Source organism: Cydia splendana, chromosome 10 (genome assembly GCF_910591565.1).
Source record: "Cydia splendana chromosome 10, ilCydSple1.2, whole genome shotgun sequence".
Taxonomy (NCBI): domain Eukaryota; kingdom Metazoa; phylum Arthropoda; class Insecta; order Lepidoptera; family Tortricidae; genus Cydia; species Cydia splendana.
The window spans coordinates 15,266,551-15,410,729 of record NC_085969.1 but is presented as its reverse complement, the minus strand read 5'-3'; the positions used below and the strand labels follow the sequence as shown (position 1 = coordinate 15,410,729).

At 36.9% G+C, this 144,179-nt stretch overlaps 3 protein-coding genes across 4 annotated transcripts in view; all 3 read right to left on the bottom strand.

Moving 5' to 3' along the window:
- Positions 1 to 53: 53 nt before the first annotated feature.
- LOC134794368 (DNA fragmentation factor subunit alpha) lies at positions 54 to 2,130 on the bottom strand. Its single transcript, XM_063766169.1, has 2 exons — positions 1,521 to 2,130; positions 54 to 304 (listed from the first exon to the last, which is right to left on the bottom strand). The coding sequence occupies exons 1-2, from the start codon at positions 1,997 to 1,999 to the stop codon at positions 190 to 192; spliced, it is 594 nt and encodes a 197-aa protein (XP_063622239.1). The 5' UTR covers positions 2,000 to 2,130; the 3' UTR covers positions 54 to 189.
- A 30,851-nt stretch (positions 2,131 to 32,981) lies between these two features.
- Positions 32,982 to 117,550, bottom strand: LOC134794393 (D-beta-hydroxybutyrate dehydrogenase, mitochondrial). Of its 2 annotated transcripts, none has more exons than XM_063766201.1 (8): positions 117,460 to 117,550; positions 97,016 to 97,149; positions 92,518 to 92,697; positions 68,827 to 69,030; positions 52,205 to 52,358; positions 50,224 to 50,411; positions 45,412 to 45,585; positions 32,982 to 35,200 (listed from the first exon to the last, which is right to left on the bottom strand). In XM_063766201.1, exons 2-8 carry the CDS (start codon positions 97,124 to 97,126, stop codon positions 35,042 to 35,044), a joined length of 1,170 nt encoding a protein of 389 aa, XP_063622271.1. In that variant the 5' UTR covers positions 97,127 to 97,149; positions 117,460 to 117,550; the 3' UTR covers positions 32,982 to 35,041. The 2 variants fall into 2 exon arrangements, with proteins under 2 accessions (XP_063622271.1, XP_063622272.1); XM_063766202.1 differs by lacking the exon at positions 117,460 to 117,550 and adding an exon at positions 103,971 to 104,166.
- A 25,363-nt stretch (positions 117,551 to 142,913) lies between these two features.
- Positions 142,914 to 144,179, bottom strand: part of LOC134794607 (phospholipase A1 2-like) — a 1,427-nt gene continuing 161 nt past the window's right edge. Inside the window, exons 1-2 of the mRNA XM_063766411.1 lie at positions 143,951 to 144,179; positions 142,914 to 143,863 (exon numbers count right to left, since the gene is read on the bottom strand). The exon at positions 143,951 to 144,179 is cut by the window's right edge and continues 161 nt beyond it. Of these exons, the coding sequence (XP_063622481.1) occupies positions 142,917 to 143,863; positions 143,951 to 144,083 (1,080 nt within the window). The 5' untranslated portion in view covers positions 144,084 to 144,179 and the 3' untranslated portion in view covers positions 142,914 to 142,916. The remainder of the gene's footprint in view (positions 143,864 to 143,950) is intronic.

Sequence of the window (144,179 nt, the reverse complement as noted above, 5' to 3'; positions counted from 1 at the left end):
TATTCAATAAGTTACTTAATTTCTAACTAAATGATTAGGTATTTTGATTGTATATGCTTTATGATAATATTGATAATGTTTAAAACTTGGCAATGAGGAACAAAACTAAGTTTGTAAACTTTTGAGCATTACCATTCCAAATGCAAATGAGTGAAGGGTTACAGGTATTGTACAAGGGTGGGGCGGGCCCTACACTCTCTCCTGCTTGGGCGGTGACACATCCTCGGAGCCATTGGAAACACTCTGGTGGTAAAGTTTCAATAGCTCCATGGCATCCTGTGCTTGGCGCTTCTCCAATAAGATCCTGAAATAGATACAATGAACATGTTAGCAACTGAATTTTTTACTTATTTGATAATGATTACACTAAGTGTAATTAACAGGTTTATAATAGAAAAAATCATATAAAGTGACCCATCTTTATTGCCCTTCAGTAATATATAAAAAATAAACTTGCCAAATGCAATAAATATATTCAATTTTTAATTTTTAATTAAGACCACCAGTCTGGCCTAGTGGATAGTGACCCTGCCTGCGAAGCCGATGGTCCTGGGTTCGAATCCCAGTAAGGGCATTTATTTGTGTGATGAACACTAGTATTTGTTCCTGAGTCATGGGTGTTTTCTATGTATATAAGTATGTATTTATCTATATAAGTATGTATATCGTCACCTAGCACCCATAGTACAAGCTTTGCTTAGTTTGGGGCTAGGTTGATCTGTGTAAGATGTCCCCTAATATTTATTTATTATTTATTAGGTAGATAGGTCAAAATTATACATAAGTTATATTATTATTATAGTTTTTAGTGTAAATATTATCATTCAAGAATGAAATATTGACGACCGGTCTGGTCTAGTGGATAGTGACCCTGTCTGCTAAGCCGATGGTCCTGGGTTCGAATCCCAGTAAGGGCATTTATTTGTGTGATGAACACTAATATTTGTTCCTGAGTCATGGTTGTTTTCTATGTATATAAGTATGTATTTATCTATACAAGTATGTATATCGTCGCCTAGTACCCACAGTACAAGCTTTGCTTAGTTTGGGGCTAGGTTTGATCTGTGTAAGATGTCCCCTAATATTTTTTTTTTTTTTTTTTTTTTTTTATTATAGCATGGAATATCAGAGGATCTAGCCTTGCAATAATAATTATTTCTTTGATATTTTTTTTTCTATATAGCCTATATTATGTTTCACTGCTGGGTAAAAAGCCCTCCATGTCTTCCGCCACTTGTTCTGGATCTCATTATTGCTTTAAGAAATATACCTTATCTTATTAAATTTCATCTATTTTGTGGCATGTATCCTGCTAACTTGAAATCTTAAACAATTTTAATTTAACTGAGAGCCAGGAGTGACTGATTATGCTGCCAACTGTGGCAATGGTTTATAGCTACATTATGGCTCCAGGCAACAAGAGGTTAAAGAAGTGTTGGAGCTCCTCACAGTAACAGTTCAACTTATATTTTACACAAGCTTTTTAGTAAAGTTAAATATTGTAAGCAATTACTACATACCTTCCAGAGGCTTCCTTAATGTGCTCCAGTATGATTCTGTTGTCACGGTCCGTGACGATATCCGCGAGGCTGTCTGGGTCCATATCGGACAGCAGCTCCAGGTCCTGGCCGCCCAGCAGCGAGATGTGGCACAGGTTGTGCTGCAGCCGCCCCACCAGGCTTGCCACCTGCTCCTTCTCCCCTAGCCCCACGTCGTCCGTCTGGTCCAACGACACCTGGCACTTCGGCATGTTCGGCGTCCACTTCTCGCTCCCGTGGAGAATCATCAACGATGTGTCATTCTCTAATGTCGAAAAATACTCCTCATCGTCAACCTCAGTCCCGTCGGACTCCAGCACCACGGTCAGGTTCTCTGATGGCAGTCCCAGCTTTTCGGGCACTTTACTGAGTAAATCTTCTAACGACGATGCTACCGTACCCTTCTTTTTGTCTCGGTTCACATCACATATTTTGTATGGTTTGTTGATATCGTTCTCCATGGCTTTCAACTTATTTTACGAGAGTAAAAACAATTTATTCATTAACTGATATAATATTGTTTATTTTCACTTTTTAATATACTTAATTTAATTTTCTTAGGTTTCTTTTATAAACGATCAGCAAACTCCCGTGATAGAATCAAATAATGAACTGATTTGACGTTTTTAAAATGTTGCCAGTATAAATAAATAAACTGCAACAAATTTTGTTATTGAAATTGAAGCCATAATTCACCAAATGTTCTAAAAAGCCTTGAAAAGATATGTTAAAAAATATTTTTAAAAGAAATAGTGAACGTAAAGATTTGCATGAAGACGTCTAACGGATGTGCTCGTGAAAACGCGACTCCGACTCCGATCAACATTACTTGCCTCTGCCGTGTATCTCACGCCCGCCTCACTCCGCACCGCCGCCCCTTCAGCGAATCACCTGAACAAGCACAGATAGACTCTTAGGTACTTACTCATAACACTAACTTCCTAAAATCTACATAAAACCATTAAAGTTATTATACTTAATAACTTAAAAATACATATAACTATCCACAAAATGTATTGTAAGCCACATTGTAACCCTCTGGTTAAAAATGTATGATGTAGATATGTATGATGAACGCGTTGTGAACCGAAATCACTAGAAAATCTCTCAATAATTGGACCAAGAAATTTCTCTTTGAGCCTCGGTAAATCAATTTTAACATAAATTTTTGGTAGGTACCTACATACCTAAGTACCTACCTACTTGAGTACGTAGCTGCTCAATTTTATATCCGAGACGGCAGTTTCTATAATGTCTATTTATTTAAACTTTACTGCACAATAGAAAAGCCACTGCACAGGTAGTTTGGTACTATGAAGTTTTCGCTACAAAGGGGAAAAATAATGCTACGGGCTTGCACTACGGTGGCGTAGCAATAGGGAGTATGACTGCAATGTTCTGCCGCCACCGCCACTAGAGTAACTTAATACATACTATGACATTGATGCATCAAGTCAAGGCGGTTTGTTTACAGGTGGCCTACTACCCTAAGCAAATTAGAAAAATCTGCGGAAATAATTCGTGTAGTTTTGAAAATTGGTACATGTATACCTTGTGGTGTCCAGATAAACATACTAAAAGTCCTCGAGGGTATGGGGTGTGCTGAGGGTGTAGGGGGGGTTGAAGGTACCTTTTTTCACATTTTTGCTCATATCTCGAATATCTGTACGAATAGCATTATAATTACTTCGGACAAAAGTTTTAACATAAAATTTACTACAAATTTGGTTATGTTTATTTTTACTCTACAATTAATACTTTAGGAGCTACAGGCTGTTAAAGTTAAATAAGAGATAAAAAATAGACGATTTAAGAAAACGTCGTTTTTTTGTAATTGTTCATCATAAATAAAAATTTTAGTTTAGAGTAAGCAAGCTAAGTGACCTGCTGATAAAATATAAAAAAAACAGGCCATGAGCATGTCGGGCCATGCTCAGTGTAGGGTTCCGTAGTTACCCGTCTGTCAAAATAGACTATTTGCCAAAACTCAAAAACAGCCATACAGATTAGGTTCGCTATATTTTTCCTTGAAAGTCTTTACTAAGCTATGTTTTCACGATTTTTTTCATATTTTTTGGACCTATGGTTCAAAAGTTAGGGGAACTAAAGGGTAAAACACAACTTTTTTTCTTTCAGATTGATTATTACAGCCAAAAAAATATTTTTTCTACTTTTTATGATTAAATTTGACACGAATATATAAATCAGTTACGCTGACAAAGTCGTAAAATATAAACTAGAAAAAAAATTTTTTTAGGGTGGCTCCCCTACATTAAAGTGGGGATAATTTTTTTTTCGCGTCAACCCTATAGTGTGGGGTGTCGTTGGATAGGTATTTTAAAATAAATAGGGGTTTTTAAGGATCATGTTTTGATCAACTTAATATTTTCGGAAATTAAAATTAAAATTAAAAAAATAAAATTAAAATTAAAATTATTTATTCAATAAAAACACGTACAAATGATCAAAGGGATGGAGTCTCCCTGTAAGCAAAATAAATGCTTGTGTTGGGAGACACCGCTCTTCCTTACATAGGTAACTAACTACAACTACATAGTAAACTATTCAACTAAACTTAACTAACTAACTAAAGTAAGCGATAATACCTTTTCTGCATGTGTGTGTGTGTGTGTGTGTGTGTGTGTGTGTGTGTGTGTGTGTGTGTGTGTGTGTGAGTGTGCGTGTGTGTGTGTGTGTGTGTGTGTGTGAGCGTGTGTGTCTGTTCTCGCGTGTGTCTGAAGGATTACCGAATTACATTCTCTGTCTCATCGTATGTTTTTGTTTTTAGCCAGTTTATTATGAGCTTTTTACACTCATGATGTGGTTTTGAGTGAATGTCTAGAAGTTTATTTATTTTATTATAGAGATGTGAGGCTTGTATCTGGTATTGCGAGCTAGCAAATTTGGTTCTAATGGTTTTAGCTAGCATGGCTATGTTCGGTACCTATTAGTCTTCTTTTTTTTTTATAGTTCGGGTTATATGGCAGAATCTTGTGCTTTTTTAAGGTTGTTTGCAGAATATATAGTTTCCGAACCGACATAAGTACACTGATTTGGTACAGTAAATCAGTAGGAAATGTAATCTTTTTAAAATACATTACTTTAACTAATGCCCTTTGTGCTCGTTCCAAGTCTATAAAACGGCTTTTTGCTGCACCTCCCCAAACGGATATGCAGTACACTAAGACAGACTGTGCCAGAGATGTATATATTTCATTGAGTATATTACGAGACTTTGTTTGTGTTGTTATTATTGTCCTTGGTACAACGTGTCTCAGTGTCCTAAATATCCAGAGCAGCTTTCGAATTCTACTGATGACCTGATCAATATGTGAGTACCAATTTAAATGCTCATCTAATTGAACTCCCAGGTACTTTATTTGGGAAGTTTTTTCAATAGATGGGCAAACACAATGAGTTATATCACAAGGTTGAGAATCGTGTATTTTTAAGTCCATATTCCCAGTGGGTTGAGTACAACTTGTGATGCTAAAACACATAAATTTAGTTTTACTGGTGTTAAGCGTCAGTAGGTTCATTCGTAACCATTTCGAGATATCAGCCATTCCAAGTTCGGCGCTGTTTCTGACATGCTCCCATGAATTACTTGTGAAGACAATCGCAGTATCATCAGCATAAGAGAACAGTTTTGCATTAGGGATAGTCATGTTACATAGGTCATTAATATAGACCAGGAATAACGTAGGACCCAAAACGCTTCCCTGCGGCACACCGTAAGAGACTTCCTCTTCCTCACCGGTGTATTGTGTGAGTTTTACCCTCTGCTTCCTTTCTGTTAGATAGTTTTTAAACAAAGAGAGTGGCGTTCCCCTAACACCGATTTTCTGAAGTTTGCATAAGAGAATAGGAATAGAGACAGTGTCGAAGGCTTTTTTCAGGTCCAGAAAGACGGCTAAGGACTTATTTTGCCTATCCAAGTTTTCAACTACAAGAGATGTGAGGGCAGTTATTGCGTCTTCCGCGGACATACCGCGCCTGAAACCGAATTGAGCATCTGAGAGTAGGTTATATTTATTTAAGAAGCCTAACAGTCGGGTATTAAGAAGCTTTTCCATAATCTTTGAAATTGCGGGTAGGACTGAAATCGGCCTATAATTACTGATGTCTTCTTTGTCCCCACTCTTATACACTGGGGTGATTAGGGACTGCTTAAGAGATTTTGGGAAAATACCTTGGCTGAAGCTAAGGTTTACCAAATGCGTTATGATAGGTATTACTTCTTTAGATATGTATTTTAAAAAACCGTTAGATATGTTATCCCAGCCAGGGGCGCTGCTAGTTTTAAGATTTGTCAGAGTATTAGAGACTTCGTCTAGCGTGGTGGGTAATAATACAAATGAGTTAGATTGTGTAGGGAGGCGATCGAGGTACAGCATCAGATCGTCTTGAGGGAAATAATCGATCTGAAAGAAAAAACGTTGTGTTTTTCACTTTAGTTCCCCTAACTTTTGAACCATAGGTCCAAAAAATATGAAGATAATCGTGAAAGTGAAGCTTAGTAAAGACTTTCAAGGAAAAATATAGCGAACCTAATCGGTTTAGCAGTTTTTGAGTTTTTGCAAATAGTCTATTTTGACGGACGGGTGACTACGGAACCCTACACTGAGCATAGTCCGACATGCTCTTGGCCGGTTTTTTATATTTTATCAGCAGGTCACTTAGCTTGCTTATCCTAAACTAAATTTTTTATTTATGATGAACAATTACGAAAAAACGACGTTTTCTTAAACCGTCTATTTTTTATCTCTTATTTAATTTTAACAGCCTATACCTCCTAAAGTATTGATCGCAGAGTAAAAATAAACATAACCAAATTTGTAGGAAATTTAATGATAAAACTTTTGTAGGAAGTAATTATAATGCTATTCGTACAGATATTCGAGATATGAGCAAAAATGTGAAAAAAGGTACCTTCAAACCCCCCCCCCCCCCTACACCCTCAGCACACCCCCTACCCTCGAGGACTTTTAGTATGTTTATCTGGACACCGCAATAAGGTATGCCTGTACCAATTTTCAAAACTACACGAATTATTTCCGCAGATTGCCCAAATTCGGCTTAATTTGACGTGTCTATACCGCGAAACGCGAAAATCTAAATTTCGTTATCCGCCTCTCTATCGATCGAATAAGCAAGATTGATAGAGAGGCAGAAACCGAACTTTCGATTATTATTAGTAAGTATAGGTACTATTACTAAAACTTCTCTGTCCGCCCTTCCGTCCGTCCGTCTGTCACCAGGCTGTATCTCATGAACCGTGATAGCTAGGCAGTTGAAATTTTCACAGATAATGTATTTCTGTTGCCGCTATAACAACAAATACTAAAAAGTACGGAACCCTCGGTGGGCGAGTCCGACTCGCACTTGTCGTGTTTCACGGTAGGCCATGTGATTGAGTTAGCGACGCCCTCTACTATACGCAGAGTTTTGCGTAATATTCCCTATTCGTAAAGCAATCCAAAAGAAATATTTTATTGGTAATGTTAACGAAATATAAAGGGAGCCAATCAATCTTGTTCAAACTTGTTCGAGAGATCGGCACACTTTATATTTCGTCAAACTTACCTACTCTAAGCCTGATTCACATTTTACCATCTGATACGGTTTTGATTTTATTCTTTATACGACGTAGAAGATGGCTCACGCTGAGGTGGTGCATGCGAAATGAAGTCGTCAAGGTCGTGTCGCCATTGTCAATAAGGTACTACTACCACGAGATCCCAAGAGAAGCAATCATGAAGCAATTGCTTGTAACGTATATTTTCACCAGATACCTACAGATGTTATAAAATTTTCGCACAATCGTAGAAGTTCAATTCAATAGGTAATCCAAATTTAAACACTCGCCCGCAGACCAGCGGGAAATGTTTCCACATGTCTCGCCACCGAGCTCTGACGCGGAGCAGCAATTACGGCTATTAGCTACGACATCATTTATTCAACCTCAAATTGGATATACAGCTGGGCAAATTTAAATGAGAGATTCGCGGTCTCGGACGGTCGTACGATGCAAGGGCGGCGGGGGTCACGACCGGTCAGAGCGCGGCGCGACGGGCGGGGATCAATAGACAACCTCCAAGGGCTCCCCCCACCCATCCCACCATTTTCTTGTACCTAGAATGCAATTTGCAACGTATCTCACCTGATCTACTTTCACCCGACCATTATTTTATCTTTAAACTTATCTTATCCTTTACCTTGCTCGGCTTTTATGCTACTCACTTAGGGCAGTTTTTCGCCATGAATGAATAATGCCCTGGGAAAAATAAAAAATAGCGCTTGTAAACTTACGATAAAAAATGTATTACGGACTAGGCACCTACATACTTAATGTTTTTAGTAAACGATGTTGCTGAAAGCTATAGCAATGATTTTTGTGTTTTCGCAAACTGGTAGTTTAGTTACTTTAATATATACCTATACAACATATATAATTATGTATATAACTACAGCTTATAAAACAAAGTCCCCCGCCGCTTCTGTGTTTGTTTGTATGTTCGCGATAAACTCAAAAACTACTGAACGGATTTTCTTGCGGTTTTCACCTATCAATAGAGTGATTCTTGAGGAAGGTTTAGGTGTATAATTTGTTAATCCGTGCGAAGCCGGGGCGGGTCGCTAGTAAATTATAAAACAAAGTCCCCCGCCGCGTTTGATACAGCCACATATTCCACAGTTAGTAAGTGTAGGCCCTAATGAATTAACTTACAAATGTTTTATTTAAAATCTACGACTTTTATTTTCCCTTCCCTAAATAATTCAGCACGCAACATACTGCCGTATTCGAACTTCAAGATATTCACAAGAGATCCATTCTAGATACGTTATAGTTTAGATATCAACTATAGATGGTCAAGCAGATCTTGTCAGTAGAAAAAGGCGGCAAATTTGAAAAAAGTAGGCGGGAAGGGATATCGTCTCATAGAAAATTTGAATTTCGTGCCTTTTTCTACTAACAAGATTAGCTTGACCATCTATAGTTCTCTTTTGCAGCGCAATTCGGGCAACGAATGTCACTCTTACGTTAGATAGAGTAAGATATCTATTAGATGTGAATTGGATCTCTAACTGCCGTATTCGAACTTCAAGATATTCACAAGAGACGACACGTACTAGATCCATTCTAGATACGTTGTAGTTTAGATATCAACTAGTTCTCTTTTGCAGCGCAATTCGGGCAACCAATGTCACTTTTACGTTAGATAGAGTAAGATATCTATTAGATGTGGGAAATCGTTCAAGAGTATCTCCAGTATATCCACACTCTACCTTCCATAATCTCCAGAATCGCGCAAATGTCAAATTTGACAGGTTAGATCTTAAACATATCGTTATCGTATCTTGGTGATGTCTAAAAGATATCTAATAGATGTCTATTTCAAAATCCGAATCGGGCCCTAAGTCATATCCTGTGGAAATCGTTCAACAGTATCTCTAGAATCGCGCAAATGTCAAATTTGACAGGTTAGATCTTAAACATATCGTTATCGTATCTTGGTGATGTCTAAAAAATGTCTAATAGATGTTTATTTCAAAATCCGAATCGGGCCCATAGACTAGGAATCCTCTAGACCGAGTTTAGAGCAATTATTTCACGCAACCGATAATACCATAAATGCGAGGGTGCGCGGGACGAGGTGAGCGAAGTCCCGTGCCGTGATTGGTCCGTTCAAAGACACGGACGTCACACAAAGACATTTTCGACTCGAACATGGTGTAAAATTACCGTATGCGTGGCAGACGGGGTAGCACGACTATGCTAAGTCTGGAGGATGTTTTGTCTGTGGCACGCAATGTATCATCCATCACCAGTCATCACTACTTTGTGTCATAGACCTATATAATAGGGACAAGACATATTGTTCTATACGTACAATTGCTTATAGAAATAGCACCCATTTTGACGGCACACACATAAATATATATCTATCTCGTTTTTACTCAGCACTGTAACCCATAGCAAAAAAAGGTGACAGTATTTCAGTACGGACATAAAGTGTTCCATGAAAATACGTAAATACCTAATGCGGCCGAAAATCCGCCATGTTTAGTCACGCAAATGTCATTGTCTGTCAGTTCAGCAGGTACTTGTCCTGTCAAAAAGTCGTGGTGAAAACAAAAATTATTAATTATCTTTCAATATTTTGCTTGTGATTGAAAATAATTGAAGCCAAATGTGAATAATTACGTCGCGAATATGCCAGTGTGTAGTGTATTAGGGTGCGGCATAAGAAAACCACCAAATCAGCCATCTTTAACCATACACAGGTACGCTATAATTTACATGAAAAATATTGGTTATTGTTAATGTTCCTGGGAAATTTAAGGATGTTTCACATTATAAATAGCAAGGTTCTTCTGTGCAGTTATAGATCATGAAGTGATTGGATTTATTTAACTATATTTTTACGCTTAAATAATGTAAACATTTCAGCTAGGGTTGTACTTTATTTATAGTCGCACTTATGACATCATTAGCGACATCACAACTGTCACAAGTTATGATTACCTATGCAATACAACGCCTATGCCTGCACGCACTGCGATTTAAATTTTTGCGACACGATTTAAAAATCGCGCTGTAATACATATTTTCTTGTCGCATGTGCGCGCACCGACATATAATCACATACGCTGCATCTCTGCGACAAAATTATCGCGCGACAAAAAATCGTAGTGCGCGCTTGGCCTTACATTGCCACTCGGAAGAGTTCAAATACCTATTAACAATGCTCTTTTAATAGGCTAAACTAAATCGTTTCATAGCACTAAAACCTACGTCTCGTTTCATTTTGCAGTTGTACGAGTATTAAAAAACACGGCTGTATGTATATCTTTTTAATTCTTTGTGAACTGCTTTTAGAACCAGGGTTAATATTCAGTATTCTCCCTCAATGAAAAGTGTATAAAAGATGCAGAACACTTGTTTGCCGCCTAGCGCGCGATGCACTTAAGGATTCTGCGAAAGGAAGGCTATTGTGCCGTAGCACCGACAAAGTGTGCTAGTAACATATCACTGTCTACAAAACCTGTTTCATTGAAAAGAATTACTTATAACACTAACCATTCTTTCGTCGACTTCGCTGTGCCACTACCATTCTATAACAAACCAAAACGAATCGTTCTCTCCTTAGAGGATATAACCAACGGAGACGACATGTCTAAAATTTTCGGTACAAAATTGTCTGCCGTTTTTTGCGGGGGAGGGGCACATCAAATGTATAGGTACGTCATGTCAGATAAACGTCAGTCCATACATATGGTTGACATGTGGTTGACCATTGGCCGCCTATTTTCGACAGAGGGGAACGCCTGTTAATGGCGGCTCCATTGTTAATGGCTACAAATATAATGACCACCAAAAAATACTTTGGTACCCTAAATAAAAAAATCATGCTAACCAAAAAAAATTACTGAACACCAAAAAAATAAGGCCTAAAAATACAAAAGTACCACCGTTTTAATTACGACTGCCCTTCAAATTGTATTCAAATACCAAATATATTGAATGACCACCAAAAATCATTAATGATCACCAAATCTTGAAGACCAAATTAATGCGATATTTTCACCTAAATAAACCACTGTGATTACCAAAAAATGTATACATATTACCAAATAAAGTAAACTGATGCCAAAATTACTAGCCCCTCCCGCTCAACCCCCCGTACCACGTACCACATACCTACCTAACCTAACCTACTTTTCTAGTAGCATTTCGTTATGCTACTAGAAAAGTAAGTTAAACTGCTATGCTATCAGTTAAGTGGGTTAAGTTAGGTTAGCACTGTGACCCTTACAGAAACGAAGTGGTACTATAAAAGTAGGTTAGGTTAGGTTTGAACTGCGACCTTTACAGAAACGAAATGCTACTATAAAATTGGGTTAGGTTAGGTTAGAACTGCGATCCTCACAGAACCGAAATGCTACTAGAAAAGTGGGTTAGGTTAGGTTTCAACTGCGACCCATACAGAAACGAAATACTACTAGAAAAGTGGGTTAGGTTAGATTTGAACTGCGACCCATACAGAAACGAAATGCTACTAGAAAAGTGGGTTAGGTTAGGTTTGAACTGCGACCCTTACAGAACCAAACTGCTATCAGAAAAGTGGGTTAGGTTAGGTTTGAATTGCGACCCTTACAGAAACCAAATGCTACTAGAAAAATGGGTTAGGTTAGGTTTGAACTGCGATCCATACAGAAAATAAATGCTACTAGAAAAGTAGGTTAGGATAGATTTGAACTGCGGCCCTTACAGAAAAGAAATGCTACTGGAAAAGTGGGTTAGGTTAGGTTTGAACTGCGACTGTTACAGAAAAGATATGCTACTACAAAAGTGGGTTAGGTTAGGTTTGAACTGCGACCCTTACAGAAAGAAATGCTACTAGAAAAGTGGGTTCGGTTAGGTTTGAACTGCGACTGTTACAGAAAAGATATGCTACTACAAAAGTGGGTTAGGTTAGGTTTGAACTGCGACCCTTACAGAAAGAAATGCTACTAGAAAAGTGGGTTCGGTTAGGTTTGAACTGCGGCCCATAAAGTAACGAAATGCTACTAGAAAAGTGGGTTAGGCTAGGTTTGAACTGCTACCCTTGCAGAAAAGAAATGCTACTAGAAAAATGGGTTAGATTAGGTTTGAACTGCGACCCTTACAGAAACGAAATGCTACTAGAAAAGTGGGTTAGGTTAGGTTAGAACTGTGACTGTTACATAAATAAAATGCTACTAGAAAAAGGTGATGAAGTGGATTAATTAATTTAATAGTATTATATTAAACATTTGCACATTTTTTATAAAAATGTGGTTACAATTTTGGTGGTCATTTACTATTTTTGGGTTTACAATGATTATTTTGGAGTAATTTGCTTCAATAGGATAGCAAGATTTACAAATTTGGTTATAATTTTACATTAAAATGGAGTTCTAATTTTGGTGGTCATTTACTATTTTTGGGTTTAGAATGATTATTTTTGTGTCATTTTCTTTAATAGGATAGCAAGATTAAAAAATTTGGTTATCATTTCACATTAAAATGGGGTTTGAAATTTGGTAATCATTTACTATTTTTGGGTTAATAATGATTAGTTTGGTGTCATTTCCGTTAAAAGGATAGTAAAATGTAATAAAATTGGTAATCATTTCACATTAAAATGGTGTTATAATTTTGGTGATCATTCATTATTTTAGGGTGGTAAAATATATTTTTTTGGTATTAAATTTTACTAAATCTGGTGATCAGTTAAATAGCAGCCATTGTTAATTACTCCGTGGTTCTCTCGGAGTGTACATAAATTAATCACCGGAACACGCACGATCGTTTTAATGACATTCTGCCGTATTCGAACTTCAAGATATTCTCAAGAGACGACACGTACTAGATCCATTCTAGATACATTATAGTTTAGATATCAACTAGTTCTCTTTTGCAGCGCAATTCGGGCAACCAATGACACTTTTACGTTAGATAGATATCTATTAGATGTGAATTGGATCTCTAAGTCATATCCTGTGGAAATCGTTCTCCAGAATCGCGCATATATATGTCAAATTTGACAGGTTAGATCTTAAACATATCGTTATCGTATCTTGGTGATGTCTAAAAGATGTCTAATAGATGTCTATTTCATAATCCGAATCGGGCCCATTGTCGTTTTGATCAAAGTTGTAATACTTTAACTAAATATCATCGGGATACATAGCCCTTCAAGTGGCGCCAGCGAAAACGCGAAAAGTAGTCAAGTGGCGGGGCCCCGGTGGGTGGTCAGCGCAAATTAAGAAAATTTTACAAAATCGACGATTTAAGCTTTTCTATGTTTGAAAGTATATTAAATCACATATTGTTAGAATCAGCGTTATATAGGCTATTTGAATATAGCAATTAAATTATTCTAATGTTTATACATTTGGCCAGACCTAATCAAACTCCGGAAGAATGAAAGCTTTCCAGCTTCCTTGTTAAAAATGACTACTACCATAAAACTAATTGATTATTGGAGGTAATTGCTATTTAATTATCAAAGGAAGATTTTTATCTTTAAGATTAAATCAATAAAAGGGACCTAAGCAAAGAATATAATACTCACTAGGAGAAGAACGATAACTCCATACAAAAAAATGTCCCTTTCAAAAGTTCGTTTATACTACTAGCGCTCTGGTAGGATACCATTGTAATTAGAATTGACAACCCGTTTAGCCTAGCGGGTATTGGCAGTAATCCAGTTCAGGAAGCTAATGGTCCTGGGTTCGAATCCCAGAGAGGGAATTTCTTTTTGTATTTTTTTCTTTTTTGTTGGGGTCAGGTTTTTAAGAGCCCATCAACGTGCACACTAGCGCCACTGCTGAATACATTAAACTAGTTTTTATGTTATTGGATTCGTCAATCTACCCGTCCAAAGTTAAAACGGCCGTTTTTGTTTTGAGCTCATAGATCGACGAATCCAGCAACATAAAATCTAGTTTGATGTATTCAAAAGGTACCTAAATACACAATACAGTCCGTAGCGGCCCCTTTTTTAAATACATGTCGTTAAATTTAAATAATCACGATTATTTAGCAGTGGCGCTAGTGTGCACGTTGTTGGGCTCTTAAATTAGCATTTCACAAAAAGGTAAAAAAATACGTTAAAAGATAATGATTAGGTACTATATTCAGAAATTCGTGAAATATAAAAGGTAACAAAAAGTTACGTATTATTAAGATATAAATATTTTCATAATACATATGAATACATACACTGATATGGCAAATGGTTACAAGTTGTTATTACATCTATCCGGTTATCGGACATTTTCTGCTTCACAGCTCCGCGCAGCGTTCTTGGTCACCGGGAAACTAGTTTGGATATGCGGCAGATACGTGTCCTTCTGAGCTTTTTCCAAGAAATCATATGACGGCCCAGGATTATATTATTATCTCACGCTCAAGCCATCTGCTGATTCACTTTCTAAAACAAAATAGTCAAAAAATTAAACAATATAATCTATCTTCCTAATTACTAACGTCGCTAATTCCTAGGGTTACCAGCTTAAACAATGTGGGGTTTTACATCTATGTTGAATTTTGATTATAATTTCGGACGCAATATAGCGTCCGCGGGACTTACGGGGATAGTAAGATTAAATTATTATATTTGAATTTGGTAATTAGCACGCTCATTTTTATTTAAAGATTAATATATATCTTACCTTGAAATTATCACTGTTTCTGATTTACTACAACGGTTTCCACACACACATTAGGGCTTTCCATAATTCGGATAAGAATTGTTGATAAAGTCGCCATTGCCGGATACATACAGCAAGGAAGGAAGAGAGACAACGGTTTAAATTTAACTAAGTCTGTGCGAAGACGCATTTAGATATGTTGCTCGTACATATGAATAGTTTTTATTTTTAAAATTAATAGGTAAATAAATATATTTCAAGTGAATAAATCGTTTTATATGAAAATTGATATTTTTGCATTAAATGACTTAAATGACAGCATTGACATTACAGACTTTTATCTTGTCTATGTTCTTACCGGCCAGACCCAAATCAAGGCCTATCAAAGAGGCCAATTGACAAAGATTTTTTTTTATTTTATCAAGGAGGGTAGAGGCACGTCTACCCTTCGTAGATTTTATGAACATAGACAAAGAAAAACTGAAATATAATAGATAATAATATACATATATCAAAAAATAAATAATAATTTTGATATTATTACACATAATATTATCACTACTTGTAACGCAGAGTCCCTTGTGAATAAAATAGATATTAAATAATAAATTAGGATTTAATTTATTAAGCAAAAATTAAAACATCAACAAAGAACAAAAAACACAGATAGTTACGCAGCATGACACTTGATAGAATAGTATTTTCAAATACGATTTAATATGAAATTACAGAATACAAAATGCGGCCAGTACTCTGGCGCCAAACCTCTTTTGACCATTCTAACACTCCTCCTTAATTTCATACCTCTAGAGGTCTAGACCCATGCCTCTTGCACACAACACAAACTTACCCTTCAATAAGGCTTTCGTAAGTACGTCCGCCACCATTCGTTCTGTCTCCAAGTACACTAACTGGATATGCCCATTCTCAACCGCTTCTCTCACATAGTGGTGGCGCACATCAATGTGCTTTGTGCGTTGATGGTGCACAGGATTCTGCGCGATGGCAACTGCTGACTGGCTATCACTGAAGATAGTTAACTGCTTTTCTCGTTCTCCAGTGATCTCAGCAACAAATCGTTTTATAAATATTGCCTCTCTGGCTGCTTCTGAGATGGCAACATACTCGGCTTCCGCAGTTGAAAGGGCAATCGTTTTCTGTTTTTTTGCTCTCCCAGCAAACAGCTCCTCCTTTCCATAGGAAGACCAAACCAGTAAACGATTTCCTGTCGTAGGATGTAGCATGGCTAGCATCCGCATAACCGACTAGGCCTTTCATCTTGTCCGACTTTTTGTACTTGAGTCCTTGACTCTTTGTACCCTTTAGGTATCTAAGCACTCGCTTCGCTGCGATCCAGTGCTCGTCAGTATAGCACGTGTTAAATTGGCTTAGATAAGTCACAGTATGTGCTATGTCCGGCCTCGTGCAGACCGCCAGATACATAAGTGACCCTATGAGATTCTGATATGGTATGCCCTCATCAGTTTTGTGTGTTTCTCCTGGCTTCTCAAGCTTTTGTCCAGGCACTGCAGGCGTTGATGCGATCTTGCAGTCAACCATACCAAAGGTTTTCAATATTTTATCCACATAACTCTCTTGGTCGATTTTGATCGAAGTATCAGTTTGGGTAATCCGAATTCCCAAGATAAATTTCGCACGACCAAGATCCTTCATCTCAAACTTTTTCATGAGATCGGTTTTGACAGAGTTCAGCTCCTTTTTATCATTCCACAAGATAAGAATGTCATCCACATACACTGCGAGTATAGTAATCTTTTTGTTACTAGATTTTATATAAACGCATGGTTCGTTCTTAGACCTCGTAAAACCTAATTGTAGCAACTCATTGTTCAGTTTCGTGTTCCATGCTCTAGGGGCTTGTTTTTACCCGTACAGGGAACGTTTGAGTAAGCATACGTAGTCCGAACTCCCTTCTTCAAAACCTTCTGGTTGCTTCATATACACGGTTTCAGATAAGTCTCCATTTAGGAATGCCGTTTTGACATCCATCTGGTCAATGTGAAGGCGATAATCAGCTGCCAATGCCAGAAGCGTCCTTAGCGAGCTGTGTCTAACGACCGGGGAGAAGGTTTCCTCATAATCAATGCCATATCTCTGGCTGAAACCACGAGCCACGAGCCGAGCCTTGTACCTTTTTCTTCCCTCCCCCTCGTCTTTGATTTTAAAGATCCACTTTTAATCAACGACGTTGCATCGCTCTGGTCGTTTGACTAAGACCCATGTCTTATTTTTCTTTATCGCATTCAACTCCTCCTGAATGGCGACTTTCCACTCTTTGCTGTCATCTCTTGACAGTGCTTCCCGAATCGTTCTGGGTTCCTGTTCCGATTCTATGGCTTGATACAGTACATGATCCGGAAACTCAGTTGGTTTCCTTGTTCGAAGGGGGTACCTCCGTTCCTGTTCCTCCTGAGGTTCTTCATCGATACTTAAAAATGATCCACAGTCCGACTCAGCCAGATCAGATTCTATGTTTGGCTCATGTTCGACTCTAGGACTGTTGATACCACTTTCCGGTCTTTCCTCTCTAGGAATGACGTCCTCCACTCTAGGAATTTCGACATCCTCTCTAGGTGTACCGCCTTGAACTCTAGGAACCTCATTTTCCACTCCAAGGGGAATTTCTATTTCATCACACTCATGTGACGTTTCTAGCCTTTTCTCAGGTTCAAGGATGTTCTGATGGGGTGTCGCCTTGACACTTTCTTCAGACATATTAAGTATCTCCTCCGGATGCTTATCTGTTTCCGAACGCTGATGATGTATTTCATTTTCGAAGAATATCACATCTCTTGCCTTATGCAGTTCGCCTGTAGTGGGGTTCACTAATCTATAAGCTTTGGAGTTGTCACAGAAGCCTATATAGATCAGTTCTTTACTTTTGGGATCCCACTTTCTCCTTTTTTGTTTAGGGATATGCATAAATGCTTTACATCCGAAGATTTTCACATTGCTGAGGTCACATTTCCGCCGTGACCACTTTTCTTCAGGTGTCATATTCTTCACCGCTAGCGTTGGTGACCTGTTTTTTAAGAAAACGGCATGACGGACTGCTTCTGCCCAAAAACGTTTAGCCAAACCGGAGTCATGCAGCATGCTTCTTGCTTTTTCGCATATCGTCCTGTTTGCGCGCTCGGCGACGCCATTTTGTTCTGGCGTGTAGTCAACTGTCAGTTGATGCTGTATCCCGAACTTTTTCAAGTAGTTGTCCATCTGTTTATTGACAAACTCTGTGCCGTTATCTGTGCGAAGGATCTTCAGTTTCTTCCCACTTTGATTCTCAGCAAACTCTTTAAACTCCATAAATTTTTCAAACACTTCACTTTTTTGTTTTAGAAAATATACAAAAGTTTTTCGAGTGAAATCATCAATAAACGTTAAAAAATATCGGGCCTTACTGACTGAAGGAACCTCCATAGGTCCGCAGACGTCTGAATGTACCAGACCTAGCACCTCAGTGCTTCGCGTCGCTTTATTTTTTTTTATAAAGGGTTGTTTTGTCTGTTTTCCCATGATGCAGGGTATACACTCAAGTTTAGATAAAGTGTTAGGAAAACTTACCCCTGTTGCCATCTTATCTCTGAGTAATTTGAGGTTTTTCATACCAAGATGCCCCATCCTCCGATGCCACTGCATCAGCTGGTCACTTGCAGTTGCAGATGAAAGCGCAGAACCCTGTGAACAGCACTTTATTTTATAAATGCCCCGTTCTTCCACACCTTTCACTACAGCCTTACCTCTAATCTCGCATTCATCACTCTTAAAGATGTCACACCCTTTTTCAGTAAATACCACCACGTGTCCCTTTTTCGCGATAGCATTCACACTCAATAAATTAGAAGCTAATTCAGGGACATAAGTTACATTGCTTATAGTCAAATCTATAGATTCACAAACTACCGTACCTTCACTTTCGCCAAGTACCTCATTACCATTTGCACATGTCACTCTCAGGGGTTTCTTAGAGTCTTTTAAGTTTTTGAACCAAGATTTCCGATGAGTCATATTTGAAGACGCTCCCGAGTCTATGATCCAGTCATCTGCGTGTGGATTCATCGCTGTACCAAACGCATAGGCTTGCAGTGCCTCCTTCCTCGTTTTCGGATTCTCTGGACATTCCTGTGCCTTATGAGGTCCTTCACAAATGAAGCATTTGACCTTTCCTTTGGTCTTCCATTTAGGTGCACTCTTGCCCTTATGCTTCTTTGTTAGCAGCGCAGATGTTGGTTGCTTCTCACTGGAGCCTGCTGCGAAGGTATCTTCCATTTGAAATAGCTTGGTTTTCACATAATCGGTAGTTAAACTAATGTTGCTGTTCTCTATGGCCAACCTCATCGGTTGAAACTCTGGGGTAAGGCCTTGAAGAAGTAAAGCTGCTAGTAGCTCATCATCAATCTCCTTCCCTAAATCTAACAGCTCTTGTGACGTCGCCATGACAGATGTCACATAAACTCGAACCGACGAGAATTGTTCCAGCCTCAAGCTCACTAGCTTTGACAATAGGCGGCAGCGATTGTTCAGACCTTTGTCTTCAAATGCATTCTTTAATGCTTCCCAAGCTTCCTTAGCAGACTTTGCTTTACGGACATGCACTAGACAATGGAGTCGGACCATAAGACAAATCTTTGCACGCGCTCTTTGGTCCCGTTTCGTACCTGAAACGTCGGTGGCTGCAGGAGTAGCACTCGTGTATTCCCACAAATCCTCGTGGACCAAATACAGTTCCATCATAAACTTCCATGTTGCGTAATTGGAATTACCATCCAGTTTTTCTATAGATGGCAAACCACTGATGCTACTACTCGAAGTTGCATTTTCACTCATTTTGCCAACACTATCTTCTAAATTATTCACACTATGGGCATAACGCAGTTATGGTTGCGCGACGGCCCTTAACCTGATATTATTACACATAATATTATCACTACTTGTAACGCAGAGTCCCTTGTGAATAAAATAGATATTAAATAATAAATTAGGATTTAATTTATTAAGCAAAAATTAAAACATCAACAAAGAACAAAAAACACAGATAGTTACGCAGCATGACACTTGATAGAATAGTATTTTCAAATACGATTTAATATGAAATTACAGAATACAAAATGCGGCCAGTACTCTGGCGCCAAACCTCTTTTGACCATTCTAACAAATTTACATATGACTACTTCATAAAATACAAATCAAAATATATTTGATAAAATAATTTGATTTGTTCCTAGAAATCGTATCTATAGACAAAGCCAGTTCTAGCAATGTTGCTGTAGTAAAATATTTTGATGTTAATTACTGGCAATCTCGTCTGAGAACGGACAACACATGTACAATTTTGAAGGGTCACATCGTTTCAAGGAAGTCAATAGGCCTTGGACCTAAGATACAATTTCTTTTACAATACAACCTCTTAAAAAACGAGACTGACCTCGGACTAGGCGGTCGCTCCCGAATCAATGGTCCTTACCTACAAATTTTATACCAAGTGTTTTTGTGTTTCTTATGGTATGCTATCCTTCTCTAACTCGCTACCTAATTTTGGGCGCTAGAAGAGCGTAACTATACTAAAATGCGTTCAATTTCACCTCTAAATACGTCAACACCTCATTAACCACTCACTGGTTGATGACAGTTTACTGGTTTTCGCATCGACCATTCACGGGTTGACCGCCACTTGAAGGGATAGTTAAAGTTACTACCTACCTACAACGAAAGGAATGTCCCCTTTTAAGACTTAGCTTTAGTACTTACCCACCTAAACGTGAAGAAGAGGTTTTATCGTTGTTTTATGGGCACCTATAATATAATATACCTGCATATATTCTTCGTGGTTGTCTCTCTCGTTGGATTGTTCATTAGGAACAAGCGGTAATAGAATTCTAAAACTGAGTGTTAACGGTTTTGTTTGTTAAGTATAGTATTATCACCCAGAGATTAGTTTGCACTTCCAAAGGACTACGGGCTTTATGCAGCAGCGGCGGCGCGCTGCAAAAAAAGTGAAAAACTTCCTCTGTTACCGAACTACCTTCGTGGAGAGGATATTTCTCATTTTGCACTGTAGTCGATGAAAAGTTTCTTTGAGAATCAGCCTTTATGTTTTGTTTCATTGCAATGCAAAACGTTTTAAACGATGTTTAGGTACTTATACCCAATATTGCAAGTTGCTGATACAAGATTTGCTGTAGATATATTTAGATGCTAATAAGTACCTACTTACCTACTTGTATTTAATATTCTTAAACCTATGGACAGTATGGACACATACTTACTTAGTATTCTGACAGAGGTGCCACAAACATTTATGTTTTTAATAAAAATAAGAATTAAAGATAGTCAATCGGGGTAAGTATACTCATGAGTCAACTGCGTCTACTCTCCATACTTACGTAAACCTTTCCTTTTCTTTACTAAAAGAAATTGCCTTATTTTACTTCGTGAACGCTCTTTACTTACCTAGTAAAAAATGGGAAATGTTTGTCACGGTGAAAGGTCCGTTATTTACGACTTTATTTATGTATCGTAGGCACTGCAAACTAGTGCGCACTTGACTGGCCTTATTACCAATCACAAGCAGTCAAAAACTAGTTATCAACACGTTGTTTTATATCACTTTGACACATCCGTTCCATATTCATTTAACGAATACGGCTTCCAATCCCTTGTTACAAACAAACAGTGGAATGATGCTTTCCATTTAGATTATTCATCCCCGGATTTGTAGTGCACAAATTACTGAAATTACAGAGTGCATCAAAGCGAAGCGCCGGCTGCATTTCACAAATCGACATTGTGATTGATGTTCGCAATATATGTCGCAGTGTTCACTGTTCCGACGTGCGGCCTCGTTACTGACACGAGGTGATACCAGAGGCAAGGTAGTAACAAAGGCTAGTAAACTTATGGCTTCTTATGGGTAGATATTTTTCTGAAATCTATCTGGAAAAGCTATTCCATATTCATAACAGATGAACAGTATATGTACACATACCAAAGCACTCCAAAGCTCAATAGGTTGTATTCCTGATGGCGTAAGTTACCCAGAGGCTTAGAAATGTATAGTTTGTAATACATAGGAGCATTTCACCAGGTGTCGTAAAGCTAAAAAGTGACTGTGACGTACATTGCAGGTCCAACAAGTAAATATATATAATGTTATTAACGCTACACTACTGTCCTTTACTTATCTACATGAAAATATAGTCATCAAATTAAATTGTCAGTGTCAGGCAGTAAAATAGTTATTCTAATTAGAAAAATATGTCCACTTAATATTTTACATCTGGAGCATCGCATTATGTCTTAAGTGTGAGATATGGACATGACTTGACATGAGGCAGAAAGATAGGAACCGATTGGAGGCTTTTGAGATGTGGCTAAGGAGAAGAATGGAGAGAATAAGACCAGAATAAAATGATTTAAGTAATGATTTAAGTTGGACTGAGAGAAAAATAAACGAGGACGTGCTGCGAATTGTTGGAGAGAAGAGAAATCTACTCAGGACTATTAAAAATAGACGAGGCAAAATGATAGATCGCTTTGATAAGACATTACACGACACTTTCTTTAAACTACCTATATTAGAAGACAAGATCGAAGCTAGAAGAGAAAGAGGGAGCCCACGAGCAAGCTATAGGATACAATACAACAACTAAAAGGAAAAACAAATATTAATTTGTCTTACAGGGACCTAAAAAATTTGGACGACGACCGCGAAAACTGGCGTCTATCTACTCCACCGACATGAGCCAGGCTCTTAAATGATGATGATGGTGATGATGATGTACCATGCTAATATATTATAGGTAAGTAATGTCAGTTACTCTGTAAAGCATCGACATCAGAATTAAAAGTTGACGCTTCACAGTTAAAATAATAATCTCGCCTATAACAAACTTTTCATTACGGATAAATGCAACTAAGAATGAAAATTAAGTCTTTAATATTTACTCATCTGATCTGTGAGTCGCTGCAACTTTGCATATACCTGTAGGTACCTACATATATATGTGTTCGTGGCAGGAAAGCTGTCACACTCGTCCGCTGGAATTAACCCCTGCATTATTAAAGGTCTGGCCAGAACAAACGACGCATCTGCAATACCCGCTGAAATAAACATCCCGTCCCGCGAGACCGCAGTACACTCGCTGCCACTAAACTGTACGTAAGTATTTACCTTTAGTCCAGGTACTGAAAATAAAGAAAAAATAAAGGAAGGGAAATTCTAGCGATTAGGCAAGTTCAAAGGTTCGATTCAGTATCACGCAAACGGTTTGCAAATGGCAGTAAAATACACAAAAACTTACATGGATTTTGTTGTATTTATTGGAGCTGAAATTGTTATTGAATGACGTCACGTGTCGCTTTATTCATAAGTTACAGGACGACTCCCTTGAAAGTTGATTACATCCTCGTTTTCGTTTTGCTTATTCATCTATAATTGATCAGAACAAAGGACATTAAAGCGACCGATATATTTCAATTCCGTATTTCAATACCCGTACTTGGTAAACGTAGAGCGATTCTTAGTAATATTGAAAACGTGTTCCATTTAGAAAATGAAACAGCCCAAGTGCTTTTAGATATGCATGAATGACCTACTTCCCAATGGGATTAATTCATGTTAAGTTACAGCTAACTCTAGATCAGTGGGTCTATTCTCGGAGTAAATAATATTTAAAAAAAGATTCTTGGCATTATTCCAGGACTAGACGAGTTGCATATAATGCTGCATATTTACACCAAAGATTCATGTCATGAGATTAGATGTGGAGAGTCTTCATGCTTTGAATTTGATACCTAAATAGATGGCGCTGTACGGCTTTATACAGTTTGCGGGAACTCAGAAAATTGTCACAAGTAGACGTGTGACAATTCAGTTACCACAAAATATTTCAGGCTGTATAGTACTATATAGATCAGTTTTCGAACTGAGGGGCATTAATTTTTCTTAGGGCCCGATTCGGATTTTGAAATAGACATCTATTAGATATCTTTTAGACATCACCAAGATACGATAACTAATTAATAACTATTTTGTACCGAAAATTTTAGACATGGCGTCTCCGTTGGTTATATCCTCTAAGTATAGACATCACCAAGATACGATAACGATATGTTTAAGATCTAACCTGTCAAATTTGACATTTGCGCGATTCTGGAGATACTCTTGAACGATTTCCACAGGATATGACTTAGAGATCCAATTCACATCTAATAGATATCTTACTCTATCTAACGTAAAAGTGATATTGGTTGCCCGAATTGCGCTACAAAAGAGAACTAGTTGATATCTAAATTATAACGTATCTAAAATGGATCTAGTACGTGTCGTCTCTTGTGAATATCTTGAAGTTCGAATACGGCAGTTAGACTATGCGTTATTTGAATGAAATGCGACGACAGCCTACGATGCCTACGCCTACGATGCCTACGATGAAGCTCACTGGTTCAGTAATAGCAAAGGTAATACTCGTATAGCCTGTTTACTCGATCTCGTTTCAATATAGATAAAGAGAACCCTAGATCTTAAATCTTATTAGGTTAACCTTGGGTTTTGAAGTGTTTACTTAAATAAATTTGTGGATAATAAAATATAATATTGTACGCTCAGCTAGTATTAATGAACAAACCATAGTCAAACTCGAAAACTGTCATATGATAAAATAATAACTATTTTATTGTCATAATAGTTAATGTCTAATTTTGTCATAAATTTATATGTCGCATGATGTGCCCTCGTGTTGGCAAGTCTAATTGTTTATAATATATCGTCGAATATTTACGAGAGCTGTATACGTCGCTCGTCGTACCTTTATATTTACCGGTTTTCCCCATTGCCGAGAATGTTACCTATTTGTTACCGTAAAATGGGGTGAGTAGAGACAAAACTGACATTCAAACCTCGATAACATTTTATTTTACATTTTATGCAATGTTAATTTTATTAATAAATGTTCCGGCCGTTTGTATTTTAGTTTTTATTGATTTTATGTAGTTTAATTTCATAACTTTAACGATAAGCACAAAATCCCGGCTCACCCCGTAGTCTCTCGTAGTTGGGGTGAGATGGGATTTCATACAAAAGGTGATTTTGAAACGTTGTTGAATAGATTTTTTTTATTATGAATATTACTATAGCTCCATTTGTAATAGGAATACATTATTTAGGTAGCAGTAGCCTTTAAAAACCATCTCACCCCCCTGTCATCCCTTCTCTCTCCATTCATAACTCGACTCTCCTCGCAATCCCTACCCACCCTATTTTACGATACCTTTATATTTACCGGTTTTCCCCATTGGCGAGAACGTTACCTATTTGTTACCTCGGCCAAGGAGCCTAACCAATGTACGTGATGGTTCTTCATTCCCTTCGCTTCTCACTCGTTCGCTAATTAATCAAGTTTTCTCGTTATTTTGTTAGAAAGCACTTTAAAATTAAGCAAAGTTAAACACAAAAGATGAAATTACTCAGAAACGCGTGGTCTTTTGCATACTTAGTTATAATACCTACTGTCTGTAGCAGCAATATTGAATCCCGTTGTTTATTTTATGTGTAATTTAATACTAACTTTTTAATTCTTCTTGTCAGTTTAAAGTTTGACATTAAGTGGGCATTGACCACCTTTAGAAAATGTACTTACTTACTCAGTTTAGTTAGCTCGGTGACAAAGTTCCCAGAAGGCCTGAGCAGAAGGCAGAAATTTTCTTAAAAACAAAAGAAATCACATCTCTTTATACCTTGATTACCTTGACATTCTTGACAAGGATGAAAGTTAATTTAATTTCCTTTGCCTTCTGATGGGATTAATAAAGAAGGTTTAAACCACTGATCCGATAAAAAACTTTACGACGGGCCTTTTTTGGCGCAGATTGAACCTTATTTGAAAGTGCATATTTAAAACAACCTTTCAAAAGCCCTAGTTTCACCTAAATGCTAAAAGGTTTGCGAAGTTCAATTATGAAATGATCGCAGGTGTAGTGCGAGAGTTGTGCTGCCGCAGCCGCTGCAGCGACCTTCGGCGCGGATGTAGGTCGAGGTCAGGCCTCGATAACGTTACAAACAATACGCTATTTTGTTCGAAACGGTTTTTCTTTATATTCTGCTTTTAACTTGTTGCTTCTTCAAGGCGTAGCTTTATAAAAGTGCTACGCCGTAGCCGGTAGCAAGTGATTCTCGCATGTATCGTACTTCGGTGGAGCATTGCGTATCAGTACCTACGTAGCGTATTGTTACCTACGTAGCGTATTGGTACCTACGTAGCGTATTCGCTCAGAGTGCCAGGAACCAGCTCGGCGGGTTCTCTGTTCGTAGTCGCTTTTCTCTACAAAGCGGGAAAACCGGAGATCGGCTACGAATAGCGCTACGAAAACTGGCCGGGAATGTAGACCAAACTAAGTTGGCAGCGATTTTGATAGCACAAATTGTGCAAGTGTTATTTTAAACGTCATAATTTCATAGACTTTTGATCGCGATTGATTATTTTTACCGAAAACAAAATATATACTCATAGGTAGTGTCATATTATGTACGAGTATTCTACTTTGAAAATAAATCGTTAAGTTATACGTGTTGTAGGTACGTTTTGTCATCAGCATGAAATAGATTGTGACGACCAAAGTAGTCAAATACATACATAACAACGTACAAACACACCTTTGCTACCATAGCGCCATCTTTGCCGCTATCGTAATATATTTGGCAACTTTGGCCTAACTTCTATAAAAAAAGGATGTGATTCTAACTACTAACAGTTAATGACATTAGAATAATGGCTGGCTCCAGCACTCGGCCACATTGCGACCCCCAGCGGAGCGCATCACATTTTATCTCACCTCATGTAAGGCCAACAGCCCCAACACAAAGACATTTATCGAATTATCTAACTAAAAGTCGCATGGTTATTAAATTGCACATTACCTGCATTTTTTATGGGTTACTTATTTATAAAAATAGAAAGAATAATTACGTTGGTTGTGGAGTTAGGTACATGTTATTATCCTCAATCATGATGAACGATTATCATAATACATTAATAACTTGACTGTCCCTGGGGACGCGAATTCCATGGCTGCCAACACTGCTGCCTTCATCATTATTCATTAATTAAGGAATCTTGACGCGAAAGATGAAAAGGAAAAGATTTACTCGTCATTCATCTAATTATTGGAATAATGTTATGGAAAGTAAACAAAAAATATCAAAATATATATTTACAAGGTACTCGAATGTTTGTTATTGAAGTTGTTACTTCTACGAGTTTGGCCTTTATTCAACGTTATAAAAATTGAACTCTGTGATTGAACTATATACACAAGCCAATTCGAACCTTCACATCGTCAGACTGACATTTAAATGACGCCATTCAGTTATCATGCATTTCGTACTTGTCCGTACGTTTATTGGCGCAAGCGATACGCACGATATCTAAATGATATTATTCTGATTCGTAGGTACGTTCGAATTGCCCTGTCAATTGTGCACCTATAAGTTATTGGTTTACGTGATCCAAGTATCTTGTAGGTATGTCTGTGCTCACCTCACATAAGGCCCACATTAAACTGTAAACGAGAAAATATTGCAAAAGTTTGCCCGTTAAAAATTTTATATTATATGACAAAGCTGCTTGAATTGCAAACGTTAACTCACTTTGATTAAAAATATCTATTGAGGGGAAACAATTTCCATACACAAATTTTCGACTATTTCTTCTATAATTTTTGACATTTAACAATATATTTTATACCAGTTAAACAAATTTAATGTCATCGCTATCGTAATTGTTTTTATTTTGTAAACGGGCTGAGGTAGGTGCGTTGGGTAAGATTAAAAGTGTTTTTTCACGAGGGGTAAGACGAATACCTAGTCGCCCGTAATGCTTATATGGTATACGGGCGATTTTTCGTCTTACTCCTCCAAAAAAAACCCTTTAAATCTTACCCCAACGCACTTAATGTTACCTCTTAAGCGATTCTACTAAAAGATCTGACAAAGTTGGATCAAGTAATGAAATATTTACGATTCGTAATTCGCTAAAGTACCTATCTTTCGAAGAAGAAGTTTACCGCCTTCGTCTGAAGCATTCTGCTTTAATTGTATTTAGCCAGTAGGTATACCGTCTTTAAATGTGGTCTAAATGATTTTAAATGGACTTTTCCTTTTTACGCTGGTATAACAAAACAATGGTAAGTATCTATTGTGTTCTTTGTTAACAAAACAATGCTTTTCATAACAAATTTGACGTGCTATTTATTATGAGTTAAATTGTGATATATTTTCCTAATGTAGATGTAGATTGTTAAGATATAAGTAGATTTTAAGATTGACTTGGAATGTACCTACCAATAATGTTTGACATGAATAAAGATTATATAATTTTTCCTAATAATATTAGACTTCTACTTTAACGGCAAAAGCCAGCCAATTATAAAAATATCTCTGTGACTGACTCACATACCTCTCGAACCTCCATATCTCCGTCATTTTGAAAAAAATCCAAAAACCGAATCGACAAAATTATCCATGCCTATAAATATTTATCGAACCTACTCACCAAATTTCTCGAGAATCGGTTCATAAATGCACAGATAATTTATCTGAGATAAATGCGACATGTACCTGGAGGAGAAGAGCCGGATAGCCACATATGCCTACGAATGCATTTCTGCCCAAAACTAAAACGGAGTACTTACTTCGCTCTCGCTCGGTAAGTTACCTATTTTCGCAAATTTTACACCTAAAGCCCCCTCCTGACTCGTGCGCGAATCGCGGCGCGAAGCCGCGAACGCGAGTGTGGCGTCGATTTTCGCAGACAGCGAAATCGACTCCACACTCGCATTCGCGGCTTCGCCCGAGATTCACGCGCATAGTCTGGAGGGGGCTTAACAGCTTACCATGACTTGCGTTGTCTCGCGCGACTCCACAGTCCACACTTGAAGTAACGTTTGATACAATGAACAGTCGCGCGCGGCAGTCTGAGATATCTGACAAATGACAAAACCTTACCTACACGTAAAATTTCATCAAGTTGTTTTTACTGCCATTTGGATCATTTGTAAACAGAGGAAGCTAAAATAGGTTTTTAAAGTAATACAAAGATTAAGTTAGTCCACCGAGTACATTTAGATAAACTTGTAAATTAATGTTGTTAAGAACGGTGAACATTTATCTCAATTCTGCGCTAAGAGAGACAGTTCTATCAAGTTCGCTAGTAGCGCCCCAGTAGGGAGAAGTTACGCTCGTTATTAGAGCACTATTCTGCTGCATTAACCACAACCACCAGGTGCATCGGAAAACTCATTTAATTACAAGCTAATAGTTCACTTATTCAGCGACCTGGATAGTTTCTTCCTCAGTTATGTCAACTACTCCTTGAGACGTTTTTAATAAGTCAGAACTATACTTATGGCTACGTTTGTTAAAAACAAACACAGTACAGATTTCATAAGTAAGTCTTAAGCAGACACTCCACAGTTAAACTTAATGGAAACTTCCGTATCAAGCAAATATGCTTTGCTTCTAGAGAAAACTTGGAAATTAGCTTACCTACTGCGCGAGTATGTTACGTTACGCTTATTGATTTTTACCATTCAGAATTGAATATCAAAGTCTTCATTTCTATATAAATATAAATTTATATTTAATCTATATTTCTTAAATTCTGTTCTGGCTGTACAAACATAAACTTGCTAATATTTGATGTCAGAAGAGACAGCGTTTAATAATTATTCTATACATACATAAGTACTGATTGTTGATTTTATTATTGAGTATTCGGGTCATACACATTATTTAGCAAACTCGTTTGCGTCTTTCCTGTAGACATTGCAAAGTTAAGGGAATCTAAAGCAAATTTTTACGCGGCATCTTTATAGGCGGGATACAGTTTTTTGTACTTGAGACTCAAGTAAGAAAAACGGGATATTTATGTACCAGAGTCGTTAACTTTTCTTGTATTGTCCACAGAAGGGACCTTTTTCTAAATGTGTTTGACCCAATCCGTAACTCAGTCCCAGTTATTTCCGTCCATCTACAGAAAGCGAGCCGGTACCAACAAGCTGGTTTCGTGTTACTTTCTATAACAGGCAACCAGAAGACAAAATAAATCCAATACGGGTATAAAATGTCGTCGCTAAACTTTGAACTTCGATTGTCTTGAGTAGGTGATGGTGGTGAATAAAATAAAATAAAATAGGTACTGTACATACGGGTAGGTATATGTACTTATAAACTTTGTGTACGAGTGATTGTACGTACAGTCTGACATTTAATATGAGTTGGTAAGTTACTTGATGTCTACTTGTTTGCGCTTGTATCCATTAAATGCCCATAATATAATGAGTATTCATTTCATGAGCATGACTGACATGAGTTGCCTTAATCCACCAATTCAATGGCTTGTAATTTAAAAAGGGATGGAACATGAATGAATGGTACAGTCACCCAAGAAAGTGGTTTACCACTTTTCGACTTATCAATCAGATGATAGAGTCGAAAAGTGGTAAACCACTTTCTTGGCTGACCGTACTTACACACAGGTAACATTTTAATATGGAGGACACTAGAAATTCAAAATTCAATACTGCATTAATAGTTTCAAGCATATTTAACACGACGAGCTGTTGAGTGCGATGTAAGTATCCGTTCCTGAAATAACTTTCTCGTACATAACTTCAAGTTCCATTATTCAATTCTAATAGGTAAATAAATATGAGTCGTACCTATAATATTTACCTAATACAGGTAAGTATGTAATAGTTTTGGCAGCGATATACGAGGCCTTGCTCAAGTCGAAAATATTCAGCCTTCTTAAAAGATAAGTAGGCCGTTTCCACTTCGGAAAGTTTGGGGCTCCTAAAGGAATCATGTTCTATGTATGCTTCGACGTTAAGCCCCCTCGGCTGAGACGAGTGCTGAATATATTTACCATGTTACTAGTTTACTTACATAATAATATACATATATATATATTACCTACCCTAAAAATCCGCTGAAAATGAAAACACGTTTTCACTAAGGCAATACGGAAAACTAGTTTTAACCAGGGAAACGCGTTTTCACTAGATAGTTTTCGTAAAGTGCTTTCGTGACAACTAGTTTTGACTGAAAAATCCTAGTTAAAACTAGTTTTCACCAAGGCATTTTGCGAATTTGGCGAATACGATAGTTACACTAATTAAAATTAACTTAAAATACCTACTTTCATACGTACGTGACACGTTAACACGTACTACGTGTATATATTTTGAAATGTTTAGGTTATTTATTTTATCGTTTTTAGACTTCAATGTGAAAAGTTCATTGATTTGGAAACGAGTAGCTTTTCATTTCATTGCACATTTCGATAAATTTATTTGGTAAACTATTCGTAAGGTAAACGTACTAGTGCTCGACACACTAGCGCTACACACACGTGCACACGTGCACACGTGCACACGTGCACACGTACACGTGCTAGTGCTCGTTAATTCTCGTTTACAGATTTTTGACGTTGCGTTATTCAAGTAAAATTCATCTAATGGAAGAAAACTAAGATAATGCCATGGAAATGATATTCAGCGGGTTTATCAAACTGGATTGGATAGCACAGAGTGTAAAACGGTTAAAAGCGTACTTCGATTGAGAATCCATTAGCCCTGGTTATCCAGTCTGATGATATCTGTCGACCACATAGTTAATGGAAAACTAAAAAATATGTAACTAACGGTGTCCCAAAAAGTTGAAAAACTATAAACAACATGGTCATTGATCCTCAGTTATTCAATCAGGCAAGTTATCGAGACCTACTACATTTTAGTACAAAGAAACCATTTTAATAATCTTTTTTATTTTATTAAAAATACAAACACAATAATTCGAAATATATCCACAAGCAAAACTATCAACTCTTGTCAATTGCTCTCTCGTAAGTTAAATGCCTGCAGTCATCCAAATGGATTTGGCTGGATGACGAAATTCTTTCACGCTCTTTGTTACAATGTCATTTTAATTTATAAATACAAACAGAGAAAAGCACAGTCAGCGGCAGGAAGTAGAAAGGCGAGGTGTTCAAAGGGTCTGAATAAAACTTATTGTTATGATAATAAGAACGGGTAAAGATGTATTAAACACCTCGCTTGCTCAGCTTCAGCTGCTACACATTGGCTCTACACCTAAAATCTAATTGACTTACCCCCTGTAAGAGAAAATTACAATAGGGGGACCACATTGAACGAGATGCCTCGCGAGGAAATTCCGGCGTGAAATAGTTCGGTCTTATTTTTATTATTCGTTCTGCATTACCTTGATCAGACCGAACTGCTTCTCGTGGCAGTTTCCTCGTGAATCGGCTAATTCTGTATGGAAGTTAGATAATTGTACTTCTACTAATATGTGGTAAATACATTGAAATATAATATATATTACACATATCTATACCAGTTATGAAATTAATAGGAAACAACAGAAATTTCTATTGCGTTTCGTAGGTATAAAATTATATTCGTATAAAAAAAGAGATTAACAAACAATACATAAGCAACGTTTTTTTTAGGGATACAAATGCAAAATCTATATAATATTCAAGAATAACTATAACGGACCATTTGCATTATTAGACTTAGACTATTGAACTTTAATACAAAGCGTAGGTACCAGTTTTCACTGTTCTACCAGTGTAAGTGTTCTAAGCCGATATTCTAAAATTTAAAACATAAACTCTAAAAACAACATAATCAATCAACAAATTCAACGACATGGATGGACACAATAAAAGTGAACACATAACGAAATAGGTTTTCTGACTTACACTGCAATTGTAGGCGGCGCGGCGGTCAGCGTGTAACACAAACAAGTCAATATACATAAATTCAATATCTGGTTATTTTCGTTGGTACCTTGTCTTGCCTTTGCCTTGGTTGGTGCCTTGTTATTCAAGGTATAAGCATAGGTAATAATAATCGTTTTTTGGTTACAATATTACTTGATTGACGCTGCCTCGCCTACAGCGGGTACAAAAATGTTAAGGGGCTCACTGATTACCAGTCCGCCGGACGATATCGGCCTGTCAGTTAAACGCAAAAGGTGACAGTTTCGAACAACTGACATGCTGATATCGTCCGGCAAACTGGTAATCTGTGGGCCCCTTAACTATCTATATGTTAAGTAATATTCATACATATTATATTAACAATTAGGCCCGACCAACGTATACGTCGGGATATGACTTTTTTGTCATATATTTTGCCAAGTAAACGGTGGTAATTCACTTCTTTCAAGACTGGTGTTACCGGTCTCTATAATAGTAAAATATGGTAAAAGGTGTAACTTACCCTTATACATTAGGTTTTAGCACAAATAAGTTTGAAAACTAGCCTTCTGTGCATCTGCGACGCGACTAAGTGGTCAAAAACGTGCTAGAAAGTTATTTTATGACGCCGTCATATTAGGTTTGATAGTGTTATTAGCTTTCGTTGTTGCGTTGAATATATTTCATGAGAAAAGGTGAAGCAAAATTAAAATTCAACGCTTTATAAGTGCAAAATTCAACGGAACATATGCCGCTGACACGGTTGATTGAGAGCTAATTACAAAAGCAAAATCGAACGTCGGCCGTAGCTTGCAGTCCGCAATTAATCATCGGAATTCAGAAACCTGGTATAAAAAACACAACAAACGAGTACTATACAGAAATAAGAAAAAAATATGCTCTACCGTAGTCACAAGGCGTGAGTTAGGCTTCAGTTGCAAGTTGGTAAAGGAAGCAATCATTTAGCGTCGAGCTTTCGCAGTGAAATACCGACCAACTTATTAAACAGAAATTACTTCGCCACTGTAATAGATATTCATAGCTGGAAGTATCCATTACTTACGGAAAATAACAATGTTAGGCTGTGGGAAGTAACTACTTGTGTGTTTGTAGACTCTACAGTCTACAGTGTAATAATATAGTTTCCAAGAATAACTAATAGTAAAATCTGATGTATATTTTCAGATAAGTAGGCACTAAAATTAACTTTCAAGCATTGTTTTTGTATATATGTAATATTTCTAAATAATTTGACATACAGATATGTATCGATTTTAGGATCTAAGGTATTATTAATAGAAATTAACGTTTAGCCAAGAAAAAATAACGTTAGGCGATGTGAATGTACGACTAAGTACTTATTCTGATCACAAAAATATTACAGACCTGCGTAATTAGAAGCTGTCAGCCACAGTCAGACGGACATTTGTTATCTGATGTATTTGACGAGGGTATTTTTTGAAAATTAAGAAAAGATGAGCTTAAGTTTTCTTGATTTTCTCAGTTTTTTACGAATGTTAGCTATACAAACTTGCATTTTTGTATGGTTAATTTTCGTTACGAAACTGAGAATGTTAAGAAAAAATTAGACAAAGGTACAAAAAAATTGCAAATGCCCCAATTATGATTTTCTGAAAAAGATTAGACTATGGGCCTGTGTTATACAAGTATAAGTATTTAAGTATAAGTATAATAATATAAGTATTTAGCTAAACGATTCGATCGAAAATATTTCAACTTAGCCGGAAATACACTAGTTTACATTTTAACTTTTACAAGTAAGAAAAAGTGAAAGTTACTTACTGTATTGAAACGAAAATTTCAAGTTGAATAGAAAACTCGTTTCAGTTCGCGTTGGAGTTCCGCGAACGTGTTTAAGTGGATAGTAGATGCTGGTTAAATGACCAACGAAGTTGATCCAACTTTCTAGCTTATGCAAGCTCGAGCCGAGCGTTGTATGGCCTCATTTTGGACGAGCAACTTCACCTAACTTAATTATCAGGGCTGATAAATTTCATATTAATTTCCTAATTCGGTTATTTGCATCTTGTGTAGACACAACGGCGCGGTGTTGTAATTTTGAGATAGAAATTTGGTTCACAAAGGAAATTTCAGGGACATTTTATAATTTCGCTCGTTCGAAAATAATGTGGTACACTACACAGACATCAGAATACAATAGAGACGGTTTGAGCATGTCTCTTTCTCTTGAATAAAATGTGGCGATAGGTCAACCAACGTTATTGATGGAGCTGTCATTTGGTACAATAGTGAAGTATGCTATGTTGTAATATAGTAGTGTAAAATGCTTATACTTAGCCGTTACTTATTTATATCGTTGTAGATGGTCACATTTTACACATTCTTTAAGGTGACGACAGCGTTACGGGAATAAAACTTGCGATGACAACATTACTAGGTATATCTTGTATTCAGATGTAGGTAATTAATATTTAATAGGATGGTAAGAAGAATACCGGAAAGAGTAATGCGAAGCAGTTCGAAAGCAGTTATCCTGGCTTAGTCGGTGTAGAGCCCTTCGTAGAGGGAGCGTGGGAGGTGCTCGGCCAGGATGGACTTGAGCTTCTCGCGCGGGGCCACGGGCGTGTAGCGGGTCAGCGGGAAGGTGCGCGTCACGCCGTCGCTCAGGGCGCGGGTCACCGCGGTCAAGTCAGCATCCTGGAAATAATAAGCAATTTTAAACCAACAAACATGCGAAATGCAGAGGTAACTAACCATGACTTTGTGTGCCTAAAATGTTGATACAACTTCTTGCAAGATTTCCCGCGTACCTAATGCCACTCTCGAAACTTCAGAAAAATATTAAATGAAGGTATATGCAATGAAGTCCCATTTTAGTTTAATACATAATCTTTCATTTAAAATTTTGTATTTTTAAATCAATATTCCCAACCAGAACTACCCTATGTAAAACCACATATAATCATCATTACATACGACTAAAAACGGAAAACACCCAAGAAAAGTATACCTACTCCACAAAACTCTAATCCATATAAATTTATTCCCTTAAATATAGCGCATTGAATATGAAGATGTCACAAGATTACACCAACTTTGATGTTGTTTCACAGTTTATAATATTATCACAGTGTTAAAAACATGCAGCGGTTTAACAAATACATGGAAAGTTGAGTTAGGACCCAAATCTTCAAGACAAACGCTCACCTGCGCTCGGTAAGTGCGCATTCAGACATATAAAAAGTGACGTGATTAGGTATAAGCTGTAACGGCAAATAACGCCTGCTACCGGTTCAAATGAACACTCCTTAACTCTTTAGGTGGCATAGCTAACTTTATGTTACTTTATTGCTTTTCTTTGGAAGGGTTATACTCGCATGCGAGTGTACGCTAAATAAGTTTAAATCCGTTAAGAAGTAGAAAACTACTTCAAAGTAAAAAAGCACGCAAAACGACGAGATTATTTCCACCTGATACGACCCCGATAATAATGGTCTGAAAATAAATACGAGTAGGTACATGACTTTCACGCCTTAACGAGCAATGTCTAGACACAGTTCACCCTGTTCACCCCTGACTATAGGAATAATTTCACACACATATAAGTTAGTAGAGACTACGAGTATTACAATCTGTTTCGATCAGGTTTCGATGTTGGATAAAAGGTTGTGTAGCTATAACCGTTTTTTATGTAAGTTTATTATTTGTCTTGAATCTGAATATAAAAAAGTTGATTGATTAAGGAGGAAAGTATGAATATCTTTTAATATAAATATATATTTTTTCACTAAAAAAACGGAGTATCGTCAAAAACGAATCGTATTTCTCAATTTATGAAAAATAACTGTATACTGTGGCATTGTCTTATTCAAGTCAAGTCGTCGTGTTCCATATTGCAGGAATATAAAACTCTCCTAGTATTCCTGAAGAGGGTGAAACAGACAAACTTGGCAAGATCGCTTTTGACTGAACTGCCTCTGAGCTTTGTAATTGGATCATTGATGTTTACATATAATATGCGCGACGAAACTGAAAAGTATGAGTGTGAAAAGTTCGTTGGATATAAGGGATATTACATTACAAAGCAATAATAATAATAGCTTGGGCCCTGCCCCGCTGCTGGCGGCACCCTAGGTTAGGTTTTTTATAATGTGTTTATATGTAATTTTTATTGTTTTTTATGTGCTTTTGTATTTTACTTTTATATTCATGTTATAAACCACCTAACTTAATACGAAAAATAAATAAAGAGAATAATAATAATATATCATTAACCTGTTCTACATGACATTAAAGCTCCCCAAAGGGCGTGTTCGATCTATATCCCAACGCAAGCCTATTGGCTCCTCTACACGATGGGCCAGCGCCGGCCACTCCAAGGGACGCAGCCATGCGGTAGAATGAGATAGCAATATCACTTGCTCCCTCTAACGCATAAATGCGTCCCTTGGAGTGGCCGGCGCTGGCCCATCGTGTAGAGGAGCCATATCAAAAGACTGGGATTTATAGGCCCGTGAAATCCAAAATTGAGATACAATAATAAATAATAGATCTATATTCTTTATTTTGGGCACCCTACCATCCGGCGCGGAGCTAGCTCCCATTTTTTATTTGTAAATATGTGTATACTAGCTGTGCCCGCGGCTCCGCCCGCGTGGAATTCGGTCAGTGTCAGTAAGCGGCTAATTTCTAATCCTAATTTCTCTCCCTCTCCCCTGGAGGCGGAACTTGAAGTAAAGTTGACAGATGGATATGCTAGAGGACTGTAGTCCAGATAAAATATTTTACAGTTAGGTACCACTAAATAAAAGTACACTCCAATATCAATAGTTTTATTCGCCCTTACTAAAATTTTACACGTGATTATAACGACAGAGATGTAGGTCTCCCGCGAGCGAAGCGAGCGCGAAAATTTTTCGATATAAAAAACGCAATTTGATAGATAGTTGTACATTTTTACTTTTAGTATGGAAATCAGTTACATCATTTTATCACAAAAATTGACAGTGCTGCAGCAGTAACGTAGCAACAGAGTAATGCTGCTGCAGTCGCCACCCGAATGTCACCTTTGTCATATCTTAGAAAGTAATTGAAAACGCGAGCGAAGCGAGCGCGAAAATGTTTCGATATAAAAAACGCAATTTGATAGACAGTTGTACATTTTTACTTTTAGTATGAAAATCAGTCACATCATTTTATCACGAAAATTGACAGTGCTGCAGCAGTAACGTAGCAACAGAGTGATGCTGCTGCAGTCGCCACCCGAATGTCACCTTTGTCATATCTTAGAAAGAAATTGAAAACGCGAGCGAAGCGAGCGCGAAAATTTTTCGATATAAAAAACGCAATTTGATGGACAGTTGTACATTTTTACTTTTAGTATGGAAATCAGTTACATCATTTTATCACGAAAATTGACAGTGCTGCAGCAGTAACGTTGCAAGAGAGTAATGCTGTTGCAGTCGCTACCCGAATGTCACTTTTATCATATCCCAGAAAGTTATTGAAAACGCGAGCGAAGCGAGCGCGAAAATTTTTCGATATAAAAAACACAATTTGATAGACAGTTGTACATTTTTACTTTTAGTCCCAACCAGGCGCGAATCCAGGATTTCATACAGAGAAGGGATGGGACAGTTTTTTATCAGCCTAGCTTCGCATAGGGCTCGATATTTAAGGGTCTCAGCGAGGTTGTTTGATGTAAGAGAGGTGAAAAGATGCAAGAAAGCAGAGCTTGGAATTTAGCAAGTAAATTGAATTGGCGAAGTGTGATCAAGGCAGAAGGCCCAGCTGCGAAAGAGGAAAGCTTGGATTTGGATCCACGCCCAAGTGTAATTAGGGCAGAAGATCAACTTTGCCGTAAGGCAGAAGGCCTCGCATAAGACCTAACGCCGAACTGCAAAAGAGTGGCTTGAAATCGAATCTATGCATGTAATCACGACTCTTCTACTGCGCGCTCTTTGGCTTCACTCGAAAGCGCTACTTGATAGGATGCTTTTAGTTTTCGGCTTTCAAGGGGCCCCTTATAACACTTTGACAGTTAGGTCTCAGGATCGCGGCTAAGGAGCAGCTTGGCTTGGCCGACAAATCTGGCGTGCAAGAGAACAAAATTCGCTATATCGGTAACCTATGTCGAAAAAATCGGCTGGCCGCAAGCCCGAAAGCAAGATATTTTTCCATGACTTTAAGGGCCTCCGCGTAAGGTCAAATCGAAAGCCTACGTTGGAGATGTTCTTACGTACCCTCACTCTCTTACTTGACCCCTACGACCCTTCGTTATTAAATGGGTACTAGGGTGTTTCATTTTTCCGAATTTTCGATTTTCATCTGACTTTGCTCGAATTCTTGTTCTAATTGATAAGAAAATATTATACGTTAAAAAAAAATTAAAATCGGTAAACATTTAGAGGTTGCACAACTTCAACAAAGATTTTTCAAATAACCAACGACTCTACATCAGAGGGTAGAAAATGGTTTAAGCGGCTACCATCAAAGCGGAGAGTAGTGTGATACTGAACCTTCTACATATAAATAAATTGTAAAATTAGTAGTAAACTTGGATTTTGGTTACTCGATAAATGTTCTAATTAAGATTTTCCAGTTTTTCCACCTATTTCCAAAGGAAAAGTGCTTTTATCGTGTTTTAGACGCAAAATTCAGTTTTCTCATTCGATTTTAGTATTAGATCATTATATTTTGTCATTTTAGAACATAGTTCATTTTCACGCAATGTATGGGGTTCTCACTCTACCTTTTCAACTTGTGCAACCTCTAAACGTTATTCGATTCTTTTGAAAATTGAAATAGATAGATTTTAGTGTGAGGAGACTCCATTGGTGAGCAAAGTCAGGAAAAATATTACAACTTTTTTTTCTCCATACAAAAGTGAATCACCCTAATGGGTACACGTATAAAAGTTTCATGTGGGTACCTACTCCACGACGACTGCAATGCTGATGCAGCCTGCGTGTTTTTTTGTCTACGGTTTTGGTGCCCCCTAGACGTCGTGGTGCCATAAGCAAGTGCTTATTTTGCTTAAAAGGGTTAATCCGGCACTGCAAATGACAGAGGTCAATGTTTTTTTTTTTTCAAAGTACGTGGGTACTTTTACATTTTTAGTTTTCTTGATTACTTAATGTTTACTCAGTTCCCCAAAAGATGGCACTGTGCAATGAGGGGCAATTAATTTACTGTCGTTTAATTTTGTTGTATTATTAAATCAACATAATTATTCAATTAAATTTGTTGATATCCATACCCTCTCTTCTAAAGTTAATTTGGCAAAATCCTTCCTCGGTGGCTTATTCATGTCAACACGTATTAAATTCAGCGCCATCTGATATTTTCCCAGGGTACTTCTATAGTGGTAGCACATATTTGAAAAAAGTTTGCCCCTCCTTCCTAAGTAGCGCCATAAGATTCAGGGGCAAACTTAAGTCAATCGAGTGTTGTGGCTACCCCCCCTTTTAGGGGTTGAATTTTTATAGCCTATAACCTGGCCGGGGATGTTCTCGACAGATTAGTAAAGTTTGCATCAAAATTCGTTCAGCCGTTTTCACGTGATGCGCGTTCAAATAAACAGACAAACAGATAAACAGATAAACAGACAAACAGACAAAAATTCTAAAAACTGTTGGAACGTGTTCTGTTATCGATTCCAAGTATCCCCAGCCAACTTTTTTTCGAATATCTTCCATGTACAGACTTTCGACCCTCTTCAGCTTTATTATATGTATAGATAGTTGTTAGAGTTTAGTTTTAATTTTAATGTTTAGTTTAATTATTTTGTTAATACTTTTGTTTTTTGTTAGAAAATTTAAATTTATATTCTTTATTGCACCAATAACAATACATTGTGGAATCAGAAAGGAAAGGAGGAAAATTACTTTTGTATCTTTTAAATTTCGATGAGTCTAAATTAACTAATTAATTATATAAATACCTGATTTATATTCCAGGTTTTTGGACCCCGTACCTACGAGAATGCAGGACTTTAGAATCCCGCAATTTCTTGAATGCGGGACCCATGGATTCGTCGCGTTTATATCGAGTACTCCAGTATTCGATATATAAACGCGACGAGGTAGGCAAACGGTCGGGTAAATCGTAACACCGAGATTCCGGGATTTAGCTTCAGGAATCCTGGACTTTGGGATTTCAAAAGCCCGAGAACACCGGGCCTAGGACTCGGGACTCGACTCCGAATACGACTTCAATTAACCTTCTATTTCTTCAATCGGATTTTCCCTCCAATTTATTTTCGTTGCCTATGAGAATAGTTGTATGCTTTGCCACACGAAACCAGTCCTTTTGACTCAAAAACAGCATGCGAAACAAAAATCTACTTTGCTCTTTGTTGCACAAAAAATAATTTGCAGCATAATAATAATATGCTGATATTGACATACTATTATTCTCATATTACATTCTTTCGTTTGGAAGCAAGAAAAAAATATAAACGATAAGTAATACGAACATTCGTTATTACTTTTGCTTGTGAACGAAAATCAGATGTTAATGTCACAATCAGTGTCTGTACCTACGTAGTTTCTAGAGACACGTCTCACAGGCCTATTCGGATTTCGAGATAATCACAAGATCTTGAGACGATTTAGAGATCAACTAGATCTACATTAGATATCGACTAGATGTGACTTGGATATCTAAGTCATAACTTGTCGAAATCGTTCAAGAGAACCTCCAGAATCGCGGAAACGTCAAATTTGACATATCTATCTTACAAATATCTTTAAATTATTTGTATCGTAACTTGTTGAAGTCTAGTAGAAATCTAATTCATTTTCCGAATCGAGCCGTATGTTCAACTCTGCGGTATGTGCGGTATGTGGTAAGGGAGGCCGGAGGTGGTTGACAGGATTTTAAAGCAGAGCTCGTAGTTATAGTTCGTTTTTTTTAGCATTAGAAAAAAGGTAAACAATCTTGATGTGTCTTTTAATTGAAAAACACATTTTAAAAATAATTCACGGCAAATATGTAACAATTACGAGTCTAATACGATCATTTATATTCTTCTGCTTTCATAAGTAATAGTTATTGATTTTTAAGAAGCGTTTTTCAATTAAAAGACATGTCAAGATCGCTAACCTTCTTTCTAATGCTAAAATAAACGAACTATAGTTATTTTCATCAAGAATATATGCGATTGGTTGATGTACCTACTTTTTTCATATATGCGATTGGTTGATGTACCTACTTTTTTCATTATTACAGTCATATTTTTTAGGAATACATTCTGAAAATGCGATGGTTATTTTTTCAAGTTTCAGGATATAATTACGTGAGTAAAAAAATTAAAACATCGATCTTTAGAGGCCTAAATTTTACCTACACATATTAAAAGGCATATTAATGTCAGCATCGTTCGTTTAACATACTATAAAAATTATGATATTTTTATTAACACCTAGACCCGTCATAATTAATTCAGATGTTTTACTTTAAATCAAATCAAATATCATTTATTATCAGGCAACTAAGGCCCATAGATACATACCTTACAAACTAACATACATACAATAGTAAAATCTTACAAGCTAAAAATTATTAAAAAAAAAATTAAGTCCGGTATAATCATGTAATTAAACCGTGTTGAAACAATTTTACTCACAAGCGAAATTGAAGTACATAATATGATACTTTTACTGCTTTTGATATTAATCTTCCGCTAAAACACCGTAAAAACATGCGTAAGCCTCCGACCTGCTTTTTAATTAAACGCCCGTTATAAAATCCTCCATGTCAACAATATCTCGTGCCTACATAGAATAGGTACGTTTGGGGTCACTTTGTATGACATAAAGTTTTAAGTCATAAATTGTTTGTCATATAATCATTATATAGTCCTTATTCTGAAACCGTTAAGTTTTCAGGATGTAAGATGTCCCCTTATATTTATTTATTTATATACAGGGATAAGTTCGCCTTTGTACCTTTATATCTGTAAATATTGTAAACCTGTGTTGTGTACAATAAAGTGATTACTACTACTACTACTACTATTTATGGAAAACCTGAAAAGTTACGCGTTTCTGGAAAAAACAAATTATGACTAACGAAAATGCGGACAAACAATACATTATGACTCAAAACTTAATGAGAAACAATAGAGACCCAATAAGTTTACATACACTACGCAGGTATTATGTACATATTGAAACAATACCCCAAATTAATGAATTTGCTTTACTTAACAACCTTATTTTTGGAGCAAGATTACAATTCAGTAGGCGTCGTTTGCGTCACCGAGATGGAGAAAATTTTCCGTTCCACACACCTGCCTACTCAATATGATAGCTAAAAGATGTAATTTAGTTATCGTGCATTTTGATCGTAACAGTCCGTACATGTGTTAGCGCGAGCGAGACGCACTATAACTAATTTACATCATTTAGATATCATTTGAATGCCAGTGTACATTCCGATTGGTCTGCTAGTCTCTGCTCACGACTTCTGATGTGCTGACGGAATGTTTCAAACATCTATTTATAAGAATACTAGGGGCCTGCCCCGGCTTCGCACGGGTTAACAAATTATACACCTAAACCTTCCTCAAGAACCACTCTATTGATAGGCGAAAACCGCATGAAAATCCGTTCAGTAGTTTTTGATTTTATCGCGAACAAACATACAAAATATACAAACACACAAATAGACAGACGCAGCGGGGGATTTTGTTTTATAAGTTGACAAGAATAACGTTACGTAACGTAACGTAAGAGTTCGGTGGTCCATCCGATGTCAATGGAAGAAAAAGAGATCATAATTATTGACGAAGCTATTAGACATATTTTTTATCATAGCAGAACCTCTGTGGTAGGTACCTACATAATCTATTTAAATTTTGAAATTGCCTAAAATGTAGCGCTTGTATGTAGGTCGGGAGTGATGAAACCGCAAATTTTCATCGGCGAGTTCGCCGCTGCTCATAATTCCATTACCAAGCCTTTTACTGCAAAGTCACAAGACAACAACAGCTACGGCGTTGGTCTCCCGAAATACTTCAGGCTTTTCCAACAAATTACAATTTGTTATTCAAAATTATGGAATGCCATTACAACACGTTTTAAGTAGGTACTTACTTTTGAAGTCAAAATATTCTCATTTCGTGGGACACAATGTCATAATGCTACGAAGAATGTTCTGTACACACGGGATATGGGCATTGAATATGCAACAAAATTGCGTAATATCTAATATAGGTAGTGTAATAACAAACTATAAAGGCAATTAATAGATTAATAGATAATAGTAGTGCGTGCAGAAATCTCACTTGCTAACAAAACTTATATTTGAGAGAGATTTACATTACATTCCCTCTTTAACGCAGTAGCCGCATGATGCGTTTTCTTTCTCGCTCATTAGTCGTGAGCCAAGCACATTAAGTGAAATACCACTATAGGGCACTACGAAGGCGAATTCCGAATTCTGAAATATTAAAGCGATATAATTAACATTATTAAATGCGCTTCTGGGTTACTTTCACTTGAATTTGTAGGTCTATACAGTACTACGTAGCTAACATCCACAAATTAATTACTACTGCGCTACATATGTAAAAATAGCCCCAGGGCTTTATTCTAGAATGATTGACGTTTGCGATTAAAAACTCAACTTTGTTAAAAAAAACTTTATAAACCTAGCTCATGCGTATCTTGCATGCTGTATGTTTACAAAAAAATATATAAATTACTTGACATATTGCTTTAATAAATAATAAAAAATATATATGTGGATAAGTTAAATCAAAATTTGTGCGTTTGCAAGAGCCTAAGTTAACATTTGCAATGTGGTACTAAATTGAAGATCAAGAGAATGAAATTGTAGTTCAATGTATGCTAATTTCAGCAATCCGTTTTGCATTTCGTAAATTAACTCCAATCTAAATGACATCGTGCTAAATCAACCCGACCTTTGTCCGCCGGCTGGTAGTCTGGATTAATATTGAGTACTTTGAAATATGAGAGGTCATTCTGCCACATCGTTAGCTGAGTAGCTTGTAATAATTTTAGATTTGGTTCAGACAGTTCGCGGTTATAGGCTTTTTTGTTTTTTCGGAATATCAAGTGTTCACCTAAATACCCAATGTTAATTACAAAAAAACCGTTTGAGGTGTGTAAGGGATACGCGGTAAAGGTACAAATTTCAGTGTGATGGGGCGATATAATCTGGAAGCTGCCAAAGACAGGCATCTTTATCAGGCGGTCCGTATGCCAAAAGTCCGGAGTTATGTTCGAGAAAGCGCTGACGTATAAAGATTAGATTAGAATCACATTGGCTTGTACGTTTTGATTCCGGCTCACGAGCCGTTTATGTATTAAGCTGTGATACACTTAATAAAACCGGGTAGGCTAGAGTCCTAAAATAGTATAATTTTACCGTCAGTTACTTAGAAAAAAATATTTGTTCCGTTATCCTTTAAATAACTAACGATGAAGATAATATGTTTGTTAAAGATTAAATATCTTTGAAGAACGAGCTAGGACGTGTATACATATCGCTGCCCCAATATTACAGGGTACTATGTTTCACTTTTATCGAACTGAAATTTGAAAATTGTCATTAAGTCGAATTTCAACTATCTTTAAAATGTAACATAGAACCCTGTAATATTGGGACAGCGATATGTGACACATACTCACATATCTTTAACGGGCTATTTTATTTAAAACCTCTTAAAGTTCCGCGTGTCTTGCAGCCGTGCTACACTTTTTAATACGAGCCCCAATTTCCGATTTTAGATGCGCTCTAACTTTGCAATTTTTTGTTTGATTGACAAAAGAAAAAATACACGTCCTATATTTTTTATTAATCTAACTGACTAATTATAGTAGTATTTTTTTCCCAGGACTCTACCTAAAATTGTTCAGTCGTGTATTATAGGTACTTACAGCGCCTTTGGTGTATTTCTCCAGGCTGCGGAGAGCGTTCTCGAAGTAGTCCTCGCCGTAGGCGCCCTTCTGCTCGTCGCTGAGCCGCTTCCACATATCCCGGGCTTGCTCCAGCAGTTTCTCCTCTGACAGCCAGGCGCTGCCCGTCGTATATTCCCCGGCGGCCACAACCACCTGTCAACGATGTTGGCTAATCAAAATATTTTCAATAATGTTAATATCCAAAGAGAAAAATGAGGACTACGTTTGTATGAAAAGGCTCTTACGCGTGGGTCCTCCACGTTCGTCTTAAGACTCGAGATTGCCTAATATTATGAACGTAATGAAAATATTTTCACGCATGTTTGAGAAAAAATATTAAACATACCTAATACTGCGTTGTCAGGGTGTGGCTATAAATAGTCCTTGACAGACAGATATGAAATTGACGGCCTTGATATGACAAGATGATCCACGTGCTTTCCTGTTTTGAGCAGGCTAAGGATATTGGAATAAAAGGTTTTCATGTTAAGCATAAAAGTATGCCTATCTTGTTCCTGGGGTACTTAACAATTGACTTGAAATATGTATTAATTGATTGTTCACTAATTTGTATTGGTAAAAAACTATGTGTTACCATGTCAGATAAATTTTATTTAGTTTATGTTATTGTGCATGAGCCACTGATTACCAGTTCGCTGGACGATATCGGCCTGTCAGTTAAACGCAACATTCGACAGCTCCGAACAACTGACAGGCTGATATCGTCTATCTTTTCACTTTATACACAGCTCGAGTAAGTTCAGAATAGGTAGGTTGTTGTACAGTCGACGTCAAAGATATGTTTACACTTTTGCACCTTACTCCTTTGCAATAAGGCGAAAAGTGTAAACATATCTTTGAAGTCGACTGTACATAACTATGAAAAGCATTTACTTGTTCACGTAGGTACCTACATTAAAATTAGTTAATATTTCTAAAATATGTTAGCTCGTTGATTGATGACTTACGTATATTTTCACATATTAAACCGTAATTGCTACTATTGCCTACCTATTGTAGTTATACATTTAAAGTGTGATATCTGTAGTAATGTAGATGTTGATTAATGATTACTTCCGACACCAGCTGCCCACTTGTCTTATGATTCAATATTACCGTTCTCGAGTTTCTATCCAATATCCAGGCACTAGCCCACGCTTCTAGGGACTTGTTTACTACCTTTGACATTGAATCAAAGGCAGCTTTATTTAGACGTCTCCCGTTAGGCAACATTATTTACTTACGACGACGTCACGTTTGATCCTTATGTTCAGCACCATAATGTAATTATTACCTGGGTACTGCCTAACTTACACCCGCAACTTCGTTTGCGTGAAAATAATACTATTAGGTTATTATTCATTATTAGAAGTATATTCTAGTCTGATTGCTTGTTATTCGTTATAAGTAGGTATACCTAGACCTTTTTCTGGCTAAAACTAGGTACTTATTTACACAATGAAACATCGAAATAACAGTTATCGATATGTAACTATATAGATAACTTAAAATTAAAACACTAACATTGTAAAAAATTATAACTACCAAAAAATAGGGAAAATGCGGCCATTTTATTATTTTATTATATATATTGACGATTCCTATACATTTGGATACTGAATACAAAATATTTCGTTTTTACATTTACGAAATATAGTGAGGAAAGGCATATTGTTATGTCGATTTGAATTTGATTTCTATTTTAGTACCTTCTCAGTAATAATATAAGTTTGTTAACATTAGATTTAAATAAATAGGTACCTAAGTAAGAATAGTAATTTAATTTTTTGATTTTGAGACTCTCTTCGATAAAATGTTTATTAATGTTAATTTTTCCAGCACTAGTTTTTGCCAGGGGCAGTTCTATGTTTAGTAATAAGTACTTATCTTATTCATATATGTATATAATTCAGTCAGTAAAAACATGTTTATATTTATGCATAAAAAAAGGTTTGATCGAGACGTTGTCCGTGTTGAAACAGTAAAATATGACCAATTTTTCATTTCCCGGGACTAGGCTATCTCCATAAAAATGTACACTACAATAATGTAGCAGAATAGCAGATAATCTACTTGTGTTTGTAATACAAATACCTATTACGGGTCGACTGGGCCAGATACATATTTGGAGCAAATTCAATAATGTGATAATAGCAAAGGTATTCACTTCATTAACTTTATTGGCGTTCTGGCTTTACGTTTCACTAAACAATGCCTCTAATTTGACCTAAATTGTTGAAATGCTATCCGAACATTCCTTATTGAGTGTCGAACGTAACTGTATGTAGGTCATAATATTTTTATATTATATGTTTATTTAAAGCAAATATATGTATTAGTAACTACTTGTCAAATCATGGGATTAGTTGTCAAGCGGACCCCAGGCTCCCATGAGCCGTGGCAAAATGCCGGGATAACGCGAGGAAGAAGGAAGGAAGGAGTAACTACTAGCTACCCGCCCCGGCTTCGCACGGGTTACACAAAACCAACACAAACAAGGTTAACAAATTACACACCTAAACTTTCCTCAAGAATCATTCTATTGATAGGTGAAAACCGCATGAAAATATGTTCCGTAGATTTTGAGTTTATCGCGAACATACATACAGACAGACGGGGTGGGGACTTTGTTTTATAAGGTGTAGTGATACGTATCATATGTGCCATACATGTTAGAATGTTTATGAGTTCACATAACTTTTCTCATTTTATCGCATCCCACATTTTCATTTAGGCAATTTCCATAAAGTGTAGGTTTATTCGTCTTCGTGGGATGATGATGACGATGATTAATAAAAACACCTATCTCTACCTCGATCTATTACCTCTTCACGCTTATTTACCTAGATGAAATTTGGTATGGAGATACTTTGAGGCCGGACTGAAAGACAGTTACTTTCGCATTTATCATCATCAACCTCCTAAGCGTTTGTCCCGTACTGTGACAGGGTCCGCTTTCCTACTTTTCTCCTTCCACTTCGCTCTATCCTGGTCATCGGTTTCCGCTAACCCACAGGCGTTTAAATCTTTGGCGATGACGTTACGCCACCGCTGCCTTGGTTTGCCCCTCCTGTTTGGGCCTGGTGAGGAGAAGCTAAGGGCTCTATTGTCTACGTATTCAGGCGGCCTTCTTTTGACATGGCCAAACCACCTCAGCCGACTTTCTTGGAGCTTATCGGCGACGTCTCACTCGCATTTTTAATATTACTAAATAGGTATAATATTAGTAGAGATTACTTAGGCATTCATCTTTTTGAACGTGTTTAATAAGGTTAGACGTTAGATTCAGTAGATTGATACTTATGAGCGATTATTTGGTTTTTTGCCATTTTATATATTGTGACCTTTTTTGCCACTTTTGTGTTATTTCTAGTCAGGATCGAGAGCTCTTTTCATCCTTATAGGAGAAAAAAAGTGTCCTAAAATTTCCATACATTACCGCCTATTTGTAACCGCCATACAAAGTATATGGAGAAATGGTAACACAATAGGAAAAAAACTCTGGGACATTTTTTTATCCCATTAGGATTGAAAGAGCTCGTGATTCTGAGTAGAAACATCACAAAAGTGGCAAAAAAGGTCACAATATATAAAAATGGCAAAAAATTAAAGAAACGCTCTTATTAATAACTTTTTAAATACGTATTATTTGGTATTATTCTAAAAAAAACCTTTGTCTATTGTTTGGAAACTCCTGGTCTAAAGCCTTTGCAATGCACAACAGGAACTGTTACGCTCTCCTTTTTTATTCACAACTGTATTTTCCATCCCAAGTGAGACATTTCAAAATAGTGCAATTTTCTCTACCAGTGTCTCGAGGCGCATAAAATAGAAACAAAAAATAAACTCTCTCGGTCGAACGGTCTATTTCAAAATATCGTTTTAAACTTTGTTTGCACCGTAGAGTGTAGAGTTACTGCAGCTCTTGCGGTTTAGTGATATTAATATTGTCAGGTAAAGGCAGGAAGATACTTTATACACGGTGTGGCCTGTAACACGAGCAAATACTTAAAACATAGATTGTACTCCTCAAACGGTGACACATTTGTTCTACAACTTTTAAAAATTATGAAGTATTTAGACTCCCTATTTTTCATACAAAATAAATATTATTTTAAATGGACGCCATCGCCACGCCATATCATTGTGATTGACGTTGCTTGTCACGCCTTAAACATAACAAAATTCGCAATACATTGCGTCTTAGAATAAACTTTAAAGTGTATTAAAAATCAAACCCTAAGTTATTTTTAAAAGTTGCTGAACAAATGTTGGTCAGTATGAGGAGTACAGCCTACAGTTTAATTTTTTGCTCATGTTACAGGCCACACCCGGTATATTGAAACATAGCAACGAGTGCAACTGTCGCGTTGTTGCCCGAGGGATGCTGTGAAATTATTTGACAGGCTATTTTCACTTCACAAACAAAAGTCTTGGCCGGAGGGAGACGAATACCGACGTTTCCGTGAACAAACATCACGCACGAGGTTGTGTCACATCCTAGCACTGTGTGCCTGTACCTTATTAGGTTGTCTATGGCCCTTTGTAAGAAAAATAATATCAGTTCATTTGATTACTATTTTGTACACAAGCGTGAACTGTAACATAGTAGAAGGTAGCTGAGTTTTGAGATTAGGTTATTTATAAACTACTTAACTAATAAACTAACATAATACAATTCAGCCTTCAACCAATCCCAAGCTGACCACAATAACTTCTAGCCGGCTGCCTCAGTTAAAATATCGTTTAACTGAGTTTGGAAGCTCTTTTATAGTAGCTGTATGAACTGACCACGTCTACTCCACGCGGCTTGAGTTCACGGCGGAGGCAGGCGGCCAGCGCGTCGAGCGCGGCGAGCGAGGCGGCGTGCACGCCGCGCACCGGCGCCGCCACGTGCGTCAGGATCGACGACGCCAGCACCACGCGCCCGCGCGCGCGCCGCACCAGCGGCAGCATCACCTGCACCAGCCGGGCCGGACCTGGAAGGCATGATTCGGTTAGAGACTAAATAGTGGTATCCAAAAGGGACTGATCATGATGAAATCGGTCGATTTCAGAAATGAAATTGGCGTCAATCTCCAATTTAATCACCAATTTTAGATTTATGGTCATATTAGAGCCCTCTAAATTGAAAAAATGCTTAGAACGAAAATACTGGCCTCACAAATTGGTATTATTTTACCGCACCTCATTTTATCGGTAATATCGGTCATTATCGTCGGTTGAATTCGGCGAGCCAAATTGGCCTTTGCGTCCGCACGTCCTGATTCGATCGGGCAATTTAATCAGATTGGCAAAAATTGACTAATCTGGATACGCCTTTACAATCTCTGTTAAGGCCACTTAAGTTAAGACAGCAGCGTTACTGTAGCACTACAGCGGGCGAAATTATTGCATAATTGCTTTCGGGAACGTGCATTCTATCAAGAAGACCGACAGTGACATTACAGGCCAATTCGAAGATACACTAGCATAAGAGAAATATCTAAATGATGTAATTCAGTTTCGTGCATTTTGCTCGTACTTGTGCGTACATGTATTGGCGCGAGAGAGACGCACGATATCATTCAGATATCATGCTGATGTCAGTGTACGTTCGAATTAGCTTATATGCCTCCTTTTACGCTACAGCAGTAATACTGCTACAGTCGCTGCTGCGGTCGTACCTAATCCGATGCCAGGCTTTTGAACTTAGGTCTTCAATTGGCGGTCTTTTCAGGCAATTGCTTGGATGAGTTCTTAGTAAGACAGGAATGAACTCTTCAAAGTCAGTTAAACGCAATACTCGATAAAGTATATGTCGACATAATTTACTTATTTATTTGACGACCTAAAACCCGTCAAAATATAAATTTTATTAGACATTGTCATAAAAGTTAAGCGCCTAGTCGTTTTCGAGAATCAAAACCAACCGTGACATCATCTAGAACACGCAGACAGCTGAAATAACATTTAATTTTACACGCTACATCAAACAGCAATAAACCATATTGTTTTAAAATAAACACCAACAATATAAATCACAGAACTCATTTATTTTGAGAGTGTAAACTTGAATTATTAAACTTATTAAACAACACGAGATTTTAAATAGGCTACGGATACACTATTCCATTGGGGTATTGTAATAGGTATAAAAATATTAATTCTAAGTTGTTTATTAATAAATGAAATATGCAAAAATAAAAAGTACAACGATTGTCAACGAATCCTGAAAAAATAAAATCGCTATACGTAGCGTGTTCAGATCTAATCATATTTTATTTCTTGGCTGTGATTACAAAATCGTGCGTGCGATGTCAACACCGCTGGTTGGGAAATTATGAAGAAAATTAAATTAGATTGATGACGTTCTGGCGACTAAAAGACGGGCTTTTACTATGCCGAGTAGTTTATTTTGTAATATTCAGGTTTTCCGCACATTATTTTAACGCAATGTTAAGTGGCTTCAGAATTTATTACCTATTCATATCATAAGTTTTCGCAGTTGCGAAGCCACTTACATTTTTTCAGTCAGCTACTAAATGGTAGAAAATATGAAGCATATATTATAATGTGTATGAAAAAATCGAATGCTCACATTTGCTGACCTCTTTTTATGCCTAAGAGTGAAAAGCGTATACAAACTTAAAATCAGATCTTATTGTATGTGTATGATCGACATACCAATGCCAGCTGGTTTTTTTTATTAATAGCAATGTAAAAATATTGTTACTAGCGCCATCTCTCAGTACGTAATCACAACAGCAAACACCTAGAGTAGCTCACTCACCCAACAGATTCACCTCCATCGCGCGCCGAATGACCGAGAACGGCACCCACTCGAGCTCGCCAAGCGCGCACCATGACTCGCAGTTCACGATCGCCCACAGCCCCTGCGCGCCCTCTGGTAGGTGGTCCACGATGTACAACGACGCGGAGAGGATCTGAAAGAACAGGGGGATCGCTCATAGGGTGCGTTAAGAGTAAAATAATGACACCAGCCTTCATAATTAATTTATCAAAGACCCAATTTAATCAAATCGGAATAAGGGACAAGGAATTTGACCTTAGTCTCTGAGCTAAAGTTGCTCTCAGAGTACCTTATCAGGAATGCGGTACGAATAATATTTGTTTAATGAGCTGACAAAGAAAATTGTTTCATATTCTATGTAATTGTCTTAATCCAAAATTTGCAAGAACAAATTATTACGAGTTCCTTTGTACAATCTGAACAAATAGATAATTATTTGGACGAACTGCATATTGGACGTGTAGCTAACAAATCGTTTTGATTGTTAATACACATAGATACTATGTTTACTAGTGAAACCTTATCGAATTAACTTTAACTTGTTTTACCAAGAACCCAAGAACGAATGAAATCGACGAAGTTGTATGACTTTGCCACGCAACTCAAATCAAAATATTGTTGAGTTTAATTTCGTATAACTTACCTATACCTAATCTCTAGTAGGTAGTTTTTAAGGCTTCGCTTCTGCGAAGTTTATTATAACTCTATAAGTTAGTCCCAATAACTTTGTTTTACCAAAAAAGTTTTGGTTTGTTTTTGTTTTTTCAATAATTTTAATTATTGGTGCAATAAAGAATATTTACTTTACTTACTTTCTCTGTGAGTAACGTTTTACTGTTTATATTTAATATATTTCTTAAAATACTCATTAATGAACCTCCAGGTCTGTTTCTTAAGTATGTTAAGTACACTACATTGTACTAAAAATCCATTTGCATTATGTGACTGTTTGTGTTCTAAATAAATTAAAAAAAAAAAATTAATATATTTAAGATAATATGATATGAAGTAATTTGACTTGTATAATAGAAACGAAGTCGCAAGTGGTATAAAATGCTTGAAAATAAGTCAAGCTATTTTCTGTACATTGACATTTGCGTAAACTCAGTTATTTAACAGAAGTTCAAAGCCAGGGACAAACGCTTTAATGTCTATATTACAATAAAGAACCAACAAAAAGATAGGAGGTTTCAAATGGACGCATCTAAATGAGATAAATTTGTGCCGCCCTCTTGGCAGAATTATGATGATCAAAGCCTCTGCGTTGTATACAAAATTATAGATTAAACTTAATAAAATGTAAATTCGCCGTTTTTTAATACTACTAGCGACCCGCCCCGGCTTCGCAGGGGTAACAAATTATACAACTAAACCTTACACTAAGAATCACTCTATTGATAGGTGAAAACCGCATGTAAATCCGTTTAGTAGTTTTTGAGTTTATCGCGAACATACAATACAACCACACAAAAAGACTTGTGAGTTTGGTGTCGTCGTCGGTTTACCCTTGAATTGCCGACAGACATTTCATCGAATGTTATTTCGAAGACAACGTTTCAAGTATTTTCATTTCATCGACAAGTTATTCCGTCGAAGAATCGACACTAGTAAATTTAAATGGGGGACTTTGAATTAGTACGTGAGTTATTTTGTATATAGTTTATATCGTGGTATTTCCTTACGGGTTTTCTTATTTCATTTTGGATTGTATTTAATAAAATTTATTACGCGTAAAATTATTTCAATTTGTAATATTTCGTAATCGAAACAAAAAGCAGTCACGTCAGTCGGCTCACTCTGCGCGATTATAGCTATGTGGGAGTTTAAGATATAAAATTGTTTATCTGGACATACATACATAATTTTGAGAAAGCGGCAATTTTAAGTTTAGTACGACATATAAAAATGTCTTAAAGTAATACGTCCAACAAATTAATTGCAATGTTTAGTAGTTGTGCCAATTACAATAATTTGAAACGAATTAGCGATCAAGTAATATTCGTTGAATAGTATTTCTACGCAGTAAGAAAAATTGAAATAAATAGTATATGAAACAAAATAACGCCAAACAAAATTACTAGTACTAACGTTTCAATGAATCGTTGTCGATGAAATAATATTCGATGAAAAGTTTGTCGGCAAAACAAGGGTACACCGTCGTCGTCACTCGCGGCACATGGGGCTCAATTAGTATTCAGCTGCTGCTACCCAGACATAACAGCAGTACCTACTATGTATTATGGGGTTGGATTTCCGACCAACAGTATTTTACGTCGGGTAAAGTATCGTTACATTTTATAGAAGATTCCATTAGCATCATAACACAACATTTCTCAGGTATGGTTACACTGCCATACCAGAGCGGTCTTCCAAAGAAGTTTAGGCTAAATGTTTTCACAGCAGAAGATGCTGCAACTGCTTGAGTGAATTACAAGACAAAATACCGCGCCAGTAAGATAACCTCAGAAGCAGTAAGCTGGAAATGCAACCGGATAAACGCTTAGAGATCATTCTGGCAGTTTAGCCTCAAGAAGATTAAATAACAATGATTATAATTTAGATCACTTTACCCAAAATCACTTTACTCATGAGCTCATGACAAGTTTTCCAGAGTTCCGTATCTGTTCTCGTGTAATCCCTGACTACTGTTTAACTGTTCACCTTTTAAATCCTAAGGCAGCGGTTCTCAAACTTTTTTGGCGACGGAACCCGAAATTTTTGACGCAGCCCCAAATTATAAATTTTCGTTCGTCACTGAGAACCAGATATATGTACATATAGAAGAACTGGTTTTTTTCTTATTATTACAAATATTCTCGCGGAGCCCCAGCAGAGGCTTTCCGGAGCCCTGGGGCGCAGAGCACACTTTGAGAATGGCTGTCCTAAGGTATAAATAATATATAAAGGAGTGTCTGTAAATTCTGTAATGGGCATCACATTTTGACGTACCTATTGAAATAAATAAGATCGAGAAGGTAGTGCACGAAGGCGCTTGAGCTGACGCGAATCAAAAATACATGCCTACGATTTGGTCAAGATCGATATGAACTGAAGTAACCGTCGAAGTTGAATAGGACAGCGCGAGACCGTTCGTTGTAGAGATCCTTGGAAGGAGCCCTATGCTGAAATTGGACGTCTTATTGCTGATATGATGACGATAAATACGCAAGAGCGCAACGCATCTAGTAAGGATTCGAATAGAATCAAGTCTTAGTGCCACCCCACACTAGCGTTGTTTGAGCGTAGGCGTCTAGTCAGCGCTATGGAAAATGGCGTCGCTGCGCAGTTGCGCCAACGCTGCGTCGAGCAGCAGCCATAGAGTTGACTCGACGCCGACGTTCGGGAGACGCTAGTGTGTGGCCCTTAAAGTGTGTGGGCGATTAATACGAATGATACCTACGTTTGTGTTGGCAAAGATGACCTTTAGCATAATGAGTGTTTTCTTCATTTGAATCGCAACTGATGTATTGATTCATTTTATTTCTAAGAAACAATGTTGTTAAAGGTTAAGTAAGCCATAAAACGACGAATTTTGCGAATATAGCGTTTAAGTAGAATTTTACAATAAACAAAAAAGTTATACTTACCTATTACTTAATAACCGACTGTCCAAACTCATTCTCACACTCACAAAAAAAACATTTTGTATGAGAGGTAAATTTTTTTTGCAGTTTTTATTGTACCATTCTGTCACCATACGTCATTTATGTACTTATCCATACCAAATTGGAGCTTTCTAGCACTAACAATCACGAAGCAAAGCCGCGGACGGACAGACGGACGGACATAGCGAAACTAAAGGTTCCGTCATACAGGCGCGCTTTCCGGGCGGGCGTGAGCGCGGCGTGAGCGTAAAAGCGGCGCGCCCCGCTCACCCGCCGCCCGCAAACCGCGCCTGTGTGACGGAGCCTTCATAGTACCTATACCTATGAGGGTTCCTAGTTGACTACGGAACCCTAAAATGTACCTCGCAAACATCATACTTGACTGGTAGAGAATGCTTTTGGCATTAAGTACCTACGCCTTTTATACTTATAAATACTTTGCGAGAACTTTAACTTTTTAGACGCCAATGCCCGATATATCCGCACCGCAGGTCCAACGCCAAAGACGGATTAATCGGTCACAGACCACAGAGCAATATAGACTACGTGCATAGGTACCTATGCATAAAGTTCAATTTCAGTTTTGACACTTCGGTGACGTGGCGTCCGAGTGACAGCTTTTGTGTTTGACACGGCGTCGAAAAGGTTAAAGACTGACAAAAATAACAAATGTTTAAAACAAGCACACTTATAGGTTTTCCGATGGGGTTCGTTCGTCAAATATTTGTCGTCTGACAAACATGTGTTCCGGATCCCTTTTTTCTTACTTCAAACGTTCTTTAAAAAGTGTCTTGTACGTCTACCATCAGTTTTGACATTGATATATACTTACTCACGTCTACGTAACTTACTTTCTATGCATCTCGCTCGTACTCGCATATTAGTGCAAGCGAGATGTACAGAAAGTAAATTACGTAGACGTGAGCGTTATGTCAATGTCAAAACTGGTGGTAGACGTACTATTTACAAGAACGTCTAAGAAATCAACCATGCCGAAATCGCCATTTAGGTTACTACCGTTACCTCTGCTCTTCCGCACACACAATTTTTTATTGTTTTTAATAAAAACATAAACTAATTATATTTATTTAAACTTTATTGCACAATAGAAATAAGTACAAATGGCGAACTTAACGCCTTAAGGCATTCTCTACCAGTCAACCATAGGGTAAATGAGTTTGACTTAGAGGACATTATCGAATATCGTCACGTCATAGCGTGAGTCTCCTGCTAACGTCATAGCAATTGTTCAATTCATTACAATCTATTTTGAGTCGTAAGGGCACTGACCTTGAGATTTGTAACCAATAGGGCCATTGTGCACTACAATGAATTTTACTGTCCGGCAGTCCGAGTTTTTACGGTCCGATATGGCACGCCATTAAATGTATATAGTAGCTTGTGCACTAGACGTAATTTTACCGTCCGACATTTTACTTTTCCCCATTCCGGGCAGTTTTTTTCCGGTCCGAGATGACAGCTATGAAAAACGTGTTTATGCTTGTGCACTGCGTCTGGAATTAGTATTATTCATGACTTGGCCGGGCGGGGGCGGGCTAGGGGGGTGTGTGTTTCATGCCACTGCACCGCACCTGCGAGTAAAAGACGGACAAATGCACAAGCCAATCATCCGTTTTTTTCATGCCACTGCGCCGCACCTGCGAGTAAAAAAACGGACAAGTGCACAAGCCAATCATCCATTTTTTTCATGCCATATCGGACCATGAAAACTCGGACTGCCGGACAGTAAAATTCATTGTAGTGCACAATCGCCCTTAGGGTCAGGTGGGGTAAATATAAGTAATGATCGGACACTGGTAGCATTTTTCCGACGAAAGTATTAACATGGATATGATTTTATTTTATTTCGTACAGAATTTATATAACTATTAATTTTTTTATCGAGTTTTATTATCGAGGTTTTAACATTTGAATGATGATGATTGATGATTATGAAGTACAGGCCACTTATAAATTATCTATCGAACAAATGTGTCAACGTCAACTCTTGTCTTTGCACTTGTCTCATTGACGTTCCCATCATTATTTAATCCATCAATTGAACACATACAACGGAATAACTGAATTGTTTATCCATAACAACATGTGGTTTTATTTTGAAGAACATAGGCTTATCCATATTCGTCATTACGTTGGTCGTCAAAATGACAAAATGCTACCGGTGTCCGATCATTAAATATAAGACAGGGGTTTTAAATAAGGCTAAGTTTTTAACACTCAACAACTTATTCTACTTCAATATTAATATATTTTCCCTTTTTTATTGTGGGACGTACCACATTATTACAATCTATAAATTGTAAATACAGGATGTCAATCACAATGAAAAAATCGACGATGATAAACCCTGGCCAACGTGAGACTTGAACCCACATCCTTGGATTGCCGGTTCAATGCGGTTTTTTTATTGTGATTGACATCTGTATTTGCAATTATTTGCAATTATAAATTATTCTACTTCATTCCTATTCCATTTAAAAAGAAGCCTTGTGTGTAGACTTCTTTTTAAATGGAATAGATGAAATATAATCGCTGATTGTACACGTAAATTAAAAAAATATACCTACAATACCTACATAATTGTTCTAACATTTCCGAAGACATTCAAAGTTGTATTGTATGAGAAGTCTCCGATCCTTATTAAGCTTGCGTAGGGACCAAAGTTGTCATGTATAATGAGAGGAGTTTATATATTTATTCTGACATTCAATTTAGACGACCGGTTTGGCCTAGTGGGTAGTGACCCTGCCTGTGACGCCGATGGTCCTGGGTTCGAATCCCGGTAAGGGCATTTATTTGTGTGATTAACACAGATATTTGTTCCCGAGTCATGGGTGTTTTCTATGTATTTAACTATTTATAAATATGTATATATGATATATATCGTTGTCTAAGTACACACAACACAAGCCTTATTGAGCTTACTGTGGGACTTAGTCAATTTGTGTAATAATGTCCTATAATCTTCTTTATATATAAACGCGAGCGGCTTTGACGGTAGAAACAAATTAAATTATGCTCAAACAAAAGAGCGTAAAAAAATAACACTTTTGAATCGACAACATATATCCGCAAAATTCGTATTGTCGCGTATTTTGCATTTAAAAGTGAAAAAATTTCGGCAAACAATACTAAAGGCTCAATTTGTTGGTTGACATTTGACAGCTATGCGTTGCGTTTAGAAACTGCAAACATGCTTACATGTTAGGTTGGTCGTATTTTTTTTAATAAAAAGCAAGACGAATATTACTGTTTATTTGATGACTTTCCGGTATGTATAATGGTTATTATTTGCATTAAGTTTCGTTTCATATGGATATGTATACCGGTATAATTATTACATAAATTTGTTTTTGAGCCAGAACGTGCGATAGTCTGTTACGGCTTTTAAGACGATAGCAACACTGCCTAGACGTCAACGACGGCTGTTATTCGAAAATACTTTATCCGGTACTCCAGACGTGATAAAAACCTGTTAAATAGTGTATTGTGTGTGTTAACAATAAAAAATAGTCACCGAACATAGTGCAAAGTGCAAACGCCATCGTAACGTAACGAGATTTGAACTTCAAAGCGTTCCATGGGTGTATTGTGTTTAGTATAAACATCGGTCTCTCAGTTGTATTTTAATATTTCAGAATGATTCCAAATATTCTTACATGTCAAGGCACTACTAGCTACCTGGAAATGCAAGTGAAAGCAACCTTGAAGCAGCTGTGATAAACTAATAAGTGAGCGAGATGAAAATGACGTTGTTCAAAGAAACTTTGAGTTAAGTGCCAGCTGACTGTAACACACTCTAATTAAGTACATTGCCAGTGTGAAACAGTGCAAAAAGCTACAGTGTATTGTGGACATATTTAATAACTGTGCTTTAGACTATGAATCAAATTTGAGGTGTATCGGTGAATTGGAAAGTCAACTGCATAAAGCTAATAAGTTATCTCCGGAGTCAATGTAAGTTGAATATAAGATTAAATATAATAAGATATATAGATAGTATATATGTCGCAGTCAAAAGTGTGAACTGGTCAAAAGAACTTTTAACCGACAAAAACAGGCAAAACTGCTTTTGACTGAGCATGTTGGTCAAAAGTAGTTATACCTGAAAATCATTGGTTAATAGTAATTGTGTTGTGACTGTTACTATCAGTCAAAAGTACTCGCAGAGATAGGTAGGTTAGGGTTATTTTTTTGCTACGCCCAAAAAACTAAACTGTTCCCAGAGATAGGTAGGTTAGGGTTATTTTTTTTTGCTACGCCCTAAAAACGAAACTGCTGCCAGAAATAGGTATGATTTTCAGGTAAAACTACTTTTGACCAACATGCTCAGTCAAAGCAGTTTTGCCTGTTTTTGTCGGTTAAAAGTTCTTTGGCCAGTTCACACTTTTGACTGCAACAGGTTGGGCTGGACATATGGCAAGGGAAGGTAAAGATAAGTGGGATAGAGAGGAAGCGGAATGGTATCCTAGAGATGGAAAAAGGAGAGAAGGGAGACCAATAATGAGGTGGTCGGATGACATAAAGAAGCATGCGGGACCTAATTGGATAGGGACGGCAAGGGATAGAGAGCTGTGGAGAGAGCTGGGGGAGGCCTATGCCAAGAAGGCAGACTGAAATAATTATTAAAAAGCAATGACATAAAAATTATTTAATAAAGTTACTAAGGAAAAAATATTGAAACTAATTGATATAAATGAAATGTGAATTTATTTAAATGTAATATGTGCTGAAATTTAATTTTTTGGTCAATAAAGGCTATTCTATTCTATTCTATTCTAATTTGACAGGTGACAACAAAAAAAATATTAATTCCTGCTAAAATTTCAGAGTCATAGTGAAGCATAGTACATAGTACCAAAACAAGGTTGATTTTTAGGGTTCTGTAGCCAAAGGGTAAAAACGGGACCCCTATTACGAGGACTCCAATATGTTATTAGATCAAAACAAATTATTTTCAGAAAATATTTAATTTAGGCTTAGGGATGGCGAGGCTCCATAAACCTTCAGTAAGTAGTGCATAAGTATCCTTGGAAAAATTCGACCTATGCCGCCGTGGGTGGCCCGGTGGCAGAATGGCACAGGCACCTGCTGCAATAGCAGAGGACGCTGCTTTGATTCCAGCCTAGGGCACTGGAGGCCTTGGTCACTTTTTAGGGTTGCGTACCCATAGGGTAAAAACGGGACCCTATTAAATATTAAGACTCTGCTGTCCGTCTGTCTGTCACCAGGCTGTATCTCAAGATCTCATGAACCGTGATAACTAGATTAACTAGACAGTTTCAATTTTCACAAATGATGTATTTCTGTTGCCGCTATAACAACAAATACTAAAAACAAATTAAAGAAATATTTAAGCGGGGCCAATGCAATGCTAGGCTGGATATGACTGATGAAATGAGTAAATTTTTATTAATATGTTTTAATATGACATGTTGGTGGCAAACAAGCATACAAGGCTGTTAATGCCGATGGTAAGTGGGAGTTTAGACTAGACCTCTGCTTCTCCAAGGGACTCACATTGCTGACCGAGTAAATTTTTATTAATATGTTTTAATATGACATGTTGGTGGCAAACAAGCATACAAGGCTGTTAATGCCAATGGTAAGTGGGAGTTTAGACTAGACCTCTGCTTCTCCAAGGGACTCACATTGCTGACCGAGTAAATTTTTATTAATATGTTTTAATATGACATGTTGGTGGCAAACAAGCATACAAGGCTGTTAATGCCGATGGTAAGTGGGAGTTTAGACTAGACCTCTGCTTCTCCAAGGGACTCACATTGCTGACCGAGTAAATTTTTATTAATATGTTTTAACATGGCATGTTGGTGGCAAACAAGCATACAACTCATACAAGGCTGTTAATGCCGATGGTAAGTGGGAGTTTAGACTAGACCTCTGATTCTCCAAGGGACTCACATTGTTGACCGAGTAATTTTTTATTAATATGTTTTAATATGACATGTTGGTGGCAAACAAGAATACAAGGCTGTTAATGCCGATGGTAAGTGGGAGTTTAGATTAGACCTCTGCTTCTCCAAGGGACTCACATTGTTGACCGAGTAAATCTTTATTAATATGTTTTAATATGACATGTTGGTGGCAAACAAGAATACAAGGCTGTTAATGCCGATGGTAAGTGGGGGTTTAGACTAGACCTCTGCTTCTCCAAGGGACTCACATTGCTGACCGGTTACAAATCTATTACACTCATACTAGGGTTCCGTACCTGAAGGGTAACTAAAAAACGGGAACCTATTAGCGATTCCGACTCGCACTTGGCCGGTTTTTCTTAGTAGGTATATGACATTTATTTCAGTTTTACTTCATTGTCCGTCTGTCTGTCTGTCTGTCTGTCTGTCACCAGGCTGTATCTCAGTTGAAATTTTCACAGATGATGTATTTCTGTTACCGCTATAACAACAAATACTAAAAAGTATGGAACCCTTCGTGCGCGAGCACTTGCCCGGTTTGACATTTCAGGCTTCGTCACACAGGCGCGTTTCGCGTGCGGCGCGTGAGCGGGGCGCGCCGCTTTTTCATATAAAACGCTCAGGCCCGGCTCTGAAATCGCGCCGGTGTGACGGAACCTTTATTTCAGTTTACTCCACTGTCCCTCTGTCACCAGGCTGTATCTCATGAACCGTGATAGCTAGACAGTTGAAATTTTCACACATGATGTATTTCTGTTGCCGCTATAACAACAAATATTAAAAAGTGTTCCGTTCTTGATGGGTGAGTCCGACTCGCACTTATTCAGTTTTTTTTTTGTAAACGAATTTAATATTAACGGATAGGCATTAATATTAAAGAATGAAATAGTACTTAGTGATAATTTCCATACTTATACTTTAGTGCCATGAAGGGTAGGTACAAAAGGGTTCCCTCTTTTGAGATTGGAAAGTGGGCTAGGTTATAAATGCGGCCTTCACAGAACCGATCTGTGACCAGAAAAGTGGGTCAGGTTAGAACTGTGATCCTTACAGAACCGAACTGCTACCAGAAAAGCGGATTAGGTTTTTTTAATTACATATTTGTTTTTAGATATAATTATCGGAATAGTAAATTTTTCGAGTTATGATTGTATGTTACGGATTTAAAGTTTTCTGAGATGAGATAGGTTTGTAACCGCCTTGATGAAGGTATGAAGTCTAAAAGTAAATAATTACTTAATTCAAAATGAGTATTACCTATTACTATTATTTATTTTACCCGAGCGAAGCCGGGTTTTCATCTAGTATTTATTTATTTATTTATTACTAGCTGTGCCCGCGGCTCCGCCCGCGTGGAATTCGGTCTGTGTCAGTAAGCGGCTAATTTCTAATCTAATTTCTCTCCCTCTCCCCTGGAGGCGGAACTTGAAGTAAAGTTGACAGATGGATATGCTAGAGGACTGTAGTCCAGATAAAATATTTTACAATAAGGTACCACTAAATAAAACTACACTCCAAAATCAATAGTTTTTTTCGCCCTTATTCAAATTTTACACGTGATTTAAACGACAGAGTAGTAGGTGTACCTACATCGGACGATATAGTAAGGTATACGCGCGCGAGCGAAAGCGAAGCGGCCTGCCTGGCTAGAGCGACACCCACTCACCGTGGTCTTCTTCAGACTATTGAGGAAGACCACGTGCCCCTTGTAACCTCAATGCGTTGCGAGACTTTCGCGAATGATTCGATTTTTCTCGGTAATGCGTATAAAATGCGAGTCCCAAATCGTTTGACTCCGCAAACGACCAGTGCCGGATTAAGATATTTTGATGCCCTAACCATTTCTAGACCATGGTGCCCCCTCTCCCTAGGGTCATCGAGATTACATTGAATTTTTTTGGTAAGTTGAGTGACGTTCATTGCCGCATTACAGCTGAGAATGGAAATCAGTCACATAATTTTATCACGAGTAACGTTGCAACAGAGTAATGTTGCTGCAGTCGCCATATCTTAGAAAGTAATTGAAACCGCGAGCGAAGCGAGCGCGAAAATTTTTCGATATAAAAACGCAATTTGATGGACAGTTGTACATTTTTACTTTTAGTATGAAAACCAGTCAGATAATTTTATCAGGAAAATTGACAGTGCTGCAGCAGTAATGTTACAACAGAGTAATGCCGCTGCATTCGCCATATCTTAGAAAGTTATTGAAAACACGACCGAAGCGAGCGCGAAAATTTTTCGATATAAAAATGCAATTTGATAGACAGTTGTACATTTTTTCTTTTGATACGGAAATCAGTCACATAATTTTATCACGAAAATTGACAGTGCTGCAGCAGTAACGTTGCAACAGAGTAATACTGCTGCAGTCGCCATATCTTAGAAAGTTATTGAAAATGCGAGCGAAGCGAGCGCGAAAATTTTTCGATATAAAAACGCAATTTGATAGACAGTTGTACATTTCTACTTTTAGTCCCAACCAGGCGCGAACCCAGGATTTCATACAGAGAAGGGATGGGACAGTTTTCTATCAGCCTAGCTTCGCATAGGGCTCGATATTTAAGAGTCTCAGCGAGGTTGTTTTCATACAGAAGCAGCAGAGCTTGGAATTGACCAAGTGAATGTGAAGTGTGAGCAAGGCAGAAGGCCCAGCTGCGAAAGAAGAAAGCTTGGATTTGGATCCACGCCCAAGTGTAATTAAGGCAGAAGATCAACTTTGCAATAAGGCAGAAGACCTCGCATAAGACCTTACGCCGAACTGCAAAAGAGTGGCTTGAAATCGAATCTATGCATGTAATCACGACTCTTCTACTGCTCGCTCTTTGGCTTCACTCGAAAGCGCTACTTGATAGGATGCTTTTAGTTTTCGGCTTTCACGGGGCCCCTTATAACACTTTGACAGTTAGGTCTCAGGATCGCGGCTAAGGAGCAACTCGGCTTGACCGACAAATCTGGCGTGCAAGAGAGCAAAATTCGCTATAAAATCGGTAACCTATGTCGAAAAAATCGGCTGGCCGTAAGCCCAAAAGTAAGATTTTTTTCCATGACTTTAAGGGCCTCCGCGTAAGGTCAAATCGAAAGCCTACGTTGGAGATGTTCTTACGTACCCTCAGTCTCTTACTTGATCCCTACGACCCTTTGTTATTAGATGGGTACTTGTACACGTATAAAAGTTTTATGTAGGTACCTACTCCACGACGACTGCAATGCTGATGCAGCCTGCGCGTTTTTTTTTTGCCTACGGTTTTGGTGCCCCCTAGACGTGGTGCCCTAACAAGTGCTTATTTTGCTTAAAAGGGTTAATCCGGCACTGCAAATGACAGAGGTCAATGTTTTTTTTTTCAAAGTACCCACCTTCGTGGCCATTATTAAGTGCTTAAGGAGGCGATACGTATGAATATGGATTTGATATGGATGCGATATAACTACGATTAGGTATAATTCATGACGGAGAAAATAAATAATTTTAAATAATTTTATGCAATTATACGCGTGTTGGTGTGTGATTATTTTACCACTACGTAACTATGTAAACTCATTTTTAGTTTTCTTGGTTACTTAATGTTTACTCAGCTCCCCAAAAGATGGCACTGTGCAATGAGGGGCAATTAATTTACTGTCGTTTAATTTTGTTGTATTATTAATTTATTAAATCAACACTTCGAGCAACACGGAAGGGAGGCGGCATTCGCACTATTTCCCCTCTGCCGAGGTACAAGATTAGCGCGTCAATCTAATCTAGCGCGGGTAATAAAACTAGTTGCACTTAGATTTTTCACTAAACCGAGTCCAGATGCGCGCGTGAACACTGCTGCACAAAAATGCCTGTTTGCTCGGTTTTTTGTTATAAAAAGAGGTCGGGGACATCAAATTTACAAAAAGAAAGTGTTACATTTCACATATAATATTTTTTTTTACATATCATACGTTTAATTACATTCAAACACAATTATTATATTTTAGTCTCATGTAATTGTTGGATTTATCGATTTTGCTCGCTCACTACAAATTGTGGATCGGTCGAGCGACAAATCCGACTTCTCATCTCTCAGAATACAATAACATACTTCAACGAAAATGTGTTAGTGTGCGTGTTGTGACACTTGTCACTCGTCCGTACACAAAAAGAGATCGAGGTTTGCAAGATTTGTCTTTGACGTGTGTCATTTTCTATGTATTTGTGTCGTCATTACAGATTGGATTTTGTATGTAAGTGTGTGAGAAGTGCGACTGTGTGCACCTTTCCCCCCGCAAAAAATGGCAGAAAGATTTGTACGGTGAGATATCGCTTGGGCCCCTCCCTTCCGATGTGTCGGAAGCCGGTGTTGCTCGAAGAATCAACATAATAACATCTTCTAAACTTAGAGTTAAATTTACAAAATCTTTCCTCGGTGGCTTATTCATGTCACAACGTATTAAATTCAGCGCCATCTGTTAGTTTACCAGGGTACTCAATAGAGGTAGCACATATTTGAAAAAAGTTTGCCCCTCCTTCCTAAGTAGCGCCATAAGATTCAGGGGCAAACTTAAGTCAATCGAATGTTGTGGCTACCCCCCCTTTTAGGGGTTGATTTTTTATAGCCTGTAACCTGGCCGGGAATTTTCTCGACAGATTAGTAAAGTTTTCATCAAAATCCGTTCAGCCGTTTTCACGTGATGCGCGTTCAAATAAACAGACAAAAATTCTAAAAACTTTTGGAACGTGTTCTGTTATCGATTCTAAGTATCCCCAGCCAATTTTTTTTCAAATACCTTCCATGTACAAACTTTCGACCGTCTTCAGCTTTATTATATGTATAGATAGATTTATCCAAAAGAATATATCTCATAAGACAGTTCAAGTGACACCCAATATGTAGGCCATGTGTCAATGTGGTTTGTTTACTGTATGTGCCACAAAGGTGCCACCAACGCAGAGCTTTGCCTAATATTCCCTATTCGTAAAATATATAAACTGAAATTCTCTTAAAAGTTAAAAGGACCCTTTTTTCTTTAAGTGTTGTAAATGAGTCACTAATACGATCAAACTTTAAAAAACTTCAATGATATTTTGCGAATATAACGTTTAAGTAGAATTTTACAATTAAGAAAAAAGTTATACTTATTAAGTACTTAATAACCGACTGTCCAAACTCATTCCAGCAGTTCGATTTGATGAACTTAATGAAAATTTAAATCTGAAATTAATAAGGTTTGGATATAAATAGCTTCCGTAAATTAATTAATTGGATATTACGGGTCATGACATTTTCACAAACACTCTTTACGTAAAACAGATATTGTAAAAGGTCACGTAGGTTCCTACCTTTACGAGTATTTAGACAAAAGAAGACGCAAATGACGTCACGTGATTACGTAGTTACTTCTCCGTACAAAAGTAGTCCCCATTTTTCTTTCGGGATTTACATTGTAGAAAATATTTTACGCAATTTGATGTAAGTATAATATATATAACATAGCTTTGCCCCTTCTTTTGTTTATTCTATTTTTAAATTATCATAAAACGTAAATGTCATTCATTCATTCTTTTAAAATTATGGCTTCAGACCAGTGGGACTATTTCGCCAGTATCAAGGTAATAGGAGCTAAATACGACGGCTAAAATTGTACGGTTAGTACTACAAGACAGTGTACGGTGATTTTATTAGCTCTTGTAAAGCGATAGCTGGACTTTACAAGTAGCACGTGTACTACCGGCCGTTGACTCCAAAATGATGGTTACACGCATTTCAAGATTAATTCTCCATTCACTGCACACTACCACCATTATTTTACTGTATAATAAGCTTAGTGGAGTGTGCTCAAGCCATAAAAAGGTCAAATACGGCGTTCACTGAATAAGAGATTTCCTTTGGTAGAATCAATCTTTGTGTTCCTAAAATGTATTTAAGAAGTGGAGCCACCCAGATTTTGATGCAGGTGGGGGGTGGGGGGCTTTTAAGGATCGGTGACGTCTGAGGTTAATATTTTTTTAAGTATAGGTTCTATGTCAAGTTTAGTATCATTTTCAACTAAATCAAAGATGTAGACATAGATTTCATCTAAATCGGTTCAGCTGTTATTGATTTCCCATACAATCTTACACCTTCCTTTTCACTTTTGAGATATTTTTTTTTGAATAAAAAGTATCCTATGTTCTTCCCCGGGACTCAAAATATCTCTATACCAAATTCTATCTAAATCGGTTCAGCGGTTATTGGATCCCCATACAAATTTCCACCTCCCTTTTCACACCCTTAATGGATGATTTTTGAGATTAAAAGTATGCTATGTTATTCCCTGGTACTGAAACTATCTCTGTACCAAATTTTAACTAAATTGGTTTAGCGGTTTAGGCGTGAAGAGGAATTAAAAAAAAAAGTATTTTATTTTATGTGCTTTTACTTCGGAATGGTGTCATTATGATATCATAAATGAATTCGGCATCCCCGATTTATACGAAAACGATACCAAACTTGGCCTAGTAGCTTAAATGACATAGATATCAAGATCAAGTTTGAAAGCCCCCCCCCCCCCCCTAAAAATTTACATCAAAAATCTCGGTGGCTCCACTTCTTAAATCCATCTTCGGGTCCTAAGGACCAATCCTGCTAAAGGAAATCTCTTGTTCACGCAACGCCGTATCTCACCCCCCCAGCACCATCCACTAGCTATCGATATTACAAAAATAAAATTCAATTTTAGCCCCTTCTGTTTATTCTATTTTTAAATTACCATAAAACGTAAATGTCACCGATAATATTTCTCAAACTCGATGGCTACGTTGACAGGTGTCATTTCAATACAATTTTGCGAGATTTGATGTTTTTTGGTTATAAATTATATGAAAAATACTATAAATAATGAAAAGGAATAGGTATGTTTTTCGCTCTTCTTATAGTAACGAAGTATTAGTTTTTCATAGCAGTTTAATCATAAATAATAAATTGAGTAAACATATTATCCATAGTAAGGGAGAAATTGAAGTGAAAGCGGTAGAAGTGGAAGCTCACAGCAAACTTGTTAGCAATTGCTGTAGGATGGCCGGGGTAAATACCTGGGTCTCAGAAGTGATGTCCAACTGCAGAGTATGCAGCCGCCCGGAGCAGTCTTCCTTCAGCATGTCCGCGTCGATGTTCCCAGCCTTGCTCTGGAAGCCGGCGAACACGTGGTAGCCCAGGTCATCCAGTCTTCTTGCCACGGCGTTGCCTAGGACGTTGTCGCAGCCTGTCACCAACACCGCTTTACCGGCTGCTGTCACCTGCATAACAATTAAAGCGATGTATTCTACTAACAGCAATCATCTTACTTCAATATAATTGTCTATCCCAAACAAAACAATAATGTGATATGAGAGCCAAGTTCAATATTAAGAATACCATTGACCGGGGTGACTTTCAAATGCAGGGGCGACTTTAAAATTCTAGTTTTTAAGCCATAATATATATTTATGCGAGATTTTTTACAGTAGGTGAATATGAATATATAGTAATCTAACTAGTTACAGGAACATTTTCAGTAAATAATGAATAATGGTAATTCTATGGCCGTTTTAAATCTATCAAAGTAACCCCAAATTTTCCAAAGTCACCCCGGTCTACGGTATGTGTCGTGGTTGACTCGCCGACAAAAGGATTGAGATCTATATGGGTGCCAAGTTCTGTGCTGTGAAGAAAATACTGAAATTATATAGATAGGATTTGAAAAGGAGACCCAATCTGAAAAGGAGACCCTCACGTACGCGTGGTCGTTGTAAAAAAAAAAACAGATTTAAGATTTTTTCCTTTGTATGCGCCAAATATTCTATTACCTTATGCCAAATATCAAGTTTCTAGGTCATCTGGAAGTGGGTTAGGTTTTTGATCTATAAGTCAGTCAGTCAGTCACAAAAATGCCGGTTTTTAAACGTTTATTTACCAATAACTGTTTGTGCTAGGTCTATGAAATTTTGTATTCTAAACAAGCTAAGGGCACAGAATAAATAATAGTACTAGGGTACAGAAGACTCACTCTCTAACAAAACGCGTCTGTTACGATCAGGACAGATATGGCCGCTAGGTGGCGACAGCGCCACGCGCGGCTTATGGCTAGCCACCAAAATTGGTGTGGAACGGATGTACTATTAGCTACCCGTAGCAAAGCGACGAAATCGCGGAGTGAGCCACGACTGCTAAGGGGCTTAAATAAATGTGCCAAAGTTCATGTGTGTAGGTTAAATAGATTGCAAGTTGTGAAGGGATCAAAAGTAGCTTGAAATGGTTCGTGTAATATTACACACGGTTGCTGCCAGTTCCTTTTTCTTTGAACTTGGCTGGACACGCTACCGCGTGTCTAGATGGCGTCGGCCACGTAGTTTACACAATAAACAATATGGTGCTGTTTTGCATACCTATACATAAATACATATGTAGATGACTCAGAGGAAATTATATGAACGGGCCTATCTTTACTTTTGAAATGTTTGTACCCGCCACGTTTTCTTACCCCGAATGACTTCTATTTTCCAGAGATTTTAACAATTATTTTAAGTACTTAACCGTTTTGAAACTAAATGATGATTAAATTTTTTGACAGATCTATTATACGCTAAACGTCATAGAATGTACATACATTTGTTTGATGATCGACTAAATTATACCACTTCTAACCTGCATACTACTAGTATAAAGTAAGTTAATACCCTGTGCTTTTCAGTGATGAATCTAATCACTCCATGTCAGCATAGTCAAGGCTCATGCTCACAAAGTTCCCGAGCTTTGGCGTTATAGGAACTTAACACCCTCTTAAGCATGTCTATAAAGTCCCAAACTTCTAACGAATTTACCTAGTTAGGACTAGTGCTATCCCTCTCGACCGTGAGGAAAACGCATATATACCTTTACAAATAAACAATGCTAGTCTGTCCGTATTTTTATTTAAAAGCGACCGCAGTAAGTATAAACAGAACCAGTAACCTATTTATATTAAATCGGATTTTTGAAAGGGATTGACACGTAAGTCAACGCCGCTTCGTTATATTATAATCCAGGAGCTTTAATTTTTATCGCACAAATGCATATGTGTTGCACTTAAAATCAGCAAAGTGAGCAGCTGCACATACAGTATAATTATTATTATACCTATATGGTATAGCGCTGCAATCCTACCATATAGGATAGCAGCATATAGGATAGGAGGGAGCGAGTGCGCCAACTCAACTGTAGCTACGTATTCCAGAGGGCATTGCGAGTTGTACCATAGGTCCAATTTTAGCTAGACTAAATTCCCGAAAAAATTACTTTTCCTGAATTTGCACGATTTTGACCAACAGTCTGGAATTATAACACTTTAAACTCTCGCGTTTTGTACACATATTTAATTACACAACATTAAACTTTAAACATTAAACTTTAACGGGTAGTAGTAGAAGAGCCGGCCGCAAATTTTTTAACCGACTTGATACCACGATGAAATGCACAATGGTTTCCCATAAAAGTGATGCTAAGTCCGAATTCGATAGTCTGCCACGGCGGAACTTGCCGAAAGTACGAAAAAGAAGGCCACTTCCGGTGCGATAAAAGGGGGCTGATTTAACCCATCTGATACCGAAATAATAGTTATGGCAGCAGTTAGAAATTTACATGTAGACGCAGAAAAGCGAAGTCTGCCAGTATTTTTTATGCCGGAAGTGCTTGGCAGACGCTCTCAAAGATGGCCACCGGGACCCCTAATTTAACCCATCTGATACCACCATGAAACCAATTCCAGTCGGTAGGTATGAACCCTCATGTCAGGAATATATAAGTCTGCCAAGGCTTTTCCTGCCGAAACACCTTGGCAGACGAGATTATGTGAGCACGTTCACCATCGGTTACCCTACACTAACCCATCTGATACCACCATGAAACCAATTCCAGTCGGTAGGTATGAACCCTCATTTTAGGAATATATAAGTCTACCAAGGTTTTTCCTGCCGAAACACCTTGGCAGACGAGATTATAAGGAAGATGACCATCGGTTACCGTACACTAACCCATCTGATACCACGATGAAACCAATTCCAGTCGGTAGGTATGAACCCTCAATTCAGGAATATATAAGTCTGCCAGGGCTTTTCCTGCCGAAACACCTTGGCAGACGAGATTATGTTAGCAAGGTGTACATCAGTTACCCTACATCAACCCATCTGATACCACCATGAAACCAATTCCAGTAAGGAGGTATGAACCCCCATTTCAGGAATATATAAGTCTGCCAAGGCTTTTCCTGCCGAAACACCTTGGCAGACGAGATTATAAGCAAGTTGACCATCGGTTACCGTACACAGCCCATCTGATACCACTATGAAACCAATTCCAGTCGGTAGGTATGAACCCTCATTTCAGGAATATATAAGTCTGCCAGGGCTTTTCCTGTCGAAACACCTTGGCAAACGAGATTATAAGCAAGATGACCATCAGTTACCGTACACTAACCCATCTGATACCACCATGAAACCAATTCCAGTCGGTAGGTATGCACCCTCATTTCAGGAATGTATAAGTCTGCCAAGGCTTTTCCTGCCGAAACACCTTGGCAGACGAGATTATGTTAGCAAGGTGTACATCAGTTACCCTACATTTACCTATCTGATACCTTGTTTGACAAGTCCAGTCTGCCAAGTCAAGTCTGCCAAGGCCTTGGCAGACTTATATATTCCTGAAATGCGGGTTCATGCCTACCGACTGGAATTGTTTTCATGGTGGTATCAGATAGGTTAATGTAGGATAACTGATGTACATCTTGCTAACTTAATCTCGTCTGCCAAGGTGTTTCGGCAGGAAACGCCTTGGCAGACTTATATATTCCTGAAATGAGGGTTCATACCTACCGACTGGAATTGGTTTTATGGTGGTATCAGATGGGTTAGTGTACGGTAACCGATGTTCATCTTGCTTATAATCTCGTCTGCCAAGGTGTTTCGGCAGGAAAAGCCTTGGCAGACTTATATATTCCTGAAATGGGGGTTCACACCTACCGACTTGAATTGGTTTCATGGTGGTATCAGATGGGTTGATGTAGGGTAACTGATGTACACCTTGCTAACATAATCTCGTCTGCCAAGGTGTTTCGGCAGGAAAAGCCCTGGCAGACTTATATATTCCTGAAATGGGGGTTCATACCTACCAACTGGAATTGGTTTCATCGTGGTATCAGATGGGTTAGTGTACGGTAACCGATGGTCATCTTGCTTATAATCTCGTCTGCCAAGGTGTTTCGGCAGGAAAAACCTTGGCAGACTTATATATTCCTAAAATGGGGGTTCATACCTACTGACTGGAATTGGTTTCATGGTGGTATCAGATGGGTTAGTGTAGGGTAACCGATGGTGACCGTGCTCACATAATCTCGTCTGCCAAGGTGTTTCGGCAGGAAAAGCCTTGGCAGACTTATATATTCCTGACATGAGGGTACATACCTACCGACTAGAATTGGTTTCATGGTGGTATCAGATGGGTTAAACTAGGGGTCCCGGTGGCCACCTTTGAGAGCATCTGCCAAGCACTTCCGGGATAAAAAATACTGGCAGACTTCGCTTTTCTGTTTATACATGTAAATTTCTAACTGCTGCCGTAACTATTATTTCGGTATCAGATGGGTTAAATCAGCCCCCTTTTTTCGCACCGGAAGTGGCCTTCTTTTTCGTACTTTCGGCAAGTTCCGCCGTGGCAGACTATCGAATTCGGACTTAGCATCACTTTTATGGGAAACCATTGTGCATTTCATCGTGGTATCAAGTCGGTTAAAAAAATTGCGGCCGGCTCTTCTACTATAGCTGCAATTTCTTTGTCTACCCCGAACATTTTTATAAACTAATTTCGGGTAATTTAGTGTTGTTTTATTAATAGCTCCGTTGACATTTGTTGGGACGTCAGTCTTTCCGTGACCACAGCTGGTGCAACTCAGCTGAAACGTCGGAATTAAAGGTAAAAACAATGAAATTATATCGCGGTAGACCCGTTTGTGTAATTAAATAGTCTGGAATTATTCTTTTATTTAACCCTTTAGTGGGTAACGGCAAGATATTTGCCGTCATACCACTCAGATATTATATATTTTTTCTCAATGAACGTGTTGGTAGTTAATATAAATTTTGGTTCCCATAAGAGAATATACTCGTACCAATCTACGAAAAAAAGGAGAGCTGATAAAGGTTATTCCATCCCTTGTTAAATGATGATTCTTAGGCCTGAACTTAGATTTTTAACTATTGGCTACATTTGAAGAAAAATGTTTGTAAATAAAATTTTCTTTGCTGGTTTTATCCGATAGTCACAATTCTCTAGTTTCAGAGACAATTTTGGCGATATAAAGTTTAAAGAAAAAAAATCTGTTATATGAGAATTAAAAAAAAATAAGACGGCAATATATTTGCCACTATCCGTTAAGTGTCTGGTGTTTATTAAAGGAAAGGGTAGGTTAGGCTACTATTGTTATTGATTTATATATGGAGCAATAGCTTAATTCAATACTTCAAATTATTACATGCTAGCAACCTATCCACAGTTTTGCTGTGATTACAATACCTACTTCGAAATAATCTATACATATAATTAAGCTGAAGAGGGTCGAAAGTCTGTACATGGAAGATATTCGAAAAAAAGTTGTCTGGGGATACTTAGAATCGATAACAGAACACGTTCCAACAGTTTTTAAAATTTTTGCCTGTTTGTCTGTTTGTCTGTTTGTCTGTTTATCTGTTTGTCTGTTTATTTGAACGCGCATCCCGTGAAAACGGCTGAACGGATTTTGATGCAAACTTTACTAATCTGTCGATAACATCCCCGGCCAGGTTATAGGCTATAAAAATTCAACCCCTAAAAGGGGGGTAGCCACAACACTCGATTGACTTAAGTTTGCCCCTGAATCTTATGGCGCTACTTAGGAAGGAGGGGCTAACTTTTCAAATATGTGCTACCACTATAGAGTACCCTGGTGAACTAACAGATGGCGCTGAATTTAATACGTGTTGACATGAATAATGCACCGAGGAAGGATTTTGCCAAATTAACTCTAACTTTAGAAGGGAGGGTACGGATATCAACAAATTTAATTGAATAATTATGTTGATTCAATAATATAACAAAATTAAACGACAGTAAATTAATTGCCCCTCATTGCACAGTGCCATATTTTGGGGAACTGAGTAAACATTAAGTTATCAAGAAAACTAAAAATGAGTTTACATAGTTACGTAGTCTATACATATAATAAAGCTGAAGAGGGTCGAAAGTCTGTACATGGAAGATATTTGAAAAAAAGTTGGCTGGGGATACTTAGAATTGATAACAGAACACGTTCCAACAGTTTTTAGAATTTTTGTCTGTTTGTCTGTTTATCTGTTTATCTGTTTGTCTGTTTATTTACGTGAAAACGGCTGAACGGATTATGATGAAAACTTTACTAATCTGTCGAGAAAATCCCCGGCCAGGTTATAGGCTATAAAAATTCAACCCCTAAAAGGGGGGGGGGAAGCCACAAAACTCGATTGACTTAAGTTTGCCTCTGAATCGTATGGCGCTACTTAGGAAGGAGGGTCAAACTTTTTTCATATATGTGCTAACACTATAGAGTACCCTGGTAAACTAACAGATGGCGCTGAATTTAATACGATGTGACATAAATAAGCCAGCGAGGAAGGATTTTGCCAAATTAACTCTAAGTTTAGAAGACCCCTCTTCTAAAATTTCAATCAATCGTACGGATATCAACCAATTTAATAGAATAATTGTGTTGATTTAATAATACAACAAAATTAAACGACAGTAAATTAATTGCCCCTCATTGCACAGTGCCATCTTTTGGGGAGCTGAGAAAACATTAAGTAACCAAGAAAACTAAAAATGGGTTTACATAGTTACGTAGTGGTAAAATGAACACACATATCAACACGCGTATAATTGCATAAAATTATTTAAAATTATTTATTTTCTCCGTCATGAATTATACCTAATCGTAATTATATCGCATCCATATCAAATCCATATTCATACGTATCGCCTCCTTAAGCGCTTAATAATGGCCACGAAGGTGGGTACGTTGAAAAAAAAAACATTGACCTCTGTCATTTGCAGTGCCGGATTAACCCTTTTAAGCAAAATAAGCACTTGCTTAGGACACCATGTCTAGGGGGCACCAAAAATTATCGAAAAATTTTCGCGCTCGCTTCGCTCGCGTTTTCAATAACGTTCTAAGATGTTTATGATAAAGGTGACATTCGGGTGGCGCCTGCAGCAGCATTAGGTAATCTGTTGCAACGTTACTGCTGCAGCACTGTCAATTTTCGTGATATAATGATGTGACTGATTTCCATACTAAAAGTAAAAATGTACAAGTGTCTATCGAATTGCTTTTTTTTATATCGAAAAATTGTCGCGCTCGCTTCGCTCGCGTTTTCAATAACTTTCTAAGGTATGATAAAGGTGACATTCGGGTGGCGACTGCAGCAGCATTAGGTACTCTGTTGCAACGTTACTGCTGCGGCACTGTCAATTTTCGTGATAAAATGATGTGACTAATTTCAGTACTAAAAATAAAAATGTACAACTGTCTATCAAATTGCGTTTTTTTATATTGAAAAATTTTCGCGCTCGCTTCGCTCGCGTTTTCAATAACTATCTAAGATATGACAAAGGTGACATTCGGGTGGGGACTGCAGCTGCATTATTCTGTTGCGACGTTACTGCTGCAGCACTGTCAATTTTCGTGATAAAATGATGTGACTGATTTCCATACTCTTCTTCTTCTTCCTCGCGTTATCCCGGCATTTTGCCACGGCTCATGGGAGCCTGGGGTCCGCTTGACAACTAATCCCATGATTTGACGTAGGCACTAGCTTTTACGAAAGCGACTGCCATCTGACCTTCCAACCCAGAGGGGAAACTAGGCCTTATTGGGATTAGTCCGGTTTCCTCACGATGTTTTCCTTCACCGAAAAGCGACTGGCAAATATCAAATGACATTTCGTACATAAGTTCCGAAAAACTCATTGGTACGAGCCGGGGTTCGAACCCGCGACCTCCGGATTGAAAGTCGCACGCTCCTACCGCTAGGCCACCAGCGCTTTTTTCCATTGATTGCACTGATTTCCATACTAAAAGTAAAAATGTACAACTGTCTATCAAATTGCGTTTTTATATAGAAATATTTTCTGAAATACAGCAATGAACGTCACTCAATTTATCAAAAAATTTCAATGTAATCTTGATGACCCTAGGGAGAGGGGGCACCATGGTCTAGAAATACTTAGGGCATCAAAATATTTTAATCCGGCCGACTGGTCGTTTGCGGAGTCAAACGATTTGGGACTCGCATTTTATACGCATTATCATGCCTTCCCGAAAAAAATCGAATCATTCGCGAAAGTTTCGCAACGCATTGAGGTTACAAGGGACACGTGGTCTTTCTCAGGAGTCTGAAGAAGACCACGGTAAGTGGCGCTCTAGCCAGGCAGGCCGCTTCACTTTCGCGCGCTTCGAAAATAGTCTGGCGTTTTTTGCGGGGGAGAGGCACATCAAATGTGTACCTACGTAACGTAAACATAGCCATGTCAGATAAACTTCGGTTGACCATTGGCCGCCTATTTTCGACAGAGGGGAACGCCTGTTAATGACCACTCCGTTTGGTTATATTCTCTAAGTTTAAATCACGTGTAAAATTTGAATAAGGGCGAATAAAACTATTGATTTTGGAGTGTAGTTTTATTTAGTGGTACCTAATTGTAAAATATTTTATCTGGACTTCAGTCCTCTAGCATATCCATATGTCAACTTTACTTCAAGTTCCGCCTCCAGGGGTGAGGGAGAGAAATTAGGATTTGAAATTAGCCGCTTACTGACACAGACCGAATTACACGCGGGCGGAGCCGCGGGCACAGCTAGTATACAATACCTACATATAATAGTATATATTAAAAATATGTATTATAAATAAAATAATCAAATCTTTTAAAGTAAAACAAAGGTTTTAATTATTTCTTATCATTCTATTGGTTTTTAATTTATTAATTTTAGATTACTTCATACCACCCGTAGTTCCCCCGGCAAACTGACGTGACGGTCTTGTCACTTACTGCCCTTTGCTGATAGCGGCAAACATATTGCCGTCTTATAATTCAGAAACCCCGAAATAATATATATATTTCTCTTTCTCAAAAATCATAAAAAAAAAATCATGCTGTGCGTATCGTTAAAGTTCTCGATTCATTGCTACAAAAAAATAATGGTCAAAGGGTTTGTAGGTTCGTCGTTCGGTCGGCAAGCCTGATGGAAAGCGTTTACCCTATAGCCATCATAAATTCCTGCAACTTTATATGAGTAGGTGTCACAGGACGCCTTTGTGATGCATCTACCTTAACCAGAGTCTAGTTTTAAACTACAGATATACATATTTAAGTAAACCCTGAACTGTAACAATTACTCTAGCAATAGCTAATGATACTGCTACGCGTGTCTACGGGGTGCAAACAAAAAAAAAACGGCCAAGTGTGGGCAAGACTCGCGTTACAAGGGTACGAATGTTTTTTTCCTTAAGACGAAAATGAACAGGGCCAAAACCCACAGGCCTATTCGGATTTCGAGATAATCACAAGATCTAGAGACGATTTAGAGATCAACTAGATCTACATTAGATATCGACTAGATGTGACTTGGATATCGAAGTCATAACTTGTCGAAATCGTTCAAGAGGACCTCCAGAATCGCGGAAACGTCAAATTTTGACATATCTATCTTACAAATATCTTTAAATTATCCATATCGTAACTTGTTGAAGTCTAGTAAAAATCTAATTCATTTTCCGAATCGAACCGAAAGAGTTAAAGACTGCTTTCTAGATTATTAATTAGAAATTACATATAAGTGGTACCTGAATAAACAACAACCATTACAATTAAATTGTAGCGCTAAACTAATTTAGTGCCACTTCTAAAAGTGGTATAAGGTAAACGTACTAGTGCTCGACATGCTAATGCCCAATAGATGACACCTCGCTGTCACCTCTATTGACAATGACTTAAGTTTTAAGATGACATGTACTGGGACCGCGTCGAGCACTAGTACGTTTACCTTAGTAAAGACAGGAGACAAAGAAAAACAGAAGCAGAGAACTTAGATTCCGAGTATAATGCAAATTTCTCCAAGCTTGTGCACATTTTCCAAGATGGTGGCGGTTCCTCGAGGTCCCCAAATGTCAAATAGTGTGGACATGAAATAAAGACCTTTATTTAACATACATACCAAATTTCAGGACTCTTCTAGATATTTTGAGGTTTTCCATAGCCCACTTCATAGTACGAATGTACTTCCCCTTGTTTGCCCCCTTAATCTCCATACCGATTTTCATGTAATTCGACTGATAGACAAAGTTACTTTCGCAATTATATATATATATATATATATATATAGCAAATATTAGATATATGACAGAATGTAGACCAAGAGACCAATCCTATCCAGAACTTATTCCACGTCCTGAGGCTAACATTAATTACTTATACATACCTGTTTTTTTAGCATTAGAAAAGACTACACGATCATGACGTGTCTTTTTTATGGAAAACGCTTTAAAAATATTACCTACTTATGAAACCAAAATAATGTAAATTAACATATATATGCTTTATCCCCTGAGACACGTCAAGATCGCGTAGTCATTTTTTAATGCTAAAAAACGAGGTATATTATAATATGCTCTGAACCAACATATCCCACCAATTGCATGTATTGAGAAGAAGCTTCGACTATTACTTATTAATAAGCTGAATTTTCTTACACTGTATACTTTTTTGTTTTAATTTTATGAAGCTTTTAATATTAAGTGCTCCGTACAATCATTGTTTAAAACGAATTTACCGCATGTTCATGACGTGCGTGTAGTGATGGGTCGTTACCAGTAACTTACTCAAAGTGGGAATATTCCCGGTAATGCTACCAGTAACATTACCCCCGATCGGTAACATTGAGAAACTTTGGAAAAATTATTAGAATTGTATATCTTTTTTCGTGTTAAATACTTAAATAAATAACAATGCTATTATTTACAGTCATATAACAGTCAAGGATTCTCTGAGAGAGTAAATTCCCAATGTTACCGGTAATATTCCCAATATTACCAGGTATTTTTCCATAGTTACTGGGAATAATACTATCTGGAAATAACGATAAAGTAATGCTTAACTGTGTAAAATTAAAGAAAATATGTGTATAAATCAGTTTAATTATTAAAATATAACAATCAACATTTTGTATAATAATGATTACAGTTTTATGTAAAATATTAATTAAATTATTTAAAATAAAATGAGCTTTGTACATTTTTTATAATAATACAGATCATGATCAGGTACACAAATCAACAACTAAAAAGTTACAAAAGAGCTTATTTACTATAATTTACATTAATAAAAATATTTTACTTTCATATTAAAATAGGGACACAAATCAACAACTATAAACTTACACAACAGGTTATTTAGTATAATTTACATCACTAAAATATTGTATATTGTTATTAAAATATTAATATTCAATCTGCAGATAAAACGTCATTAGATGTACTTGAATCTAAATCTTCCACATCTTCAACGTCTGAAAAATCATCTTCAGATTCAGAAGTATCAGCATCTGGAATATCCTCATTGGTCGTAATACTTCGGTCTATAGGTTTTTGTGATGCTGATTGATGAGACAATTTCCAGTTATGGGATATATATGTCAATTTTCCCACTCTGTTTGTCTTCAACCGATTCCTTCGTTTCGTATGAATGTTGGAAAATGTAGAGAAGGACCTCTCTACCGCTGCAGAGGTGGCAGGCATGGTTAGTATTTTAACAGCAATTTTACCTAAAGCTGTATGGGAAAATAATGTTTCCCACCATGTGACTGGCTCTGTAGTCGCTGCCATTTTCCACACAAAATCCTTTGCCCAGATGTTTTTGTGAGTCTTGTAGTCAGATAATTCCATTAATATATTAGTTGCTTCATTCCCAAAATTAAATATGATTTCGCATCCATCAACATTTTCTTGATCTGTTAATTGTCCTCCTTGATTCTTCGGGTCCAGTATTGTCGCTGCAAAATGGATAGGTTTCAGAGCATTTGCCTTTCGTTCTTCAAATTTCGCTTTTAAATCTGTTAAATTATTTTCAAGAAGATTTGTCGTTTGATAATTGTTAAGCAATGCATCTAATTCTTTAAATGCTTTGTAAACTAAGTGTACTGCGAAATAGTCCCCTTCTAGAATGAATATCCATTGGACTATGGGGTCTAAAAACCATTCCAGGCTGCGAAGCTCTGTCCATGTGTCTTCGTTTAATATTTTATTTTTGTATGGTCTTAAAGATGTTGTGGATTCATTTATTGTGATATTTTGTAAAACAATTTTTGATTTTATAAAACTTTGAAGGCATGCTAAATAACTGCCCCATCTTGTTCTAACTGGTAACTGAAGAGATGTATTGATACATTTTTCTTCCGCAAGTCTTCGGAATTCTGCTCCAAGAATATGAGATCGTGTAACTGTTTTTATAACTCTCACTGTAAATGCAAAAATCCGACGTATTTTCATGATTTTTAATAAGTCTCCAACAAATAAATGTAGGGTATGAGCCAAACATCCTGTCCATATAGTTTGTTCATATTTGTCGTGCAAGAGCTTCCCAAATCTGACCATGTTTGCAGCATTGTCTGTGACAACTGCAACGAACTTTGACGGGTGAAACTCTTCGATTATGTTTGTGACTTCTTCACATAAATATTCGGCTGTATGTCTTTGTTCCTTTGTTTCTATAAATTTGTAAAAGTATGGTTTCGGGGCAGAAAGAATCACATTTAAAATAGATTCTTTTCTTAGGTTAGACCATCCATCAATGGATAAGTGAATAACACTGGCTTGATTGATTTTGCTCACTATGTCACTCTGAACTTCTGAATATTCTTCATCTAATAGCGATGTAGCCAATCTCTTTCTCGAAGGCAGACCGTATGAAGGGTTCATCAAATGAAATGCTTCTTTCCATAGCGGATGCTCGAAATGAGAGAAAGGTGTGCCAGTTACATACATTGCTCTTGCAACAGCTTTATGTATATTCATCTGAAACAATAAGCGTCAAAAATATAATAAACGCCCTGTACATTAAGAGTACTAGTGGTTATATTCGCAATAAATAAATACCACGCTGTCCTGGCCATTGTTACGCTATGTCTGCGCTGTAGCTAGTCATATTTAAAAAGAATCACCACGCCTTTAGACAATGACCACTTCATAACAGTGAAAGAGTCGTGGTATTTATTTGCACATGGCCATTAACTTATTTTGTTTATATAAAATAAAAAAATAAAATGTAAATGATAGAAATATAATGCAATTATTCAGTATGAGTAGTCTATCGTTTCTAGCAAAACCATTGATATGGAATTTATGAAAAGAGAGTCAGTTTTTTATGGTACGATCCATATTAAGATAAAAATATATTTACCTGCTCATCTTTGTCCATCAATGCTGGTCTTACATCTCTTGTATGTTGCGATGTAGAGGCACGGTCACTGTCACTTGATAGTTGAGTGTCACATAATGTTGTTGATTTTTTGTCATATTGTCTAAAACTCTCCTTTACATCTTGGGGACTCTTTTTACATTTCAGAATATGACATGCAAATTTTGTTGCGTTTCGAAAGTTGTACACAACACTGCAAAAGTTGCAAGTGAAACTTTTTTTATTGTTTATAGTATTTTGGGTAAAATGACTATACACTTGACTTTTCGGCTTCATTGTAACATATCCAGTCCTCCATCCACTAGTTATCACCTTACCACAAATAATACGTTCACTCTAACCCGTGTTCTAGATAAGACTAACCCCCTGACTAGGGGTCCAGGTAACAATTGAGATAAGAAACAGATTGAGTGAAAGAGAAAACATATGCCAAGTGTGAAAGAGAAAGACATATTTATGTACCTACATAACTCGTTGTACTATGATAATAACTTTTTAACCTTATTTTATCTCATAGAAATCATTACTATCATCAGTTTCGTATGTTACCACCTTTTGGGAATGTTACTGGTAACATTGGTAACTTACTAGTAATATTCCCAAATGGAAACTTACTGGTAGCGGGAATGTTTCCGCAGCCCATCACTACGTGCGTGGGATCGAATAGGCCTCCATTTTAAAAATACTGCGAAAAATCAAAATGAAAGCTGAAAATAAGTTTTGTAATAATTCGTTAACAACTTTCATTAATATTTTTGGTGCCAATTTTCGTAATTTTTCTATAAATAAAACCGTTTTCTGGTATTATAAAGACAAACTCTACACCGTATCAGTCGAGCTTATGTTGTTAAAAATAATAAATAAGCCAGTGAAGTCTCCTGAGGGGTGTAATCTTGTTCTGAGCGTTACGCTACTTACGCTAGGTGATAGCTTGGGATTAAATATATATGTAGGTACCTAAAGTACACTCGTACGTACATGTCTAACATGTGTACATACGTGCTACGCACTGAAACTTAGCATTTTCTCAGTTGCGTTCAAAAGGAGCCTGTGCAATGAGCGCTGCCGCGTATGAATTCGTCGCTAGAGGCGCTAGTGTAGCGCGAGGACTCTGAAAAGTCAAATATCCATAGAGCTACAATAGTATAGAGATGAAATGGTAGAGCCGAGACATTACCGAACGAAATGCTCTTATAGAAATGTCAGTAGGAGTAGCAGAAAAAGCGTTATTATTGTCCTTGTCACAGTCTTACATTTTCTTTTGTTCCCTACCGTAAATTTACTATGGTTTATGTTAGGTAACAAATAACCCGACCAAAATTACGTAGGTTCTAATAGGTATGTTGTCAGGAATGTTAAAACGTGTTTTTATTTTTTTCGCATTGCGTATGTTTTGCCCTTTACGGGATATAGCACATTTATAGAAAATATGCTAGATCTATGCAATTGTCACTGTTCCTGGTGGGTTAAGCGCGTTCATTACAATTCTAATTATTACTTATGTGAAATTTTTGTAATATCTCGGATAAAGAGATATTACAAAAACCTCCCCGGCCGCTTCAAGACGGCATCAGTAATGTCGCAACAGTAATACACTAATGCAGCTGCAGTTGGCATCCGAATGTCACCTTAATATGTCTAGGCATCTTTTATTTCTATAAGAGTTCATAACTCGAATTTAATGTGTACTTGTATAAGTACGCGGGGCCTTACGAGGATAAACCTACCTTCAACTAAAAACAAATGAACTAGACAAAGCAAAAGGTCAACTAAAGTACGAAATTATAGGTAAACATTATTCACGAAGTTTATTTCAAAAATCTCTAAGAAATATAATCTTAAGGCTTCATTATCTTTTATATATGCATAGTATAACTTTTTGTTATGCCTGTAAAATGGAAGAGACCCGTCCCAGAAAGGTGAAAGGTTGAGCGCTCACCGCAGGCCATGATGCATTCAATTTCAAGAATATCACGGGTAAGTAGTACGAGTATTACCCACCCACTGAATCAACTGTTCTGACATACTTACAAGGCTGCACTTACCCGGTTCTATCCGTTACTATAATATATTTTATATACGATACGAGTATATTGTTATACGAGAGATGTTTGTCAGTTACATATATTTATATGTCGGGAATCGTGGGCGTATCATACTATCGGAAGCACATCAGGACCTTCAATCGTGGTTGACGAGGGCTTTCAATGAAATACGTTATCCAACTCACAGTCTTTACTGGACAAGACTTATTACAAATCATAGTTCACGTTACACTTCTTATCCAAAGCAAACCAGTGGATTTAACCTAGGAACCGCCACAGACCTCATCTTCTCCCGTTCGTGCTGTCCTGAAGATTGATTGACAGCGTAACTTCAATTGTTCTGGATTTCATTTGTTTTGACAGCACACTCGACGCACACTGGCGGAACTAGTTTGCTCAAAGGTCAAAGGTTGCGTGATAAAATGCCTCTTAAAGGCGATAGATGGCACAATTCAGCCATTCTCCGACACACACACACAGGGTGGGCAAAAAATAAGTGCATTTCCGCTTTCGTTTGCATTTTTGAAGTGAAAACTTCTTTAGCGGCACTGAGCACTTTTTGAGGTGGGGAAAAAATTATAAACTCGGGACAGCGTAACGCGTAACGCGTAAGGCGTCTCTCCTCTCTTTCTACCGCACGGCGAAAATGTATGCCTGAGCCTGCTGTTTCATGTAGGCGGCGCAGGGCGCTTGCGTGACTTATGTCATGTGTGACGGACAATGTTATTCACCAAAGAACTTTAGTCATAACGTATCATAATCAGGTCAATTATTTAAAACTGGACTTTTATATTAAGCAACAAAGCTCAATGTTCTAATCTTGTACGGGCTGAAATACGAGGATCTCACAGTTACATTCTAACTTTATATCACTCCAATATAATTCAATAAAGTCTCATCTTGATGAAATCGCTAATAAAAGTAAACTCTAGTACTGGTGAATAAAACTCAAAATATCATGACCAAATATATTTAGATGCGAGGTCTGCAAGGTAACTTTACAATTTCTATTCGAATTTTAAACAATTACCGCTACAAATTTAAGTTCACTGGCCAGCAATTTCGGAACTAAAGTTTTTAAATAGAAAGGAGGATGGGTCAATTATACATAGTGCTGCAAACATTTTGGACTAGTTATTGAGTTTTCACTTCTGTCGGCACTCCCGGAGTGCAACCCGGTGTTTTTTTTTTCGCGATTCGTGGTGGGTCCCATAGTAAAAGATACTCAGAATAATCCCAAAACCTCCCTGGCAACGGGAATGCGCTTATTTTTTGGCCACCGTGTATATAATTATATTCTTCTTCCTAACAAATTATATAGGTACACACATAGAAACATACGTAATAAGGTGTGATTAAGTCACGGCAAATTATGTAACAATTATGAGTCACATACGATTATTTCTGATTTATGAGTCATATACAATCTTTTGCTTTCATAAGTAATAGATAGTTACTGGTTTTTAAAAAGCGTTTTTCTCACCATTTCTATTAAAAGACACGTCAAGATCGCGTAATCTTATTCTAATGCTAAAAAAACGAACTATACCTAATTGTCTCTAAATGAAACGAAATACAAAGCGACCCGTCGCACCGCAACATGTAATAGGCAAAACGTCGGAATTGCGTTTTCTTATATATGTATCCGAATTAAGGCCCCGGGGATTCAGGTTCTTCTCTCACTGAGCGTAAGCGTGAGCGAGATAGCTGTAGGTACATGCCCGGGAACGCAAATATCATGTGTTTGAATTATAATTTTAAATTTTAACAAAAAAAGAACATTGAAAATAAAAGTGATTGAATGAGTGAGTTCGATCAAAAGTAAAATTGGTAATTTTTAGAAGCAATTATCATACTTTCAGCTTTTGTGCATATTTGTTACAAATTATTTAAGTGCTATCAAATGAAATTCAAAAACTCAGGATTCGAATCGATACAAGCCTTCGAGAAAGGCCTCAAGATTGCTAATTAAATGTATGGCACCCGTATTGTGATCCCAAAAAACACTATGACTTTTTAAATCCGTTTTCGGAACCTACTGCACTTTAACCCAACTGCTATTTTTCACTGGCCAATGATCATGAAGAAATAATAATAAACATTATAAAAATCCATGCGAAAGAAGTCGTGGGCAGTTAGCTATATAGTAATACCTAATATACCTTTATCATTTCATAGCTGAAACTATGCTGGTGTTTATTTCAAATTCAAATCTTCTTAATGTAGCGCGTTTAATGTAGTGCGTTAAAATAAGTATGTACCTATGCTTGTTGTTAAAAACAGTATCTTAAAAACATTATACTTGCGAATATCTAATAATAAAACTTCTCTCTACGTTGAAGGGTAGGTATATCTAACAAAAATATTATTTTAGTACAATTTAATTAAAGGTGTTTCACCTTATTAATGAAATGTTTCACTTTATGTTTAAAATAAAATGAATTCTCTTTGAGCTGTGCAATGGAACCTTCGAACCGGAAACATGAAACAACAAAGACTTATTTATGATTCTCGTAATTGTCTTAAATTTTCTAATTTTAATCGTTTGGAGTGCTATTTTGACATCGAGGTAAAATAATTTAATTGCTACAGTAATAATTATAAGAAAATGAGGTACTTTAATTGAAAAAAATCCATCAATCAAAAAATCTTTATTACCATGACCTTGACTCTCTCGTATAGCATTTTAAAAATATATGGCAAAAAAAATGTGGAGTAGTCTTATATGTACTCGTATCACTCATCTATTACGAATTGCAGTTTCCTGCGGGCTCAGCACGGTTCCATTTTTATCGACTATCACTATGCGCGTCCCTTTCGCACTTACATACTTGTTAGAACGGGACAGGCATGGTGACAAGGGATAAAAACGCGACCGTGCTAAGCCGCCTGGTCTCAGCAATAATAACGATAATAACTATAGAGCCAAGCTGACGATCAATAGGAACCTATTGCTCTCTTTTGATATTAAAACAGCATGTATTTATATAACATTTTTTAATAAAATAAGCGTAGTTATTCTTGAGAGGTTTCTATGCTCGCGAGATCCGCCATTTGAAGCGCGTGGGCGATTGGACGTCTTCCAAAGCCGTGGATATAGGTACATAATTACATATTGTGGCCATAGATTACCATCCATGTGCTCCTGCCCATTTTATGTAGCGTTTAAGAAGACCGTGTCAGCACACATTGTGCGCTTATTCTACTTGTAAAATACAGCGCCAAGAGCCTCAAGCGTCGCGTCTTAATTGTTTGCGTAATTGTACATGGTATTTTAAGTATTTTAAGAATATTCACTCCTAGAAATCACGTTTTGTCGATATTTGCAATTAACATTTAGCTACTGGAGCGGACACAATTTTTCATAGTATTGAAATACCTATATAATTGTTATGATACGACTCGAAATGCATTTCAGGCGCACAAAAAAGCGCGACTAATTGTGATATGGCCGCATTATCTCGAATTTAGCTCGTACCTAAACGTGATAGCATCGCGTGATAACCTCTATGATGTTGCCTCGTGATCTGCTAGCTACTCAGTAAACAAGTTAGACCATTTCTTGTACAAATTATCGTGTAGATTTCTACTCCAAATTGAATCATTAACTTACTCAAACTTACTTAGGTAGGTAATGGTATAATAGCAACTATTCTTCCCCCCTACACTTAACTCTCTTTGTTTCCTTCCTTCCAGCTTCATTAGCTTCAGACGATAGACAGTAAACTTTAAGGCACCTACAAAGCCCGCGGTAATTGAAATGTCAGTCCGGGTAACGTTTGTATCAAAACCAAAACAGATTTTAAAATCTTAATACGGCTGGTTGTAAATGTGGACGCAACTGAAGTCACTGATAGTGCTCTCGTGCTAAATTGGTACGGTAACGCCAATGTGTAACATAGGTATATATATATATATATATGTACCTCAAGTAGTATAATGAATGCTCCATCTGGTAGGTTGATATAATATGTGATCTGTTACTGTACCTCTATCTATTATATAACTCCGTTATCGTGTATCTACTAAATGTTTTGGCTGTAATGAAGCAATTAATCACCTCCGCGCGTTCGTAATACATCAAAGTGCTGTTGTTATCTGCGCACTCAATTAGTTTTTATTTGTAGGGTGATTTAGGCTGTAATGGGTCGTATGCGTGTGATTAAAGGAATATTTATAACAAATATTTGGGTTTGATCTTGCATTTTTATTATGGTTGACTGGTAGAGCATGCCGTTTGGCATTAAGTCCGCCATTTGTACATACTTGTGTATGTTAGTGCAATAAAGTTTAGATAAATAAATAAATTAAACGTACATTCGATAATGTAATAAATATTTAAAACTCTAACCAAACAAATATCTGTATGTATATTATTAGAAGAGTCTTTAACATATGCATGACTTTTCAAATGATCAAGTTAGATACGTGATATGTTTAGGAGAGATGAGAGATGAAGCTAAAATACTTTACACGGAGTACTTTATGGAAATATTTTACATTTCAGGTTCAACGTATGACAAACAAATCTCAGATTTGCTAAGAATTCGTTATACTTTATAAGTATATGCCTTGTTTGAAAAGCTTGCTTGTTGCGAGTAGAAATAATTTCAACACTCGCCCGAATATAAAGTTACTAGCTGTTGCCCACGACTTCGTTCGCGTGGATTTCTATATTGGTTGTTTTACTTTTAATTTTACATGAACAATGTGCAGCAAAAATTACCAACTTAAATCAAAAAAAAGTTTGTTCCCGATACAAACTTTCACGCACGCTTACGTTTTTTAGGAAAATTTGCCTTTTCATGAAGTTTCAAGTCTCTAATTTCAAATAGTAGATTGTTAACCAACGGTGGAAAGTGAACCATATCACCCGACATATTTTGGCGCTCCAACGAAGTGATATAATAAAGAAGTAATATAGCAATAGATTCGAGGGTGTGATGGTTACTTTTACCCGAGTTAAACACTCTACTTTTCAATTTGACTATGAGGACAGTCAAACACAAGAAAATATTTTGACAGTTAAGAGAATTAGGGTCTGGAATTGGCGCCATTTACATTTTGATCTAAAACAATTTCAAAAACCATAGACAATCCGATCTTAAATTGGGATCTGTCTGAAGCGGCCTGTATACGCGCCTTAAAAAAAGTGAAACGGAATAAATGAATGTTATGTTTCATCGTCATTTATATTGATTTGCATTTGCTGCTGATTTGCATTTGTAGCCACCGGACGAAGCCTGCGTTGTGGATTTCTTACATATAACTAGAGTATTTTTTAACATTGCAATAGAATTGAATTTAAATAAAAAAAAATATATTTAAATATTTATGTATATTTCATACATTGACGTATTAAATACAAGTAGTATATTTATCTTAAAATATATTTTAATACTGCAATGCAATTGACATTTAATTTCGATAATATTTGGTCTGAAAATGCGGAAGCTTTCAACTTTTAACTGAATAATATGGCATGTATGGCTGTTAACCGTTGCTCGAGGTACAAATTATAAAAAAATACTTTCCACTTTTTGGGTGGGAAATGCAATTTTCCACCCGGCTATCAGCCTATTATGAAATGTGAACTTTCCGAATAGGAGAGATGAAAAATATTTTTTGGGATAACTCAAAAACAAACAGTACCTAAATAGTTTTTGAACATCCGTATTCATTTTGAAAGATCTTTCCAAAGACATCTCACACTATAGGCCATAGGGCTAAAGTGAACAAAAAAACATCCCGACCCCACTGTACGTGTGTAGGGGAGGTACTCTATATATATTTTACATGTTATCGTTTGTGAGTACCTGGTTATATTTTTAATATAAACAGTGACTCACGAAACACGAGTAACGAGTATTTTATTGTTAACTACTGAATATGGAAATGAATCTGCAAGGGAACACCCACATTTGAACCATAATGAAGAATGTCGCCTGACATAGTTCCGCACAATGGGTTAGTCAGCGTTTCTCTGCCCACGCATTGCTGGAACGTTGCCGAAACTATACACCAAAATTATGCGAAACATTGTTTGATCGACTCCGATTTCGTGTCGTCATTACGTACAGTACAGAAAAAACTAAGCATTCTCGAAAAAAATTTTTCATAAAAACATTGTTCGACGACTTGATTTTTCCTTAGGAACTTATCAAGTTGCCCGATTCCCATGAGCCAAAAGATAATTAGGATGCAATAAAACAACGCGTCCTGTATAGCTACTGTCTTACAAGCATTAGTAATTCAGTGTAATTGGAAACCAAGAAAATGAGAGTTCACATTCAAATCCAGTATGTCGTATTACGACTAAGTTGATATGAAACAACAAAAGTCCTACCACAAGGAAAATGCAGTGCCAACCCTCACCCGTAGAATACTGATATCTAATGCATGCCGACCGTCAAAGTTGTAATAGCTTCGATACAGTTACAATATATTTACAAGCAATTCGCGGGCTGAATGTGAAACAAATATGAATATAAACCCCTAGGATTTGAGCAAATTGCTAATACATTTTTATTGTTAAACTAGATATTTAAAGTGTTTTGAATCTCATGGAATTATTTTTGTTAAATCATAAAATAAATATATTATGTTCGAAAAACTCGCGCGGCTAGAAGATGTTGATGTCAATTTTATATAGCCAGTCTTCTCCGAGACCACGGGGACAACGTCGTCCTCGAAACGTCGGAGGTAAATCTTAAAACTTAAATACGCGATTAAGTCCGTCGTGCAATTCATATTAGGTTATAATAATTCATTAAGTGTAAATTTAAACATAAGCTCAATTACGACAAACATAATTATTTAAAAAGAATAAGCAGCGCTCTTTTATCTTAGAAGCAAACTTAACTTTTTTAATTCACATATATGAGAGAGCTCATACGCGGCGCGATGAAGTTGGTGGAAATGTGCTTGAAACGAGGAATGTAATTCTGTAATCTCATGTTTAAATTGAGTCACCTGCGGCGTACCTGTCACTAATCAACCTCAGAAGCGGCTAATTAACTTTAAGAGGAAAGGGGACGGCCGCTTCTCGATACAAACTTTGTCCCCATTTTCCTCCAAAATTACATTTGACATGATGGAAAATATGTTTACATAATTTGATGTATATTAACCATAGCTATGTCCTACCTACTCCTACGTTTGACTTTTTTCGATTTTTTGATTACCTATTATAAAAATTTAATAGGAGCGAAAACTAGATTTCATACAAAATTTTAAATGCTCCTAACTCTTACAATAATTAGAAATTGTGGTTACAGCAAATTGTGTCAAAATATTTTCAATAATGTTAATTTCTAGAGAGGAAAATGAGGACTACGTTTGTATGAAAAAGCGAATTCACATGGATCCTCCACTTTCATCTTAATAATTTGATCTTAATTTGACAATTTACAGTATATCTTGATCGTACTACTTATAATATGTACATATTGATGTAGTCATATTTTTTACATAGCTTGGGTACGGTGTCAGCTGTCATCTCCATACAATTTATAACCTTAAAACGCAAAATGTCACCATACCCAAGCTAAGTGAAAAATACTAACTATAGTGAGCTGCACAGGGAATACTGATAAATTAATATTTAAATGGACATATTTTACAAGTTCAGGTTCGGCTTCGAGATCATAACGGCTTTTTGAAAAAGCGCTTACAAGTTCGCTGGACATTTGTGTCATTTTCAATAAAACGGTATGTACCACATTGCCGGTTATAGTCTCCGAGATTGCAATATCTAAACTTACTTATAGTTAAATGCAAAATTCATGAATGTTGTTTTTATTAAATATCAGGACTAGGGTTTGCAATCCGGATCCGAAATGTATGAAATTATCCGGATCTGGATCCGGATCCGCGGATATTCCCATACATTTCGGATCCGTCGTGCAAACCCTAATCAGGACCTATTTAGATCACCGTGTATTTCTCTATACTTATACATATACAGAATGTTTTTTTTATGATGAGCTAATTATGAGTAATATAGTATTCCTACTTTTTTCAAGAGGTGTGGTATTTTGGAATGTGGTATTTTCGACTTAATGTTTCAAAGTGCCCTCTACCAGACAAAACAAAGGGCCAAACAGAGCATTTCTAAGTTGGATGGAGTGGGAGAGATTTTTGAAAAACTCCAAGTCTAATCAATAGCGATAAAAATATCTAATTTAATTACCTGCAGGTTGTGGTAGAACCAAAGTGAGCCGGTGACGGAGATGGCGAACCAGAGGAATAACGTGAACACAGAGATGCTGCTCAGATGTAGAGCATTGAGCACGGTTGAGAGCACCACGGCTAACGCGTGGCATAGCACGATTGGAAGCGCGCACCGGTCGATTATGTCCCATGGCACCTCCTGCAATAACAAACACAATTGTTACAATGAAAATAATAACACTCCAACTATTAAGACATTTCTAAGGACATGAATACTGCATTAGCAAGGTCGAAAAAGCTGAGGGCAACTGGGGCTTTCTCTGCTCAGAGTTAAGCAAATCAGCTCCAAAACTTAGTTTACTTATTGTTCTTAGAAGGGTATTTTAATCTGGGGTTACTTTTTCTTGACAACTTTACTATCTTCTACGAGTATTGTAAATGTAAATAAAAACAGTTCCGTTACTAAAATATGTGGGGACAGACCACGCCTAAACCACGGCCACGGCTCGTGGGAGTCTGGGGTCCGCTTGGCAACTAATCCCAGGATTTGGTGTGTGCACTACAATAGTTTCTAAAATGTATTTGACCCAAATATAGGTTCAAACAATACGCAAATATACGAATTGAAGCCAAGTAAATGCGTGTAAAAAGTTGCTTCTACTAAAAAAAAAACATCGGAACAAAGTCTTCGTGAAATAGAATCGCAATCCTGTCACTTCTAAAACAGTGCAGTGTAGAGGTACTGCCCCCACTCAACTAAATTATGCGACTTTGATTTGATTAAAGGTTCTTTGAAGCTTTGCTATATAGCCTCTTTGATCCCCAATAGAGAAGAACGAATGCAAAGCATTTTATTTCTAAACTTCGTCTTTTAAACTAACTCAATGAAAGCTTATTTACATAAAACCTTCGAGCATAAAACGATATTCACTAATGCAGAATGGATTGCGAATTAAGAAAACCTTTGAGAAAAGACTTTAATCAGTTTAATAACTATGCAAAAATATTTTCAAACAAGTAAGCAATTAAAATTAAAAATTAAATTGAAACCTGAGGTGGATGATCTATCTGTATGATGAGCCTGCGCTGTGGATTGAAGGCACCTATGCTGTTATTATTATGTTTTTTTTGGTCAGTAAATTAATTACGTATTCTCGCACTAGAACTGAATTTTCCTACTTTTCATGTGCCCTTTTCATAACCTTCTAGATTTCTCAAACATGTTTATTTGGGATAGGACCATAATAAGCAACGTTGTTTAAAGTTTTGGTTTTGAACCGTGACAGCGGAATGATAAGAACTTACTTCTACACTCCATAATAAGAACGATTGAAACTTAAGTCATTGTCAATAGAGGTGATAGCAAGGTGTCATCTATTGGGCATTAGCATGTCGAGCACTAGTACGTTTATCTTATGTCTTTTCAGACAGGTTAGGACTTCGAGCAACACGGAAGGGAGGCGGCATTCGCACTATTTCCCCTCTGCCTAGGTACTAGATCAACTGATCTAGCGCGGGTAATAAAACTAGTTGCGCTCGGATTTTTCACTAGACCGAGTCCAGACGCGCGCGTGAACACAGCAGCAGAAAAAATGCCTAATTGCTCGGTTTTTTGTCGTAAAAAGAGGTCGGAGACATCAAATTTACAAAAAGAAGGTGTTACATTTCACATGTAATATTTTTTTTACATATCATACGTTTAATTACATTTAAACACAATTATTGTATTTTAGTCTCATGTAATTGTTGGATTTATCGATTTTGCTCGCCCAGTACAAATTGCGGATCGGTCGAGCGTCAAATCCGACTTCTCATCTGTTAGAATACAATAAAATACTTAGACAAAAATGTGTTAGTGTGCGTGTTGTGACACTTGTGACTCATCCGTACACAAAAAGAGATCGAGGTTTGCAAGATTTTTCTTTGACGTGTGTTATTTTCTATGTATTTGTGTCGTCATTACAGATTGGATTTTGTATGTAAGTGTGTGTGAAGTGCGACTGTGTGCACCTTTCCCCCCGCAAAAAATGGCAGAAAGATTTGTACGGTAAGATATCGCTTGGGCCCCTCCCTTCCGATGTGTCGGAAGCTGGTGTTGCTCGAAAAATTATACATTTTGCGTTTGCGTCAAATCCGGTAGTTCTGATTTTTTGCAGATTTGTTTATGATGTTGGCCCAATGAATAATCCAAGTTTGTGACCTCGAGCGACGAACGCAACTTTGTCAAAAATCGAATAAACCGCATTTTTTTTTAGATTTGGGCGATTATAACCCTAAAGTACTAGTTTTTGATAGTAACTTCCTAGGGCGTTTTTAAAGTAGACTAAATTTGCTACAATAAGTCACTAGAATTGTCTCTGTACATCTAATATTTTCCGAGATAAATCCTTTCAAAATGTATAATTTTTTCGAACTTGTATTCGTAGGCTAAGTAAGTACAGTGAGCATACACTCACTTTTGTCTCAGGCGATGCCGGTTGGCACAATTGTTTCTAAGGTCAATCAAAGCTGATTTGGCCCAGTAGCCACAAGATCGTACCCCCCCCCCCCCCACCCCCCAAACCAGGGTTGACAAAGTTGCGTTCGGCGCTCGAAGTCACAAACTTGGATTATTCATTGGGCCAACATCATAAACAAGTCTGCAAAAAATCAGAACTACCGGATTTGACGCAAAAGAGCCAGGTTACAAAATTCGACAAAGTTACTGGATTAGAAGGGTTAGGATCACTATTTTATCAATACGATTCGCTCTTTATCAGTTACTCGTCGGTGAACATCGAGAGGAAACCGGACTAATCCCAATAAGGCCTAGTTTCCTCAGTGGGTTGATAAGGTCAGATGCTATTTGCTTTCATCATAAACTAGTACCTACGCTATTTGATCAATTGAGTTGCCAAGTGAAACCCAGCTCTTTATTTAAGTTTAGGTTAGGCGCTACAATAAGCATGAAGACGTAGCTTATTAGGATGATGATCAAGTGCGTTTGGGTCCGTGAAATTTTCCAGCTCAACTAGCTTCTTTTGTCTTTCCCATCTTCCACTCTTCCCAACTAAATGCACAAACAAAATTACCAACTAAGTAGGTACATACATAGCTTTGCGTTGAAGGTCACTCATACTTGCTACTTTGCGAATGCTTTAATTACTTCGAAACTCTTTAGGGCACTTCGGACCAGTTCGTGAGATTGGACGATTGTGTCGACGAAGTTACTGCGCGGAAAATCTTGCCGAATAAACTCGAATGAACTTCGATCTACACGAGGGAAGCGTTTATCACGTTATAATTACCCTTAGAGCATTTAATAACTGGAGTGGCCATTAAGAGCTTACCCCTCTGCCGAAAAACTTGCACAATTGTGCAAACTTTTATATGGACTGACATGGCTATTTGTACGATACGTACTCAGGCTGCTATTCGACATGCACGTGTGAGAAAGGCGAATTAACATAGCTGTCTTAGTAAATAAGGAGACACCCAACTTACATGTAAATAAGCAAATTTAAATATTAAACTCAAAATTAATAATCAATATTACTTGTATTCTCATTACTGCTTCATAACACTAAGTTTAGTGTATAAATTAGGCATAACTTGTCGTTAGTTATTTATTTACCTTGATTCAAAGTATATACAACTGCTAAAACAATCACTGGTTGTTATTGGGCAGGGATCCTAATTGGCATTTTTATGATAAATAAAATAATAAACAGATGTAATTGTAAATAAAACTGTTATTAAAGGCAGTAATCCAATTAATTCACCTTATCATCAACAACTAATAAATATAATTACAAAGAGTTATAATTCACAGAGAGATGATTAAATTAATTAATCCATCTAATTAATCAAGTAAGTACATAATTATTATAATACATAACATTAATTATCAACATAGTATTTAGTTAACTTTCAATATTCCTTTAGCGACGATTAACTCAGTGCTGATGCGTAAAGCAGAATGACCCAAATGAATTTGGTAGAGCCCTTTGATGCCCATCGCTACCCAGGCACTTGCACCTGGTTGATCATGCCATTCCAGAAATTACGTCACAATAGTGGTTTCTCATGTACCTCGTCCATTTATCGAATTATGCAGAATAAAATGATTATAACATTTTTTAATCAGTAATATAAATACATAATATAATTACTTAAAAGTAATGTACAAATCTTATTAGTAGGTTAACTACTATCTTAAAGTTACCACTGCCGATGTTTCTCTTATCAACCGTTGTTTCGTGTCCACACCAATTGTGTAAATTTCACGTGATGTTCTGTTAAGTGTTTAAATAGTGCAATACATTATCAACATTGGACTTTAAAGAAAAACAGGTCAGTTTCATACGTAACACAATTTGTACATAACTAATATTTTATAAATAATATTCTAATACACGCAAAGGCACTCATTTATGCTTTGGGCACAGATCATACTCGGCTTACTTCTATCGAAAATCAGCTCTTATAAGTACCTAATTCAGGGGAAATAGCATCTTCCCACTAAATTATATTCGTACCTGGGAATGAGACTGAGAGCCTTTGATGATCGAGCCGCGGCGCACCGAGGGCCGACGATGCATAGACGGCGCCGTGAGCGACGCGCGCCTCGTCACGTCACCCGCCACCATGCTGCTGGCTCTACCACGTCACTCTGCAAATAAATGAATAGAGTTAAAGATGTATATTCGTATATTACTTAGTTACTTCTTCATGGTATCAACAGTCCTTTTTTATGAGATCATAATTTAAATGACACTACGTTAAAGCAATATTTAAGTTAGAAATGCCTACCGAGCGCTCCTTGGTACTAAATAGAAAAAAAAAGTGACGTCAAGAGATCCCAACAGTCCTACGGACAGTATGGAGTAAAATTACATATATTCAGAGGAGAGATATTAGGTAGAAAAAATATTTAACAAACACTCAACTGTAAACTGTTTTTTTTTGTTCTAATATCCATTTTGCAATGTCTGACATTGATATTTATTTTATGATATATATATATATATATATAACCCACTAAACATGACCCTTTTCTTGATGAAAAATTTGTTATTTTTTCATATTCAATTGTGAAAATACTATACTTCCGAGCCCGTCCGAGTAATATTTTTTATGTCATTCTATAAATCAATTATATCTTTACATTTTATGAAAAAATTGGGGGGCACTTTTGGGCACTTTGTAAAATATCGAGTTTCAAAAAATAATTTCGGAAACAGCAAATTATTACGTTTTTTTTTCATTAGCGTTAAAATGTCTTTTCTGTTATTCTAGGTTCATCAAATGCCTCGGGTTTTAAAGTTGTGACTCGAAAATACCTGTTTGACAAGTTAAATGAACAAAATTTTCAGTCAATAACTGAAAAATTCGAGATTTTGGAAAATTATCTCCTTATGCGCTCAGGTGACGGAGATGAAGAAAAATGAAACATGAAGCGTAAATTTTCACATTTTAAATCAGAATTTAAAAAGAAATGGATTCAATCACGTCGCATTGTGGAAAATTTTCTGATATCTAATGAATCTTGGTTGGAAGGAAGCTCCGCCGCTCCGCCCATACGCTCTGGAAACGGCAAAGCTTTATATAAATTTGTATGAGTGGCATCCGATGACACCGACAATGCACAAAATACTGATCCATGGCAGAATTACATATTATTGAAAACTTAATAGTTCCCTTTGAACAACTTTCGGAGGAAGCTGCAGTAGCCCGAAACAAACACTTTCGGTCATATCGTTTAAACTATGCCTGAAAGTTTTCTAGAGACATTTACCATAGGTTGCTTCTGACCTCCGATCCGCTTATCAACAGTACGAGAAAGATAACGAAACCTCGAGTTAAATTATTTCTGCCAGAAACTATGCAGCTATTGATTTCTGCTGAGCCACATAACGCGAGAGCGGAGAATGGTCAATGCTACCCAAGCGATGAGGAGGAAATTACATAAGATATGATGATGATTAAATGTGGTGTGTGATTTATATATTTATGTTAATCTTTTTGAGTAAATGTATCAGTCGTAATAATGTTAGATAACAACCTTTGTATATTTCTATTAGTTTCTGTCATACATATGTTACTCTTATACCTAAATATAATATATATGTATAAATATATGTTTATTTTATTATTTATATATTCAATGGACGAAAATACATATTTATTTTCTATAATATATATCATTTAAATATAAAATAATCAAGCGAGAAGGAGCAAAATCAATATTTTTTGGAAAAAAGGGCCATAAATTTAAATATCTATAATAATTGTAATTATCTAAAAATATGTTTTCTTAGTTCGAAATCGTATATAAAGCGCAATAATGCAATAAAATATTTTTGGCGGCTTAAATCGGGATTTCCGACCTATGTGCAACGGTCACAAGTAAATTATTATTATTTTATTTGACATGTAAATTGGTCTTGTGAATGAAATACCTACACTTTTTGTATGGTGTTTACATACAGTATTGCAATACCTATACACCAGACAATACAGACATACACAAGAATCTCTATAGATAATATTAATTTATTCTGAATATTACTTCCTCACATACCTATTTTAAGTTGTCACAATTTACCTAACTAAATATTATAAATTCACCAAAAGATGACATGTTGCAAAACGGAGACGGCGGAACGAATTAGGTCCTAGACACATTGTGGAGAGTGGTGGCTGGAATGTGCATTGTAATATTATTAAATGGGTTGGATACCGAGGTGTAAAACATTGTGTGTGACACGAAAGATATTAAAATTGTAAACTCGACTTATAAAAACACGTTGGCCTCCGCAAATCGTGTTTCTATTAATTCTCATTAGGTATCAATTTTGCCCACCTGCCTATTTGCACAATGTAATTATTCCACAATTGCGCTCGTCTCTGGTGAGACGTCTAACATCTGCGATGGATATATAATCCCTGGTGTTCACTTAATTATACGGCAAATGATGATGATGGAATTTCCTTTTGCAGAGTTGCTCCTTTTGACTTACAGATTGATTTACGAAGGGGAGCCAATCGAATTTTTGACTTAAGGGGGGGGGGGTGCCCCGCGAAATTTGTAAAAAATAAAGTTTTGCTATGTGGTCAAGTTTGGTATCATTTTCGTGCTGCTAAATTCGTTTCTGATATTTAATTTATACGGTTTCATATAAATAATTTGAAAAAAATGAAATATAAAATTTTTCCATTTTATTTTTTTCCAAATAAAAGCCGATATTTTTCTTATTTTAATATGCACACAAAAAAGAAAAAAACATGAAAAAGCCCTACTATTTCTCGTTAAAAAAAGTATACATATGTCATATTTATTTTACATTAATGTGACCAAAAAAAGATAAATGTAGACCTACTTTCGACTACTCATTGAACAAGATACAACGATGTGAGCTACAGCTTAGCAATTTATGATGATGAGATCCCTTTTTATTATACATAGTGAGTCCTTAGAACCCTTACATCATTTTAGGAAGGAGATCCACTTTGATTTTTGATAGAGTCGGGATGAAAGGTGGGGTGATTTGTCCTATACAATCATAAATTTACGCAAGCACCTGTTTAGGTTTCTGCAATAAGTTTGATGACATTTTCGAGTAAATCAAAAGACAGAAATCATTTAGGTAATTAAATATTCAAAATACAAATTAATAATGTAAATATTAACTAATATTTAAATTATTTTCCACCGTATAGCTACGTCTCTTAAATCGGATTACGTTGTGCACCAAGCATAAGCAATGTTAAAGAGTATTTACAAATAAAATCTTACAAATAAAAGCAGTAAAATCTTTTAAATACGAAATAATGTAACTGTTAGTCCATTTCTCTTTTTTTTCTTTTAATATACTCGACAATGACACCAAAATGAATGCAGACACCTAAACAGATGCTTTCATAAATTTATGATTGTATGGGACAAATCATCCCCACCCTTTCAAGCACACCGCACCAAAAATCAAGGTGGCTCCCGTTCCTAAAATGATCTAAGGGTTCTAAGGACTCACTGTGCTAAAGGGTATCTCATCATCATCAAACGCCGTAATTCTCATAGCTGTAACTTATATCTTTGTATACTATTCAGTGAGCTGGTGGTCGAAAGTAGGTCTACATTTCGTTTTTTTTCTCTATATTTTTAGACATAAATATGCCATGTGTATACTTTTTAAAACGAGGAATAGTAGGGCTTTTTCATGAAATTTTTATTTTTTGTGTATATAGAAAAATAAGAAAAATTTTGGCAATTATTCGAAAAAAAAAATAGAAAACTTTTATTTTTCATTTCTTTTCAAATTATTTATATGAAACCGTATAAATTAAATATCAGAAATGAATTTAGCATCCTTGATTTACCCGAAAATGATACCAAACTTGCGCACATAGCCAAACAACATTTTTTACAAATTTCTGAGGGCACCCCCCCTTAACTCAAAATTTTGCATCAAAAATCCGGTTGGCTCCCCTTCCTAAATCAATCTGTGAGTCAAAAGGAGCAACTCTGCAAATGGAAATTCCATCATCATCATTTGCCGTATTCACACTTTTTTGTCGTGAGCTCCACGGACTAATAGGAATGCGACGTTGTTTTGTTCCCTTCGGCCGCCTACGTAACCGGGGCTTCCTAACCTGGTTTTGATCGAAGCTTTTTTTTACTTCTCCGTAACTGGCTTCGATCAAGTAATTTTCAAGTTTCTTTCGGTCGCCTACGTAACCGGAGTTTGACAATGTTTATAGTTTTTAAAGCTCTGCAGTTATAGGTACTAAGTAAGCGGTTCTTTGATCTCGCTAAGAAACGTGAGCAGCATTTAATTTCGCACAGAAGCTTACTTTATTTTGTACAGGTTTATTTTCACATGAATTCTTAAGAATATTAAATGGCCTACAAAAGGTCTATGAAATATAATGAATATTTTAACGTTTTCAAGAATGTCGTAAATGTAAGAGAATAAAGAATTATATAAATAGGTATCGCGGTAACTTCCTCAGTTGTTTTATCGAGTGAGCGAGTGAGTCTTGAAAAGAAAACATCTAATATGAATAAAAATACTATGCTACCTAGAATGAATAGGTATGTATTTAGACAGGGTATTTATTATTTGTTGGGATAAGGTTAAGAGCGTCCACTCTTCACTCTAGCAAGAAACAAATGTTACCTGATTCTTATATAGATACGATACAATAACTTTGAAGTTTTAAACGTAAACCTATTTACTATTAAAAAAAGTCTCTCTCGCTCTCAGCGTAGCGTCGCATTCTCAGCTACTGCTTCAGAGCCCAGTAGGTATTGTACGGAAGTATTTTTTAGACATATTTTATGTACTGGGCTATTAATCAGTTTTAATAAATCGTTTGAAATTATCATTATCACAAACACGACATTTGTTTTGCATTGTAATATGGCTAAATTGAAAAATAAAGAGTTTCATTTTCATTTTACCTATTTCTAAATTGAACATTTCAGGAATCGTCGCAGAAAAAATGTATTATCAATTTATCACTCTCTCCGTGCGGGTTGCACTGCGCTGCCTTGAAGGCCGCGGTGTAATCTCGTTAATATCCAAGATCGTGCTATTTGCAATCAGTTACTGAGCAAGGGAGAGCTATCACCTCGGGCCAAGGAAAATAAGCTTAAACCGTAAAATGTGTTCGTGCTGATATGTTTTTGATGTTGTGTTCATTTTCATGCAGCATGTTTTTAATAACAAATGTGTTCGTGCTGATATGTTTTTGATGTTGTGTTCATTTTCATGCAGCATGTTTTTAATAACGCGCAGCAGCTATAGTTCCATAAAAAATGTAGTTTAAATTAAATTAAACAGTTTGATGCAAGTGCGTAAGTTACGTACGAGTCCCAAGAAGTCTTTAATTATTAATCCGGAAGGAGCAGAAAGTATATCGTATCGTATGTATATATATATTTCAAAAGTCTCAGGCATCAAGACTAAAACTCAGATTCTTGCCAAATCTACTTTTACATTGGATTGGTTAAATTTGGTTAAGATAAATGCTAGCCCGCTGCTGGCGGCACCCTAGGTTACGGTTTTTATAATGTTACGGTGTTTATGTATATGTATTTTGTATTGTATTGTATGTGTTTTTATATTTTACTTTTCTATTCATATTGTAATAATTACATAATAACAAAGCTCAGTAACTCAGGACCTCGCGTTACACTGAGTGAGATTTAAGATAACTGAATGACTTTTTAGCCCGACTACTACGGTAAAGAAAAGGTTGATTGTAGGAGTTATTTATGTGTGGCTGAGTATGTTTGTATCCTATGTAACATCATTAAATTTTGATGAAATATGTGACAACTATTTAATTTTACGGGCTGAGTGATGTGCTTAATATTATGCACGTAGCTTTAGTAGCTTTCCTTGACAGAATAGCAATTAGTAATAAACATAAAATTACATTTCGTATGTAGATAGATTCGGACCAATCTAACTGTACACAACATTGATAAAGTGTAACGTGATACCATACCATACCATAAAGGTAAATAAACTTCCATAAAAATATGACGTTTATTGTGGCATTTCCACACTTTGTGACGTCAAAGTTGGTGCAGTTAGCTTACACGGACTTGGTTCCGAGAAGAGCCACAATTGGAACCCATAACCTCCGATTTAGAAGCCGCTCGCTTCACCGCTCGGCTACCAATGCATCATCAATGCATATATATTACGTATGATTATATTTATATACAAATCCTGATTCATTTTTCGGATGTAGCTAAATTTATCCTTAAAGACAAGCTTGGTAAATGATACAGGTCTCTATTGTTTCCCAAATAGTTTTGAGTCATAATGTATTGTTTGTCCGAATTTTCGTTAGTCATAATTGGTTTTTCTCAGAAACGCGTAACTTTTCAGGATTGCGATAAAACAAACCTAACCTAACGTAACCTATCTATTAGAATAACCTTACGAAAATCCTGAAAGTTAACGATTTCAGTTTTATGATTCATAAATTATGACTAACGATAATATGACAAACAATACATTATGACTTAAAACTTTATGGGAAACAAAGGGACCCCAAATGATACACTCGCATAAATAACAACATCTTAAAGCACTGTCAAAGGAAATATTACAGGAACGTGATGCATATTTATACAGAAGCGCGATTTTAACTAAATCCCATATAAAAATTCACGAGTTTATGAATAATGATGAGAGTCGCATATCGACAAGTAATGTGTACCTACTTAAATTAAGCGAGTAGTTCAGTGGATAAGAATAAATAAAACGGAATCCTTAACTTTAATGGTAATTGATTTTTCTACGTTAATCTGAATTACCTACGTTATCTATTGTATTCATCTTAATATAGGTACTAGACTATTGTCGATAATACTATATATTTTGCTAGTTTTAAGAAAAAGAGTCTCCAAAGCCCTTATGAACCCACACTAGACTTACGTGAAACTAAACAAAAAACATGACAAATATAAATAACCTTTCACCTGACGATATGACGTAATTTATTATTGTAGTGGATCCCTGGGCGGCCGGTGCGGTTCGCAAATAGAAAGTGCACAGTCGCGATGTAAATGTCGCGCGGTGACCGCCCGGACGCGGTTATTTCTGGATGACACGCTGCGACCGACCTAAAAATTCTATCATTAACCGTCTATGAATTGATTCATGTTCTTTTAAAACATATAATTATAGTTGCACTATTTCGCAAATAAAAACATGATGGTCAAGTTGCCCAGCCTTTATGTACCTATTTAATATAGTTGTTGTTATTTATAGGTATATCTTTAAATAATTTGTACGTAATATTGGGCCGAAACAAATCTAAAAAGGTTAATGGAAAGTGGTGGTGATATATTTTTAATTCAGTTGTTGTTATGTCTATAAATAAGGTGTGGGTAATATGTAATTCTATTATTGCCTGGGCCGAATAAAATCCAATAAGGTCAATGGATGTTGATGGTGATGTATTTTTAAATCACTCCTGTGGCGTTGATGCCGCCACTGTACTTATCTGTCAATTTCCTTTAAAGAATGAGTGACGGCTTGAACGCCATAATCGCGGCAATAATCATTAATTTTATTCATAGGTACTTAAAGTACTGCGCCCGCGTCAAGGCCGCAGCAGTAATGTCGCACCACGCATCAGTATTTAATGCAGCTGCAGTTGCCATCCGAACATTCCGAACGTCACTTTAAGGTGCAGTGAGTTCAGCAGTTCAGGTCCTTCTCCGAACGCAGTTCGCTGAGAACTGAGCGGACGGCCGTGCGTGCCGTATATCATTTAACAAAAAAAAGTAATCGATAAGTTCGATCAAAAATAACGTTACGTACGCATTTTTAGAAAGCAATTTTTTTAATGGTAGGTACGTTATAGACCTATGATCGTGATTTAATTAAGTTCTATCGGGCGAAAGTTATTTAATCAGGTTTCGTATCGATGAAGTTACTAGACAAAGATCTCAAAATGTTTGTTATTCATGTTTTTGGGAACCGTATTATGATATAAAAACGATTGAAACAACATGATCTTACGATTTTTCAAGAACTCTATTGGCTGAACCGACAGCACCCTTATTAAAGCACTTGCTTAAAAATAACATTTTACGAGTAAGACATACCCACCAATTTTACTACGTAAGTTTTAATCATTTATTGATATTTTAAGTACTAAAGAAGATAATGTACATACACGAAGCCACACAGATGAAACAAAAAGATTTTTGATTAAACGTTCAATCAACTAGATTGAACAGGTACTAATAATTCATTCCATTACTTATTTCTATTTATTTTCTTCCCTATTCTTATTTCAATAACGTGTTCACTTTTAGCATCTTGTATTTAACGATACGATAACATGCTAACTATGTAAACAAAAGTCACTAGTAAATTCATCATTTAGAGACAATTTCAATATGGCAGTTTGTTTACATAGTTAGCAAGTTCCATAGAATAAGACTTTAGTCAACCATATTAAATGGTTAATAAACTTGTATTAAATTAAGACACAATTTAAAATAAGGACAAATAGTGGAAATTATAATCATCTCTTGATGATTATAATAAGATTATAATCGCCCTCTTAGAACAACAAATCCCCATAACCCTTCAAGTGGCGCCACCGAAAACGCGAAAAGTAGTCAAGTGGCGGGGCCCCGGTGGGTGGTCAGCGCAGATTAAGAAAATGTTACAAAATCGTCGATTTAAGCTTTTCTATGTTTGAAAGTATATTAAATCACATATCGTTAGAATCAGCGTTATAAAGGCTATTTGAATATAATAATTAAATTATTCTAATGTATGGCGGTCAGCAAAATATAATCAGTGCGTGTCGATAGCTTGGTATAGATTAGAGCACGCGCTGATTCAGTTGAGATATTGTATGTGTCGCCGCCGATTAGACATATGATGTAAAGATAATAGGATGTATAAAACGCCTAGGTATGGTTGAATAAATCAGTCTAAGATTACCAGTCAACGGAGTCTTTTACTCACTCTACCCAGTTCCCCTAAATAATGTTTATACATTTGGCCAGACGTAATCAAACTCCGGAAGAATGACAGTTTTCGAGCTTCCTTGTTAAAAATGACTACCACCATAAAACTAATTGATTATTGCAGGTAATTGCTATTTAATTATCAAAGGAAGACTTTTATCTTTAAGATTAAATCAATAAAAAAGACCTAAGATACAATTTCTTTTACAAAACAACCTCTTAAAAAACGAGACTGACTTCGGACTAGGCGGTCGCTCCCGAATCAATGGTCGTCACCAACAAATTTTATACCAAGTGTTTTTGTGTTTCTTATGGTATGCTATCCTTCTCTAATTTGGGCGCTAGAAGAGCGTAACTATACTTAAATGCAGTCAATTTCACCTCTAAATACGTCAACACCTCATTAACCACTCTCTGGTCACTGGTCAACCGTCATACACCAGTGGGTTGTCTATTGTTTGTCCGAAAATTGTATAAAATAATACTCATATGCCCGAATTTCATTTGCCCGAATTGTTTGTTTACCATAAAAATTATGTAACATACTCTTTGTTTACCCTATTATTAGATTCCAGAACGTACGAGTGCCATACGTGTTGTTGTCCATATTATTAATTGTAATAATATTATTTAATAGAATATTTAACCTCACCTAACCCACTTTTCCAGTAGTATTTCTTTTCTGTAAGGGTCGCAGTTCAAACCTAACCTAACCCATTTTTCTAGTAGCATTTGGTTTCTATAAGGATCGCAATTCAAACCTAACCTAACCCACTTTTCTGATAGCATTTCTTTTCTGTAGGGGTCGCAGTTCAAACCTAACCTTACCTACTTTTCTAGTAGCATTTATTTTCTGTTTGAGTCGCAGTTCAAACCTAACCTAACCCACTTTTCCAGTAGCATTTCTTTTCTGTAAGGGTCGCAGTTCAAACCTAACCTAACCCACTTTTCTAGTAGCATTACTTTTCTGTAAGGGTCGCAGTTCAAAAAATATATTATGGCTAGTGATAATTATGGCTTACAATGATGATGACAAATGATATTATCGAAATTGATTTTATGGGAAACAAACTTTCTGGCACGTGACTAATATAGTAAACAATAAGTATTGCATATGTAATTATGGGAAACAATACAATGGCTGTTGACTATTATGGCAAATGAAATTTTGGCAAGTGGGTGTATACCGTGGAGGACAGTTTACTGGTTTTCGCCTCGACCATTCACGGGTTGACCGCCACTTAAAGGGATAATTAGACAAAGCCCGCCATTTGTAAATTTTTATATAGGTACAGACAAGAAAAAAAAGAACAATAAAGTTTTAATAAATAATAGCAGGCCCAATATTAATTAAAAAGCTTCACAAGCAATTTCAAACAAAACTTTTACATGTTTCTGTCATCTCCTTTTGGAATAAATATACCTACTTTGGAAAATAGTTAGCGTCATTCTATTTTTTTCATAATTTTAATATACTTTCCCTACTCCTAAAACAATGAGATCTCTAATATCGTCTCATATATTATGTTGAAATGTATAATAAGTCTTAGCAGTTGTAAATAAAATTATAAAGAAATCGAATATTGCTAAATAGAATACAAGTCCCTCAGGTTTCCGTTCAAGGTTAAATGAAAGAGAGCGATGCATTGGATCGCCAATCTCATCCTCTCTAGGACGACCGCATAATGCGCGTTAGGAGTTCGGCACACCCGCACGTACCCACTCCACTGGATATTCAGGGATATAACACTGGGTATTTGTTCCCAGAGACATCAATACAAATGAAATAAACTCGGATATTCATTTACTCGCAACAAATACAAAAGGGTTTGGTGCTTGAAACAGAACCTGATTGACTTGAAGTATTATTTCACATTTTGTTTGAAATGTTATAATGTTAATTATCTCCGGGTTGTATATGTATATACAAATATATAATACAAATAGTTAAACTATGTAGTAAACAGGGCCCCGTTAAGCCAAGAACGCCTTTCCTTTGGTCAATCACATCGAGGATCTCCACAACGTTCTGTCATGTGCTGTCGTCATCCTAATACTCCCTGCGATCTTAAATACGAATAGATAATCGGTAATTGATGACGGCCCGATTCGAACGATAAGAACTTTTTTCAAACAAATCGTCACTTTTGACACTGACATATCTAATCCATATCGTATCAAGTCGCAATATTTAACGTATCTTAAAGTTCGAATCGGGCTGAGGCTGATTCATACATAGAAGAAAATTGATTAAAGTAATTTATTTCTTATATTCAAGGTTTTTTTTTTATTTGAAATTCAAGTAAACTATAATAATTCTGCCTGACATAATGAAAAATCAGTTTGTACTTTAGTTTTCGAATGATTAGTTACAGACCTGTATTGCGTGGTAGGCCATTTACCTCCTTAAGACATCAACCTTTATATCAGACTCATTATTTTCAGTCTTTAAATATTAGAAGAGCACATTATTTATTATCTCCATAACAAATGAAAAATATTTTTACGCTTTAAGAAGGTAAGTAATAGGTTTAGCGTTTGCTATTATCAATGCTTAACCAACATTTTCTTCAGACGATAGGTCTACTAGTACCTATATAAGTCTGAACTCTGATCTGATAATACTCGTATTTCAAACTAGCTGTGCCCGCGGCTCCGCCCGCGTGGAATTAGGTCTATGTCAGTAAGCTAATTTCTAATCCTAATTTCTCTCCCTCTCCCCTGGAGGCGGAACTAAGTAAAGTTGTCAGATGGATATGCTAGAGGACTGCAGTCCAGATAAAATATTTTACAATTAGGTACCACTAAATAAAACTACACTCCAAAATCAATAGTTTTTTTCGCCCTTATTCAAATTTTACACGTGATTTAAACGACAGAGTAGTAGATGTATATCGGACGATACAGTAAAGTATACGCGCGCGAGCGAAAGCGAAGCGGCCTGCCTGGCTAGAGCGCCACTCACCGTGGTCTTCTTCAGACTCCTGAGGAAGACCACGTGCCCCTTGTAACCTCAATGCGTTGCGAGACTTTCGCGAATGATTGGATTTTGCGTATTAAATGCGAGTCCCAAATCGTTTGACTCCGCAAACGACCAGTGCCGGATTAAGATATTTTGATGCCCTAAGCATTTATAGACATGGTGCCCCCTCTCCCTAGGGTCATCGAGATTACATTGAATTTTTTTTGGTAAGTTGAGTCACGTTCATTGCCGCATTACAGTTGAGTATGGAAATCAGTCACATCATTTTATCACGAAAATTAACAGTGTTGCAGCAGTAACGTCGCAACAGAGTAATGCTACTGCAGTCGCCACCCGAATGTCACTTTTATCACATCTTATAATGTTATTGTAAACGCGAGCGAAGCGAGCGCGAAAATTTTTTGATATAAAAAACGCAATTTGATAGACAGTTGTATATTTTTACTTTTAGTCCCAACCGGGCGCGAATCCAGGATTTCATACAGAGAAGGGATGGGACAGTTTTCTATCAGCCTAGCTTCGCATAGGCCTCGACATTTAAGGGTCTCAGCGAGGTTGTTTTCATACAGAAAAGATGCAAGAAAGCAGAGCTTGGAATTGACCAAGTGAATTGAATTGGCGAAGTGTGAGCAAGGCAGAAGGCCCAGCTGCAAAAGAGGAAAGCTTGGATTTGGATCCACACCCAAGTGTAATTAAGGCAGAAGATCAACTTTGCAGTATGGCAGAAGGCATCGCATAAGACCGAACTGCAAAAGAGTGGCTTGAAATCGAATCTATGCATGTAATCACGACTCTTCTACTGCTCGATCTTTGGCTTCACTCGAAAGCGCTACTTGATAGGATGCTTTTAGTTTTTGGCTTTCACGGGGCCCCTTATAACACTTTGACAGTTAGGTCTCAGGATCGCGGCTAAGGAGCAACTCGGCTTGGCCGACAAATCTGGCGTGCAAGAGAGCAAAATTCGCTATAAAATCGGTAACCTATGTCGAAAAAATCGGTTGGCCGCAAGCCCGAGAGCAAGATTTTTTTCCATGACTTTAAGGGCCTCCGCGTAAGGTCAAATCGAAAGCCTACGTTGGAGATGTTCTTACGTACCCTCACTCTCTTACTTGATCCCTACGGCCCTTCGTTATTAGATGGGTACTTGTACACGTATAAAAGTTTCATGTAGGTACCTACTCCACGACGACTGCAATGCTGATGCATCCTGCGATTTTTTTGCCTACGGTTTTGGTGCCACCTAGACGGGGTGCCCTAAGCAAGTGCTTATTTTGCCTAAAAGGGTTAATCCGGCTCTGCAAATGACAGAGGTCAATGTTTTTTTTTCAAAGTACCTACCTTCGTGGCCATTACTGGGTGCTTAAAGGAGGCGATACGTATGAAGATAGATTTGATATGGGTGCGATATAATTACGATTAGGTATAATTCATGATGGAGAAAATTAATAATTTTAAATAATTATGCAATTATACGCGTGTTGATATGTGTGTTTATTTTACCACTATGTAACTATGTAAACTCATTTTTAGTTTTCTTGATTACTTAATGTTTACTCAGTTCCCCAAAAGATGGCACTGTGCAATGAGGGGCAATTAATTTATTGTCGTTTAATTTTGTTGTATTATTAATTTATTAAATCAACATAATTATTCAATTATTTTTGTTGATATCCGTACCGTCTTTTTTAGTTTTAGTTAATTTGGCAAAATCTTTCCTCGGTGGCTTATTCATGTCACAACGTATTAAATTGAGCGCCATCTGTTAGTTTACCAGGGTACTCAATAGTGGTAGCACATATTTGAAAAAAGTTAGCCCCTCCTTCCTAAGTAGCGCCATAAGATTCAGGGGCAAACTTAAGTCAATCGAGTGTCGAGGCTACCCCCCTTTTAGGGGTTGATAGCCTATAACCTGGCCGGGGATTTTCTCGACAGATTAGTAAAGTTTTCATCAAAATCCGTTCAGCCGTTTTCACGTGATGCGCGTTCAAATAAACAGACAAACAGATAAACAGACAAACAGACAAAAATTCTAAAAACTTTTGGAACGTGTTCTGTTATCGATTCTAAGTATCCCCAGCCAATTAAATATCTCCCATGTACAGCATTTCGACCGTCTTCAGCTTTATTATATGTATAGATAGATATCGCCTGGAGGACCATTCAAATTTACATTGTGGTCATTGTGACGGATCTCAAGGCTTTTTAACGTCCTGAAGACCGGTTTTCAAAACTTGTTAGCTTAAATTTAACCCTATCAAGTTGACAAAGAGTCAAGTTAATTGGAGCCTATGTACTATGTGTCAGGATGCTAGTCGTCAGGAGGTTAAATTGCTTCACTTGATGCGAATTTTTGGTATGCGACAGGAATAAGATTCCTGTAATTGTGATTTATCCCGGGGCATTTCGTGGCCTTCTCAGAGGCTCCCATGCCAGCTGCAACGAGCTCCAATGATGTTTAACTCTACTTACAGTAGTTATATTGTAAAATGTTTCCTGCTGTCTATTTATTCAAAGTTTAACCTTTAAACTGTTCAGTTAATACATTTTAACAACCGTCTTTCATTGATCCAACAATGGCATATTTATCCTCGGTATAAAATAATCAATAAACAAATAAATATAAAACAAAAAGTAATAATCTAAATAAGGTGAAATTGCTTCACTTAATGCGAATTTTTGGTATGCGACAGGAATAAGATCCCTGTAATTGTTATTTTACGCTCGCTTTCGTGGCCTTACGCTCGATTACAACCACACTCGCTTTTGGTAAAATGCCCGAAAAAATATTACATTTCGACCTATACATAGTTTATTTACGAGTATTTATGTAACAACTATTTATTATATCCGCATGTATCTCATTTTTTTAAAGATCGCTTGTTAAGAGAATACTACTACCGCTTCACCATCCATATACTCGTAGATGTCAATCACTCGAAAAAAACACCAGGACTTGAAATACACAGAATTCTAGTTTTACAAGAAGGGCTACAATTATAATGACCACAAAAAATAATAAGTGGTGCGTTTTGTTTATTCTCTAGCACTGTTCATTCACTGGTACAGTACACTGTGCTCCTTCGTTCTATTTTTTAATTAATATAAGACTTAAAGGGCCTACTGATTAACAGTCCGCCGGACGGTATCGGCCTGTCAGTAGTCAGTAGTAGAACAAAATTTTGACAGTTCCGAACAACTGACAGGCCGATACCGTCCGGCGGACTGTTAATCAGTGGGGCCCATTAGGATCTTTTAAAAGATTGTATGAGATTAGTTTTTCGTTCCTAACTTTTATAAAATTCATGATATGTTATTTTTTTATTTTTTTTTATTTATTGAGAAAACCAAACAGTCATATAAACATATCAAAAATACAATACAAGATGTACTGCAACAAAAGATACAATAAAAAAGACCTGGAGGTTCATAAATTATAAATTATGTTAACTGTGTAAGTACAATTATAACTACTGCATATTAATACCAGATAGAAAAAACTGCTATCAGTACTTAGATACTAAAACAACTTACGTTTAACTATGGTTTTTAGACTAGATATCGAATTTTGAAAGCAATCTATTTCGGAGAGATGTTTATTATAGTAACTAGGAACTCGTCTGAAAAAGGTATGCCTGGAATAGTTCTTGACAGAAAAACTAATATGAAACAGCGATCGAGGGCGTAAGGGGTGATGCGGACAACTGAAAGTAACTAATCTTAGGAGATTAGGACAATTAATAATATTTTTAAGAATTTTAAACAAAAACATAACGTCCAAGTATATCCTACGGTTAAAAAGGGAAGGTACACGAAAATGTTTTGCGGCCAAGGTAGAATTTACAAAATAAGTGCTTGTTCTATAACTTAACGATTTTAAGAAAATGTTTTGAATTCTCTCCAAACGGTCAATATGGACTTGATACTGAGGTGTCCAAATTACACTCCCGAATTCGAGGATACTCCTAACAAAAGAATAAAATAATAATTTATAAGTATTTGGCCGCTTGAAGGGTTGTCCGATACGAAGAATCATTCCTAACCTTTTATATGCACGTTTACATAAGTTATCAATATGCTCGTTAAAGTTAAGTTGCGAGTCCATAGTAACACCTAAGTCTTTAATGGAAGAGACTCGTGCTATGTTATTACCAGATAAATTATAATTATATACTATCGGATTGTGTTTTCGATTAAAACTTATAACAAAACATTTTTCTGTGTTTAAAAACAAAAGATTATTAGAGCAATATTGGACAAAATTATCTAGATCTTTCTGCAACAATAGGCAGTCCGCTTCCGAAGACACAGCTTTATAAATCTTTGTGTCATCGGCGTATAAATATAAGGTATTCCGAGCTACGGAAACAGGCCGCCATATCATTGATATATAAGATAAAGAATAAAGGACCATATGTACATAAATATACATCAAATAGTGTAAAATATTTTCCATAATTGGAACAAGGTTTGTTCGTGATGGAGCGGTCGCTCACGCTCAGCTTCAAGGGTCTATATGGTTAAAAAGGGACCTGAGTCCTGAGTATATGATTTCAATTTCAACTCGATACCTCCACGCGTTACTGAGATTAACGGCCTGATTTGAACGTTCATATAGGTACGTCAAAAATTAGTAAAAATTTCCGTTGTTATGTAGAAAATATATACGTACCTACCTATATAGAATGTTCCTTGTTGGATAATCAGAATTTTTGTTTTGTTTGTGAGCATAATACGAAACTCATTTCGCAATGAATATATCAAACAATACATTTTTAGACCTAAGAAACATGTATTTGTATCAAAATCCTTGGAGCTGTACAAAACAAACACACGCGTAATGCTCGTTTACCTAATCATACTCGTAGGTACCTAAGTAAATATAAATGTTTTTTTAACCATGAATCAACATTGGATTAAACGATCGAAATCTCTACGGATACGGATACGGTATAGACGGAGTATGTCACATTCTTTGGCCATGACGTCAAATTCTGAGTACGTCACTTTCTGAGAACGCCACATTCTGAGGACGTCACTTTCTGAGTTCGTCTCTTTCTGAGTACGTCACTTTTTTTAACATTCGGCAAAATCTGATAGGAAAAAGCTTTACGTACGCGAAACAAGAGCGAAAAAGCCATCGACGCATCGGCAGACGCCGGCCGATGCGAGCCGAGCCGAACGATGACTTTTTCACTCTTATTGCCCAGACAAAGCTTTTTCCTATCGTACTTTGCCGATTAGGCGTCGACATATGGGAAACTATCTTAAGGTGACGTTCGGATTCAGAATGCACCAGCATTACTACAGCAGCATTGCAGCGCGACATTAGGGCCGACTGCATTGCTGCCGCAAATGTCAAAATCATTTTAAATATCTTGATAAATTGACATTTTGACATTTCCTGCAGTAATGCAGTCGACTGGCCACTGAAAAAAAAGCCTGTGTCATACTTATAACGGCCGTATGCCGTACAGCTAATACGATTGGTGGTATTGTACGTGCAGGTATATTGTTCGTATAGGCTTAAATGTTCTTATCTCTACTATGATAAAAAAGTGACAACTCAGAAAGTAACGAACTCAGAAAGTGACGTCCTCACTCAGTAAGTGGCGTCCTCAGAAAGTGACGTACTCAAATGTGACGAACTCAGAAAGTGACACACTCAGAATGTGACGTACTCAGAAAGTGACGTCCTCAGAACGTGACCTAACTCGAAAGTGACCTCATAAGAATGTGACATACTCCGCCTCAGCCACGGACGTAGATAGAGTTAAAGCAATAAGGCTTTCCTGGACGAAGCAACCGTAACGTATGATCGATACTAATTTTATCGACGTACGTAAATAAACGTGTTTGATGGGTTTCCGTTCCGATTTACATTATGTGCTTCACATGTCTTGTCGGTTACTCGAGTGTAATATCAAGGAGGTACGATTATGAACCGAAATAGGTTTTACAGTACATATGGTCCTATTTTCCCGCACTAGTGCGTAAAATAGCACTTTTCGTGCGTATGTCAAAAGTTTAAAGGGCCATATGTACTGTAAAACGTTGTACGATACACGTGCGAATAGGTAATTCGCAACTCGTGTCGATTTAAAACACTCCCTTCGGTCTTGTTTTAATTTATCGCCACTCGTTTCCAATTTCCTCTTTTCCGCACTTGTAAATAACTATTTTAATACAGTTGCTCAAAAAGTGCTACTTTACGTAGCTGTTTAGCGTTCGCAAAGTTGTTTTTTGCGAACTAGTGCTTTTTACTTTTCCAGCTTTTTTAAATTTAATTCTGACCGTATTCGATACGTCCACGCCAAAGAGTTTGGATGTTCAAAAACTTTATATATTTTTATTTTGTCACTGGTCCCGTGTCTCGCAAATATCTCGGGACTCGTAAATAATAACAACTTTCCACACTTGCATTGAAATGTACTATTTCAGTTTTCAGGTTGAAAAGAGAACAGAGGAGATGAAGTGAAAAAGTTACGAAAGGAACCTGGTACAGTCACCGGCAATACTATATTGCACAACAAAGACCGCAAAAATATCTGTCACGATCTTATTTGTAGAGCCATAAGAGCGTGTCACATATTTTTGCGGCCTTCCAAGAGTAACATATTATCGCAGGTGACTGTACATGTACAGACGCTCTCAGATATATCGGAGCGTCCAAAGTGCTCAAAAATAAGTTTCAAAGGCATGTTTTAATATTCGTTGACGTTATATGCTTAAAGTTAGACCTCATTTTTCTAGCAGTTCTGCGCGCTAATATTTTTGTTGTAAGATTATAGGTAAGTACCTCTACACCTAAATTAATATTTTTTAAAGTATTTTATTACTCAGAGTATTTTGGAAAAATATGAAAATACAGTGAAACCTGGATAAGTGAGACTTCAAGGGACGAGCAGATTTTTCTCACTTAAAGAGGTATTCCACTTACCCAGGCTCTCAGTTAGCCAGGTACAAATAAATTTCTGTCTCATTTACAGAGGGTCCCATTAATAGAGGTGAGAATAGAGGATATATCTCAGTTATAGAGGTGGTTAATAAGGTATTTTGTAATTATCTTTAAATGTTTAGATAAAATAATCCTTGTCCCTAAATATTTATTAAGTCTGTTTAAATATTTTTTTGAATTTAGTTTGAATGATTTTCCAAAGGATAGATTTTTTCAATTAGATTTGATACGGACTTCATTGCGTCTTAGAAATGTATTAAATGAAAATTTGTTTATTATTGTTACTTATCAAGATTTCAGCTTTCGTTTCGATAGTTTTAACTACATAAACTAACTAAATGAAACTTGAAGTCGTTTAGTCACAATTAAGCAAATGCGGAATTTGTGGATAGACTAAGGTTTAGTAAGAATACGGAAATAGATCAATAAAGTCCAAGTTAGAGAGGTCATAGATTGACGTTATCTCAGATACAGAGGTCAATTCCTATAAAATTCTAAAAAACAATTAGGAAAATGTAATTTTATAAATATAGTCTCAGTAAAAGAGGTAAAATACACTCTCTGTCTCAATTATAGAGGTAAATGTGACTATAAAATCACAACAACTAATCCCAGTTATAGAGGTTCGTTTTATCTAACTAATAGAGGTAATTCAGTGCTAAAGTGTCGGGACCGCACCATGAGTCCCAGCTATAGAGGTTTCTCACTTATCCAGGTCCCACTTAACCAGGTTTCACTGTATCAGGTCAGTGACGTAACGTGACGTTACCCAGGTACGTACTAGAAACTCTTTGGGCTAAGTATTTGAAATTACATTCGTTAATTACTATAATTATAATCGTTACTTGAATATTATTTTACAGATATGGGACTTAAAGTAAATTATTTTCATAATTCCAAATTTAATAGCCTACTGGGCTTTAAATAGTTCAATACAATGGTTTACATTATACAGTGAGAAATATTTGGTATACGATTATTCACTATCCGTTATTTGGCATCTACAATATTTATATCCGCACTTACGTATGAAGAGTGGGTAAACTATGCGTTCCAAATATTCCAACACACTGCACTATTCCAATATTTACCTGCTCACATAATATACATCACAATAATAAAATAATATATAAAATGACATTTATAAGACGTGGCGAAAACGCATACAAATATTTTTTTTATATTTAAAATACTACTGAGTTTTATATATCAAAAATACATTAACGGTTAAAATTTATATGTATAGAATAAAGAATTTGACAGTAGCCAAATTTTAATGTGTTTTCGTTTTACACTCTGATCATACTAAATATTTACAAAAGCTAGAAGAGTTGCAATTATGCGAAAAAAAAATGTTATTTCAAATTTGTTCTAATTATGATACTAAATCACATAAGTAATTAATTTTGTTCATTGTCAAAAATGTCACCCCTCCTCCTATCACAATTTTGTTAAATAATCAATCCACTGTTGAGGGTATGTGTACGTTTGGCCACTTCTAATAAACACCATTTTAGGGTTGAACACGTACATTTTAATTATGAAGAATTGGTCACCGCGGCGATGGCGTAGGGTAGTCGATCGACGTACTCGCGCGTCGAAGCAAGCGCTCACTGTCGGCGCGAGAGGCGGCGCGCGCGCGGCTCCAAATATAAACTCCAACGCATTATTATTTATTACCACATTTTCGCTTAGATTGTAAAATCAGATAGTCAAGAGTGCCAGACTGGAATGTTTTTTGGCAAACATCGGGGTTTTGAATCAATGTCATCGGTTTCAAAATATTCTTTACATTTAGAAGTAGGTGAGATGTGAGATCTGCAAAAAGATTGCATGTAGATCATGCTAGATGTTATTTATAAATTAATACGAAAGAATAACCAAATCAATAGAGATTTTTTGGGTAAGCCCTTGCCAAAAGTAATCAATTTATTTTAAGCTCTGTGGCCAAGACATTCGGCTTATGATAGCAATACCTGACAAGCGCATGAGTCATGTCATGACTACCGGTACGGTCATCCCAATGAAATGATTAGTCAAACGAAGGGGTTTTCTGATCCCAGCTTTGATACTTTCCTTTATTTCAGCAGAATTTGACAGTAAACACAATAAGTAAAATAAGGAGTAAATTAATATAAAAGTCTTTATTGATGTAAACCAAGCAATCAAAGCACCTAATCCCATTCTACGTTACTATTTTAAATACACTGTAAAAAAACACACACACAATCGCTTTTTAAATTTGCATGTGTGCCTAATGGTTGTTTGTGTCACAAACTTAGCGATTTAATGACTAGCAGCTGCATTTACTGACTCGAATAGTTGGTAAATATTGTGATTAAAGACTGAAACTGAACACGTACGATCTCTCCTTAAAGTGGAAATAGTGGAATTCAATGGTCCCAAATTTGCTATCGAAGCAAACCTTTCAATTCCCTCACTGTATTGTCCGTAACATGTAATTTTTTTAATGAAATCACTTTATACCCAACTACTTCAAAGCAAATGGAGGGTTATGATTTTGAACGGTATGTATATGAGTAGGTAAGTTTGTTTATCTGTTCCCTCATAACTTCTAAAGGAAGTATCTACCTATCTACTTGATAATAATAAAAATAAACGTGCATAAGAATATTTTATTTTTAGCCAGGGGCAATTACTATGGCATTCCGGCAAGGCCCTTTTGTTAAAAAATTCCCTTCAAAATAGCAAACAATTACCCTCTGTTATATAACCGAGACATTATGTGAAAATGCGAAAAAAAGGGCTCACTGTAAATTTTGTATGGCTGCCAAGCCATTGTGGAATTCCTGGAAATGAGAAAGCTGATCGACTGGCCCGTAGATGCTGTTGTTTCTGGTGACACAGGGTGCAGGGCCATACGTAACATATTTACACCTTTTTAAAACATAGATAGAAATAAAACTATACAAGATATTCTTAATTTCATTTTTTTTTCTAACAACAATTTAATGCATTTTTTTTTGCAGATGCAGAATTAATGCAGATGGAATTCGAATTACATCATTTCCGTCTCATCGTTGGCACTCCTGAATTCGACTATAAAAACTTTGCAAAACTTGCTGACACATGCTTCGGGGGATCGTGGCTATCTCATCGTCAATATTTTGTTTTAATTGGGGTATTGTCATCGGTTTACTAAGGTACACTCGACTCTTCAGACATCCACATAGAAAAAATCAGAGGGTGTAAGATCTGGTGGGCCTAAGTTGAAAGTAATCAAAGAAATATCGTTACTACAAATTCAGTGGAATACGTGAAGATGACGTGAGAGTTTTGGGTCCACAGTTGCATAAAGGATACAACAGAAGGCCTTAGATGCAATAAGATAGAGCAACATACTATACGTCGAACACACGAATTTTCTGGTAGTCAAAAAAAAATTTCCCAACAAATCGATTTCTCGCAAAAGCTACATCCTTCTACAGTCCGAAAAGCCCAGACTTTACATTTTCGTTTTTTTTTTCTGTGGGGATATCGAGATTCGATATTACAGAAATGAAGAAGAATGCAGAAAAAAAATAAAAATAGCACGATAACATTATAGTGACTCAGTCTTGGCTGTTAGTCCGGAATTTACTCAAAGAGTTGAAGTAAATATCAGCATTGCCACAATTTATAATATAGGGAATAGGGGAGTTTTTACTGATAATAGTTTTAAGAAAAGGGGGGTTTAGGGGCTTTATTGGACTGCGTGGATATCTATAGCTCTGAATTACGGCCATGATATTCTGTTGCTCCCCAAAAGATATTTCAGGTTATCTTGGGAGTTCGTTTGATGTCGGAGCAGCCTGGAATCGGAAAGTTATTACCTTAAGATATTTCGTACATAGGTAGACCGAGGCGAATCGGGTCATTGTTTGACGGTCAATAAATACAAATTTTAAGGTGATACTGTTTTTATTAATACTCAGTTGGATAAATTATTTATTAATGAACAGAATCCAAGGTTCAGACATAAAATCAAACTTAAATATGATTTATGAAAAATAAAATACAAAACCTCTTAAAAAATCCGATTCGCCACATTTTAAGGGGTAAAACGGATCAAAAAAAATCTTAATTAATAATGGTTAACAATGTTAATCATATGATTAAGAATCACAAAGGTCAAAAAATTGAGATCAACTATCAATGTTGCATTTGAGCATCATTTTTATTCCTCCTTTCTAGTTCAATTTTTTATCACGCCACCTACAGAAAGCGCAACATAATATCACTCCTATATGTTACTATATATATTAACAATAAATCCAAAACATGCTAATGGCCATTTAGCAACAAAATCGAATAACTTAAATGAAAATAAACAAAAACTGTAAACTTTTGCAAACCAAAACATGAAAAATCACACATATCCGATTCACCCCATATGAATGAGAAAATTAGTTGTTGGTAACAAAAGACTCTACGTAGGGACAGCGGTTTCGTTAAAACCTTATTAGCAGCTGTAGTCATATTTTCTCTCGACCATTCCCCCTGGTACCTCTTCCTTTTATACGTACGCACCATCTAAAACATGCGAACATAAAATAAGCCAAAGAAAAACGTCCAAAAACCTTGTTTTATAATGTGTAATCCTAATATAATCCTAGTATAATCCTAATCGCCCCCAATCAGATGATCCGAATAACCCCATATCATATGTTTGAATTATTTTCGCGTAACGGAAATATACCTTTAAATACAATAAAAACAAAATCAAATCAGGAAACACTATGCGCCATTAACAATAAGTAACAACAATTACAAACCTTTAGCCTTTTGCGTTTACTTTTATCACGGACTGTATTTGCACATTTTTTACATCGGCGGTAAAATCACAATACACCTGTACGAGCGACTCATCGGGAAGTGTCACCGTGACCGACGCGTGAGTCTTTTCCAATGGCAGTAACTGTGGCGACATGCGTTAGGAACAGAGCGAACGCGGGACGCTGATTAACTGGCTGTAACTAACCGCGATCTTTTAAATTTTACAAAAATGCTTATTTTGATCCGATTTCCCCAGTGATCCGAATCGTCTCGGTCTACCCTAAGTTCCGAAAAACTCATTGGTACGAGCCGAGGTTTAAACCCGCGACCTCCGGATTAAAAGTCGCACTCCTATCGGATATGCCTAATTAAATACATTACATACATCGTGACTTATTAAAAGTCCAAAAAAGTCAAAAGTATAAATACTCTTTATTCAAGTAGGCCTACTCTTAAATCATCACGAATATCATCTTAGTCTAAATATCATAGCACTTTATTGATGGAATTAGCGGCCCGATTCGAACTTTAAGATACATCAGTTAATAGGTCTAGAAACGATATGGATCAGATATGTCAGTGTCATATGTGACGTTACTTCAAACAAAAACGTCTTAATCGGTGCGGTGGTACTTGGTCGGTGTGTAATGATTGTTATAAAAATATTTTCTCAAACATGCAATGAAATATTGATGTTATGTTCCTTATAATAGGCTGCGAAGTATGACGTTTCAGGTGCGGCTAGGACAAAAGGTCGTTAATGGAATTTCATACACATCTTGCAGGCCTAGGCCGGCAAAGTCCTCTTTTTTAATTTCATTTCACAGATATTTGTGACACAGCATCGTGGCATTCATCCATAAAAAAAAAACTAGAGGCAGTATTTGCTTTATGGTTCGTAATGACACTCTGCCACTACGCCTATAAAAAAAAAAAAAAAAAAAAAACAATGTTTGCTATAATTTGCAGTTTTATTTGTATAAAATCAACATGAACTTAATAAATAATACATTCAATAAGTTTATAATTTTAAATTATAAATTTAACTACACAAATAAAAACATTTAAAATATTTCATCTAAACGTTAGCGGTAAAAAGGTCTACTCAAAATCGCGTAGTTATATTTTTTTAATTGTTATGGAGGTAAAGTTGAAAAATATTCATTCTGTTTTATTAGATTTATGGTGCGTTGTTGATTTTTTGACTTTAATATGAGTTCCGACGAAATAATGAAATTAATATTGTAATCGTAGGTGTTGGAATTGGCAGCGTAAGCAGAATTGATTTTAATAACTTGCTGCCTCTGCCGCCAAGTCAAAGACGAAGTATGTATATGGTTTCTTATGGCAATTTTATTATTTGAGAAACTAAGAAAAATGGCTTACAGTTTATTAGAAACAGTTTTGTGGCATATTTTAAATGAATGTAACTACAAACTCGTCAACACTGTGGAAATTATACTTATTTACTCCATGCATAAAGCAACGATGTATGTGAAACATGATATCAACATGAAAGACTATGTAAACTTATGTGACAAAAACGACAGTCAGACGGATACAAGGCGAAAAAATCAAAGATACATGAAAATATACGGGTAGTAAAAATACACGACTCGTGTAAAACATACGCGTGATAATGATATAGGTACGTGTTGGTTATATTTTGGGTGTAGTTTTTACACTTAGTTTTTTCTATAAATAAAACTTGGGTTTCGTGGATTTTTTATTTTATTTATTTCATTGCATGTTTGAGAAAAGCACTATACATACCTCGGCGGGAAATGGGTTTGCACGCGCTCAGACCTATCTGGCCTCGCTTCGCTCGGCCGTCTATATGTCTTCGGCCGGCAACCCCTTTCGTCCCGGCCTCTGTAGTAATGTACTATTAATATATTTTCTGTCGATACATCAACATTTAATAGAATTTCAGAAAATACAATACAAGTAATCATTCATTCTATATACGTAATATACATTTGATATATTATTAAAATGTTTTATATTATTTTATATAATTATCTTTCGGTATAACACTTATTTCTTATAACGACCATGTGATATAATGCTCTTTTATTATACGTTTTATCATACATATAATTAATTCGGTATAATATAGGTATTTTTGCAAATTGTGTTTTATTTACCTAATCTTAACTTCTTTTCTTTCATTTTATGTACTTAAGGGTCGCAATTCCATAACTTTAGGTATATTATAAATTCGGTATAGAAAATATGCATTATACTTCAAGAATGTTATGCTAAATGTTATTATGTTATATATTACTAGACGGGCCCGCAGCTCCGCTCGCGTAAATGAAATAAAGAGTTTGTCTTATGTTTAGTTAAATACCGACATTATTAATTTATTATGTATTCAACCCTGCCAGGGTTTATAACTGTGATAGGGATTTCTTATTTGTAGCCGTTATTTGGATAACTTAATACGCAATTTTCTCAAATAATTATGTGATTTGATAAAAGGCAAGATTGTATTTTTTTATCTACGTAGGTATTTATTTAAAACTTGTTTCAACATAAAATTAATATTTATTTTTATAAGCCTAATTGCAAAAACCTTCATTAGATTATTTTCCGCCTTAAGACGAATATGGACGACCACCGCTCATAAATCGGCTTTTCATACAAACGTAGGTAGTCCCCATTTCCCTTTTTGGATATGAACATTACTTACTACGGCTACGGTGGCGCAACGACCCAAAGTGAGTCCTGGCGTCCGACACCAGATCACGCCATGTTTATCGGTCTCGCCCGTCGCCATGGCCGAGGTTGAGCAAATCTTGAGCAACTACGTCGTTCCAGCGGTACCTAGGACGTCCAATCGGGCGTCTCCCGTTTCGTTGTCCCAAGTACGCTCTCGTCACGGCACGATCCTCTCCCATTCTCTCTAATTGTCCGAGCCACTGAAGCTTACCCGCCTTTGTCTCTCAATATTTCACCACTATATCGGAACACATCCTTATTTCTATGGTAACAAAGTTATATTACGATATTTGGCTGACTGCTGACTGTACATTTAAAACAACAAAATACAAATTATTAATAATATGATAATATTAATGTGATTGATTGATAAGTCATATACAGCATAAGTCACTCGTATGGGCAATAGACTAAGGTTGAGGTTGACAGCACTTTTTATTTTACTTCGTGTAAAAAAATACCGAAATAACTGTATACCAACATGACAAACATAATTTAGGTTACTTTGACTTACGAATAATTTGGTCTAGTCTGTAGCACCACCGAAACGAAACCAACCGAGAGTTGCTGAGAAATGGCCGATCGTCGTAAAATGAAGATTGTTATGAAAATTTCTTTTGCTTATTGTAAATTAAATACGCCTCGAAAGCGATAGTGTTTATGCACTAGTTCAATTCTCATATATAGATAATAGATTGGAACAGTTTTTTCTTATCATACGTGCGTCGTATTCGAGAAACGTGTCAAAAACTTTTTTAGAAATTTGTAAGGCGCCATCTCGCTTCTTCCCTCATTTTTTATCCCGTTCTGGTTTTTCAATTTTATATAAGTATATGATGATGTATAAATTAATCATTATATAAAACTATAATATTATCATATGTCAATATATTCAGTGTTGTTATATCATTTAGTTAGTTAGTTTTTCAGGACCTTTTACGCAACTCGACATCCATTGTGCCTATTTTGCGTGAAAAAAAACGAGGTAGCGTTACTCTAGCCACCCCAGCTCCTCTACAAAACCTAACAGCGTTTTCAGGTTGTTAAATACATCTTTCAGTGTGTTCGGCGTTCCTAGGTATTTGTTCCTGTATACTTCTACCTGTTTGCATTCTAGAAGGATATGTTTTGCTGTTTCCTCCTCCTCCATGCACGCTCTGCATATGGGGCTGTCTGTCTTACCTATGTTATGCAGGTGTTTGTTTAGTGTGTTATGTCCTGTAATTAATCCTACTATTTTGCGTAGTTGTTGTCTGGGTGTTTTCAGTAGTGTTTTGGTGAGCTTGTAGTTCAGTTCCGGGAGAGTTTCTTTCGTCTGTCTACATATGTGCAATTTATGCCAGTATTTATTGTGTAGTTGTTTGTGGTGTTGGTCAAGTTGGTTTATTATGTAGGATACTGGTAGAGGTACTATGGGTTCGGGTCCTTATGCCGGTGTTTCTGAACCTTTCCTGACCAGTTCATCCGCTGCATCGTTTCCTCTTGATCCACTGTGCCCCTTTATCCATTGTACCGTTACTCTGTTGCCTTTCTTGCTCACTTCTGTGAGACTTTGGTGACATTCGAGTATGAGTATGGTAAGTTTGTCGCTGCATATAGCTTGTAGTACCGATTTACTGTCTGACAGATACTATCGCATCGCAAGCTTCTATTATACCCAGGGGCTTTGAGATGTGTATATTTAGATTCTCCGAGAAGACTGAAAATTCTTAGGTTTATTTGGTTTAAGTAATCCTTCTTTCGGATCCTCCGTTAGCGATACGGCATAGTCTTTCCGGAAGATTGTCGTTTTTGGTATTTTGTTAATTGGTGCTTCCAGTGTGGACAGTTGGGAGATCATATTTCCTTAGATCTTCTTGTGCGGTGAACTGATGGTTGTCCACAGGTTTAGGTTGTGTAGTCGGAAGGCTGTGGCTGCTGCTTCTTTCTATATGCATATGTGTATTGGCAGGAGTCCTAGAATTATTTATAATGCTGCGGGTGGAGTAGTTCTCATACAACCAGTCGCAGCCACACATGCTAGTATTTGTAGTGTTTTGTTGAGTTTGTCTATTGCCGTGGTTAGCTGGGTGCGTGGTTAGTTGTTATATCATTTAATAATTATACTAAATAAGTAAGCGTTATTGCAACTGATATTATAATAAAAATGTTTATAGCCATCGATACGCACCCCAAAGGATCGAAAACCACGTGCGAAATACATATTGGAGCCCTTAACTGATAGATTTAAGTTACCATAGAGATTAAAATAAACTGTATCTGTGGTAAGCCGTGATTTTTCTTGTCAAATACCTACTTATACATATTATGTTTATTTTTTTTCGTTTTTATCTTGTTATTTATTTGAAAGTCGTAAATAAAAATAATATTATAAATTTCTAAACCAAGCGCTTTTATTTGATAGGGCTTGTGCACAAAATACGCGATGTTCGATAAGGGGGGTCACGACAAAATCAAGACAGATCACGTTGGAGGAGAAAGGGGGGGGGGGGGTTAGAGGAGACTTCACGTGTATTTTTCTACAGTGTACGAAACTAAGAAAAATATCTAGCACATGAGTAGGTACTTTTTCACGGTTTCGTTAAACATTTGTTGCTATGAACATTGTCTGAAATATAAGATTTTTTTATTTATTTATTGTTTTACCCTATTGTTATTTATAAGTGACGTAGTTATATTTACCCTGAACTTAATAGGTAGTCCCAGCTGATCGCTATCCAAAGAAACTCCCACGTGCTCCTGTGAGGTCTAAATTTATTCCTATACAGTGCACAAAAGGATTGCGTAGGTTTTGCCTTCTTTCATTTATTTCATAGACCACCTCCCATAGACTTTGCGTTAGTCATACTCATATACTGATAATATTCTTAAAATATTTCATGTCAACATCTATATCTATATCATCATACATTTATATCATTAAATCATTGGAAATATTTAGTAAAAAATGTTCAGAAAAAAAATCATTTTTTTTTAATGTCCAATAAAGTATTTACGGCACGCGATTATCACTTTCAGCAGTTTCAGCACACGTAGGTTTTCTAATTGGATATTGTAAAAAGACTCATCTACACTACACTACTAATGACACTATTTCATGCTACCAAAGGCCCAAGTAAGTACCTACCTAAGCCGGGAACTCAATATATGTTGTTATTTTAATTTTTTGCGTGCACAAGATATTATCGTAGATACAGTGCATAGATAATCTGTAGTATATTCGGATGGCGGCATCGTTATCATTTTCAGCAGGAGATTGAATAATGATGGACACAATAATATTTTCTTAGTAACTATGTATATTGTGGGAACGCGAGGTTATTTATGATCCAATCGGCGAAGAATGAGTGCGGCAAATCTACGCTGTTATGCAACTGTTCACGATTGATGTATGGTGGTTGTCCACCTACGCCGACCAATCGATATACAATACACATGCAAGCGTAGATACAAGAACTATGACAAAGTGACGGTGGAATTGGGTTCGTAACAAATAGTGACAAGCAAATAATTAAGACCCGTACTCTTTAGGTATACGAGATAATAAGCGATCCACACATTCACAATGCGACATGCCACGGTAACAGATTTCACAATGTACTTATTGTGTCGGTCGTAAAAATGCTGCCATTTCATAATATGCCTAAAATTTTCATCACGATGTGTCAGTTATAATTGTTATAAATAATACGGTAGATCGATGACAGCAATGTATTCGTTGATGTACCTAGTTTACCAAGCACATCATAAAATAATTGCGTAGTGATGATGGTAGCTGTGTTTGGGCTTGTGCACAAATCACGCGAGGTTCGATAGGGGGTGGGGGGTCACGAAAAAATCACGATAGATCACGTTGGGGGAGGGGGGGTATAAGGAAACCTCACGTGTATTTTTCTACAGTGAACGAAACTAAGAAAAAAAACCTACCACATGAGTAGATACTTTTTCTCGGTTTCGTTAAACATAAATCTTCACTCTGCACTTCAAAATAGCGAGTCTATTTAACGAAAATAGAAAAATAAACAAGTTTTTCTATATACAATACTATTTATCTTAAAATTAGGTCGAATGAAAAAAATTCAAAAAATACACGTGAGGTTGTGTGGGGGGAGGGGGGTAGGCAAAAACCTCACCCAATATCACCAAGGGGGAGGGGGGGGGTCAAAAAGTAGCCGAAAACATCTCGCGTGATTTATGCACAACCCCTTTCCTGCAAGAAAAAATACGGTTCACATTATTCGATATGCCTAAACGTCAGTAGGCAAATCGTCAAAATCTGAGTTTTTAACGATTATGGTTGGTGGTCGCTAGTTAAAATAAATATGCCTAGGAATTTCATGATCTATTAGTGGATTTTACGATCAGCCGCCCACATTTATATAACACAATAAAAAATGCCAAAAAGGATAAGACAATTTCTTTAACACAAAAAATCAAAAACAATTGCGTTTCGAATACAACTCCACACATTTCTCGACCTTCTGGATGTAGCTCATCCACTTTCAATAGAACTAAATTAATTGAAAGTAATATTAGCGACGGCGATCTTAAAGGTGTCGCTCGTCTTCTTTTCACAAACGACGTGCTATCGCCGGATAGTCCCGATACCCTCTCAGCCTTACGATCTAAACATCCCCCGGCTCCTTCAGTACCACACTTGTTTGCCCCACCTACAGCTGACCAGGCATGCCTCCAAATCGAAGGCAAAAACGTTATTGACGCCATATTTTCTTTTAAAACCGGTTCGGCGGCCGGCCTGGATGGGATCTCGCCCCAACATTTGAAGGATCTAATTTCTCATTCCGTGGGCGACGCAGGTGAGCAGCTTGTCTGTTCCCTTACTAAATTAATACATTTTATGTTTTCAGCCAAAATTAACAGTGATATCGTCCCGATTCTATACGGGGCAAACCTGATCGCCCTAACCAAAAAGGACGGAGAGGTGAGACCCATTGCGGTGGGGTCTACTTTACGACGTCTGACATCAAAAATTGCGGTTAGACACGTTAGATCAAAATTGCAATCCCTTTTTGAACCAATACAGCTAGGTTTCGGCACGAAAGGTGGGTGGGAGGCAGCCGTCCATGCCCTAAGGACCTACCTTTCACTCGATGATTGCGAAATTGTTGTCAAAATTGACGTTAAAAATGCTTTTAATTCGGTTAGTAGTTAGAGACACCTTGCTGACAGAAGTTAAGGACAAAATTCCGAAACTATATATACAATTACCTTTTCTTTTGCTATTCAGACTCATCTAAATTAATGTACAAGTCACATTAATTATCTTCTGAAGTTGGCTGTCAGCAGGGTAACCAAAGGGTAACCCTCTCGGGCTAGCAAATTTTAGTTTGGCTATAAATCCAATTATCAAATTTTTTTAATCAAAATTCAATGTGTGGTACTTAGATGACGGAACCCTAGGAGGAGTAAGAGGCGTCGAGAATACTGTGCTCTCTGATTTGTCTTTTATTAAGAGTAGTTTCGAAAATATTGGTTTTATTATAGAACTGAATTTCAGTAAATGCGAACTCTTTATTCAAAAATCTTCTTGTACTTTGACCGACTTGCAACCCAAATTTGACGATCTGACTCCCAATATCAAATCAATAGACAAGTATTCTCTTTGCCTCCTGGGTTCTCCTATATTCGAAGAATCTTTTCCCGGTTATATTTCTAACTCTATAGCTAAATTCAAAAGTCACACGGATCGCTTACTCGAAATTAGCCCTCATTATGCTCTTGTGATTCTTAAATTCTGCCTTTTTGTCCCTAAGTTTACGTATGTGCTCCGCTGTTGTCTTTTTTGGAAACATCAAAATTTATTGTCGCCTATAGATGATTTGATCAAAATTAGTTTAGAGACGATTCTAAACATTCAGCTAAGTGAGCCTTCCTGGTCTCAAGCGTCCCTCCCTATTCGGTATGGAGGTTTAGGAATTCGCAAAATTTCCAGTGTGGCTTCCCCAGCCTTTTTGGCGTCCACTCATAGCACGTCTGGTCTCATAGGAAATATCTTAAGGGCTTTGCCCACAAACTGTGAGATTGCGGGCTTTGAGGACGCCAAAAATGCTTTTAAAATTGCTTGCCCAGGCAAACAATTTCCAGACAACCCAAATTCACAAAGGAGTTGGGATAATGTTTACTGTGATTTAACTTACAATACTCTCCTAAACAACTGTACAGGTCCAGATCGCGCGAGGCTTTTGGCGGTCGGAACCCGGGAAGCCGGTTACTGGCTACATGCCCATCCTTCGCCCAATACTGGTACTTTCTTGGATCCTACCTCCCTTAGACTGGCGACTGGTTTGCGACTCGGGGTTTCGGTGTGTACGCCACACATATGCTCTTGTAGCACGGACGTGGACCGACAGGGACACCACGGATTATCTTGTCAAAAATGTGCAGGCCGTTTTTCGAGACATGCGTCGCTTAATGACATAATCCGTCGGTCTCTTGCCACCATCAATGTGTCTGCTCTTCTTGAGCCGACTGATGGCAAGATGCTGCTGATCAGAGATGATGGCAAGAGGTCCGATGGGGTGTCCTTAGTTCCTTGGAGCTTGGGACGGATGTTAGTGTGGGATGCTACCTGCGTAGACACACTGGCACCGTCCCACCTCCAACGGACTAATGTAAAAGCGGGCGAGGCGGCGGAAAGCACCGAAATTTTAAAACGTAACAAATATAAGAGCCTCGGTAGAGAGTACCATTTTGTACCATTTGGAGTCGAAACTCTAGGTCCATTGGGTCCCAGCGCGCATAAGTTGCTCGCAGAAATCGTGAAGCGTCTGGTTGACGTAACTGGTGATCGAAGAGCTGGCGGCTACCTCGCACAACGTATCAGCGTTGCGATACAGCGAGGAAATGCCGTCAGCATCCTTGGTACAATGCCTCAGGGGCCTATTTTAGATTTAAGCTAGTTATTAATTTCGTTTAGTAGTACCACTGTATATACTATTATATGTAAATAAATGAATTTTCTCATAAAAAATAAATATATGTAAATCATACACAATATTAAATGGCTTATCATGGTACAACAATAGTAATTTTGTACGAGTATTAACAATCTTTATTTTCCAGTTATCTTCAGTAACTACAATAGTTCGGAACTTCGAGGTATGGTCAAGCGCAACACAGCTCAATTACTATTCAAACGGGTTTCTGTTCCAGAGATTATTCCAGACATTCGGAAATTTTGAATACCTATTCGTATTCACTAATAGCTGCTACTGGTACTACTAATAGCTTCGGCTAATTGGTAAACAAGTTGATGTGAATGCCGAATTGCATTCCAAGCGTGAGTTTATAACAGCAAAAAATATTGAATTCTGGTTTTAATATATCAAGTAAGTATTATTAAAATCAAAGTGTCATGAAGGCGACAAGAATGGAAAACCGCGGATTAGAAGCGTAGGCGCCGCGACACGGTGTGCTCCAGTCTAAATCCACCAAAGCTATTCCTCATTGCTCGTTGCTCACCGCAACGCAGACGAAAGTACGCCAGCATAATTCTAACACCAAATCAATCAAAATTATTTGGTATCTTGAAGTCTTAGCTGCTCTGGTTGACCGAAGCCGGACGCTCGCCAAGCGATGGCAATACAGGGCCGGCGGGCGATTGAATCCGTGCCAGACGACGCCCTACCGAAATAATTTCACCCAAACGTTAGCGGATGGTTCTCATTCTCATAGCGATTGAGTATTGACTCGACAGTGCCTTTGTGGCCGCGTACTGTTTTGGACTCTTGGTATTAAGTAAATCGTGGTTTGACAATTCGTGACAGCCTTATGGTTTATGAAAACAGTTTTCAATGCAACAGTAAATTTTCGTAATAGGTACTCTAACTGTGATTAATTGTTATAGGTTGTAGAAATATAAAGCTCTATGCGTAATAGGCAATTAACCCTTTAACTGATTTTTAAATCAATAATTTAAACATTTGCAAGCATGTACGATCTAAGTAATTTTTTTTTATTAATTTGAAGCGAGGATTATTTTTTCCATCCGTTGTTATTTCCAAGTTACAAGACGGCAATGTGTTTGCCATTTTCCGTTAATATGAATGTCATAAAGTACCAATTTTCAGTGTGACTGAAAGTTTGTAGGGAAATTTAAATTTTTTGTAAATTTAATTATTGTAATGTTTAAAAGCATTAATTTGACGTTTTAAATATGAGAATTATGATTATCAACAAAATCAAGCGTAGCTAATTTTATTCGTAGATATTTTTGTTTAAACGTAGGCAATATCAAAATATCTAAGATCTTGCCAAAGAATTAACATTTTACAAGAGATGGAATAACTTTTACCAGCCCTCCTTTAAAGGGTTCCGTACCCAAAGGGTGAAATACAGTTGTGACATTGTAGCAAGAAGCGAGTGAAGATTGCCAAAAAACGCTGTAGTACATACAAGAAATGAAAGGTATGATGGAATAAAAATAAATATTTATTTACAAACAAGATATATACAGTGGTATTAAAAGAGAATTAAATCACTACGTTTTAAGAGTCGGCACTTTCGAACAAGCCTTGAACCGAACTATGAACGTACATTGTGCCAAATACAGGCTTAAAGAAGTCGCATCCAGGCCATAATTGTAAAAAAAAACACACCAAATACATGTCAATACTACCAACACAAAAAAAAACAACGCTAGGGCTCGACCCTTCCAGTACCTACTGTTTATCGATATCGATAAATGTGCGATACGTGCTGCTGTATTTACTGTACTACTGTAACAGTACATTTTGAGAATCACGTGGATTAATAAAAAAAAAAAATAATGATATAAACAATTTTATTTTACATGTTTTTTTTTTCGTATGGCTTTTTGTGTTACTCTACTTCAGAGATTTACAGTTTTTAAGTACTGTACCGCTTCTGTGGTTAAGGTGGTGAAATCCTCCACTTGCCCATGGTATTTGGTTAGAGGACAGTCAAATACCGTGTGGTGTACGGTCTGCTCGGCTGCTCCACACCGACATACCGGTGATTCGCACCAGTTCCATTTGTGCCACAAATAAGCACAGTTTCCAACTCCCGTCCTTATCCGATTCAGCATGCACCAAACGCGTCGGGGCTCCTCAAAGCCAGCAGGTCGTGTCTTGGTATTAGGTTTGAAGACGTCGCCAGGGAGAAATCTTGATTCCCATTCAGATTCCCAGGAGTCCCGTAGGTTACACATTGGTGCTGCATCATTTTACATGATAAAAATAACATACATAGTTTATTAAGTAGGCATATTACAATATGCACTTATGAATTCGCGCGCATTCTTTTTTAATCTGGTCCCTTTTTATTGAAGGCACTGGTTGGAGAATGATTTCCACAAATTAACTTGTTTCCATTCAGCTTTTGAATAGGTAAATAAATACGCCAAATCCTCATTTCCTGTTAGCTTTGCCTATAATCGACATCTGAAATAAAGAGATTAGAGAGACAGCGGAGTCTTAGTAATAGGGTCCCGTTTTACCCTATGGGTACGGAACCCTAAAAACGAAACATCGGAGTTATAGATACGAATTATCCGTGTAAGTATATATTGATGATGTTTGATGACGTAAACAGTTAGTACAGCTGCCCACTGTTTTATCCGAACGCAACAAAGGTGTTGACCTTATCAGGCTCGTCATTAAACGTTACGGTGCCCACTAACGTTAGAGGGAACGTAATTATACGGTTTATGACTTGAGTGTTATGTTATTTTATCAACCTGACGATGTTCTACCACATTATTTAAAGGTCATCTGCGAAATTAGATACCTACTAATTTTTAGCTTAGAAAATGATAACAGCGAACTATGATTTGCTATAGGTACTTATTGTGCCAATGAATTTCAAACTAACATGGTCATAAGTCATAACATTGGCATATAAATTAAACAACATTAACAACAGCTAACACGTAGGGCTAATAACCACGAAGCGAATAGTGTTTATCGAAATTATTAAAATACGTTATTAAGGGTTATTCCCACTAGTTACCACCAAGTTCTTACCAGTGGTAACTACTGGGAATTTTTTTCCCACCTTTTACCACTGGTAACCCAGTAGCTACCACCAAAATTTTGTTGGAGTTCAACACTAATAAAAACAGTATAAATACAGGTTGTTATTTATAGTCACCTGCAATAATTTACGGGGTAAATATGTAGGTCATACTGAACAACTTTTACAGATGGAACCTGTATTGAAAAGGCGAAAAAGAAATTGACTCTCCCATACAAATATCAACATCAGGCCAGCCAAAATGTATGACCCAGCCAACTTTTATACACACAACAAAATAAATTTATAAATTGATTAGTGTTTCATTTCAGTAAACTGCCATGAAAATTATCAAAAATACTAAAGCATAAACTGTTTAATTACCTAATAAAATCACTTGAAAAATAATCTAAATGGATGATTAAATTTATCCTTACATTCACATTTTAGTTTTTGCACTTGTACCGGTTAAACTGTTTTAATATTTTTGATTACTTTTAAGGCAGTTTACTGAAACACTAATCGACTTATAATTATTTATTAAAGCACTCTATATTGATACTATACCTACTATTTGTTCTGTTTTTATTAGTATTTAAATTTTACAAAATTTTGGTGGTAACTACTGGGAAAAAAAATCCCACCTTTTACCAAAGTTTTACCTTTTACCAAACCGAGTTGGTGGTAACTACTGGGAATATTTTTTCCCAGTCTTTATTATATATTTTTTACCAGTGGTAAAAGGTGGGAAAACAATTCCCAGTAGTTACCACTGGTAAGAACTTGGTGGTAACTCGAATTTAAACTGTTGTGAGACATACTAACATCGCGTACAATATCGCGTACGCGATACACGGCCGTCGTGAACGCTGCTCGCACTGTTAGTGCTTGAGAAAGGAGACCTAGGCTCTCCGAAACATGTCGCGCGAGTGACTAAAAACAAGTGAGTCTAAACCGTAAAATTATTCAAAATTGGTGGTAACTAGTGGGAATAACCCGTAATTAATGATCATTAAAAAAGCAAGTTGAACCCCACTTTTCATCATTTTTGGTCACCCTACTCCACAGACAAGACATCCTCCAGACTGAGCATAGTAGCTCTACCCCCTCTGCCACAAACGCGGTAGTTTACTCCATTTTCGAGTCGAATCGAAAGTGTCTTTGTGTGACGTCCGTGTCTTTGAACGGACCAATCACGGTACGGAACCTCGCTCACCTCGTCCCCCGCACCCCCGTATTTTAGCAGCATCGGTTTCATGAAATAATTGCTCTAAACTCCGTCTAGAGGATTCCTAGTCTATGCTCTACTCGGACCACGTGACTACAAATAACATTTTTAACAAACGTTTAAAGTGTTCGCCCTGGATTTGAAACAATTCGGCCCGACGCCTCAGATATTGTTTTACACAAATGCTAATCGGGATGCCTTATTCTTTCCTGAAATATGTTTCTTATGGGTGTCAGAGGAAAGGGAACGACCGCTTCTCCATAAATGTAGTCCCCTTTTTCCTCATATTTTGCGCAAAATATATGTACACGTGCGCACAAACTAGCTTCAGCTAATAATCTTTGATCCTAATTACTGTCAGTAGTAACTGACACAATACACGCTATAACAGAATTTGGTATTAATTAAGTAATCCACAAGTTGCCTATTAAGCACGTTACCATGTAGTTCCGGAGTAACCGGGGATGCCTCAAGCAATCAACTACATACCTACATTTACTCACGACTACCTACGCGATTGCTCATGAATAATATATTCCACAGAATGAGCAGCTCGATGATAAGTGTATAGATATCTACTACAACAGCCCATGCTCTGTCCATGTTTACCTAGGAGACACCATAAATTTATCTGTTTCATTTTATTACAATTAGTTTTTTTATGACAATCGTCTTTAGACATTTCTGCCAGCTTCACGTCAATATCAACAGGAAAAAATACGGAGAAGTAACGATTTAATGACCATAGGCGAACTCAGATCTGGGGTGAAAAAACAATTAATTACAAATTAGAGATTGATAAAGTGTTATTAGCTTTTTTATGCCATTTGTAATTTTAAGACATATGTATGTATTTATGATCAATATTTTTTTATAAATATTTGCGTTTTTATCCTCGTAATTTATACATATACCTACCTAATTAAAGTGGTAACGCAGTTTCAGTCCTATAATAATAACTAATGTTCTCTCAGCAAATAATAATGTTCACCGAGTTCCTCTTAATCTAAGTTAAGTTTGAGTTGACTTGGAATTTCATCAGTTTTTCTTTTCACTTTGAATGGAGATGGAGTAATCCACGTATTATGTAGATTTAACATGAACCAACTTTGCTTACTTTTCAGAGTGGCTTAGAGTTGCCGTCATGCTATTGACCGACTATGAGGTCGTCGGTCCTTCAGGACGCTATTTATTTGACAGTTTGTAACTTCACAAAAATAATGATACACCCATTTCTCAAATAATAAATGAGTAAGTATGTAGGTATTGTATTAACTTTCCACTTTTGTGACTATTAATATCAAAATTTGACAGTATGCAGGTGATATCGTTTCTTTTATTAAAAAAAAAAACTTAGGTATTGTTCCATGTGCGAACTGGCGTGGTGCATTGATCGATGGCTCGATCACATCAACTGACTCATCATGCTTGCTTGCTTAAACAATGAATACAAGAAAATAATCCATATTTACCACACGCGCGGTGAATTAATTTAATTTTATATTGTGTGTTGTTAATAGCGGCACCAGATATACAACTGTGTGCAAAATTCAACTACTTATAAAAAAATAATACACTTCATCTTCTTGCATATTACGGTTCATGTCATACTTTCGCTGACAAACTAGTGGACTAAAGGACACTTGGGGTACCTTTGGCACCCTTCCGTACTTAACTACTTACCCAAAAATTTCTATTATGATATTCCTTACGAGAAATGAACTCGAAATCATTCACAACTCGGGGTAATGCCTACCGAGCGCCTGAGAATAACTAGAATACTATGATCTTTGTCACAGTATTCTAGTTATTCTTAGGCGCTCGGTAGGTAAAATGTAACCAGGCGAGATATTAGATTTGTTTTCTAACACACGAATACCAACAACACTAATGGTGAGTATTCGCAATATTAACTGAACATACTTTTATAGGTTAATCATTTTGTCAAGTGTCGGTGTTTAAAATGACTTATATTTTCGTATAGGTACTTTCATTAGGTAAGGCAAGGCTGTCCACTTTCGCCACTTATTTTCAACATTTTTATAGAGTGTGCCATCAGAAAACTTGTAGAGTCTGGAAAAGGAGGAGTTAAATTTAATGGAAAGAACATACAGTTTATCAGATTTGCTGACGACATCGCTGCACTGGCACATACGTCAGGGCAGCTAGAAGAATTACTATCTGAAATGAATACAGTTTTTGACTAGTTCGGACTGAAAATAAACATTAAGAAAACTAAGATACTTGTAGCTTCAAAACATACCTCCAAAAACCTACAAAGACAAAAACCAATCAACTTAAATAATAGTGCAATAGAACAGGTAAAATCATTTAAATATTTAGGCAGCATAATTACTAGTGACTCCAGATGTACACAAGATATTACTACTAGAATAGCGATGGCTAAACAAGCTTTTAACACAAAGAAGTGCCTATTTAAAGCCAGGATATCAGGCAATATACGCAAAAGGCTCATAAAAGTGTACATCTGGAGCATAGCACTGTACGGAAGCGAAACGTGGACAATGACGCAACGTGATAGGAAGAGGCTGGAAGCTTTCGAGATGTGGTGCTGGCGTCGAATGGCAAAGATCAGTTGGACTGAAAAGAAAACGAACGAAGAGGTTTTACGCATAGTAGGAGAGAGGAGGAGTTTGTTAAGAACTATAGATAACAGAAGAGGAAAGATGCTTGGGCACCTGATACGACACGACGAATTTATCAAAAACATCATAGAAGGGAAAGTTGAAGCAAACAGGAAGAAGGGAAGACCAACGAGAGCGTACATGGATCAAATAAAGGAAAAGATCAACGTCGTGTCGTATCAGGCTGTCAAAGAGAAGGCAGAGGACCGCCAAACATGGAAATTGCTCCACCGACAAGAGTCATACTCTTAAATATATGATGATGACTTTCATTAAGCATATTGCCTAAATTCTACATACATAAATGCAGATTTTCTGGGAGATTGAGCTTTGCTCGGAAAACATATAAAAACTCAAAAATGCGCATTTTCCCAGAGATAAGACCTAGCTAGATCGATTTATTGCTCCCGAAAACCCCCATATAGCAAATTTCATCGCAATCGTTAGAGCCGTTTCCAAGATCCCCGAAATATATATAATAATAATCAAGAATTGCTCGTTTAAAGGTATACGAGTAAGATATGTCTTTGAGTTGATTTTGAACTACAGCTGAGAGCTTTTGAATTAAATTGGGAGATTTTACGGTTCTGCCCGTTTTCATTGCCCTTCAGTATATAAGTAAAGTAGTTTAAAAAAACTAGTGATTAAATTGGTAAAGAATCCACTTATTCGATTTAAGAAAATTGTAAGTACCTACTCTTGTTTTGTAAACTATGCCAAAGAAAAACAATTATTTGTGTGACGGAGTAAAAATGAGGTCACACGTAAATAGGAAATAACAAATAAAATATGTTTTAATTACAAGAATTTGACGCCCACACCACACGTGCCCCCAACCATTGCAACGCCAAGACGGGTTCGAGGCGGAGGTAAATACAACATTTTATTTTAAAATTTCGGTTTTTCTTACTTATTTAATACCTACCTAGTTATTTAAATCATTTATTTACATACAATATTTATATACAGTGGTACTACTAAACTAAATTAATAGCTAGCTTAAATCTAAAATAGGCCCTTGAGGCATTGTACCAAGGATGCTGGCGGCATTTCCTCGCTGTATCGCAATGCTGATACGTTGTGCGAGGTAATACCTACCTAATTGTTTGAAATAGAGAATGTATACTCTAGAAAAGAGCAATGACACGCGTGCTGCGTAAGTATATACGCGGATAGCGCAAAATCATAAATTTATTAACAGTTTTGAATGATTCACGGGTTCGTTTCACTAGCTATATATATCGACAAAAGGTTATCACGGTTCTTATCCCGGTCGATATAAGTCGACGAGTCTTAATTGTTAGAGTTGTTATGTAACATTAACCAGTCCTTTATTAAGATATTTAATTTACCTATAGGTACAATTTTTACATGTTGCGATAAGGCGGCTTTGAAACAAACCACAAAGCATGACCTAGGAGAGCAGCAGATTATTTTGTCATTCGTTGAGCATACCTACTCGTAGTCGGGAACTGTATGTGGGTTAACAATCATTGCCATAAATAACATAACCTGTTGTTTGTAAGAGATCGCTCTTTAGCGATAAGACTGCCTGTTGTCTACAATAGTTTAAGTTATGTGTATGTACCTAAGAATGTCATGTTTTTTTTCATATTGGTGAGCAATAAAGAATATTTATATTGTATTGTTTTGTATTGTAAGCAAGAGCGGTACCTACTCAGTTATTTTAGGTTTGTTATTGTTATGATACAACCTTGACATGACTTGCAATGCGTCTCGCGCGCACTAATCCAGTAACTTTGTCGAATTTTGTAATGTGGCTCTTTTGCGTCAAATCCGGTAGTTCTTATTTTTGCATGTTGGCCCAATGAATAATCCAAGTTTGTAACCTCGAGCGCCGAACGCCGAATAAGAGCGTGACCGATCGTATCATATCCAAATCAAAAGCGTAACCGATTTTAAAATTTGTATACCGCTCGTCCGATTTTACAAAATATTTATAAATAACAACTTGTTACGGTTTTGACCTTGAATATCACACACTCTGATTAGTCATGGGAAATTAAATGAAAGGTCGTACTTGAGATGCGCGCCAATAACTAAGACGATCGCCATGGTCGTATCAAAACCAGTACAAACCCGTAACAAGTTGTTTTATCTTAATCGGGCTCCGGATCTTTATTAACCCGATTTATGCAATGTGATGCTATCTTCTTACTGTCTAAGTTACCGTCAGTAGGTATGTTTCTTTATTATATTAGAATACGTAATGCCTTATTCTGACCGCGCATGAACTGTGTATGGAGATGTTTTTCGATTACATTCGACGTCAAAGATATGCTTAGGTACATTTTTAGCCTAATAACAAAGGAGTAAGGTTCAAAAGTGTAAACATATTTTTGATTTGCGATTGTCAGCGATCTGAAACCGAGGAACAAAATAAGTATAAAATTTAATATTGAATGAATGTTTTTGGAAGTGAAAAACGAATATTTTTTAACATACCTACGCTGATTAAAAGGTATTTTGCTTTATTACAACACTATTAATAATAATAATACAAACTATCTATAAACTTAAAATAAAAGGCCTATAAATAAAAAACGGCCTCCAAGTCACTGCCGATGGGCAGTGTGCCCAGAAGGCTGGCCGTAATCCGCATTGCCACGTTGTATGGTAATGCTAATGCGTTTAGAAAAATAGTGGCCAGCCCTCTGGTCCCTTGTGGCATCTATAAGGCGCGCTTGGCCCCCACGGCCCCAGCCCCAGCGTTGACCAACATGCCCAGTCAAAAGCAGTTTTGCCTGTTTTTGTCGGTTAAAAGTTCTTTTGACCAGTTCACACTTTTGACTGCGACATATATATCGTTGTCTGAGTACCCACAACACAAGCCTTCTTGAGCTTACTGTGGGACTTAGTCAATCTGTGTAAGAATGTCGTATAATATTTATTTATTTATTCTGTTAACCTACAGCGTTAGATCTGAAACTGCAACAAAGCGAATAAAGTTTTGTATGCATCCTAACAGAACAAAGCTCATGTCTCCGTAAATAACGACGAATGTTATCTCACAACGTATGCGAGCCTGTTTCTTCTACTCCTACATTGTTGCGGCAGTGCTCTAAATGTCACCCTCGTTAAGAATTGTTTCTGCCAAATACCTGTTTTAAGTAAAACAACCAACTCGCGTCTAGTCGAGCAAATTGAAATTGAGACTTCGGGTTGAATTGTCGAGGGTCGCTCATTAGACCGTATTCAGCGGAAAATGTGAAATAAAATTAGGATTTCAGTTTATAACTCCCTTATGGACGTATTCACAAACAACGAAGCAAATTGTTTGCTGTAGCTTTATATTTAGGGCCGTGTGTATCTTTCCTCATTTAGTTAAAGTCTACAAGCTGCAACATTTTCTAGAGTTACCTTTTCTTATCTATACAAATTCGGCACACTAAATCGTGTCGGTCAACGACAGATGAAACTAGTATATATGTAGAAATACAAATACTTAATTACGTCCGGTGATCAGAGATACTGCAAACACCGAAGTCCGCAAATTGTGAGCATCTTTCTCTTTTACCCCAATTAAGGCGTAATTAGAGTGACGGGGAAAGATTCCCGCAATTTTCGAACTACGGTGTTCACGGTAGGCCCTCAGAGAGCTGGCAGCTACTTTGGACTGCGGGTATTTTTTAACCGACTTCAAAAATATAAAAGGGACAATGATTTATATTATGTTGTTGTTATGTTCTTGTTTCCATGTATTTATGTGTGTATATTATATATATCGCCGTCTAGTATCCACAACACAAGCCTTATTGAGCTTACTGTTTGACTAGCCCGATCTGTGACTGTAAAATTGTCCTAATATAATATTTATATTTATTTATTTATCCTTCTTGAAACCAGCTCTTCTTTATATTTTTTTTAATTGTGTATATATTTAAAGTTATTAGTTTTACGTTATTTAACTGTGTTCGACATGTTATGAAGTGGATTGCGTCTTAAAAGACATTGGACGGTGGACGTATGTCTTTAAATTATTTAACTTCGTTATTGTTATCCACGGTGTTTTCTCGCTACTTCAATAAATATACTACTACCTATTTAAATACCTTATAATTATATGACTTATCTAAAGTGATCCGATTGTCTCGCAAAGCAAAGGCTTTACACGGCAGCTAGTTAGCAGCCGGGGGTCGTGACGGCCGGTAACAGCCTGTCTCCGGTACTCCGTCACGCTGTAATTTGCTCTTAGGTACGTCTTTATTAAACGTGGACATCGCTGATGCTTTAGTAGTTACAAAACTAGTGTGTAGTTTAAGTTCTGTCTGTCTGTAAATATTTTATTTATACCTGTATTACCAGGTATTTTATTTAAAACAACTTTTTAATTTTATTGGTATAAAAAAGTGGTTTTAAGTGAAATTACTACAATTATACATAGTGGCAAAAAATAACTGTATTCCCGTTGCCAGGGAGGTTTTGGGATTATACTGAGCAACTTTTACTATGGCACCACCCCCGAAATCGCAAAAAATAAACCGGCCAAAATGTATGAATCAGCCAAATTTTTCTACTAATTAAAAATGTACTTAGGTATTACTTATTTCATAATTCTACTAATAATATTAATACCAAAAGATGTCTCTTATTAACTCTCAAATATCTTTCAATTTGTACGAGTAGGTAGATAAAATTTTACTACTAGCCTGGTTTTTGCAATGGGTTTGATTATTTAAGATACGATAATTACCGACAGTTTCGTGGTACCGGCAGATTGCAGCTACTTTTTAGTGTTTAGTTCGTATTGTAATTTTTATGATACCTACTTCGCTTCGGCATTGGCAAACAAGAGAACGTCCCACCTGGGGCCTATTGCATAGTAAAATACAAGCTAATACTATTTTGTATGTGATAGTGATTTTGTATGTAAAATCAATAATAGTATTAGCTTGTTTATTATGCAATAGGTCCCTGATGGTAAGCGGCCATAGCATCCTATGGAAACTTCAGGTCCGAGCGACATGATATTTCGCTATGAAAGCTTCATTTTGGATTCCGATGACTATAGCGTTCTTATTACAAATGTAAAAGCTTAACGGAGCGGCAATAATGACTTTTCAGAGATTTTCTAGTTTCTAGGTTCGAAATTTTCTATTTTATATAATAGTCACCCATTCAAGCGTTGAAACATCTTGTGAAGCAATTTAAGCAATGTCTAATTGGTAACCCGTTAACAATAGCCTTATTTGTCACAGTACGATTAGTTCCGAAATTGCGAAACTATGTCGTAACACTTGATTACACTTTTATTGAATCGTAAGTACTTATACATATTTATTAGGTAAGAAGACCAATATTTTGCTACGATTCAGAAAATATATCATGTGAAAATTTATTGCGGCCTGATAAAAATAAATCAACGTGCAAGATCACTATTTGTTAATATTCATTTCTGTAGGTATAGAGTAATATATTATGTTGAGAAAAGACTTGGGATCCTGATAGATTATTCAAGTTTTACTAGTAATCTATATAGAATGATGATATAAAAAAACAATACCGGTATAGCATAAAAAAAGATTTTTTGATAAATCAACATTTAAAAACAATATGGCAACAATATTCAACAGATTTTAACAAACACTAGACCAACCAAAATCATGTTAAATTTAAACTTGCTAACCATTTATCTTCCTTCAGTTTTATATTTTTAGCTCCACTCATACCGAGTCCAAAGGGAGCACTAGCAGAGGTTCGCAAGTAGTATAAACCGCGAGTTGTGGACGACGATCCGTAACCTAGCACTGCAAAATCGTTATCTTCACATTTGTTGATTATAAAAGATTGCCAGTTCACACATTTAACACCAACTATAGTTTTTGGGCTTCTAATACTTTCTGTGTATAGTTGAGCTGCGCGCAAATGACTGCACGAGGGTGACATACAGCCTGGTTGGTTCGGGCCTCCGCCATTAACATAAAAGTCTGCGTGGCCCAGCGGTTCGATTACACCTTGCACTAGTCTATTTGAATGCACTACGTCAACATAGTTCGCGTCCAATTTGTCCAATCTCTGGTCAGCATAAGCGTACGAGAAGCACGGGCCGGCTGGATCCAATCCAGTAATACGGCCCAAATTATGGCCTTTGTACCGTCGAAAATATTTCCCCGCCCATCCGGCGATGTGCGCCCCGAGACTGATGCCGAGAAGATGAAAATCTTCCGAATTAGCTCCGAACTTTTCCAAATTGGCCAAAAGATTAGCGAGCCGTTTTCCAACCAAACGAGAGTTGTGTACGGAAAATATATAACCCTTATTGATCAGTTCCTCTGCGTCTACCATTATAACATTAAACATAGCTTTGTCATTGTACGCTTTAGCCATGTCTAGTGGCACTTGAGACTGAGAGCTATCTCTATATCCGTGGATGATCACCTTGGTCTGTTTAGTGATATCAAACATTAAACCCGTTGTCAAGGCTTTGAACGATTCATCGATAGGATATGTCTTCATCTTGTTTCCGTTGAGCCAAACAATCTTCATTGTTTTAACTAGTTCATTATTCGCATTCATCGAACTGTACCGAAGATCCATAATTGCTCTACCTGAAAACAAAACAGGTATGTGTTATGTAGAACATCAAACTGGACAAATATCACTTGTAGGTATATATCAATATCATTAACACTCACATACACCAGATAGTTTAATGTAGACGTTTTCAGCAAACGACAGATTGGAGTCGGCGCTTGGGGTTTGCGCTTGTGACGGCGGTATCAGACACCACACGGCCAGTAGCGGCACGACGACACTGTACTGGTGCATGGCATAGGCCCTGCGGTAACACGGTCACTGTGTCACTGGCAGGCTAGTGGAGAAAGGTCTCTCTCGCAGCCGGCAGGGGGAGGGGAGGGGCTATCT

Coding starts and splice junctions, on each gene's coding strand:
- LOC134794368 (XM_063766169.1), bottom strand. CDS start 1,999: ATGGAGAACGATATCAACAAACCATACAAAATATGTGATGTGAACCGA. Junction 305..1,520: donor ATTAAGGAAGCCTCTGGAAG/GTATGTAGTAAT, acceptor TATCTATTTCAG/GATCTTATTGGAGAAGCGCC.
- LOC134794393 (XM_063766201.1), bottom strand. CDS start 97,126: ATGGTGGCGGGTGACGTGACGAGGCGCGCGTCGCTCACGGCGCCGTCT. Junction 92,698..97,015: donor GCTCTCAGTCTCATTCCCAG/GTACGAATATAA, acceptor TTGTTATTGCAG/GAGGTGCCATGGGACATAAT. Junction 45,586..50,223: donor AGCCGCGTGGAGTAGACGTG/GTCAGTTCATAC, acceptor CATCGTTGACAG/GTGGTTGTGGCCGCCGGGGA.